Raw genomic sequence first — 144,179 nt, 5'->3', positions numbered from 1 at the left:
GATGGGATATCCGTAGGAGTATCCTTGACGTTCGACAGGTTGATGATGTCGATGGGCAAGCAAAAGGGCGGCGCGTCATCGAATACCAGGCTGCAACCGCAGTTGACCTCATCTTCTCTGGGTCTAACCCCGGCATCGGGGGCGGCTGGCGATATAAGTGACATGTTCGCTGGCGTAATGACATGCCTTGAAGAACTGGTACGGGGCATGACTAAGAGAATAGACCGAGTCGAACAGAGAGCTCACCAGGGTCAGGAGAAATTGCGAGATGAGCTAACAAACGTAAGGTCGCAGGCGAGAGTCGATCAGGCTCAACTAATTTGTAACACCGATCAATGCTTGGCGGAGAGCTTGGCTGAAGCAACCAAGGAGTCAGAGGAAAGAGAGGTTAGGATGACCAGAGAGATCGAGCGATTATTGAACGACAAAACCTATGCTCATACGATGACTAGCCTGGAGAAGCGGTTGGATGTCTGATATGACCTGATGATGCGGAAGCTTGACGAGATCTTAAACGGGAGCAATCGGGAGGAGCGTTCCGCCCCAAGGGAGCGCTAACGCAAGGTAAATGATGGAAATGGAGCACCCAGCTATGCCGGGGCCCAGCAAAGCTCGAGAACGAGTTATGAATCTAAGCATAGAGAACGGCCCAGGGCAGCCCCATTGAGGCCAGCTTGGACAAACCCAGTCCCGCCGGAGGCGGATGCCCCCCTCCCCGGAGACAAGATTGCCCACTGAGCCACAAGTCAGATCAGTGCCAGATCTGACTACGGTCTCGCAGGACACAACGATGTATGATTAGATGTTTGAGCTCTTGAGTAGATCGCTTGAAACATTCATCACCAAGCTCTCGAAGTCAACCGAGAGAGGAGAGAGGTCAAGAAGGACACTTAAGAAGCCGAATTCATTCAAGGACGAGCCAGATGGCTGCATTGATACTTGGATAGAGGTGATGAAGTTGCACTTTGAAGTAGAGAATCTCTCAAAGAAACAGGAATGCAGAGCAATGATAAGAAACCTGGAGGTTACCGCCCTAAATTGTGTAATGGCGAAAAGGGCCAATGAACGAGACAGCGCTCGCAAGATAATCGACATCCTGTTGAATCGTTTTGGCTTTGGAGTACAAGGGCATCAGGCTATGGTGAAGATCGAAAAGAGGTGTCAAAGAGATGACGAATCCATAGACAAGTTTTTGGACGACCTTGAATTACTCAGAAGGAAGAGCAATACCGTTGAGAGAATATCGGAGCGAAACTTAGCTATTGCCTCAAAGTTCATGGATAGAGTAAAAAGTGATGAGCTGAAAATCATGCTAGCCTCATACTTAACCCTGTCGCTTGACCAGGTACCCACGCCCGATGATTTGCGTATGAAGTCGCGTGAGTACTTGCACATAAAACCGAGGGCGCAAAACCGTTACAGAATTTATGGCAACTAAAGCGGAACAACCATTGGCGCGAACTCCCGTTGGTACAGACCGCGTGACGACATGAATAAGAGGAGGTCATGTGCGAATTGTGGTTCGATGGACCACCATGTTTCCACCTGTTCTGCTTAGAAACAGAACATGAAAGCGAAAGGCTACTTTCTCGATGACGTTGATGCGACCGACGAAGACCACGAAGAGTACGTTAGAGGACTCAAAATGAAGTATGGACCAAGGTGCTTCTTCTGTAAATTGGAGAGACACTTCAAGTCGGATTGCACTCAATTTTGGGATGCGATGGCGGACGCGAAACATCCCCGCCATGAAGAGGCCTTTTCGGGCGTCAAAGCCAGTCGAGCACGTCTGATGAACGAGGCTGAGTCTCGGAGAAAAAAGGCGACACCGAGCACATTTACGGTAAAAAAAGTGAAGACTTTGCCTGATGAGGTGATAGCCTCAAGCCTGGAGGCAGGATCGGCCGGCCCGCTCAAGGTGGATTATGGCTTAGCGGCACGGACTGCATTACAGAATATCCAGCAGGAGCTGGCCACGAAAGAAGTTGAGCAATGGGTAAGGTCGGAACTAGAAAGCAAAGATCTTCGGGAAAGAAATGACATTCTGGGTAAAATAACGAAAGAATAAGACAAACATGAACCCAGAAAATCGGGACTGAAGCTAAATGTTATATTGGGTAAAAGCTTTGGCACGACGAAAGAAGGAATGAAAATAATGTCCATTATTTCGGTCGCAGGACACCAGGTGGTCAAGAACTTGAGTGAACCGTCCGAGATCACGCTGGTACACCTGGACATTTATGCGGACTACCTGAGGGAGAAGGATCCCAAGTTGGACTCCAGGGCAGTGCGAGCGCTGATCACGACAGGAGGTCCAAGGCTAATGAGAGTTGATGGACATTACATCGAAGCCCATGGTCCATACCCAATTCTAATGAATGTGGACGGCATGAACATCTACACGAAGGCTCACGTGACTGATGCAAGTGACCAAGTAGGCCGGATATACATTGGTCGAGCAGAGCTTAAGGTGCGACGAATCGGACATAACGCCATGCTTGAGCAGGATGCAGTTCATATAGGTTGCGAAGCCGATCTGGCAGCACATGTGCTAGATGTACAGGGCATACACTTTCAGTAAAAGGACTGTTAGACACGGGGGCAGTGGTCAGCGTCATGCCAGTCAGCACCTGGACTGACATGGGCTTCGACAGGTCGGATCTGATACCGACAAACATCAGACTGGCAGGTGCCAATCAGGGAGCAATCTATGTGACAGGACGGACCCCAATTATATCACTGCAGCTTGCAGGAAGACATCTTTGGATGAGCTTCCTGGTGGTGAAAAATTTAGACGAATCCGATCAATTCATCCTGGGAAGGGACTTCGTACGCAACTTTGATGTCACGATCGACCTCAATGACGGGTTGATCAGGATCAAAGATCCTGAGAGGCAGTTTGAAAAGAAATCTCTTAATAAGATCATAATTAACAGGCAAAGGTGCCAATTTTTCTGGATCGGAAAGTTAGATTAAAACCAAACCAAGGCGTGGTAGCGACGTTTAGGATCAGGAATCTAAATGAACTCCGTAATGACAGACAGGTGTGTCTGGTACCAAATCCAAACAGTAAGAGCTCGGCTATTTTAGGAAAAAATTTCTCACTCACTCAGAGCGGACTGTGTGTGAGTGTGTTGTTGAACACAGAAGCAACCACGGTGACAATACAGAGGGGAAAGAAACTTGGCTAAGCATTGCCTGAACACAGACTTTCAGAGTGTGGAGAACTTGAAAAAATTTGATGTAACTAAATGTCCCTTGCACGCGAATCAGGAATTTATACTGAAGAGAATAAGTGAATTGAAATCTTCTCAGAAATTGTTTTCAATGAAATCGGAGACAGATGATGGGTTGTCTAATTGCTCAATTTTTACCGAAAGACCAACGGAAACAGAGTTAGCAGCAAATAAACATGTCCTGCCCGAGATAAAACATCTGAAGTGTAGAATATCAGACCAAGAACTAGATTCGCTCAGGGCGGTGCTAAATCGGAATGCAGACTTTTTTCAAAGCATAAGGCCGACATAGGTTGCTGCAATTTTGTAGAACACGAGATTGAGATAGAAGAGGGCTCGGTGCCTCATAGGTAAGGGGCGATGAGAATGATTCCACATAAATCAGAAGCGTGCAGGAAAGAAATCGAGATGTTAATGGAGTACGACATGATCGAGCCGTCGAAGTCCCCGTGGGCTTGTGGCGTGGTCATGGCTAAAAAGAAAGGAGGAGAGCTCAGGTTTTGTTTTGATTTCCGTTACTTGAACGCAGTGACGATAAAGGATGCATACCCGATTCCCTGCATCGATGAGAGCCTCTCCAAGTTGGGGGACGCGAAGTTCTTCACGACATTGGATTTGGTCTCTGCGTTCTGGCAAGTGCCACTCAGAAAGCAAGATCGTGAGAAAACGGGCTTCGCGTGCGAGCTGGGATTGTTCTAGTGGAAGAGGATGCCCAACGCGAACGCCACATTCCAGCGACTGATGGCACAGGCACTCTCAAGTGTGACAAAGAGATACGGGAACCTCATCATATGTTATGTCGATGAAGTCGTGATAGCAACACCAAACCTGGAAGATCATATAGAGAGGTTGGATGAGGTGCTTACTTGCATAAAACAGGCGGGCCTAAAGTGCAAACCCTTGAAGTGTGAAATCCTTAGAGACTCAATAAAGTACCTGGGCTGCCTTGTGGATCAGCATGGTGTGAGACCGGATCCCGAAGAGGTCGAGGCGGTCTTGATCTGGAAGGCACCTAAGACAGATACACAACTGATGAGCTTTTTAGGGTTTCCTAATTATTATCGAGAGTTCATCAAGGGATACGCCCCGATAAGATATGCCCCATGCAGCAGTTGATGAGAAATAAGGGCAAAAAGTTCACTTTTACTGATGAGACACAAGTTTCACTTTGCGTTTATTAAACGCGAACTTTGCGAGGCACCGGTCCTCGGCATGCCAACAGAGAAGGGGATGTTTGTGTTAGACACGGATGCATCAGTGGTTGCGATATCAGGCATACTTCACCCGGAGCAAGAGTGGAACGGGAGAACGGTTCTGCGTCTGATAGCCTATGGAATTAAGGTCCTGAGCGATACTGAGATGATGTATGGCGCACCAAAAGCGGAAATATTCGCGGCGATCACTTTCGTGGAAAAATATAGGGCCTTTTTGGGGAGTGCTCCCTTCAAGTTGCGTGTGGATAATCGTGCCCTTGCCTGGCAGAAAACCTATTCGAAGGAGCAAGGTTATATTAGTCGTTGGATCGTGCGCCAGGATGGATACCACATGATCATAGAGCACCGTACCCGTGACAAGCACCAATGCTGATAGCCTCAGTAAAAAGATAGAATTCTATGAGCGCCTAGAAGAGAAGCAGGCCAATCAAGCAGTAGTCAAAGACGGATTTTCTTTTCTAGACAAGGAGACCTACGATAAACTACCACTCACCAGGTGGCTGGACAAGTCAGGGCACCCCATATCAGGACACCCTGAACTTCCGGTGGAGACGGCCGCTGAAGTAAAGGTATTGGCCAGGGGTGATCCTGTCCCGCTGGATCTGCTAGTCCGATCCAATCTGGTGCAGCAAGAGCTTACCAGGCTGGGTATAAACAGCATAGCCGTGCTAAATAGGACAGTGAACGTGGCGCCGGGCGTCATGGGGAAGCTCCGCGACTTGCTGGATAGAGACGTGGATAGGCATGAACGTGAGCGGATGGAAACCATCCAACGGTTGACCGTCACTGAGAGAACAGAGAAGAGGCAAGTGACCATTCGCAGTCGAAATGTTGAACGGGATTGCTTGAGGACTTCGTTCACAGAACAAGGGACATCGACCCCGGTCTAAGTCACTGAAGATGTCAGGGTCAAGTCGAAAACCATCTTTACGAGAAAAGTACAATTTAGGGATGCAAGGGAAGAATACGAACCGAGCTTGGATTGTTCATCCGGGGACGAGACAATGTCCGGGGAGACTGATACCTTCGATACCTACAAATACGTGCTGGTAATGATCGATCATTTCACGAAAAATGCAGAGGCAGCCCCCTGCATGACAGCATCAGCGGAAGAAACGTGCGATCACTTGATAAATGTGTGGATAGCGAGGCACGGCTGCCCCATCACAATCCAATCGGATAATGGCAAAGCAGTCGTGGGCGATCTCACGAAGGAGTTATTGAAGAGGTCACAGGTGGCACAGGCCCACTCGACCATTTATCACCCACAAACGAAAAGCCTAGTTGAAAGGCAAAATCGCATGCTGGTATCTATGTTGAGAGTTTATTGCTCACGCTACATGGATGACTGGGATAGACACTTGCCTCAAGTGATGGGCGCTTACAACAAAACAGAGCATTCCACCACGTTAATAAGTCCGCATATGATGCTAACTCGCATATGTCACGAAAAAGCTCTTCCGTTAACGTTCTTTTACCCTGAGTATGAAGGGAAGAAAACACCCCCGCAAACGCACGTGCGTGATGTTATTAGAAGGCAGCAGGACCTCAATGACTTATGCAGGAGGAACACGCAACAGGCGCAAATCAGACAAAAAAAATGAAATTTGATAAAAAGACTGCAGATGCAAAAGCCTACTCAGTTGGCGATTACGTCTGTGTGTTCCGGGAAGTAGTTCCACCAAAAGGAACCAAAAAATTATTTAAAAATTGGCGCGACCCATTTCAAATAATATAAATGCACCAAGGAGGTCGTTTTTATCGATTGAGCACCGGAAGAGCAGCTCACTACGAAAACATCAAACCGCACAATGCCTCATCAGAAGACTGGTGCATCCCAGCCGGAGACTATTTGATAGTGGATCCTGCTTGTGAAGTGAATGAAAGAGGTACGCGCGACAAAAACGACGGGAATGAGGTGATAGATAATTGCGATCTGCCACTGGTCCTGGAGTTGACCGAGCTAGGGGAGGTGGATGACGAATTTATACCTTAAGCCGAAGAGGACTGGGACTGGCCAGAACAAACTGAAATTGACAAAGGAGTACAGACTGACTTTCACTTCACCATTGAATAACGCCAGAGCAAGAAAGGAAGGAACAAGAAGAAATACAAGCCGTATGGCGAGGATTTCGTCATAGACAGGATAGTTTTAAGCGGTATGATGGAATCGCTGTTGGGACTGGATGAAGTAGCGGTACCAAAAGAGATCGACTTGTTCAATGACATGGATCAGGATTGGATCGACGATCGCTCCGAACCAGAAGTAGAGTTCGAACCAGAGGTGGAGCAGACTCATGAGCAAGAATTAACGAATTTGCGAGTGCTCGAATGGCTCCACGATCTGCCGGCAGATCTTAAAGAGACGAACTTGACGATTCAGGATGTCGATAAAGACGGCATCAAATACGACAGCCATGACAATACCGAGTGCAACTAGGTCGCTCCAGATGGCCCTCTACGCGTTCCGCAACCAACCTCGATCTGCTCGACTTTGGGTGATCGACGGGGACGTCGATGGATATTTTTGTCCGGGGAATGGGGGTAGGACTCACCCACACCCAAACCCTGATCAATAAAAAATAAAAATCGGCAAGGGAAACCGGAGAACTGAAACGGAAGGCGAGAACGCTAAAAAACCAACTTTTGGACGAATTTTTGAATCTTGTTTTGACTCAACGAACCATTATTCAAACATTATTGTCATAACGGACAGCGATTTCATACTCACGGAACGTACATGAGCTACAGCGATAACAGCGGATGTAAGCTTCAAGACAGCACTAGCGGCTGACTTTAAAAGAGAGTATAAGAATATCGAGTTTTTATGGAAACAGAGGCCTGGTGTGGGAAGGATGATAGCGCTGCCCCCTGTTGCATCACAGACACCAGGGAAAAATTTGTGTTTCCTTGTTACTAAGGCCACTGATAAGCAACAAGTGAATCCAGAGAGCTTGGTATTGGCCTTGACTCGACTTAGGGATTTTCTGGTTGAGAGAGGAGTGACCTCTCTCTTGTTACCAGTCTATGATCCCAATAGGAAAAGCTACATCCGAGAGAGTTATATGCCCTTGTGCACGTGATGTTTTCGGAAACTGACATAGAAGTTTACTTACACAAAAAATGCTATCTGAGCATATGCTAGGAGTTGCATTCGGCGATAAGTGGTTTTCATTAAGTTTACTTTTTAGGCATTAGAATTAAATTTTAGGCTAGCTACTAGGGATTATGTTTTATGTGATAGTGTGAATATGTGATGCTTATGTGTTTTGTTATTGTTAGATTAGGTTTTTTGTCAAGTTTGTATCATAAAAGACCTGGAACACTCCAGGTAGTGAAGGTGACAGCGCTCATTTGTTACCTTGATAAGGTTGCAGGTAGACGATCCACCTTGGTGCTAGTTTTTAAATTAAGAACAAAAGAGATTTTCAATGGATCACTTTTAAAAGATGTGATTGATGTTTTATTCTGGAAATGGGACTGCATGAAATGACGGTTTTAAGTCGTGACTTGCTTTTTAGATCTTGGCTGATCCACTTTTGTTCATTGAATTTAACAAATCAAAAGGACACGACGACCAAAGATACACGATAGAAAGATGGCTGACACGAATGATTTGATGGAATTTCTCTCAACGAGTCTAGGAGCGACTCTGGACGAGATATATCAGCGGCTGATTGACTGTGACTTTGCACAAGAAGACCCGGGACTGGCGATGTTTGTGGTCGCGCTCCTCGACGCGTTAGGACGAGAGGGTCGAGGGATTTGCCCCACGGAAGTAGTGATAATGCTGGTCTTTGGTGAGTCCGGGACCGCCGAGAGGGTTCGAAACCGACTGATGAGATGGCGGCGAGGAGAAACGTCTGGCCACGATTTGGCTCGTGAGCCGGGACTAGGCAAGCTGAGGGATACCCGGCTAGATGAGATGCCCCTACCTGTTCAACCTGTGCAGCCGCTCATTGGAGCAAAAAGACTACGTGATGAGCCGGGCCTGTCACACTCAGTAGCTTCTCCAACAGCTGCTCCTCCACTGAAGAGAGTGAGGATGAACGAGATGGAGATCCAGACCTCAGAGACGATTGAGACGTTGGAGAAGAAGGATCAGGATCAGAGCGAGCTGTGTGCCAAGCTGCAGGACTACAGGGCAATAGCTCGAGAAAGAGACGAATGGAAAAAGAAGTTCGAAGATCTGCAAATGGCCTTCAAGGAAGAAGAGATAAAACACTTGAAGGAGCTATATACGGCAAGGGTGAGCCAGGTGTCACCGTAGGTTCTGGCGACAATGAACTCCTCGGAGGTCCAGGGACACACGTTCCAGGACGAAGGACGTTCCCGAGGCTCCTCAGCAGACATCACAGTCTGCTCCGATCCCGAGAAATACGATTCCGGATCCTTCAGGCACCTATCTGGCTCCCCAGTTTCAAGAGTCATTCAATCAGGTGGCCAGAGCAGCGATGAATGATATCAACAGGACCACTGACCGGAGGGTGGGTAGGATCGTCCCTTCCCAACGCCATGATCGTTCCTCAAGTAGCTCGGAGCGAATACATCGAGCCATAGTACCAACGGGGACTACAGATGGTGGAACGAATCAGAAATCTCGCATATTTGACATCAGGAAGAATCTAATGGTACGCAACCAGTTCGTGCAAGTAGCCGCGGAGCATCCTCGAGCTTGTTTGAATGGCATGGGCTGGATCCCCGCCATAAGCAACCAGGCAATTCCCCAGGGAGTCTTCATTTGGTTGTAGGAGATATTTTAATGAGGGATCTGAACGAGATATTTGTCAATGGTCAGACTACTGTTCTATATTTTGAAGGATTTTCCGTGGCTCAGGTCATTAAGATGATGGAGTACCAGGGCGAGGATCACCTAGACACGTTGGTGATAATGCTCGGGACCAATGTCGTTTCGAGGGCCCCTGTAACCCCAGAGGGCAGGTGGGAGCCCCTACTGGTCTGCCTTCTGAACGAAACGAAAGAGAAATACAGGCCCAGACTCGTTGTGCTGTGCACGATACCGCAGGACCCGGTGGTGGGCACGCCGGTGGGGGATTTTATGAACGGCAACGTGACCCGGTGGAACGAGATGACCCGCAGTCTGGTGAGAAGCAATCCCAGCGAGCTGCGACTCATGGATCTTGAGAACATGCTGCGCATGATTGATCATCTCGCGCTCACCAGAGGCGGTATACACTTCAACACCCAGCAAGGGAGACGCTGGATAAACGACGGACATGTGTTCCAGACGCAGATAGGGGAAATGGAGCAAGAATTGAGGACAACCAACTCACTGGCTCGGACCAGTTCGACTGGAGGAGGTAGAGTGAGGGGTAATGTGCCGGAATCACTCGCCAATCTCCTCGGGCCCCTTGCAATGGAAACCGGTGCACCCGCTCCCATTGCTCCAAGCTCGGATGTGAGAGAAAGGTTGGGGACTGTTCCCCCAAGAAGGCAACCGTTGGAGAGCCGACTTGGGAGATCGGTTCATCAGAATCAGACAAGCTCCCAGACCGGAAGAAGAAGTTGAGCCAAGCAGCGTGCTGCTTTGGAACCGGCCAGACTCCAGCGGTTGGGGGCAATATAAAACGGACATGTCAACAAAATTGAACATGAGCACATTGACGTGTCGAGTGGATGCAAGAAAGATGATGTGTGGAGATGGTCCCACAGTGTCGGGATTATATCGAATACCGGGCGTGGACTGGCTAATAGCGGAACATGAACATTTTAGCTCCGTGATTACGCTCAGGTTCGTGGAACTCGATAGATTGCCTCGAGACAATACCTTTGGGCCCTTGAATACCCGATCTCTTAGGGAGGTCCGTCGTAGAGCCAGAGAAATGACACCACCTTCTCAGAAGGGCAAGTTTCTGGTAAAGAATAAGCCAAACAACAACCACCCAAAGCTGTATAGGCAGTTCTCCAAACCCCCGGCCAGGCACCTGGTGAGTACTCGAGAGAATATCCCCGAGCGACCTCGGTGGAGGGAGACGACAGGAGATACGCGGGACTGAAGGCACCAGTGGGTGACAGCCTGTTTGCTGCCTATGATCCTTTGGATATAAGGCTGCCAAATATTTGATAGTAACCAGTTCGGACTATCTCTACACGCTCCGTTCTCTCTTTTGGCCTGATGTGATTTTCCTGACAGCGCCTGGGGGCAATGATATGACGATAAGCGTGCGGAGGGCGATCAGCATGGACCCGCAGGTGATAGTAATTGCCGGCTCGAATGACCACTTGCAGAGTAGGGGGTTGTTGTCCCGTCTGACGGATGGATCAATCCCGAACAATGAAGTCGTGGGAGAGGCTATAATGACGTTGCTCTCAGCCATGACCGAGGTGAAAGCATCAGTGCAGCGACATTCCACCATGAATGTGGTGAAGATCATCTTCGCCCTATCACCGGGGTACGCCGCATTGCCTGAACCCCTACAGTTTGAGTACACGATGGTCACAACTCTGGCGGAGAGACAATTCAGCGTGATTATACCTGCGCCGAACAGGATGGTGGACCCTAACAACTACTACCCATCCCGTTCTGAGCTCCCTGCCATCTGGTCTGACATTTCCAATGCCATCCAGGGATTCAAGTATTGCAGCACAACTCGGTTGGTGCTGGAGGAAGTCCTGGGGTTGGAGCTGTCCAACTTCGCCAGGTTAGATGTTAAGGTCAGGGGTAGATGATGATCACTTGTTACTACAACAGGTGGCCAATTATCTCTGGTTCATTCAGATTATGCGAGAAATGAACAGGGGAGGACGGTTAGAAGGAATATGACGTCGCCGGAGGAGGACCTCATGGCGTTGGCTGTGTGGTTGTGTTTGTCGCTGAGAGTGTGTACTTTGGGAGAGGACGCGTTCGAGCATGCACCGGTAGTAATCAAAAAGATACACGCTTATCTGAATATTTGTTTGGCGAGAGGGAGTTAGCCGGGGGCATGATGTTACAATTGATGCAGGAAGTGAACACGATGTCGTTGGATAAGTTCCAAGCTGATTTTTTGGCCACGAGGGCACAATATGAAAGATCAGACGTTATCTTGGGTGGAATGGGAGTGGGATGGACGCCATCCTTCCTGTCAACGTGTTACACGAGGGCCTCCCGGAATCTAATCGCGAGCTTTGTCAAGGACATCCGGAAACTGTCAATCGGTCTGGTTCTAGCACTGTACGTGAAGTTTGGTCACGAGAACTTCGTGAAGGGACCTGCGAATCTCTTCACTCAAGCGTTAGCGGACCTGAGATTGGATGTACTCCTTGCCCTGATCTCCATGACATATGGTCGGCTGGGCGATTTGTTTGTGCTATTACGCTACCCCGAACAACTGCAGGGAGCGAGTCTAGAATTCAACGCGCAGTTGGAAACCGCCTCATTAAGGAAGATGAAGGATTGGAGGATACTCTTGCTCCAATGCAACAGAATAGGAGTATAACAGGAGAGGACAAGGTGGCGACGGGAGCGAGTGAATGCAAACATATTGTGGCATGCCCTTACTGACAGATCTGGCTGTAATGATGCGGATTGATCCGCTGGCTCTGATCCATGGACTGAGGGAGTTCGTCACGGTGGTGAACGGACCCGTGATGTCATTTGTGTTCCCGGATGTGCAAGTGAAGGCATACAGGAACTCGGTGTTGTATGTCAACTTAGTCTCGGTTTTGGATTGTTCCGTGCTGAATTGGGTGGAACAGAGGGAGCTGAGGGGGTTGGTTGGCCAGTGACGACAGGCTGTTCGGAAGAATAGCGGAGCCAGGATGGATGTTGATGGACTTCAACAACAACTTCAAGTGCCGAATGGTCAGCGAGGACCCTTCCCATGTCCAGTTTAATCCGAAGATTTGGAATCTGCGACCAGTGGTGAAGGATTCAGGAGAGACGATGCGGGTCCCACTTCGGCCGGAAGCATATGCACACGTCAAGGAGAATCAGCTAGCGTGGCTTTCCGGGTCCAGGCCGCTGACGGACCAATGCCCCCGATATCCACCGATAAGGAGGATGTTGCTGGGAGTCACGTCTCCTGTCATTGCCCCTCGCTTCGGAGCGGCTCGTGATGCGGAGGAGGAAATGCGGAAGTGGAGTGAAGGGATGGAGCCGCGCTTCATCAGTTGGAATGTTGCTGCCATGCATACTTTCGATTTCACGTTTCCTGATGCATGGAGCCGGAAGAAGATCAAGGCACCACCTTCCAGGATGCCAGGAGTGTCCGTTGACGTGTGGAATGACGTGTACACACCAGCAGATGATTGGTCACGATTGAAGTGGCCAGGAGAAATGAAAGTAATACTATTGGAAGTGGCAAAGGAGTGCAGAGGAGGCATGTACATGACGATAGACGAGCTGGCGCCATATGGCGACGAATCGGTAGAATTCCTGGTGAATGATGAGTTATTCTATCACGCATGGGATCTGACCGTACCTGCGCGGCCGGACTCGGGCACGGGCAAGCGGCAAGGCCCATCGGGACCTGGGCCGAGACCAGACACGAACGATGACAAACAGATGGATCAGGACGACAGTCACATGGAGGAAAAGGGAGAGAAGTCGAATGGACTGGACCTAGGAGCGTTGGAGAGAGACTTGCTGGAATAGCAGTTCAGTGAAGACGACGACGGGGACGTCGATGGAAGTCTATTGCTGATGAAACCATTGTCGTTCAGTGGATTCAAAGGGCATGGCAATGGCTTACTGGAATAGGGACATACCGAAACTGCTCCCTGAATCACCAAGGAGAAAAAGAATTGACGAGGCGATGAGGGTATCATTCCTGAGCCCATTACCTGAAGAGGAGTGGTAGAGATACCAGAGTGAACTTGAACATAAGGCTGGAGTGACCTGGAACCGAGTAACTTTCATGGAAAGGACATGGGACATGATACGCAGATACGGGACGCAGTCCGTAATGAAGGTGGGATTAAGCCAACCCATCATGCGCGAGGTTCTAGAGAAACTAATGAGCTCCGTAGAGTCTGATGTTCTGACCGAGTCAGTCACAGAGGACAGTGTCGATGATCAGCAGATCACGATAAAATTACCCGTCAGGCGAGCCAAGATACTGCTGAGCGGTTGAAAGGGAAGACAGGAAGCAAGACCGTGAATCAAAAAGTGGTGAAAACAAAAGACAGTGCAGTGGTGGCCTCGTTGGCAAGAGCAGCTCGGCCAAGTGAGAGTGGAGAAGGAGATGGTGCGACGCTGGCCGTGGGAGAAAAAGAGAACCTGATACCCCCGATGCTATTGGCAGGGCTGACCACATCGTCAACAAGATCGAATAAAAATGCACGGACTTTGGCGGATACTAAGCTAGAAATGGAGGTCATCAGTCAGTGTGGATCTGGAGGACTTGATGATTACAAGCTCTCGCGAACCAACATGGCCCGAATGAAGCTGGAGGGACAATTCGACGTGACCGAGTATAGTCGGATCACAGTGCCAGACTCAGTCCACATGAGAGATCCAGCAGGGGGTTACGTAGAGATGCTTATGGCAAAGAATTCCGCGAGAGTGCACCTGATGGCCTGAGACCAGAAGCAAGCCATGCAAGAGTATCTGAAGGAGCTGACGGAGAACTCTAACTTGAGTCGGAAAGAATACGGCACGGTGTTGTCCTCGGAGGAAAATGAAATCGGGTTGGAAAAACTGCTAGAAATCTCTTGGAGGGCGGCCCTCCAAAGATACTTTGACGAGACGATGCATGCACCTGCGACGGTGGCAGCATACATGGCTTATCCCTGTGCAAGAACTGACTTGCAGATGCGACTAGCCTGGTGTTTGATGGGAATCAAGAAAGCGGAGTATGAAGCCAGCAACCACTCGAAATCAAAGGAACATTATTTGAAATTGATGGAAGCCCTGCAAGTATTGATATCTAGAGACGATTCGGCGCAGGCTGGGCTAAGCGTAAAGATGCCCTTTGCTTTGTGAGGTTCGTGGTGGATCGTATCCCCACTCCTGCATTGGAAGAATGCATAAAAACCATTCGGCAAGGGGGAGTTGATCCTGAACGAAGCTTTTTGAGGGCACTCCAGGAACTATATCAGGACATACCGCTGCCCATACCAAATAAGGAATCGAACGACATGGAAAGCTATCGCAGGTTGGAAGAAGTGAAAAGATATTCCAACAAAGAGTTGAAAGTGAGCCGGGAGTTAATGGAAGCAGTCAGGGGACAGAAGACTATGCAACACTGGGGAAGTTGAAGTCATTCCAATATTTGTCTGGTATACCAGGGATGGCGTATAATCCCTTCGTGAACGAGGAAGCCAGGGAAGCACATTTTGACTATGAGCAAGTTGTGGTACTTGACTTCTGGGTCGAGTGAGTCAAAGAAACTGGCATGTTGATGATGGAACAGCCCAAGTTGGGAATCATCTTGGAGGAACGAGTGGTTGAACCCTCGGTTCCCGAGCTAAAGGGGCAAGTGAGTTTTGTTTGTGGTTCTTGGGACGGTCCCTTGAAAACCAGCTTAGTAACCATGTGGGAGCTCATGAAGCCTTCTTGGTGTCCACTTCCAAACGCCGGTTTAATCTGGGACATTGGACTTGGATGATGACCCGAGTCTACACGATTTGGCCATGATACACCATCTGCTGGCCCTGAAGATAACGAAGCAGAAGAGCAACCCATCCATGGAACCATCCGAGGGAAATTGCTCCGGTGATTGAATGAGACTGGGCACCTGTCTAGCCCACAGTAGTGGAATGAACGGTCACGTGTGCGACTCAGGGCACTGCCTGAATACGCTGAGTGAGCAGCATCGCCAGCTGGCTCAATTGTATGGGAGATTGAGCATGTCGGACAAGATTGGAAGGTAGTTGATTGCGGACTGTCATGGAGTAACAGAAGTGAACTTGATCACTGCCTTGGGATTTCCCTGGAGCGCTGCAGACTGAGCAACAAATTGGAGGTTGGCGAGAGGCTCTGGAGAACGAGATGAATTTGAAGCACAGTGAGGCCCATCATAAACATACTGGTTTGAAATATCTGGTGGGTTCGAGCTCTGCACTATATTGCAACAGTAGGTATCCTACGCACATGGTGGTGATGGACGCTAAGACACAGCAGGTGTTGGTCGACCAACTCTTCTCTGTGCCAAAGTGTGTGAGGTTGGCCAGGATGTCGGAAAGGTCATATGATTTGCTGACAAAGATCATTCGGGCCGTCCCGAAGAGATATGAAGGAGAGTTGCAGGACGTGATGGATGAAGAATTCATGAGGTTGAGTGAGGGTAATGTGAGTGAATTCCAGAAGAAATTACGAGCGGAGCGTTACCCACCGAATTCCCCACCATGGATGAGAAGGACGATCTACACAGGATTATGATGGAAGTGGAACCGTTGCTGGGAGCTTCAGGGTATTGGACCCGAAGGAACATATTGATGACCCATGGGGAGTATCCTTGTCACTGTCTGGCGCAGACGTTATGGTACCCCAAACGCGGGATTAGTGTAGGACGTGGAGGAGTTGTACTCCACGGGGTTGTCCGACCAAAATCAACAAGTGTCAATCGTGGTGGTTAGTGCCATGCTGGCGGTGAGATTGTACTCCACGGGGTTGCCCGACCAAAATTAACAAGTGTCAATCGTGGTGATTAGTGCCATGCTGGCGGTGAGATGATTAGCAGCTAACGCGGGCACAAGTGAGCAGGAGACGGCCGTTGTGTGGCGATCTGGTAGGTTTGGGTACGCTCGCTCGAAGAGGTTGAGTACCTCATTACCTTTACTAGCCACAGTATTTCTTAGTTTTAATATTCAGGACGACAGCATAAATAACTGATTATACTTGGTAAGATACATTAGGTTAATTTTAACGGGTGCGTGGCCGTGCCACATCCCAAATTTTAAACAAGAAATTTTATGGCGAGATGACGTAAGTAGACAGAAAAGAAACTTTATATAGGACACTCCTCGTGGTGCAAATTTTGGGATAATGTTGAAAGGCAGTGAGATGTAGTATGATGCCATTTATGACACACAGTAAGTTGAGGTGGATTAGATAAATTTCATTTTCTAATGCGATTTGTAAGGTTGATTATAGAGAATTGGAACACTACTTGACGATAACCCGGTGTTATGCGATCAATGGGTACATTGATGGAGACTGTCCGGGGAGTATATGCCATTCTGCCAGATTGGTACCGCGTAACCTTCCTGCACGACACGAGAAAAGAAATAAAGGCCTTAGCGATAAAAACTGTTGCGAAGGAGGGTCAATAAATTCTGGAATTTTGATTTTCAAAATTTCGATTTGTGACGTCACATTTCTCAGAAACGTAAAAACGGCCATTTTGAGCCAAAAAGTGACAAAAAACAGAAAACAGCTAAAATAGTGAAAAGCACTCGTACGAGAACGATAGAAGAAACGAATCTTCTTATCGTGCCGATCGCGCAAGATAAGACAGCTAATTGGAGATGATTGGTGGAAAGGAGGCTTCAATTGGTGGAAGAAGAAAAGAGCAGTACCCCCCCATGCCACGAATTGGTGTGCCATTCTGCCAGATTGGCACAGCACAACCTTCCGACGAAGCAGGAATCAGAGAGAAAAGGCCTTAACAGCAAAAAAGTGCTTGAAAGGAGGGTCGAAGTATTCTGAAATTTTCTATTTTTAAAATTTCGATTTTCAAGTTGATATTTCTCAGAAATACGAAAAACGGCCATTTTGACCAAAGGGGCTGAGAAAATCAGAGCAACGCCAAATATTGTGAAAAACAGTCGTACAAGAGACGGAAAATACGAAGCTTCTTATCGTGGCAGCAACGCACGATAAGACCCTTATCAGCGGATATTAGTGGAGAAGGAAGCTTCAGTGGGGAAGGAATATTCCACGGAACCCTCCCGGGACACAAATTGAAAGAGATAAGAGCGTTATCGCAGGAATATTACGGGAGCGGAGGCTTGGTCCCCCAGACACTGTCTTATGTGAAGGGACTGTATAAAACTGACTGTATAGCTACTTGGATGTCGTGAACCTTAAAATTAATACCGGTGAACTTGACATTTTAGAATATGAGTAGCTAGAAAGAGAAAGGGTCAATCCATCTCCAATGGATTTAATATAGAACTGTCACACAAAAACATATTAAAATAGGTTGTTCGAGCCGTGTTTTTAATGACAATCACGTAGTCTGAGGATCCGAGACTCAGCTATGTGGTTGTGTTCGCATGTAAACGAAAGCTGATCAAAAGTCGTTTGACTGATGGCCTAAAATAGTAACTTTTTACTTAGCCCTAAACAGACCAGAAAATCAACTGGCAAGGTCGAGACGGTGAAAAACGAGTAGGATTAAGGTAACTGACGCCTGCCAGTCGTTAATAGGTACTTTTTCTACGCTCCGTCGCTGTGTAGTATTTGGGCGAATGTTACAGGCCTGTCAAAAGCATAAGACCATCATGATCAGCAAGCGTTTCAGCGACGAACCCTCCGCTCCGGGCGTATGCCCGAGTTAGAGGCCTTAATGACCGTTATTGTACTGGGGGGAAGGTGCGTACCCTCCGTCCAGTACTATTTAGCTTTTTAACTTAGTTAACAATGAAAATTCCGGGGGCCGGAGGGTTAGGTGGGAAGTCATGAGCCCGCTTGTCCCAAGGTCCCGGGACCAAAACCAATTAAAGAGAAAGCGTAAAACCAAACAAAAATAGTGTATAACCAACAAAAAGCCAAAAACAAATTAATTTGAAAACAAAAAGTACAAAAAACAGTAAAAAAACCCAAAAAAGACCAAAAACAGTAAAAAATGTAAAGTGACAGTTTATATATTATTTCCGGACGAGATGTGATCTGACCTTCCTATTTGTTGTTGTTTCAGATTGATTTATGTTTGTTTTGGTGAAGGGTTGGATACCCTTCCTCGAGTGTAATTTGAGTGTTTAAGCACGTTAATGGTGATTTTGCCGGTGACCGGAGGGTAGAGTGGCAAGCTGATCAACGTGTTCCACACTCAACAGGGGCATCAAGAACAACATCCGCAACGACTGTTGGGTATCGTTGAAACATTTTTAGTATCGTTCGGGTACTATTTCATTAAAACTTAAGTGGTGGGGGGCACGATTGGCGCGGTCCGATTGTACCCTACATCGATTACAAATTTCCGAGTTAAGGGTCTTAATTCGGGTATTTTGGTGCAAAAGAGGGTATAGTACTATTCATTAACGACTACTAATAGGTTATTATCCTAATTACATTTTACTTATCTCCTAATTAGACCCAAGTAACACCCAATTTTGTCGAAAATTATCGATTTTCGATCAAACTGTAGACCCCCAAATTTTTGGATATCCGAGCTTTTCCGAACAGCAAAAAGCTTTTATATAGGGAGTAGCTACGTAATTCGATCCCCCTAACTACAGAAACCGCGTGAGAAAAGACTCAGTGAAAGTTGGATAAAACCAGAATTTTTCGGTCAAAATTTCGATAATTTTCTGAATTTTGTCAATCTGTTTTGGGGATCGAGTTTTTGAGTTTTTAGAGTTAGAGCAATAAAATTTTTTGTGTTAGGAGCGTGCTTGCATAACGTGCTCGGCTGCCAGAAAAATTCGTGAGTAACCTTCCGATTAGCTCCGTAGATAGAGCTAACGACTTAATTGTCATTGGCCAAATTTTTGTCTCCAAACCAATTTTGATCCAATTTTTTGCCCTATCCCAGTGTCGTACAGGGCTGCTACGCTCGTTTCAATTATTTTTAGGCACTTTCGATAGGAATTGCGGAAAAAGTTTCTCAGAACCTATATAGGTGGTGAAAAAAGGCCATTTGGACAAACACGTTTTTGGCAATTTCTCAAAGACTAGTCATCCGATCGGGATAATTTTGGTACCATAAGTCGACGTTTTGGACCACTTTTCTTCGGACCGCAACCGTTTTTGGGTTGATAATCTCGGAAAAGAAAAACCTTTTAGAATTTGTTGGTTCGGAGGGTCCAAATTACAGGTAACCCTCCGAGCGGCAGAAAATTTTGTCAAAACACCTTTTATCCAACTGGGAAGGTTGACCGTGTCAGCCAACCTAGTTTTAAGTCAGGTAGACCGCTTTTGGAGACTTTATTGCGGTAACATAACCTTTTTTCTTGATTTTTGGCCCTTAGCAACCCTCCTTAGTGGAAAATTTCCACGAGGTTATCCAAAGAGGTTAAGACAGCCCCCCATAGAGAATTTAGCTTGTTTTGACGCTTCCTGAAGTTAATTGAAGGCCCTTCTGAGTGAGACTCAGAAATTTGAAAATTTTTGAGGTACCCTCCGAAGTAACCCTCCGGAGCATATTAAGCATCTTATTGACCCTCCTTAGTAAATTTAAGGGGACCCTCCGAGGTAACTCGGGTGCTTAAGGTACCCTCCGAAGTAGGCTAAGTGTCTTAACAAGCCTCCGAAGTCACCCTCCGGAGTGTCTTAAACCTTCTAAACAACCTTCCTTGTTAGAAACTTGAGGAAACCTTCTGTGGCAATTTGGGAAACCGGAAAATATCCATTTAATCAAAATCATATTAGAATATTAGGCGTGCTTATTAGGATCATAAGAGCCCATTTTGACCCGGAAATTCGTGATCAACTTTGGATTCTAGATCGGGTGTATCAGAAGTACCCGAACAAAAATTTTTTTTTGATTGTGATTTTGGTTGTGTGGTTGCCTTGAGCTACTTAATAGGAAAGTTCGGGCAATCCGGGAACAAATAAAGGAATACCTCGGTGAGTGTATTAGGCAAATACACACTCACTTGAGAAGAAAAGTTGTTCCCTACTCTCGTGCACTTGAAGCAGTCCGGGTGTGGGAGAGCTTTTTCAGAGACTTTAGAAATTTTCGATCAGAGGTTGCCTTGAGCCACTTAATAGGACAGCTCGGGCAATCGCAGGGCACCTAAAAGAAGACCTCGGTGGGTGTATTAGGCAAATACACACCCACTTGAGAAGACTGTGTCCTGGGCTTAGTTCTTTCGGATCGTTCCCATTGGGGGAAGTCTTTTTCTTTAAGACTAAAATTTATTGATCTGTTTCTGAGTCATCACTGCTTTTTATCAAAGATTGTTTAATTTTAACAAAGCAGTGACTTGATAAATTGTGTGGCGATAAATTGATACTGACAAAAGGTCGCTGTCACCTGTAGAATATTCTTATCTGATTATCTATTGTGTTTGGTGTGTTGATTATATCTTGTGAAAATTTTGTGATACTGTTATAATATACGACAGGGTTGAGTTAGCATTATATCAATACTGAGCAGGCCCTGTGTGTGTGTGTGTAACTCTAGCTGAGTCACTAAGATTGTCATTGAGACACCTAAGAGACACTCTTGATACTTACGAGATCGAGGAGGCAGCGTTAAGTAATTTAACTTGAATTTGTTTGCGGTACGTGTGCGTCGCCATTAAATCATACGAAAATTGTTTTTGTAACAAAGCATGCAGCGCAGGGACTCGTTAGGATTGACTACTAGGATTCCCAGGCTGAGTAAGGGCAGCACGCGAAAATTTAAAACTAGGCGTAGCCAGTCCTCGATTAGCAGCGCCTCCGACGTGTTTGCCGAAAACGAATCGACTAAAGGTCAACCTGATCTTTCAGTGAGCGAAATGAGATTGAGGAGCGAGAAAAACCTCGATGGCGATCAAAGGCGGAGCGCCGAAGCCGGATGCGCGAGCGAAACGCTTGTGGACCCCTTTGACGAGGGAGAACAGACGCTCATTCGACCCGACTTTGAGCCCAGCGAGGATCTCGAGCGGGAGGAAGTCGAGAGGACGGAGGAGACCTCGGAGCGTTCCGAGGTCGAGCCGCGAGAGGAAGTGTTATTCAAGGGCATGTCCAAATCGGAGACCAAGAGTCACAGGTGGAGGGGAAAATACTCACATTCGGCTAGTACCCACTCATCTTTGGCCAAGCAGAGCAACAACGCGATGATGTCGAGTATAAGTCCGAGTGAAGAACAACCGGGTTCGAAGGCCAAGTAGAGTTGGAAGTCTTTGTACGACGAGCGCATGGCGTCACTACCAACTGTAGGTTTAACTTCCAGTTATGACTACCCGGAGATAGCCCATCCGGATTTGAACTTCACACCGTGCCCAAGGAATGATATGAGCAGGAAGGCGTCGTCAGCCTCGCCGACCAGGCCCATGTCAGATGGGATAACGATGGGAGCGTCATCAACCTTCGATAGATTAATGACATCGATGAGCAAGCAAAAAGGCGGTGCGTCATCAAGCACCTGGCTGCAGCCGCAGTTGACCTCACCTTCTCTGGGACTAACCCCGTCATTTGGGGCCACTGGCGACATAAGTGACATGTTCGCTGGCGTAATGAATGGTCTAGATGAACTGAGACGGGACATGGCCAAAAGAATAGATCAGGTTGATGAGAGAGCTCACAAAGGTCAAGAGAATCTGAGAGACGAACTAACGCACGTGAAGTCGCAGGCGAGGGTTGATCAGGCTCAGTTGATTCGCAACACCGATCAATGCCTGGCGGAGAGCCTGGCACAGGCAAACAAGGAGTCATACGAAAGAGAGGCTAGGATGACCAGGGAGATCGAACGATTGTTGAACGATCATGATAGTACCTACGCCTACACGATGACTAGCCTGGAGAAAAGGTTAGATGCAAAGTCTGACTTAATGATGCGGAAGCTTGACGCGATCCTGAATGGGAGCGATTAGCAGGAGCGTTCCAACCCAAGGGAACGCTCACGCCATGCGAATGATGGAGATGGTACGGGCAGCAATGCCAGAGCCCAGCAAGGCTCGAGAACGAACTACGAACCTAGAAACAAGGAGCGGCCAAGGGCAGCCCCGTCGAGGCCTGGCTGGACGAATCCAGTCCCGCCGGAGGCAGATGCTATCCCGGAGACAAGGTTGCCAACCGTGCCACAAGTCAGTTCAGTACCAGATCGGACTACAGTCTCACAGGACACAACGATGTATGCCTCGATGTTTGAGCCTCTGAACAGATCTCTCGAAACATTCATCACCAAGCTCTCGAAATCAACCGAGAGAGGAGAGAGGTCAAGAAGGACACTGAAAAAGCCGAAGTCATATAAAGACGAGTCAGACGGCTGCATTGATACTTGGATAGAGGTGATGAAGTTACACTTTGAGGAAGAGAATCTCTCCAAGAAACAAGAGTGCAGCGCGCTAACGAGCAACCTGGAGGGTACTGCACTAAGCTGTGTAATGGCGAAAAGAGCCAATGAGAGAGACAGCGCTCGTAAGATATTCGACATCCTGCTGAATCGTTTCGGCTCTGGAGTACAAGGGCACCAGGCTATGGTGAAGTTCGAAAAGAGGCGTCAAAGAGATGACGAATCCATAGATAAATTTTTGGACGAACTTGAATTGCTTAGGAGGAGAAGCAACCCAGATGAGAGAATATCCGAGCGAAACTTGGCCATTGCTTCGAAGTTCATGGACGGAATAAGGAGTGAGGAGTTGAAGACGATGTTGGCCACACACTTCACCCTGTCGCTTGACCAGGTACCCACGCCCGACGATTTACGTATGAAGTCACGCGAGTATCTACTCATAAAACCGAGGGCGCAAAACCGTTACAGCAATTATGGCAACTATAGCGGGACAAACACTAGTGCGAATTCCAGTTGGAACAAGCCTCGCGATGACATGGATAAAAGGAGGTCGTGTGCGAATTGTGGTTCGATGGATCATCACGTTTCCGCGTGTTCTGCATACAAACAGAACATGAAGGCGATAGGCTACTTTCTCGAGGACGTCGACGCGACCGACGAGGATCATGAAGAGTACGTCAGAGGGCTCATCATGAAATATGGTCCGAGGTGTTTCTTCTGTAATTTGGAGGGACACTTCAAGTCGGATTGTACTCAATTTTGGGATGCAGTAGCGGACGCGAAACATCCCCGCCACGAAGAGGCGCTTTCGGGTGTCAAGGCCAGTCGAGCACGTCTGATGAACGAGGCTGAATCTCGGAGGAAGGAGACGACACCGACCACCTTCACGACCAAAAAGGTAAAGACACTGCCTGACGAGGTGGTAGCCTCGAACCTCGAGGCAGAGTCGTCTAGCTCACTCAAGGTGGATTATGGCCTGGCGGCAAGGACAGCGCTGCAGAATGTCAAACAGGACCTAGCCACGAAAGAAGTGGAGCAATGGGTAAGGTCGGAGCTGGAGAGCACAGATCTTCGGGAAAGTTTTAATGTTCTGGGTAAAACGACGAAAGTAGAAGACAAAGAGGAACCCAGGAAACAAGGACTAAAACTGAACGTTATATCTGGTAAGACTTTCGGCATGACGAAGGAGGGGACCAAAATAACGTCCATCATCTCAGTCGCAGGGCACCAGGTGGTCAAGAACTTGAGTGAACAACCGAAATTACACTAGTCCACCTGGACATCTATGCCGACTACCTGAAGGAGAAAGATCCCAAACTGGACTCCAGGGCATTGCGAGCGCTGCTCACAACGGAAGGTCCAAGGCTGATGAAAGTGAATGGACATTACATCGATGTCCATGGCCCTTACCCGATCCTAATGAATGTGGATGGCATCAATATCTACACGAAAGCTCACATAACTGATGCGAACGATCAGATTGGCCGGATATACATTGGTCAAGAGGAGCTGAAGGTTAGACGAATCGGACACAACGCGATGCTCGAACAAGATGCGGTGCATATAGGTTGCGAGGCCGATCTGGCTGCGCACGTGCTGGACGTGCAAGGCAGACAACTTTCAGTAAAGGGACTGCTAGACACGAGAGCAGTGGTTAGTGTCATTCCAGTCAAAACTTGGATCAACATGAGTTTCGAGAGGTCGGATCTCATACCGACAAACATCAGGTTGGCAGCGGCCAATCAGGGAGCGATCTATGTGACTGGAGGAACCCCGATCATTTCACTGCAGCTCGGAGGAAGACATCTTTGGATGAGCTTCCTAGTAGTGGAGAATTTGGACGAATCCGATCAGTTTATCTTAGGAAGGGATTTGGTTCTCAACTTTGACGTCACGATCGATCTCAATGACGGGTTGATTAGGATCAAGGATCCTGAGAGAAAGTAGGAAAAAAGACACCTTAATAAGATCTTAATTAACCAGGCCAAGGTGCCGATTTTTCTGGATCGAAAAGTTAGATTAAAACCAAACCAAGCCGTAGTAGCGACGTTTAGGATGAGGAACTTGAATGAACTCAGCAATGACAGACAGGTGTGTCTGGTACCAAATCCAAACAGTAAAAGCTCGGCTATTTTAGGAAGAAGCTTCTCACTCACTCAGAGCGGACTGTGTGTGAGTGTGTTATTGAACACAGAAGCAACAACAGTGAAAATACAGAGGGGAAAGAAACTTGGCTACGCTTTGCCTCTGAACACAGACTTTCAGAGTGTGGAGAACTTGAAAAAGTTTGATGTAACTAAATGTCCATTACATGCGAACCAATAATGTATAATGAAAAGAGTGAATGAATTGAAATCTTCTAGGAAATTGTTTTCAATGAAGTCGGAAACAGATCATGGGCTGTCTAGTTGTTCCAACTTTCCTGTAATATGAAGCCGACGGAAGCAGAGTTAGCAGCGAATAAACCTGTCCTACCTGAGATAGAACATCTGAAGGGTAAAATATCAGACAAGGAACTAGATTCGCTCAGAGCGGTGCTAAATCGGAACGCAGACGTTTTTTCGAAGCATAAGGCCGACATAGGTTGTTGTAATTTGTAGAACACGACATTGAGATAGAAGAGGGCTCCGTACCTCATAGGGAAGGGGCGAGAAGAATGACCCCAAACAAGTCAGAAGCGTGTAGGAAGGAGATCGAGATGTTAATGGAGTACGACATGATCGAGCCGTCGAAGTCCCCATGGGCTTGTGGCGTGGTCATGGCGAAAAAGAAAGGGGGACAACTCAGATTTTGTTGTGATTTTCGTTATCTGAACGCAATGATTATAAAGGACGCATACCCGATTCCCCGCATCGATGAGAGCCTATCCAAGCTGGGAGACGCGAAATTCTTCACGACGTTGGATTTGGGCTCTGCGTTCTGGCAAGTGCCACTCAGAAAGCAAGATCGAGAGAAAACAGGCTTCGCGTGTGAGCTGGGATTGTTCCAGTGGAAGAGGATGCCATTCGGATTGTGCAACGCGACGGCCACATTCCAGCGACTGATGGCCCAGGCACTCACGAGCGTCACTAAGAAATACGGGAATCTCATCATGTGTTATGTCGATGATGTCGTGATTGACCTTAGAACACCAACCTTAGAAGACCACATAGAGAGGTTGGAGGAGGTGTTTTTCGCCTGGTTGACAAACATGGAGTGAGACCAGATCCCGAAGCGGTTGAAGCGGTGCTGACCTGGAAGGCACCTAAAACAGATACACAGCTGATGAGTTTTCTGGGATTCGCTAATTATTATCGAGAGTTCATCAAGGGGTATGCTGACAAAATATACCCCATGCAGAGGTTGATGAGAAACAAGGGCAAAAAGTTCACCTGGACTGATGAGGCACAAGTTTCATTTGAAAACATCAAACGTGAACTTTGCGAGGCACCGGTCCTCGGCATGCCAACAGAAAAGAGGATGTTCGTGCTGGATACGGATGCATCAGTGGTTGCGATATCGGGCATACTTCACCAGGAGCAGGAGTGGAACGGGAGAACGGTTCTTCGTCCGATAGCCTACGGGAGTAAAGTCCTGAGTGATACTGAAATGAAGTATGGTGCACCAAAAGCGGAGATGTTTGCGGTGATCACTTTCGTGGAAAAATACAGGGCCTACTTGGGGAGTGCTCCCTTCAAGTTACGTGTGGATAATCGTGCCCTGGCCTGGCTGAAAACCTATTCGATGGACCAAAGTTATATTGGTCGTTGGATCGTTTGCCTGGATGGATAACACATGATCATAGAGCACCGTACCCGTGACAAGCACCAGAACGCAGATAGCCTCAGTAAAAAGACAGAATTTTATGAGCGCATCGAGGAGAAACAGGCTAACCAATCAGAGATCAAAGACGGGTTTTCCTTTCTGGACAAAGAAACCTACGACAAACTGCCACTTACTAGGTGGTTAGAAAAGTCAGGGCATCCTATACCCGGACACCCTGACCTTCCAGTGGAGACGGCTGCGGAGATAAAACTATTAGCCAGGGGCGAGCCCGTTCCGTTGGATCTGCTAGTCCGATCCAACTTGGTACATCAAGAACTTACCAGACTAGGAATAAACAGCATGGCTCTATTGAACAGAACGGTGAACGTGGCGCCTTACGTCATGGGAAAGCTCCGTGTTTTGTTGGACAGGGAAGTGGATAGGCATGATCGTGAGTGGATGGAGACCATGCAGCGGTTGACTGTCACCGAGAGAACAGGGAAGAGGTCAGTGTCCATTCGCAGCCGAGGCGTTGAACGGGATTGCAGGTCGATAGTCAATCAACTGGTGAGCTCGATGCCGAAGGAGGTCTTATTGAGAACTTCGTTCACTGAATATGGAACACTGAGACAGAACCAAACCACTGAGGAAGTCAGGATTAAGTCAAAATCTAGCTTCACGAGGAGAGTGCACTTCACGGATGCAAAAAAAGAAAACGAGCCGAGCCCAGATTGTTCGTCCGTGGACGAGACAATGTCCGGGGAGTCTGATACCTTCGAGCCAGTCAAGGACGACTCGTCTGAGGAGTCAGACACCTTTGAGCCCGTGCAGGACGACTTGTCCGGGGAGAGGTTGACGAGACCACCTAGGGGCAGAATTTTGTCCGGGGAGTCAGGTTTGAAGCGACCGATGGACAGAGTTTTGTCTGGGGAGTCGAGAAACATCTCAGACAACTTGGAATATGATGTTGGGGAATCAGTCGACTCAAGTGTTGACTCGAGGCCCCAGTCCTGGGACAACACGTCTGAAACAACTTCCAATTCCGAAATGTCAGAGATCGCAATCCACTCCTTATTGGTAGAGTGGAAGCAGCGTGGGCTGGACCGAGAAAATCATCAGGATCCAGACAGAGACAGATACACCTCAGATGAAGAGGGCACTGTGGTAGATAAAGCCGCAGACGAGCTCGAGCTGATAGCAGTTTCGAAACGCCCAACCAGATTGCTGCCACATGGTACGGTCGTCCGTACCAATCTGGAACCATCTGTGCAGGAAGCGACGCCTTTGAAAAAGATATGGTGTGTCAAGTTGATGGACGATGCTCATGCTCCGGAGATAATGAGTGGGCAAATGAACGTGGTAAAGACGTATTTGAAAGCCAGGTACAGGCTGTCGGATCTCCCAAGGGCTCAACGAAATGATAGAATGACGAGCAGTCTGAAGAGATGGATCGAGAATGGAGCACCTGACAAGGGAGACTTGGAAGAAGACAGCTACAAAACCCTGAAGCAATTCTACCTGAAGCGAAACGACTTGTTGTACCTGAACAAGGACGGAATCGTAGCCTGCAAACAAAAAGAGGAGGACAAGGTCCTCTATAAATACAATTCAATAGTGTTACCACAGTTGTACCAGACCGAATTGCCCTTTCGCTCACATGATCAGATGGGCCATCAAGGCGTGGACAAAGTGTATAACAGGATACAGAAACGATTCGAATGGCCGGGATTGAAGAAGGCTTGTGAGAAGTGGATCGCAGCATGCCTGTCATGTCAGCAGGCGAAGGATCCCAGGAAGCTAAGGTTCCCCCTACAGTCAATAGAGTCGTCAGGTTTCAACGAAGTGGTGCAAATTGATCATCAGAAAATCTGCATGACAGCAACGGGCTATAATCAGGTGCTGGTAATGATCGACCATTTTACGAAGTATGCGGAGGCAGCACCCTGTATGACAGCATCGGCGGAAGAAACATGTGATCATTTGATAAATATGTGGATAGCGAGGCATGGCTGCCCCATCACGTTCCAATCGGACAATGGCAAAGCATTCGTGGGTGATCTCACGAAGGAGTTGATGAAAAGGTCGCAGGTAGCGCAGGCCCACTCGACCACTTATCACCCGCAAACGAATGGCCTAGTCGAGAGGCAAAATCGCACACTGGTATCCATGCTGAGAGTCTACTGCTCGCGTTACATGGATGACTGGGACAAGCACTTGCCGCAAGTGATGGGTGCTTACAACAGCACGGAGCATTCCACCACGGGAATAAGTCCGCACATGATGTTAACGGGTCATGAAAAAGCGCTCCCGTTGACGTTTTTTTACCCCGAATATGAGGGGAAGAGGACAGCACCGCAAACGTACGTGCGGGATGTTATTAGAAGACAGCAGGACCTCAATGAATTATGCAGGAGGAATACGAAACAGGCGCAAATTAGACAAAAAAGGAGGTTTGATAAAAGAACAGCTGATGCAAAAGCCTACTCAGTTGGCGATCCACCAAAAGGAACCAAGAAATTATTAAAGAAATGGCGTGGTCCATTTCAGATAACAGAGGTGCACCAAGGAGGTCGTTTTTATCGATTGAGCACTGAAAGAGCAGCTCATTACGAGAATATCAAACCGCACAATGCCTCGTCAGAGGATTGGTGCATCCCAGCGGACATGCAAGAGGGAGACTATTTGATAGTGGATCCTGCTTGTGAAGTGAATGAAAGGGGTACTCGCGACAAAAACGACGGGAATGAGTTGGTGGACGACTGCGACCTACCACTGGATCTCTAGTTGACCGAGCGAGTAGAGGTGGACGATGAAACTCTACCCTATGCCGAGGAAGACTGGGACTGCCCGGAACAAATCGAAATTGACAAAGGAATACAGCCTGACTTTCCTCTCACTATGGAAACACGCCAAAGCAAGAGAGGAAAAAACCAGAAGAAATACAACCCGTACGGCGAGGATTTCGTTGTAGACAGGATAGTTGTAAGTGATGTCATAGACTCGCTGGTGGGACTGGACGAAATGGCGGTGCTAGAAGAAATCGACCTGGTGAATGATATGGATCAAGATTGGATCGACGATCGATCAGAACCGGAAGTGGAGTTCGAACCAGAAGCGGAACAGACTCATGAGCAAGAACTAACAAACTTGCGCGTGCTCGAATGGCTCCATGATCTGCCGACAGATCCAAAAGAGACGATCCTGACGATTCAGGACGTCGATAAAGACGGCATCAAATACATCAGTCATGACAATACCGAGTCCAACTGGGTCGCCCCAGATGGTCCTCTACGTGTTCCACAATCCAACCTCGATCTCCTAGATTTTGGGCGATCGACGGGGACGTCGATGGATATTTTTGTCCGGGGAGTGGGGGTAGGACTCACCCACACCGAAACTCTGATAATAAAAAAATTGAAATCGGCAAGAGAAACCGGAGAACTAGAGACAGAGGGCGAAAATGCTAAAAAACCACCTTTTGGACGAATCTTTGAATCGTATTTTGATCTACCGAACCATTATTTGAACAATATCGTCATAACGGACAGCGATTTCATACTCACGGAACGCACGTGCGCCATAGCGATAACCGCGGGCGTAAGCTTCAAAACAGCACTAGCGGCTGACTTCAAAAGAGAGTATAAAAATATCGAGTTTTTATGGAAACAGAGGCCTGGTGTGGGAGGGATGATAGCGCTGCCCCCTGTTGCATCACAGATACCAAGGAAACATTTGTGGATCCTGGTTACCAAGGCCACTGATAGGCATCACGTAGATCCAAAGAGCTTGGTATTGGCCTTGACTCGACTCAGGGTTTTTTTGGTTGAGAGAGGAGTGACCTCTCTCTCGTTGCCAGTATACGACCCTAATAGGGGAAAGCTACATCCGAGAGAGTTGTACGCACCTATACATGTGATTTTTTCAGAGACTGACATCGAAGTTTACTTACATAAAAAATACTATCTGAGCATATGCTAAGAATTGCGCTCGGCGATAAGTGGTTTTTATTAAGTTACTCGATAAGAATTAGAGTCAAGTTTTAGATTAGGTTAGGTTTTAGGTACAGTATTAGGGATTATGTTTTTATGTGATAGTATAGGTGTGTGATGTTTATGTGTTTGTGTGTTATGTTATTGTTATGATATGTTTTATGTTTTGTGTCATAAAAGACCTGGAGTACTCCAGGTCATCAAGGTGACAGCGCTCATTCGGGCTACTCTGACAAAGATAAAGGTGGACGATCCACCTTGGTGCTAAATTTTTAAATCAGAATTGAGAAGAGAATTTCAATGGAGAGTTTTAAAGAGTTGAATGATGTTGTATCCAAAAATGATGGTTTTAAGTCGCGACTTGTTTTTTAGATCTTGATTGATCAAAAATTGTTTATTGAATCCATTGAATCGAAACGAGACAGGAAGACACTACACGACAGCAAGAATCAACACGATAAGAAATGGGTGACACGAACGAACTCATGGAATTCCTCTCAGCGAGTCTAGGAGCGACTCTAGACGAGATCTATCAGCGGCTGATCGATTGTGATTTCACACGAGAAGACCCGGAGCTGGCGATGTTTGTGGTCGCGCTCCTCAATGCATTAGGACGAGAGGATCGAGGGAATCGCCCTACGGAAGTCGTGTTGATGTTGGCCTTCGGTGAGTCCGGGACCGCCGAGAGAGGCCGAAATCGACTGATGAGATGGAGGCGTGGAGAAACCCGGCGCAGCCACTCATCGGAGCGAAGAGACAACGTGATGGGCCAGGCCCGTCACATTCGGTCGACTCTCCTACAGCTGCTCCTCCTTCGAAGAAAGTGAGGGTGAGTGAAATAGAGATCCAGACGTCGGAGACGATCGAGACGCTGAAGAAGAAGGAGAAAGATCAGAGCGAGCTGTGTACCAAACTCCAGGAGTATAGGGCAATAGCTCGAGAAAGAGACGAATGGAAGAAGAAATACGAAGATCTGCAGGTGGCTTATAAGGAGGATGAAATAAAGCACCTGAAGGAGCTGTGTGTCTCGAGAGGGCCCGAGGTTCTGGATTTACGTGCAGCGAGAGAGCCCGAGGCTCCTCAGCAGACACGACTGTCGACTGTCTGCTTCTAGTCAAAGGTTCACGATACCAGACCCTTCTGACACTTACCTCGCTCCTCAGTTCCAAGAATCGTTCAACCAAGTGGCCAGAGCAACAAGGATGGATGAGATCAACCGAACCACTGGACGGACATTGGGTAGGATCGTTTCTTCCCAGCGTCGTGATCAGTCATCTAATAGCTCGGAGCGAGCGCCCCACACGATAGTGCCCTCGGGGACTGCGCATGGCAGAACCTATCAAAAGTCCCGCGTGGTGGATATTAGGAAGAATCTGATGACACGTCACCAATTCACGCAAGTAGCTGCGGAGCATCCTCGAGACTGCCTGAATGGCATGAGCTGGAACCCCGCTACGAGCGACCAGGTAATTCCCCCAGGGAGTCGCCACTTGATCATAGGAGACAGTTTGGTGAGGGATCTGAATGAGATCTTCGTCTATGGTCAGACAACCACTCTGTCCTTTGGAGGAGCTTCAGTGGCTCCGGCCATCAAGATGATGGAATTCCAAAGCGAGGATCACCTGGATACGCTGGTGATAATGCTAGGAACTAACGACGTCTCGAGAGCCCCAGTGACTCCCGAGTGCAAGTGTGAGCCTCTGCTGGTATGCCTCCTGAATGAACTGAAAGAGAAGTATAGGCCCAGGTTTGTGGTGCTGTGCACAATACCACCGAACCCGCTGGTGGGCACCACAGTGGCAGATTTTATGACTGGCAACGTGACACGGTGGAACGAAATGATCCGTAATCTGGTGAGAAGCAACCCTGGCGAGTTGCGACTTCTGGATCTCGAAAACACGCTGCGCATGATTGATCACATTGCTCTTACCAGAGATGGGATACATTTCAACAACCAACGAGGGAGACACTGGATGAATGATGTATTTCAGACGCAGCTGAGGGAAGTGGAGCAGGAGTCGAGGGCGGCTAGTTCTCTGGCTCGGACCAGCTCGATGACCGGAGGAAGTAGAATAAGGGCATGCGTGCCCGAATCCCTCGTCAACCGCTTAGGGCCCTTAGCAATGGAGACGGCTGTAGCCGCACCCACCGCTCCGAGCTCAAACGTGAGAGAGAGGCTAGGGACAGCTCCTCCTCCCAGAACAAAACCGCTTGAAAGCCGACTCGGCAGATCAGTGGTTCAGAACAGAAACAACTCCCAGACCGTGTCTAGGAGGAACGATCCGCCCGCCACGGCAAACCCTGCTTCAGCAGCAGGACCGTCTACGAGCGCCGTGCCTGCGGAGGGAGTTGAACCAGGTAGCCTGCTGCTTTGGAACCGATCAGACCCGAGTCATTGGGGACAGTACAAGACGGACATGTCCACGAAATTGAACATGAATACCCTGACGTGTCGGGAGGACGCGATGAGAATGATTGGCGGAGAAAGTCCCACAGTGTCTCGATTATATCGGATACCGGGCGTGGATTGGCTGCTAACAGAGCAGGAACAGTTCAGCTCTACGACTACGCTCCGGCATGCAGACTTGAATGGGTTGCCTCAGGTCAATACCTTTGGACCTTTGAACACGGACGTCCGACAGAGAGCCCGGGAATTGACGCCACCTGCTCGAAAGGGCAAGTTTCAGGCAGAGAACAAGCCCAATAACAAGCATCACAAGATGTACAGGCAGTTTTCCAAACCACCCGGTCAGACGCCTGGCGAGTATTCAAGGGACTACCCCGAACGACCACGGTAGATGGAGATGACAAAAGATATGGGAAACTGAAGGCCCCAATAGGCGACGGCCTATTTGCAGCTTATGATCCTTTAGATATGAAAGCTGCCAAGTATCTGATCGTGGCCAGTTCCGATTATCTCTATACGCCCCGTTCTCTCTTTTGGCCCGACGTGATTTTCTTGACGGCGCCTAAATTGGACTGGGGACAGGCAATAGGCATGATGATAAGTGTACGAAGGGTGGTCAGCATGGAGCCGCAGGTGATAGTGGTTGCAGGCTCAAATGATCATCTGCAAAGCAGGGGCTTATTGTCACGTCTGACGGATGGGTCGATCCCGAGCAACGAGGTCATAGGGGAGGCGATAATGACATTGCTCTCGGCGATTGCTGAGGTAGAAGCAGCAGCAAAACAACGTTTCACCCATAATGTGGTGAAGGTGGTCTTTGTGTTGTCACCAGGGTACGCTGCATTGCCAGAACCCCTTCAGTTTGTATACACAATGGTCACAACGATAGCAGAGGGGAGGTTCAACGTGATAATTCCTGCCCCGAACAGAGTAGTAGACCCCGACAATTACTACCCGTCCCGATCTGAGCTTCCCGCCGTTTGGGCTGACATTTCCAATGCCATACAGGGGCTCAGAGATTGTAGCACAACTCGGTTGGTGCTAGATGAGGTTCTGGGGTTGGAGCTGTCCAACTTTGCCAGATTACTGAAGTTAAGACCAGGGGTAGATGACGATCATCTGTTAGTACAACAGGTGGCTGATGATCTCTGGTTCAGACAGATGGATCATGCCGAGAGTGAGCAGGGCAGGACAGTCAGGAAGAACATGACATCAGCCGAAGAAGATCTCATGGCAATGGCTTTGCGCACGAAGCCGCACAACAACATATGGTTGTACTTGTCACCAAGGCTGTGCACCTTGGGTGAGGACGCGTTCGAGCATGCGCCGGCAGTGATAAAAGAGATACACGTGTATCTGAAAAACTTGTTTGATGCCCGGGAGTTAGCTAGGGGCATGATGTTGAAGTTGATGCAGGACGTAAACACGATGTCACTGGACAAGTTCCAAGCTGACGTGCTAGCCACGAGGCCACAGTACGAACGATCGGATGCTATCTTGGGTAGAATGGGAGTGGGATGGACGCCATCCTTCCTGTCGACGTGCTATCCTAGGGCATCCCGGAACTTGATCGCGAGTTTTGTCAGGGACATCAGGAAGTTATCGATTGGCCTGGTATTAGCCTTATACGTGACATTTGGTCACAAAAATTTCGTGAAGGGGCCGGCGAATCTGTTCACCCAAGTGTTGGCAGATTTGAGATTGGATGGACTCCTGACCCTGATTGCCATGACCTACGGTCGACTGGGTGATTTGCTTGTGCTGTTACGTTACCCTGAACAACTACAGGGACCCAGTCGTGAGTTCAATGCACAATTGGAAACCGCCTAGCTCAAGAAGATGAAAGACTGGAGGACTCTCATGCTCCAATATCTCTTACAACAAAACAGAAGCGTCACGGGAGAAGATAAGGTGGCGAAGGATGCGAGTGAGTGCAAGCAATATTGTGGCATGCCCTTGCTGACAGATTTGGCAGTCATGATGCGGATCGATCCGTTGGCTCTGATTCACGGACTGCGGGAATTCGTCACGTTGGTGTATGGACCGGTGATGTCTTTCGTGTTCCTGGACGTGCAAGTCAAGACATACAGGAATTCGGTGTTGTACGTCAACCTGGTCTCAGTCGTGGACTGTTCCGTGCTGAACTGGGTAGAGCAGAGGGAGTTGAGAGGGCTGGCCAGTGACGATAGGCTGTTCGGAAGAATAGCGGAGCCAGGTTGGATGTTGATGGATTTCAACAACCACTTCAAGTGCCGAATGGGCCGTGAGGAACTTTCTCACATCCAGTTTAACCCGAAGCTTTGGAACTTAAGACCAGTAGTGAAGGATACAGGAGCGGCTATGGGAGTGCCACTCTTACCAGAGCCTATGCACACGCTAAAGAGAACCAGCAAGCGTGGCTTTCTGGGTCCAGGCCGCTGCCGGACCAATGCCCTCGATATCCACCGATAAGGAGGATGTTGTTGGGAGTCACATCTCCCATCAGTGCCCCTCGCATCGGAGCAGCTCGTGATGCAGAGAAGAGAATGTTGAAGTGGAGTGAAGGGATGGAGCCGCGCTTCATCGGCTGGAATGTTGCAGCCGCGCACACGTTTGACTTCTCATTTCCTGATGCTTGGAGTAGGAAAAAGATCAAGGCACTACCTTCCAGGAGACCAGAGGTCTCGGCCGAAATGTGGAACGAAGTGTATTCTCCCACAGATGTCTTATCAAGACTGAAGTGGTCAGGAGAACTGAAAGTAGTTATGATGGAAGTGGCAAAGGAGAGCAGAGGAGGCTCATATATAACAATAGAGGACCTGGCACCACATGGCGAGGAGTCTGTAGAATTCCTGGTGAATGACGAGTTGTTTTATCTTGCAGGAGACATGACCGTACCGGCTCGGCCGGACTCGGGCACAGACTCTCGACAAGGACCATCAGGACCCAGGTCGAAACCTGATGCAGATGATGATGAATTGATGGATCGGGACGATGACGACGACGACATCGAGGGAAAGACGGGAAAACCGGGTGAGACAGATCTGGGAGCGTTAGAGAGAGACTTGCTAGGTTTAGTGAAGACGACGATGGGAAAGTCGATGGGAGTCTATTGCTAATGACGCCATCGTCTTTCATGTCCCCTACAAAGGAGGCGTCGGCCGAATTATCCCCGATAGACCCAATAAGCCAGGCGAGAGAATGCCGAAGCAGGGATCCGCAGAGATTGCTCCATGAGTTACCATGGAGGAGAAAAATCGAAGAATCAATGAGGGTATCCTTCCTGAGCACGCTGCCGGAAGAGGAATAGGAGAGATATCAAAGTGAGTTAGAAGGCAAGACAGGGGCAACCTGGAGCCGAGTGAGTTTCATGGAAAGATCATGGGACGTGATAAGGCGATATGGGACGCAGTCCATAATGAAGGTGGGATTGAACCAACCCATCATGCGTGAGGTCCTGGAGAAAATAGTGAACACCATGGAGTCGGATGTTCTGACCGAGTCAGTAACAGAAGACAGTGCCGATGATCAGCAGGTTGCAAAGAAATTACCTGTCAGACGAGCCAGGAAGGGGCTGAAGCGACTAAAAGGGAAAACAAGAAGTCGAGCCATGAACCCGAGAGTGGTGAAGTCGAGAGCCAGCGCAGTGGTGACCTCTTTAACGATTCAGGTCGTTCAGGCGAAAGCGGGCAAGGAGATAGTGCAACACTGACAGGGGGAGAAAAAGAGAATCTGATACCCCCTATGCTCTTGGCAGGTCTGACCACAACTGCCGTAAGATCAAAGAAAACAGCACGAACCCTGGCAGACACTAAATTAGAGATGGAGATCATCAGTCAATGTGGATCTGGAGGACTTGAAGATTACAGGCCCTCGCGGACCAACATAGCCAAGTTGAAGCTGGAAGGTCAACTCGACGTGGTCGAGTACAGTCGAGTCACTGTGCCGGAATCAGTCCACATGGGAGATCCAGCAGGAGGGTATGTGGAGATGTTGAAAGCGAGAAACTCCGCGAGAGGGCACCTGATGGCTTGGAGCGAGAAGCGAGCCATGCAGGAATATCTGAAAGAGCTTACGGAGAATTCAAACTTAAATCGGAAAGATTACGTCACGGTAATGTCCTCTGAAGCGAATGAAATCGGATTGGAAAAACTACTAGAAATCTCCTGGAGGGCGGCCCTCCAGAGATACTTCGACGAGGCGATGCATGGACCTGCTACGGTGGCAGCATACCTGGCTCATCCTTGCATGAGAACTGATCTGCAAGTACGGTTGGCTTGGTGCTTGATGGGCATCAAGAGGGCGGAGTATGAAGCCAGTAATGATTCGAAATCAAGGGAACAGGAGCTGGAGTTGATGGAAGCTCTGCGAGCGTTGATTTCAAAAGACGATTCTGCGATAGCATGGGCTAAGCGTAAGGATGCCCTTTGCTTTGTCAGGTTCGTGGTGGATCGTATCCCCACTCCTGTTTTGGGACAATGTATAAAGATCATTCGGCAAAAGGGAGTTGATTGCGAAAGGAACTTCCTTAGGGCACTCCTAGAACTATATCAGGACATGCCGCTGACTGTACCAAATAAGGAGTCGAATGACATGGAGAGCTATCGCAAGTTGGAAGAAGTGAGAAGATATTCCAACAAAGAATTGAAAGTGAGCCGGGAGTTGATTGAAGCAGTCAAAGGACAGAAAGAGTTTGCAACACTAGGGAAACTGAAGTCGTTCCAATATGTGTCTGGCATACCGGGGATGGCGTACAATCCCTTCGTGAATGAAGAAGCCAGGGAAGCGTACTTCGACTATGAGCAAGTCATAGTACTCAATTTCTGGGTTGAACGGATTAAAGAAACTGGAATGCTGATGGTGGAACAACCCAAGCTGGGAATTATTTTGGAAGAACGAGTGGTCGAACCCTCGGTTCCCGAGCTAAAGGGGCAAGTGAGTTTTGATTGTGGTTCTTGGGACGGTCCCTTGAAAACCAGTCTAGTGACGATGTGGGAACTCATGAAGCCTTCTTGGTGCCCTCATCCTAACGCCGGTTTAATCGGGGACATGACGGCGGATATCACGTTAGACCTAGATGATGACGCGAGTTTGCATGATCTGGCCATGATACATCATCTGCTGGCCATGAGGTTGACGAAGCGGAAGAGCAACCCATCCACGGAGCTGTCCGAGGAAGGTCCATCGAGCAATTGCTTGAAGCAAGGCACATGCTTGGCTCAACACAGTGGGATGGAAGGACATGTTTGTAACCTGAGACACTGCCTGGTTACGCTGAGCGAGCAGCATCGGCAACTGGCACGATTGTACGGAAGATTGAGCATGTCGGATAAGAGTGGTATGGAGTTGGTCGCGGATTGTCATGGGGTGACGGATGTAAATTTGATCACAGCCTTGGGATTTTGTAGCATGACGAGTTCGATTGAATCGCTTGAGCGCCTGGAGCGTGCACATGAGCTAGTGACGTCCCTCAGCGTGGAAGTATTCCCCGGAGCATTGCAGACAGAGCAGAAGATTGGAGGCTGGAGAGAAGCTCTGGAGAACGAGATGAATCTGAAAGATAGTGAGGCCTATCATAAACCGACTGGTTCAAAGTATCTGGTGGGTTCAAGCTCCGCACCATATTGCAGTAGTAGATATCCTACACACATGGTGGTGATGGATGCGAGGACACAGCAGGTGTTGATTGACCAACTTTTCTCTGTGCCAAAGTGCGTGAGGTTGGCCAGAATGTCAGAGAGGTCATATGATTTGTTGGCAAAGATCTTTCGGGCAGTCCCGAAGAGATCTGAAGGCGAGTTGCAAGACGTAGTGGGTGAAGAGTTTCTGAGATTAAACGAAGGCAATGTGAGTGAGTTCCCGAAGCAGAAAGCGAGTGGAGCGTTACCCACTGAATTCCCCACCATAGAAGAGAAAGACGATTTACACAGAATTCTGATGGAGGTGGAACCGTTGCTGGGAGCCTCAGGGTATCGGACTCGAAGGAACATAGTGAGAACCCATGGGGAGTATCCTTGCCACTGCCTGGCGCAGACGTTGTGGTACCCCAAACGCGGGAATCTGATGCTAGTATGGGACGTGGAGGAGTTGTACTCTACGGGGTTGCCCGATCAGAATCAACAGGTGTCAATCGTGGTGGTTAGTGCCATGCTGGCAGTGAGATGGCTGGAGGCTAACGCGGATACAAGTGAACAGGAGACGGCCGTGCCGACTCCTGAGCAGCTGAGCAACGTGAAGATGAGTCGTGAATTGGATTTTTTCAGAACCACCTGCAAGGTTCTGAGAATACCTAAAGCCATTGAAAGAATATGGTCAAGGCAAAGATTGATGCCTTGGTTCCGTGCAGTGATGACATCATGGATGTATGAACGCGCGAAGCGTCAAATGTCGAGGAACACGGAAGCCTATCAATCTTTCCAGCTAGATATAGGACCAGGATCCTATAAGAGAGCATTACAGACGCACAGAAACGCGGTTAAGCGGGTAGCTGGAGCGCCTTGTGTAACTGAAGATGAGAAGAAAGAGGGATTAAGAGCTGACCTAGAACGAAACGTGAGCCTATGTCTTCACAACAGCTTTTGCAGGAACCGGGAGCAAAAGGTTAATGTTGACTTGCTACCTTGTTGCAAACCGAGGCTGTTGGAACAGGGGAGTTGGTGCACGGCCCGCAACTCCATGGACATGCTGGAGAAAGTATTAGAAGACAGCGAAGCTGAAGATCAGGATGGAGAAGCGATGGAGTAAAGACGAACAAAGAAGAGAAGAGAAGGAGAAAGGAGAAGAAACTTGATTGTCTTTGTGTGCTAAAACTTGAACCAATCAACCAAGTTTTGATTATTGAACTTGTTAAACTTTTTGTTTTGATTTAGTTTGGTCAAACCAAACTTTGAAAATTGTTACAATTGTTAAATTGTTGAAAAAGAAATTTTAGTTACGACTATTTATGTATGTATATATAGAACATAGGTGAGTATATTTACCTATTTAAACACGATTGAAGTTTTTAACCTGTGTAAGACACAATTTCACTGTGTGGCGACATGGTAAGTTTGAGTAAACTCGCTCGAGAAGGGTGGGTAACTCAATAACTTTCCTAGCCACAGAGTTTCTTAGTTTTAAAATTGAAAGGACCGCATAAATCACTGATTATACTTGGTGAGTAACTTTAAGTTAATTTTAACGGGTGCGTGGCCGTGCCACGTCCCACTTTTTAATCACAAAGAGCGAAAAGAAATTTTATGGCAAGACGACGTAAGTAGTCAGAAAAGAATTTTTATCTAGGACACTCCTCATGGTGCAAATTTTGTGAAAATGTTGAAAAGCAGTGAGATGTAGTACGATGCCATTTGTGAACACGTAGTGAGTTGAGGTGGGGTAGATAAATTTCATTTTCTTATGCGATTTGTAAGATTGATTACGGAAAACTGGAACACTACTTGACGATAACCCGGTGTTATGCGATCAATAGGGACATTGATGGGGACTTGTCCGAGGAGTGTGTGCCATTCTGCCAGATTAGCACAGCGCAACCTTCCGACGAAGCACGAATCAGAGAGAAAAGGCCTTAACAGCAAAAAAGTGCTTGAAAGGAGGGTCGAAGTATTCTGAAATTTTCTATTTTTAAAATTTCGATTTTCAAGTTGATATTTCTCAGAAATACGAAAAACGGCCATTTTGACCAAAGGGGCTGAGAAAATCAGAGCAACGCCAAATATTGTGAAAAACAGTCGTACAAGAGACGGAAAATACGAAGCTTCTTATCGTGGCAGCAACGCACGATAAGACCCTTATCAGCGGATATTAGTGGAGAAGGAAGCTTCAGTGGGGAAGGAATATTCCACGGAACCCTCCCGGGACACAAATTGAAAGAGATAAGAGCTTTATCGCAGGAGTATTACGGGAGCGGAGGCTTGGTCCCCCAGAGACTGTCTTATGTGAAGGGACTGTATAAAATTGACTGTATAGCTACTTGGATGTCGTGAACCTTAAAATTAATACCGGTGTAACTTGATATTTTAGAATATGAGTAGCTAGAAAGAGGAAAGGGTCAATCCATCTCCAATGGATTTAATATAGAACTGTCACACAAAAACATATTAAAATAGGTTGTTCGAGCCGTGTTTTTAATGACAATCACGTAGTCTGAGGATCCAAGACTCAGCTATGTGGTTGTGTTCGCATGTAAACGAAAGCTGATCAAAAGTCGTTTGACTGATGGCCTAAAAATAGTAACTTTTTACTTAGCCCTAAACAGACCAGAAAGTCAACTGGCAAGGTCGAGACGGTAAAAAACGAGTAGGATTAAGGTAACTGACGCCTGCCAGTCGTTAATAGGTACTTTTTCTACGCTCCGTCGCTGTGTAGTATTTGGGCGAATGTTACATGGGAGTAATAACGACGTTGTTACAGCGAAATCACGGAAGCGGAGGCTCGGCCCCCCAGAGACAGCATATGGTGAAGGACTATGAAGAACTGATTTTTTAGCTACTCTGATGCCATAAACCTTTGAATTAACACCGGTATGGATTGGCATTTTAGAATATGAGTAGCTAGAAAGAGGAAAGGATCAATCCATCTCCAAGGGATTAAATATAGAACTGTCACCAAAAACACAGTAAAATAGGATATTCGAGCCGTGTTTTTAATAGCAACCACGTAGTCTGAGGATCCGAGATCCAGCTATGTGGTTGTGTTCGCATGTAAACGAAAGCTGATCAAAAGTCGTTTGACTGATGGCCTGAAAAAAATAATCTTTTACTTAGCCCTAGACAGACCAAAAAATCAACTGGCTACGACGAGACGGTGAAAAAACGAGTAGAATTTAGGTACTTGAAGCCGGCCAGTCGTTAATAGGTACTTTTTTTACGCTCCGTCACTGTGTAGTATTTGGGCGAATGTTACAACTCTCCCCCAAATCCTAGCTACTAATTATCGGAAACTGAATCTGATGTTAATTTGAATTTAATTCAGGACATTCCGGGAAGCTGAATTATTTCTAAAATTTAGTTTACAGTTATCCAAAAGACGCTTCCGGATTTTTGATTTTCGCAAAAAAGATATCTCTTCAATACCGGGGAGAGTTGCAATCTTGGCCATCGGCCTTCCCGATTGATGATGTCAGCACGGTAACGATCTCTACAGCAAAATTGTTTCTATCAAGAATGCTTTCGGGTCTTCGCGTTTGTTCTTCAAATTTGTTGTCTGCTTGTTTCAGCGTTTTCTTCTCATCATGTCAAAGAAAAATTGTCGTTTTGGTTTTCACTTTTTCAGTTGCAATGCAGCGGAAATAAAAAAAAACGTTAAAAGTGATGCACGCTGATATCAAAAACTTAAGAAATTGAATAACACCGCCAATCATTGAAAACAGGCAATCTTCGCACCAAAATGCTCCTGTGAAATTTCGTTGATGACAAGGATTTTTCGAAGTCATTGTGGTCGAATAACACAATTCTTATCAGACAAAGCTCTATATTCTGTTTGTCTTCAATACAAAAATCTTTTGATTCTCCTGTAATTTCAGCTAAATTTTCCATCAGAAAAAAAAACTGACATTTAATCTAGCGTCACAGAAAAGAGCATCGAATTGGCTAAGCGTGCTACCAAAAAACACAAATTTTCCCTCAAAAAGTCAGAGTTCAAAGATGGATTCTATCTGAGATATGGATGGGAACCACCAAACACTTAACATACCTGTACATGTGGACAACCATTCACACTGACCTACTCTCTACACCGTCCCAAATGTAAAAAAAAATATCAATCCCCATGCTAAATCCTGCCCTAAACTATATCTGACGCCTAGAATTATCAAGAGTGCCAAATCAGAGTACCAATGGATCAAAACACTAAAATACAAACAAAGAATTCTGGATGTGGATTTCAGCAGCTTTGATGCACTAATTTTTGCGTGTACTGGAGGAGCAGCACTAGGCTTTACAAAAACTGTACAAAAACAAGTAGAGAAACTGAGCGGAAAACGGAACAAATCATACTCGGACCCAAAAAACTATAAGAACGAAATAAGTTTTGCACTTCTGAGGAGTGCAATCCTCTGCCTAAGGGGTGCAGAAATCTTAAAAATACATTCAACACAGACAAATCTTCCTGTGCTACAATCGAGGAGGGTAGTTTTTAATTGACAATTCTCTGGTTGCATTAAAATCGACTTGATTTATTCATAAAATTTTGCCGATATTTTTATATTGTTGTTGTTGTTGTTGGGGATTCACAGCACTGCTGTTGGGATTCTTGGTCCCGGCGTCTTCTCTAAAACAATGTCCACTTGTTTCTGCACGTGATACAATCACAGAATAATTGCCACGTGCACGTTGTCATTTCTGAAAATCTCTCGTTTACAAATTTCCACATCGTGTTTAAAATTCTCGTCTTGAGGCCGATTCGTTTATCAAAATGAATATATGGTTCTAATCGATTTACAATCCTACTGGTTCTGAAAACAAATTCGTTTCTCGCTTTTTTCGTTCTCACTTTTCGCATCTCAAAAATTTCTGTATTTCTAGCCCGTGTGGTTCGCCTGTTTAACACTATTTCATTTCGTTCATTAGAATCAACACTGGCAAGAAGTAAGATGTTATTTAGCTGGATGAACATGGGCAGGGGTAAAATGTTTAGCAAGCGTAGTTCGTTGATGTACACTCCCGTTTTATTTCCAGTGATCCAACGGATTACTTTCTTTTGAAATCGCTCCAACTGCAATTGATCCCCCCTCGATATATGTGTACATGAGAGTCCGTATAATAACACTGGGAGTATTAGTGACTTATACAGGTCTAACTTTACAAACGTATTTATCTTTGCTGATAGGTTTCTTCTCAGGAGGTACAGTACTTGGTTTGCCTTCTTTAATCTTGTTTCAATGTGTACCTTCCAACTTAAATCGCCCGACACAAAAATTCCCAGATCTTTCACAACCATCGATGTTCCAAGCACTACACCAAAAAGCATAGAGTTAGCGTCTCCGCCCCTAAAACTTACTTTTGCACATTTATCTAGTGCTAATTCCATTTTGTTTTCAGTTACCCACTGCTGAATTTTGTCCAGATCTTCTTGAATTTCAATTGATGTTTTTTTGATGGAAAGTAGTTTAAGATCATCCGCAAAAATATATGGTTCAGAGAATTTGAGTACTTCAGGTAGGTCGTTAATAAAAATGCAAAAGAGCAGTGGTCCTAAAAGTGATCCTTGGGGAACACCACTAGTGACTTCTAAAACTTTTGAGCTGATATTGTCTACTCGTACAAACTGTTTCCTGTTTTTCAAATAGTCTTATATAGTTTTATATATAGTTGGTACGGCCATATCCAATGTGCATGACGAAAGGGCCCATTTTAATTGATTTTTTTTCAAGTTGTTACATAATATCTATTATGTAATCATTTTAAAAATTCCCATCGAAATTATTCTGAGAGTTTTGTTCTTTTTCCTAGTTTCTCGATTTCAAGCTGATGTCAAGCTGATTTTCTTAATTTCTTCATTCATCTGATCTGAGTTTACTTACTCAAGCGGATTTTACTCAATCATGTTGAGATAAAGTGAGTTGCTGGTTGATTTTTCTGAAGTGAACCAGGAATTGGCTCCGACCGATTGAGGTACAAAAGCCCGTGAGCAAATGGACTGTACGGGGGCGAATAACCTCGTTTGTGACTGTACGGGAGCGTAGAGCACCTTGCATGAATTGAATTACAAAAATGTCTTGTAATCCGGCTTGTTCATCTCAGGTAAAGCGCATTATTCTATTTGCCTTTGTCCATTCTTCTTCATTACGCTCATCTTGTGATTCTCCTGTAAATTCGATTAAGTTTTGTAGACACACACCTAGTTCGGCAGTAGCCCGTGTGCGCGTGCTAAGTAACGGCTCTGGTCGATCTGTGATGGCATTCTCCTAACCAAGTTTCTGCGCTGCTTCTGTGGCGCTGTCCACACCTTGCTTTCAATTAGTTTGAGTCGACTTTCGGCCAATTCCCATCTACTCTCAGCTTTCATTGCATTATTCGATAGACAGTTGTCACACTTGTTCTATGTATATATAATTTTTCGCTGATCAAATTATAATCCTTCTTGGATACTCCAAAGCAGCAGGAATGCATCCAAAACTTGCAATAGTCAAACTGAATCCAGTTATCACCGTTTTTCTTGTGACATGTCATTCCTTCTACCTCAAACAGGTGGTCTCTTTTTTGCCCTTTGGAGCTATCCTAAGTTCTGGTTCGCGGCCAGTTAGTAGGCAACCGCGTAAGCAGACAGATCAGTACGAAGTCAAATTTGGGAATACAGAAATCGGATTGGCTATAAAGGATATCAAGAGTAACTTTGAAGCATATATTCAAAACTTGTTAGAAATTCACAATTTAAAACGAACGTTTTAATTCAGTTGATAATTTAGATAACGTTATCAATAACAAAAGTCTTAGAATTGTCGAGCATTAATATGATAATTCTTGTTTTGCGAAAAGCGCCTTCGATATAGAAATTGTAAGTTTTGGCGGCTTCCTGATAAAGACAACACTCAATTCTGATCCAACTCTTGAATAACGTTTATTCTGTACAGGTGTTAGTTTTCTCAATCGCGGGTAGCTGGAGCGCCTTGTGTAACTGAAGATGAGAAGAAAGAGGGATTAAGAGCTGACCTAGAACGAAACGTGAGCCTATGTCTTCACAACAGCTTTTGCAGGAACCGGGAGCAAAAGGTTAATGTTGACTTGCTACCTTGTTGCAAACCGAGGCTGTTGGAACAGGGGAGTTGGTGCACGGCCCGCAACTCCATGGACATGCTGGAGAAAGTATTAGAAGACAGCGAAGCTGAAGATCAGGATGGAGAAGCGATGGAGTAAAGACGAACAAAGAAGAGAAGAGAAGGAGAAAGGAGAAGAAACTTGATTGTCTTTGTGTGCTAAAACTTGAACCAATCAACCAAGTTTTGATTATTGAACTTGTTAAACTTTTTGTTTTGATTTAGTTTGGTCAAACCAAACTTTGAAAATTGTTACAATTGTTAAATTGTTGAAAAAGAAATTTTAGTTACGACTATTTATGTATGTATATATAGAACATAGGTGAGTATATTTACCTATTTAAACACGATTGAAGTTTTTAACCTGTGTAAGACACAATTTCACTGTGTGGCGACATGGTAAGTTTGAGTAAACTCGCTCGAGAAGGGTGGGTAACTCAATAACTTTCCTAGCCACAGAGTTTCTTAGTTTTAAAATTGAAAGGACCGCATAAATCACTGATTATACTTGGTGAGTAACTTTAAGTTAATTTTAACGGGTGCGTGGCCGTGCCACGTCCCACTTTTTAATCACAAAGAGCGAAAAGAAATTTTATGGCAAGACGACGTAAGTAGTCAGAAAAGAATTTTTATCTAGGACACTCCTCATGGTGCAAATTTTGTGAAAATGTTGAAAAGCAGTGAGATGTAGTACGATGCCATTTGTGAACACGTAGTGAGTTGAGGTGGGGTAGATAAATTTCATTTTCTTATGCGATTTGTAAGATTGATTACGGAAAACTGGAACACTACTTGACGATAACCCGGTGTTATGCGATCAATAGGGACATTGATGGGGACTTGTCCGAGGAGTGTGTGCCATTCTGCCAGATTAGCACAGCGCAACCTTCCGACGAAGCACGAATCAGAGAGAAAAGGCCTTAACAGCAAAAAAGTGCTTGAAAGGAGGGTCGAAGTATTCTGAAATTTTCTATTTTTAAAATTTCGATTTTCAAGTTGATATTTCTCAGAAATACGAAAAACGGCCATTTTGACCAAAGGGGCTGAGAAAATCAGAGCAACGCCAAATATTGTGAAAAACAGTCGTACAAGAGACGGAAAATACGAAGCTTCTTATCGTGGCAGCAACGCACGATAAGACCCTTATCAGCGGATATTAGTGGAGAAGGAAGCTTCAGTGGGGAAGGAATATTCCACGGAACCCTCCCGGGACACAAATTGAAAGAGATAAGAGCTTTATCGCAGGAATATTACGGGAGCGGAGGCTTGGTCCCCCAGAGACTGTCTTATGTGAAGGGACTGTATAAAATTGACTGTATAGCTACTTGGATGTCGTGAACCTTAAAATTAATACCGGTGTAACTTGATATTTTAGAATATGAGTAGCTAGAAAGAGGAAAGGGTCAATCCATCTCCAATGGATTTAATATAGAACTGTCACACAAAAACATATTAAAATAGGTTGTTCGAGCCGTGTTTTTAATGACAATCACGTAGTCTGAGGATCCAAGACTCAGCTATGTGGTTGTGTTCGCATGTAAACGAAAGCTGATCAAAAGTCGTTTGACTGATGGCCTAAAAATAGTAACTTTTTACTTAGCCCTAAACAGACCAGAAAGTCAACTGGCAAGGTCGAGACGGTAAAAAACGAGTAGGATTAAGGTAACTGACGCCTGCCAGTCGTTAATAGGTACTTTTTCTACGCTCCGTCGCTGTGTAGTATTTGGGCGAATGTTACATGGGAGTAATAACGACGTTGTTACAGCGAAATCACGGAAGCGGAGGCTCGGCCCCCCAGAGACAGCATATGGTGAAGGACTATGAAGAACTGATTTTTTAGCTACTCTGATGCCATAAACCTTTGAATTAACACCGGTATGGATTGACATTTTAGAATATGAGTAGCTAGAAAGAGGAAAGGATCAATCCATCTCCAAGGGATTAAATATAGAACTGTCACCAAAAACACAGTAAAATAGGATATTCGAGCCGTGTTTTTAATAGCAACCACGTAGTCTGAGCATCCGAGATCCAGCTATGTGGTTGTGTTCGCATGTAAACGAAAGCTGATCAAAAGTCGTTTGACTGATGGCCTGAAAAAAATAATCTTTTACTTAGCCCTAGACAGACCAAAAAATCAACTGGCTACGACGAGACGGTGAAAAAACGAGTAGAATTTAGGTACTTGAAGCCGGCCAGTCGTTAATAGGTACTTTTTTTACGCTCCGTCACTGTGTAGTATTTGGGCGAATGTTACAACTCTCCCCCAAATCCTAGCTACTAATTATCGGAAACTGAATCTGATGTTAATTTGAATTTAATTCAGGACATTCCGGGAAGCTGAATTATTTCTAAAATTTAGTTTACAGTTATCCAAAAGACGCTTCCGGATTTTTGATTTTCGCAAAAAAGATATCTCTTCAATACCGGGGAGAGTTGCAATCTTGGCCATCGGCCTTCCCGATTGATGATGTCAGCACGGTAACGATCTCTACAGCAAAATTGTTTCTATCAAGAATGCTTTCGGGTCTTCACGTTTGTTCTTCAAATTTGTTGTCTGCTTGTTTCAGCGTTTTCTTCTCATCATGTCAAAGAAAAATTGTCGTTTTGGTTTTCACTTTTTCAGTTGCAATGCAGCGGAAATAAAAAAAAACGTTAAAAGTGATGCACGCTGATATCAAAAACTTAAGAAATTGAATAACACCGCCAATCATTGAAAACAGGCAATCTTCGCACCAAAATGCTCCTGTGAAATTTCGTTGATGACAAGGATTTTTCGAAGTCATTGTGGTCGAATAACACAATTCTTATCAGACAAAGCTCTATATTCTGTTTGTCTTCAATACAAAAATCTTTTGATTCTCCTGTAGTTTCAGCTAAATTTTCCATCAGAAAAAAAACTGACATTTAATCTAGCGTCACAGAAAAGAGCATCGAATTGGCTAAGCGTGCTACCAAAAAACACAAATTTTCCCTCAAAAAGTCAGAGTTCAAAGATGGATTCTATCTGAGATATGGATGGGAACCACCAAACACTTAACATACCTGTACATGTGGACAACCATTCACACTGACCTACTCTCTACACCGTCCCAAATGTAAAAAAAAAATATCAATCCCCATGCTAAATCCTGCCCTAAACTATATCTGACGCCTAGAATTATCAAGAGTGCCAAATCAGAGTACCAATGGATCAAAACACTAAAATACAAACAAAGAATTCTGGATGTGGATTTCAGCAGCTTTGATGCACTAATTTTTGCGTGTACTGGAGGAGCAGCACTAGGCTTTACAAAAACTGTACAAAAACAAGTAGAGAAACTAAGCGGAAAACGGAACAAATCATACTCGGACCCAAAAAACTATAAGAACGAAATAAGTTTTGCACTTCTGAGGAGTGCAATCCTCTGCCTAAGGGGTGCAGAAATCTTAAAAATACATTCAACACAGACAAATCTTCCTGTGCTACAATCGAGGAGGGTAGTTTTTAATTGACAATTCTCTGGTTGCATTAAAATCGACTTGATTTATTCATAAAATTTTGCCGATATTTTTCTATTGTTGTTGTTGTTGTTGTTGTTGGGGATTCACAGCACTGCTGTTGGGATTCTTGGTCCCGGCGTCTTCTCTAAAACAATGTCCACTTGTTTCTGCACGTGATACAATCACAGAATAATTGCCACGTGCACGTTGTCATTTCTGAAAATCTCTCGTTTACAAATTTCCACATCGTGTTTAAAATTCTCGTCTTGAGGCCGATTCGTTTATCAAAATGAATATATGGTTCTAATCGATTTACAATCCTACTGGTTCTGAAAACAAATTCGTTTCTCGCTTTTTTCGTTCTCACTTTTCGCATCTCAAAAATTTCTGTATTTCTAGCCCGTGTGGTTCGCCTGTTTAACACTATTTCATTTCGTTCATTAGAATCAACACTGGCAAGAAGTAAGATGTTATTTAGCTGGATGAACATGGGCAGGGGTAAAATGTTTAGCAAGCGTAGTTCGTTGATGTACACTCCCGTTTTATTTCCAGTGATCCAACGGATTACTTTCTTTTGAAATCGCTCCAACTGCAATTGATCCCCCCTCGATATATGTGTACATGAGAGTCCGTATAATAACACTGGGAGTATTAGTGACTTATACAGGCCTAACTTTACAAACGTATTTATCTTTGCTGATAGGTTTCTTCTCAGGAGGTACAGTACTTGGTTTGCCTTCTTTAATCTTGTTTCAATGTGTACCTTCCAACTTAAATCGCCCGACACAAAAATTCCCAGATCTTTCACAACCATCGATGTTCCAAGCACTACACCAAAAAGCATAGAGTTAGCGTCTCCGCCCCTAAAACTTACTTTTGCACATTTATCTAGTGCTAATTCCATTTTGTTTTCAGTTACCCACTGCTGAATTTTGTCCAGATCTTCTTGAATTTCAATTGATGTTTTTTTGATGGAAAGTAGTTTAAGATCATCCGCAAAAATATATGGTTCAGAGAATTTGAGTACTTCAGGTAGGTCGTTAATAAAAATGCAAAAGAGCAGTGGTCCTAAAAGTGATCCTTCTAGCAACTACTAGTGACTTCTAAAAAGGAACACCACTAGTGACTTCTAAAACTTTTGAGCTGATATTGTCTACTCGTACAAACTGTTTCCTGTTTTTCAAATAGTCTTATATAGTTTTATATATAGTTGGTACGGCCATATCCAATGTGCATGACGAAAGGGCCCATTTTAATTGATTTTTTTTCAAGTTGTTACATAATATCTATTATGTAATCATTTTAAAAATTCCCATCGAAATTATTCTGAGAGTTTTGTTCTTTTTCCTAGTTTCTCGATTTCAAGCTGATGTCAAGCTGATTTTCTTAATTTCTTCATTCATCTGATCTGAGTTTACTTACTCAAGCGGATTTTACTCAATCATGTTGAGATAAAGTGAGTTGCTGGTTGATTTTTCTGAAGTGAACCAGGAATTGGCTCCGACCGATTGAGGTACAAAAGCCCGTGAGCAAATGGACTGTACGGGGGCGAATAACCTCGTTTGTGACTGTACGGGAGCGTAGAGCACCTTGCATGAATTGAATTACAAAAATGTCTTGTAATCCGGCTTGTTCATCTCAGGTAAAGCGCATTATTCTATTTGCCTTTGTCCATTCTTCTTCATTACGCTCATCTTGTGATTCTCCTGTAAATTCGATTAAGTTTTGTAGACACACACCTAGTTCGGCAGTAGCCCGTGTGCGCGTGCTAAGTAACGGCTCTGGTCGATCTGTGATGGCATTCTCCTAACCAAGTTTCTGCGCTGCTTCTGTGGCGCTGTCCACACCTTGCTTTCAATTAGTTTGAGTCGACTTTCGGCCAATTCCCATCTACTCTCAGCTTTCATTGCATTATTCGATAGACAGTTGTCACACTTGTTCTATGTATATATAATTTTTCGCTGATCAAATTATAATCCTTCTTGGATACTCCAAAGCAGCAGGAATGCATCCAAAACTTGCAATAGTCAAACTGAATCCAGTTATCACCGTTTTTCTTGTGACATGTCATTCCTTCTACCTCAAACAGGTGGTCTCTTTTTTGCCCTTTGGAGCTATCCTAAGTTCTGGTTCGCGGCCAGTTAGTAGGCAACCGCGTAAGCAGACAGATCAGTACGAAGTCAAATTTGGGAATACAGAAATCGGATTGGCTATAAAGGATATCAAGAGTAACTTTGAAGCATATATTCAAAACTTGTTAGAAATTCACAATTTAAAACGAACGTTTTAATTCAGTTGATAATTTAGATAACGTTATCAATAACAAAAGTCTTGGAATTGTCGAGCATTAATATGATAATTCTTGTTTTGCGAAAAGCGCCTTCGATATAGAAATTGTAAGTTTTGGCGGCTTCCTGATAAAGACAACACTCAATTCTGATCCAACTCTTGAATAACGTTTATTCTGTACAGGTGTTAGTTTTCTCAATCTCGTTGGCTTGATTCCCAAGCATCTCGACTTTCTTTACTTTAATCGCGTTATTTTTTCCCTTACACTAACTCGGGTTTATGCTATTTCCAGGGTTTTTTGATTGGATGAAATGATGAAGGACATGTGCGCCATGATAATCTCTAACCTTTTGACTTGCTAGAAAAACAAAAAGTTTAGTAGCCTGTCTGTCTACGCGGTTGTCTAGTTACTGCTACGTAACTTTATGTTCTGCACAAAATGAAAAGACACCTAGGAACATTCTGATGAAAAATCTATTCAGTTTTCAGATACGGCTGATTTGGAGTCTTCAAATGCCAGATAATTATGAAGAATAGTGCCATGTTCTTGCGCTGTGAGCATAAGCTGGCGAGTAATTGAAGCAAACGCTGTTGCCCCTACAAAGTCACAATATTTGGTAGTCCTTACCATGACTATTGGAATGGAGCAAGTAAAAAATCCACAATCAATGCCAGAAGCACAGTATGTGGGGCCCTTCCGACTTGAAAAGACGCTTGGGAAAGGTCAAACAGGTAAATAAGTCGTGTTCAGGTTTTCAGGAGAGTTGGTCACATCTACATAGAAACAAACAGGCAAAGTTTTCAATCCTTGAACACCTCATCAGTTTTTGACTAATACGGGTCAACTTTTTCCTTAACCAAATTTCTTTGTTCAGTTTGGAGAGTAGTTTAGATTTTCTATTCATCGTAAATACCTAATTTTTGGCAATATCGGTGAACCTCAATGCCGCAATCGGTCAATTAACAGTGCTTTTTTGGTTGAATAGTTTTTTAACCCTGATTGTTCCGACCATTTGAAAAATAAGGGAGAACTTGTTATTCGGGTGTGTTTTTTCTTTTCACGCAAAATCAGATACCACAAATAATCATCGGAATGAGTCGAGTGATATATCATGTTAAAGCCCTTTCATTCGTGATTTGAACAACTTAAAGCATTTTTGAAAACTTTTAGTCAGTGTCGAGATAAACTTCGGAAATTTTCGATTTTTTGGTCAATTTAGAGATAATAAGGTGAGCGTGCAGGCTTACAACAGCTTATTCGAGCTTAAATGAAACCGTGAAAATTTAGTTCCATTCGAGTAAAGTTAGTTATTTAAAAATTTTGCAAAAAAAAAAACAAAGAAAAAGTTTTAGAATTCTTCTTGTTTTTTTAGCCATTATCCTAGAAAAACTAAAAACTGTTTTCGATTTGGCTTATTAGAATATTACCGTCAAATTTGCCTAGTTTCTTTTTTTTTCGTTTAGATTTTTTTTATCACACCACACAGAAAAAACGACACTAGTTTGAGTTTCTTTTGTTTTCCACGCGAAATCAAGTAAACAAAAAAAGTTATCGGACTAGGTTGAGTGATTCATCATATAAAAGCCCTTTTAGTCGTATTTCCGACAACATTGCGACAATTGGGACAATCAAGCGAACGAATAAAATGATGTTAACTTATTACATTGGTCATTGAGGTTGAAAAAAAAACTTGATTTTTCCAACTGAAAACTAGTTGAAAAAGCTTTTTTTAGCACTTCTCGACCAAAAAAAATTCTATGAAAAAATTTATAGAGGTGCAAGAGATCATTTTTTATTCTTTTTTGTTTTAAGAAAACTGTTGTCAATTAGGCCTTATATACTAATTTCTTACGCGTGTGTATAGTCTTATCACAGCACGCAGAAAAAACGACAGTAATTTGAAGAACTTTTTTTGTAGTTTTTATAACTATGGTTGGGACTTTCTGTGCTACTTGCACAGCAACAGGCTATCATAATTTTCCGCCCATTTGAAAATTGTGGAGTAACTTTGTATTCGGTTGTGTTTTAGTTTTTTCTTTTTTTTTGTTTTCCGCAAATTGTTTTGGTTCCACAAATAATCATCGGAATGGGTCGAGTGATATATAATTTTAAAGTCCTTTCAGCCGTGATTGGAACGACATTATAAAATTTTTGACCGTTTGAGAATAACCGGTTCAGAATTGGTAATTTTTGTCCATTTTCGAACGAGGAAAGTGATCGTGAAAGGTTTATAATAAATAAATATTGGCCATTTAGGCTAAAAAAAACTCGAGTTTAGTTAAAAAAGAACCAGCTTTGAAAGCTTTAATAAGCGCTTTCTCGGCCAGAAAAATTAAAAAAGATATAAATTTTTTAGTACTAAAACTTTTTTGTTTCATTTTAATGTTTATATTTGAAGACAATTGTTGTTTTATGGCTATTGGACTAGCTTTCTACGCGTTTGTATAGCTCTGTCATCAGACCACGCAGAAGAACCGACGCTAATTTGAAGATAAAAAAGTTTTCATTTTTTGTAGTTTTTTAGGATTGTGGTCGTAACTTTCTGTGCTACTTGCAAAGCAACTGGCTATCCTTGTTTTACTCTATGGAATCCGCTAAAATGTTTTTGACGTCGGTAAGCAGTTTTGATCAATTAATTGAGTTCCATTCTGTTGACCTTAAAAGATATCTCCAACAATTTGCGTTGATTAAAGATTCGATTATAGATAGCATGAGCTAGTTCCGCTTTATTCATCTATTTGCCTGAAATATGAATATTTAACAGATTCGTGGATCGAATCCCAAAATATCCAGAATAGAATAATCTTAGATCTACTGTTTGCCTATTTCGTGGAATTATCTGTGAAAGTATTGTAAAAGATGGTTTAAGCCACAATACAAGTACACGATCGGAGCATGTGTTATATTATGAGGCAACTTTTTTTCCAACCAGAATTGCTCACTCCGCTTTTTACAGTGCATTTATAATTTTTGGTTTAAAGTATGTTTTGATGTGCGAGTAGATAGGCAGCAGTAGTGTTATGGTAGAAAATTTTGCAAAAAAAAACAAAAGAAATTTTTAGAATTTATCTTGTTTTTTTAGCCATTATTCTAGAAAAACTAAAAACTGTTTTCCATTTGGCTTATTAGACTATTACCGTCAAATTTGCCTAGTTTCTTTTTTTTTCGTTTAGATTTTTTTATCACACCACACAGAAAAAACGACACTAGTTTGAGTTTCTTGTTTTCCACGCGAAATCAAGTAAACAAAAAAAGTTATCGGACTAGGTTGAGTGATTCATCATATAAAAGCCCTTTTAGTCGTATTTCCGACAACATTGCGACAATTGGGACAATAAAGCGAACGAATAAAATGATGTTAACTTATTACATTGGTCATTGAGGTTGAAAAAAAAACTTGATTTTTCCAACTGAAAACTAGTTGAAAAAGCTTTTTTTAGCACTTCTCGACCAAAAAAAATTCTATGAAAAAATTTATAGAGGTGCAAGAGATCATTTTTTATTCTTTTTTGTTTTAAGAAAACTGTTGTCAATTAGGCCTTATATACTAATTTCTTACGCGTGTGTATAGTCTTATCACAGCACGCAGAAAAAACGACAGTAATTTGAAGAACTTTTTTTGTAGTTTTTATAACTATGGTTGGGACTTTCTGTGCTACTTGCACAGCAACAGGCTATCATAATTTTCCGCCCATTTGAAAATTGTGGAGTAACTTTGTATTCGGTTGTGTTTTAGTTTTTTCTTTTTTTTGTTTTCCGCAAATTGTTTTGGTTCCACAAATAATCATCGGAATGGGTCGAGTGATATATAATTTTAAAGTCCTTTCAGCCGTGATTGGAACGACATTATAAAATTTTTGACCGTTTGAGAATAACCGGTTCAGAATTGGTAATTTTTGTCCATTTTCGAACGAGGAAAGTGATCGTGAAAGGTTTATAATAAATAAATATTGGCCATTTAGGCTAAAAAAAACTCGAGTTTAGTTAAAAAAGAACCAGCTTTGAAAGCTTCAATAAGCGCTTTCTCGGCCAGAAAAATTAAAAACGATATAAATTTTTTAGTACTAAAACTTTTTTGTTTCATTTTAATGTTTATATTTGAAGACAATTGTTGTTTTATGGCTATTGGACTAGCTTTCTACGCGTTTGTATAGCTCTGTCATCAGACCACGCAGAAGAACCGACGCTAATTTGAAGATAAAAAAGTTTTCATTTTTTGTAGTTTTTTAGGATTGTGGTCGTAACTTTCTGTGCTACTTGCAAAGCAACTGGCTATCCTTGTTTTACTCTATGGAATCCGCTAAAATGTTTTTGACGTCGGTAAGCAGTTTTGATCAATTAATTGAGTTCCATTCTGTTGACCTTAAAAGATATCTCCAACAATTTGCGTTGATTAAAGATTCGATTATAGATAGCATGAGCTAGTTCCGCTTTATTCATCTATTTGCCTGAAATATGAATATTTAACAGATTCGTGGATCGAATCCCAAAATATCCAGAATAGAATAATCTTAGATCTACTGTTTGCCTATTTCGTGGAATTATCTGTGAAAGTATTGTAAAAGATGGTTTAAGCCACAATACAAGTACACGATCGGAGCATGTGTTATATTATGAGGCAACTTTTTTTCCAACCAGAATTGCTCACTCCGCTTTTTACAGTGCATTTATAATTTTTGGTTTAAAGTATGTTTTGATGTGCGAGTAGATAGGCAGCAGTAGTGTTATGGTAGAAAATTTTGCAAAAAAAAACAAAAGAAATTTTTAGAATTTATCTTGTTTTTTTAGCCATTATTCTAGAAAAACTAAAAACTGTTTTCCATTTGGCTTATTAGACTATTACCGTCAAATTTGCCTAGTTTCTTTTTTTTTCGTTTAGATTTTTTTATCACACCACACAGAAAAAACGACACTAGTTTGAGTTTCTTGTTTTCCACGCGAAATCAAGTAAACAAAAAAAGTTATCGGACTAGGTTGAGTGATTCATCATATAAAAGCCCTTTTAGTCGTATTTCCGACAACATTGCGACAATTGGGACAATAAAGCGAACGAATAAAATGATGTTAACTTATTACATTGGTCATTGAGGTTGAAAAAAAAACTTGATTTTTCCAACTGAAAACTAGTTGAAAAAGCTTTTTTTAGCACTTCTCGACCAAAAAAAATTCTATGAAAAAATTTATAGAGGTGCAAGAGATCATTTTTTATTCTTTTTTGTTTTAAGAAAACTGTTGTCAATTAGGCCTTATATACTAATTTCTTACGCGTGTGTATAGTCTTATCACAGCACGCAGAAAAAACGACAGTAATTTGAAGAACTTTTTTTGTAGTTTTTATAACTATGGTTGGGACTTTCTGTGCTACTTGCACAGCAACAGGCTATCATAATTTTCCGCCCATTTGAAAATTGTGGAGTAACTTTGTATTCGGTTGTGTTTTAGTTTTTTCTTTTTTTTTGTTTTCCGCAAATTGTTTTGGTTCCACAAATAATCATCGGAATGGGTCGAGTGATATATAATTTTAAAGTCCTTTCAGCCGTGATTGGAACGAAATTATAAAATTTTTGACCGTTTGAGAATAACCGGTTCAGAATTGGTAATTTTTGTCCATTTTCGAACGAGGAAAGTGATCGTGAAAGGTTTATAATAAATAAATATTGGCCATTTAGGCTAAAAAAAACTCGAGTTTAGTTAAAAAAGAACCAGCTTTGAAAGCTTTAATAAGCGCTTTCTCGGCCAGAAAAATTAAAAAAGATATAAATTTTTTAGTACTGAAACTTTTTTGTTTCATTTTAATGTTTATATTTGAAGACAATTGTTGTTTTATGGCTATTGGACTAGCTTTCTACGCGTTTGTATAGCTCTGTCATCAGACCACGCAGAAGAACCGACGCTAATTTGAAGATAAAAAAGTTTTCATTTTTTGTAGTTTTTTAGGATTGTGGTCGTAACTTTCTGTGCTACTTGCAAAGCAACTGGCTATCCTTGTTTTACTCTATGGAATCCGCTAAAATGTTTTTGACGTCGGTAAGCAGTTTTGATCAATTAATTGAGTTCCATTCTGTTGACCTTAAAAGATATCTCCAACAATTTGCGTTGATTAAAGATTCGATTATAGATAGCATGAGCTAGTTCCGCTTTATTCATCTATTTGCCTGAAATATGAATATTTAACAGATTCGTGGATCGAATCCCAAAATATCCAGAATAGAATAATCTTAGATCTACTGTTTGCCTATTTCGTGGAATTATCTGTGAAAGTATTGTAAAAGATGGTTTAAGCCACAATACAAGTACACGATCGGAGCATGTGTTATATTATGAGGCAACTTTTTTTCCAACCAGAATTGCTCACTCCGCTTTTTACAGTGCATTTATAATTTTTGGTTTAAAGTATGTTTTGATGTGCGAGTAGATAGGCAGCAGTAGTGTTATGGTAGAAAATTTTGCAAAAAAAAACAAAAGAAATTTTTAGAATTTTTCTTGTTTTTTTAGCCATTATTCTAGAAAAACTAAAAACTGTTTTCCATTTGGCTTATTAGACTATTACCGTCAAATTTGCCTAGTTTCTTTTTTTTTCGTTTAGATTTTTTTATCACACCACACAGAAAAAACGACACTAGTTTGAGTTTCTTGTTTTCCACGCGAAATCAAGTAAACAAAAAAAGTTATCGGACTAGGTTGAGTGATTCATCATATAAAAGCCCTTTTAGTCGTATTTCCGACAACATTGCGACAATTGGGACAATAAAGCGAACGAATAAAATGATGTTAACTTATTACATTGGTCATTGAGGTTGAAAAAAAAAACTTGATTTTTCCAACTCAAAACTAGTTAAAAAAGCTTTTTTTAGCACTTCTCGACCAAAAAAAATTCTATGAAAAAATTTAAAGAGGTGCAAGAGATCATTTTTTATTCTTTTTTGTTTTAAGAAAACTGTTGTCAATTAGGCCTTATATACTAATTTCTTACGCGTGTGTATAGTCTTATCACAGCACGCAGAAAAAACGACAGTAATTTGAAGAACTTTTTTTGTAACTTTTATAAGTATGGTTGGGACTTTCTGTGCTACTTGACAGCAACCGGCTATCCTAATTTTCCGCCCATTTGAAAAATGTGGAGTAACTCTGTATTCGGTTGTGTTTTAGTTTTTTCTTTTTTTTTGTTTTCCGCAAATTGTTTTGGTTCCACAAATAATCATCGGAATGGGTCGAGTGATATATAATTTTAAATCCTTTTCAGCCGTGATTGGAACGACATTACGAAATTTTCGACCGTTTGAGAATAACCGGTTTAGAATTGAAGATTTTTGTCCATATTCCAACGAGGAAAGTGATCGTGAAAGGTTTATTATAAATAAATATTGGCCATTTAGGCTAAAAACACTTGAGTTTAGTTTAAGAAGAACCAGTTTTGAAAGCTTTAATAAGCGCTTTCTCGGCCAGAAAAATTAAATAAAATAAATATTTTAGTACTTAAAATTTTTCTGTTTCATTTTAACGTTTATTTTTGAAGACAACTGTTTTGTTTTATGGCTATTGGACTAGCTTTCTACGCGTTTGTATAGATCTGTGATCAGACCACGCAGAAGTGCCGATGCTAATTTGAAGATTAAAAAATTTTTGTTTTTGTAGTTTTTTAGGATTGTGGCCGGAACTTTGTGCTACTTGCAAAGCAACTGGCTATCCTTGTTTTACTTTATGGAATCCGCTTAAATGTTTTTGACGTCGGTAAGCAGTTTTGATCAATTAATTCAGTTTGATTAGGTACACGATCGGAGCATGTGTTATATTATGAGGCAACTTTTTTTCCAACCAGAATAGCTCACTCCGCTTTTTACAGTGCATTTATAATTTTTGGTTTAAAGTATGTTTTGATGTGCGAGTAGATAGGCAGCAGTAGTGTTATGGTAGAAAATTTTGCAAAAAAAACAAAAGAAATTTTTAGAATTTTTCTTGTTTTTTTAGCCATTATTCTAGAAAAACTAAAAACTGTTTTCCATTTGGCTTATTAGACTATTACCGTCAAATTTGCCTAGTTTCTTTTTTTTTCGTTTAGATTTTTTTATCACACCACACAGAAAAAACGACACTAGTTTGAGTTTCTTGTTTTCCACGCGAAATCAAGTAAACAAAAAAAGTTATCGGACTAGGTTGAGTGATTCATCATATAAAAGCCCTTTTAGTCGTATTTCCGACAACATTGCGACAATTGGGACAATAAAGCGAACGAATAAAATGATAATAACTTATTACATTGGTCATTGAGGTTGAAAAAAAAACTTGATTTTTCCAACTGAAAACTAGTTGAAAAAGCTTTTTTTAGCACTTCTGGACCAAAAAAAATTCTATGAAAAAATTTAAAGAGATGCAAGAGATCATTTTTTATTCTTTTTTGTTTTAAGAAAACTGTTGTCAATTAGGCCTTATATACTAATTTCTTACGCGTGTGTATAGTCTTATCACAGCACGCAGAAAAAACGACAGTAATTTGAAGAACTTTTTTTGTAGTTTTTATAACTATGGTTGGGACTTTCTGTGCTACTTGACAGCAACCGGCTATCCTAATTTTCCGCCCATTTGAAAAATGTGGAGTAACTCTGTATTCGGTTGTGTTTTAGTTTTTTCTTTTTTTTTCCGCAAATTGTTTTGGTTCCACAAATAATAATCGGAATGGGTCGAGTGATATATAATTTTAAAGCCTTTTCAGCCGTGATTGGAACGACATTACGAAATTTTCGACCGTTTGAGAATAACCGGTTTAGAATTGAAGATTTTTGTCCATATTCGAACGAGGAAAGTGATCGTGAAAGGTTTATTATAAATAAATATTGGCCATTTAGGCTAAAAACACTTGAGTTTAGTTTAAGAAGAACCAGTTTTGAAAGCTTCAATAAGCGTTTTCTCGGCCAGAAAAATTAAATAAAATAAATATTTTAGTACTTAAAACTTTTCTGTTTCATTTTAACGTTTATTTTTGAAGACAACTGTTTTGTTTTATGGCTATTGGACTAGCTTTCTACGCGTTTGTATAGATCTGTGATCAGACCACGCAGAAGTGCCGATGCTAATTTGAAGATAAAAAAATTTTCGTTTTTGTAGTTTTTTAGGATTGTGGTCGGAACTTTGTGCTACTTGCAAAGCAACTGGCTATCCTTGTTTTACTTTATGGAATCCGCTTAAATGTTTTTGACGTCGGTAAGCAGTTTTGATCAATTAATTCAGTTCCATTCTGTTGACTTCAAAGGATACCTTCAACAATTTGCATTGATTAAAAATTCGATTATAGATAGCATGAGCTAGTTCCGCTTCATTCATCTATTTGCCTGAAATATGAATATTTAACAGATTTTTGGATCGAATCTCGATATATCCAGAGTAGAATAATCGTATATCTACTGATTGCTTATTTCGTGGAATTATCTGTGAAAGTATTGTAAAAGATTCATGATTTAAGCCACAATACAAGTACACGAGCGGAGCATATATTATATAATGAGGCAACTATTTTCCAAACAAAATTGCTCACTCCGCTTTATTACAGTGCATTTATAATGTATGTATAAAGCTTTTTTAAATGTGCGAGTAGATACGCAGCAGTAGTATTATGCTAGAAAATTTTGCAAAAAAAACAAAAGAAAGAATTTTAGATTTTTTCTTGTTTTTTAGTCATTATTCTAGAAAAACTAAAAACTGTTTTCCATTTGGCTTATTAGACTATTACTGTCAAATTTGCCTAGTTTCTACTTTTTTCGTGTGAATTTTTTAATCACACTGCACAGAAAAAACGACACTGATTTGAATTTTTTTTGTTTTCCATGCGAAATCAAGTAAACAAAAAAACTTATCGGACTAGGTTGAATGATACATCATATAAAAGCCCTTAGTCGTTTTTCCGACAACATTGCGACAATTGGGACAATAACGCGAACAAATAAAGTGATGATAACTTGTTGAATTGGGCTTTTAGTTGAAAAAAACTTGATTTTTCCAACTGAAAACTAGTTGAGAAAGCTTTTTTTTAGCATTTCCCTGACAAAAAAAACTCGATGAAAATTTTAAAACAGGTACAAGATCATTTTTTGTTCTTTTTTTTGAGAAAATTGTTGTCAAATAGGCCATATATACTATTTTTTCACGCGTTTGTATTGTCTTATCACAGCACGCAGAAAAATGACAGCAATTTGAAGAACTTTTTTTGTAGTTTTTATGACTATAGGTGGGAGATTCTGTGCTACTTGCACAGCAACCGCCTATCCTAGTTTTCCGCCCATTTGAAAATAGTGGAGTAACTTTGTATTCGGTTGTGTTTTAGTTTTTTTTTCTCTTTTTTTTGTTTCCCGCAAATTGTTTTGGTTCCACAAATAATCATCGGAATGGGTCGAGTGATATATAATTTTAAAGTCCTTTCAACCGTGATTGGAACGACATTACTAAATATTTGATCGTTTGATAAAAATCGGTTTTTGAATTTGTGATTTTTTTGTTCGTTTTTTACGATTGTGGTAGGAAATTTCTGTGTTACTTATTTTACTTTCTTGAATCCGTTAAATTGTTTTTGACGTCGAAAAAGCAGTTTTGATCATTAATTCAGTTCCATTCTGTTGACCTTAAAGGATATCTCCAAAAATTTTGCATTGATTAAAGAATCGATTATAGATAGCATGAGCTAGTTCCGCTTCATTCATCTATTTGCCTGAAATATAAATACTTAACAGATTCGTGGATCGAATCCCAAAATATCCAAAGTAACGTAATCGTAGATCTACTGATTGCCTATTTCGTGGAATTATCTGTGAAAGTATTGTAAAAGATGGTTTAAGCCACAATTCAAGTACACGAGCGGAGTATGTGTTATATTATGAGGCAACTATTTTCCAACCAAAATTGCTCGCTCCTCTTATTACAGTGTATTTATAAAGTATGTTTAAAGCATGTTTAAATGTGCGAGTAGATAGGCAGCAGTAGTGTTGTGGTAGAGTGTGTTTGAATCCAGAGGCACTGTTTGCTTTTTCGTTGGAAGTTTTTCTCCAGTCCGCAACTTTATCGGGCCATAATTTTTGATTGAAGTACTCATCTCTATTGTAGACAATTCGCGAATATTTTGGCTTAAGGTTTTGTTTAACATTTACACTTTTTCTATGCATTCATGGTTTTACCTTAATAATTGTAATAAATAGTTATGGTGTTTCACAATTTTGTGCAGTTTTGTCAATTTAGGAATTGTTTGTACCAAAAATCTTTTTTTTTGTCTTTTCTTTTCCCTTTCCAATTATGAGAATCAATGAACGCAGTTAGATGATAACTTGAAAATAGCAACGTTAAAATTAATTCATGACTATTTACACTAGCAGGCGTAGTGTATTAGTATGAATCTATTTTGTTTCCAAGCTAACGAGCTAATAAAAGTGTTTATTTGCTGGCACTTTTGTTATAATAACTTTTTTTCCGTGTAATAAGTTATTAATTGAACTTGCTTAATTGTTGAATCTCTCAACAACATCCAGGTGTTTTCTCAATTGGTCCAGAAAAAATGTGTTGGCCTTTGTACTCCGAGGTTAGGGGTTCGAGTCCCAGTCGGAACTTGTTTTTTTTTTCAGTATCCGAGTTTTTTCCGGATGAATTGAATTGCCCCACTTCCGTTCGTCTTCTTATGTTGTTGATCGTCGGCTCGAATCCGACACAGAGAAAAATTTTTTAATTCGAAGCTTTTTCTTCTTTTTCCCTGAGCTGATTTTGCCCTGAGCTGATTTTGCGTTTTTTTGAGCTGATTTTGTGTCAGCGAAGTGCAGCTTCGTCTCCTGTCAATTTTTTTTTTGCGTTTGTTTGTTTCGTGTAATTTTATCCGCCATCTTGCAATGCTATATTTGCTTTTTTGTCGTAAATTAAAGTAATGAATGAAGACTTTTAATTATAAGGCAATAAATTTTTTTCGATCAGATTGCAAACATAGAAAAAGGAATCACCTAAAGTCACTTTATCTAAATTAGTTGGCTTGAGTTGAATTATTGTTCCGACCACTGAAAAACGGAAGAACTTGGTTTTAAGTTGCGTTTTTTTTTGTTGAAATTTTTTGTTTTCACACAAAATCAGGTACATCCAATAATGAGCCGAATGGATGAAGTGCTGTACTTTAATAAAGCACTCTATGTCATGATACAAAGAACATTGAAAATAAATTCGAAAAGGTTTATGAGTGATTTTAAGTGTAATTTCAAGCGAATGAAGCGAGCGAGCAGCCTGTTTTAGGAGAATAAGCTATCATTAAATCCATGAAAAGATTGTTTTAATCCAGTGAAAATAGGACTCGAAATTGTTTTTCTATTTGATTTTTGTCTACAAGTATGTCTTATTTACTATGAGTATCACACAGTTTGAAAAAAAAGAAAACGATTTTTCGTAACTTTTGAATATTTTGGTCGAAGTTTCTTGTTTTTATTTGAACTTATGTCATTTAGCAGATGTTTATGATGGATATTTTGTACAAATTTAGCATATATTTTTTGCATCGCAAGTAGTGCGAAGCTCAGTTTCTCCTCTGTGCGTATGGTTTTTAAAGTTTTTTTTTGCATTTGATAGATATTAGCGACTAAAACGGGGTGTTTTTTTTTCGGGGTTTAGAATTATCGATTCAGTTTTCATTAACCTCGTTTCCTGTCAGCTCCTTTCGTCAACTGCTGATCTGAGCTGACTTCAAAGCTATCTAGAGTAGAATAATCGTAGATCTACTGATTTCTTGTTTCGTGGAATTATCTATGAAAGTTTTGTTAAAGATTCATGATTTAAGCCACAATACAAGTACACGAGCGGAGCATGTTATATAATGAGCCAACTATTTTCCACCCAAAATTGCTCACTCCGCTTTATTACAGTGCATTTATAATGTATGTATAAAGCATTTTTAAATGTGCGAGTAGATAGGCAGCATTAGTGTTATGATAGAAATATTTGCAAAAAAAACAAAGTCTTAGAATTTTTCTTGTTTTTTTAGTCATTATCTAGAAAAACTAAAAACTGCTTTCCATTTGGCTTATTAGACTATTACTGTCAAATTGACTTAGTTTCTACTTTTTTCGTGTAGATTTTTTATCACACCAACAGAAAAAACGACACTGATGTGAGTTTTTTTGTTTTCCACGCGAAATCAAGTCAAAACGACGTTTTTGTAGTTTTTATGACAATGGTTGGGACATTCTATGCTACTTGCACAGCAACCGAATATCCTTGTTTTCCGCTTTTTTTTATGCAGATTTTTGCTATTTTCTCGCTTGTGTCAGCGAAGTGCAGCTTCGCCTCGTGTGAAAATTTTTTTTTCGTTTGTTTGTTTTGTGTAATTTTATCCGCCATCTTGCAATGCTATATTTGCTTTTTTTTATCCTAAAACAAAGTAATGAATGAAGATTTTTAATTATAAGGCAATAAATTTTTTTGACCAGATTGCAAATATAGAAAAAAGAGTCACCTAAAGTCACTGTGTCTAAATCAGTTGGCTTGAGTTGAATTATTGTTCCGACCACTGAAAAACGGAAGAACTTGGTTTTATGTTGCGTTTTTTTTGTTTTCACACTAAATCAGGTATATCTAATAATCAGCCGATTGGATGAAGTGCTGTTCTTTAACAAAGCACTCCATGTCATGATACAAAGAACATTGAAAAAAATTCGAAAAGTTTTCTGAGTGATTTTAAGTGTAATTTCAAGCGAATGAAGCGAGCGAGCAGCCTGTTTTAGGAGAATAAGCTTTCATTAAAGTCATAAAAAGATTGTTTTAATCCAGTGAAAATAGGACTCGAAAATTTTTTTCTATTTGATTTTTGTCTTCAAGTATTACTTTTTATGTCTTCAAGTATATTCAAGTGAAAATAGGACTCGAAAATTTTTTTCTATTTGATTTTTGTCTTCAAGTCTTATTTACTATGAGTATCAAACACAGTTTGAAAAAAAAAAAGAAAACAATTTTTCGTAACTTTTGAATATTTTGGTCGAAGTTTCTTGTTTTTATTTGAACTTATGTCATTTAGCTGATGTTTTATGATGGTTATTTTGTACAAATTTAGCATATATTTTTTGCATCGCAAATAGTGCGAAGCTCAGTTTCTCCTCTGTTCGTATGGTTTTTAAAGTTTTTTTTGCATGTGATAGATATTAGCGACTAAAACGGGGTGTTTTTTTTTTCGGGGTTTAGAATTATCGATTCAGTTTTCATTAACCTCGTTTCCTGTCATTTCCTTTCGTCAACTGCTGATCTGAGCTGACCTCAAAGCTTTTTCTAGGTTTTGAGTATTCTTTGATCTGAGCGAACAAAAAATGGTAATTTTTGACGTAATTTTTTCGACTCAAATCGTGTCTTAACTATCCCGTACCGTATTTTTGAAATTAGAAGAATCAGTACATTTGGAATTTAAACTGACTTATACTTTCGCTGAGATAATACCTTCGTTCTTCTTTTGACTCAATTTTTTGTTTGGTATCTGTCTGTTCAAGTTGATTTATTTTGATAGAATCGGCCTTGTTAAACTGGATAGTTTCATTGAATAAAAAGATTGTTTTTGTAAGCTTGCAGTTAGCAAGCGTTATTAAATCGAAACGTAGAACTTCATTGAACAAAATTTATGAATCATTTGGACTGAAAGTTTTTCATTTGTTTTTTAAATTCCCGTTCGATTCGAAATTTTTGTTTAAGCAATTCGTTGTCAACCAATTTTGACTTTCAATCATTTCTTTTCGAGTTTTTAATCAAATCTGTTTATCCGGCGTAAACGGTTAGTCTTGTATCGACTTTGTCGTCTCTTTATTGGGACGTTTGAAGGCAAAAAAATTGCATGCGTATGTTGGGGGAAGGTGAAAGTTTCTTAACTTTTTGGAGCTGTTTGTTTTTCCGACTTTTTTCGCTCAATGGTTATGGACGCATGTTTTGTCGGATTATTCATTTTCATTTCAATGCAGAGTCAACACTTGCAATTGTCGAGAAATAGTTTGACGAAATGAGTAAATTGTATGGACATTTTGGTTAATCCATTTTTTTCCTAACTGTTTTTTAGTGGTTTTAGACTAGTTGTTTTTACTTCTAACTGCGCTTTGCCTGTTTATATAAAAATTTAAAAAACCGATCTGATGTTGCTTTTTTGGTTCGAACACCCCATTGAAAGGGCAGAGAGGAATCATGGCGTAATGTGGGCTATTCTACCCGATTTCAGATGCACCACAGAAGTTGCGGAAGGGCTCAAGTGTATTATTATAATAAAACTTAACAAATTTTTTTATTGTTCATTAATTTTACGCAAAATTAGGAAATTGCAAAAGACACTTACGCAAGAAATTGAGCGGTCCATTCCATTAAATTTTAAGGAAGAATTTTCTAAATGCATTTTTTTTTTCAATTTTCAGATGAGTCTTAACGTTTGATAATTTTAATTTAAATGGGTTTATTAAGAGAAATGAGCGTAGTGAAAACTCTTATATAGGTCTTGCTGATTTTTTTTGTTTTTTTTTTCAGGAAAAAAACTTAAAGTATTGATGCACTTAGGTATAATGCAATTTTTGGGTTCATTTGAAATTCATCTGCTGAAAGTGACGTAAATAGCACTCTCCAAATACGAACAAGGAAATGGCGCGAAAAAACGTGAACGATTTCAAGTTTCAAAAGTGGATTTCCCAGCGGAATAAAAACTTTACCTATTGATTCAATTTTCTCAAGTTGTGTTCATGTTATCAAAAAAGCGCTAGTCATACATTGTTCTAGAAATTCAAAGAGCTTGAAGGCCATTTGTTTTTTCTTTGAAATTCGAAAGTTGAGATGTTTTCTAGAAAGTCAGTTTTTTTGTTATGTTTACTTGCGTTCATTACTTTTTTCCAATCTTCGATTGGCTATGTTTTAGTAGGTTTGTTTCACAATCGACGGCAATTAATGTAAATTCAAAAAAAATACAAGCGGCATCTGAGCCGATGAGACTTAAATAATTTCGCGTAGAACCCAAAGGGTATTTTTAAGTTTAGTTGGCTCAGTTGCCCCTTTTTAATTATTTTTTGAATTATTTTTAATTGCCGTCGATTGTGTATCTGGATGTGCTTTCCACAAATCGAAGATGATTCGGGACATTTCAGTTTTTTTCAAGTCTCGGGGTTTTGAGTTTTTTTTTCTATTTAATTGGACTTAGTGGCTTTCTTTTTCTGTCTGAGTCAATGAATGAGGTGGTTACCCTTACTTAGGTTAAGTAGTTTTTGGTTCTTATTCTTTCAAGAAGCTTAAATTTATGTTCTGAAACTCAAATATAATTTTTTCTTGGTTTAGATTTCAGTTTTTCAAAAAAAAACGAACGAAATGCGGTGGTGTCGGTTTAAGACAAGATTCTTGATACATGATCCAGCCTAATTTTCAGTTTACCAAATTGACTCTTGGTTTTTTTTAATTTCCATCCACCTTCATTCACGTTATGAAATTTATAGGTCGTTGCCAGTTTTAGTTTTTTTTTATAGTAAAAGTTTCAGAAGATTGAAAGTTCAAATCAAATTTTTGCTAAAAGGCCTAATTGGGAAGATTGAAATGGCATGAAAAATGTAAATTATTTCTAGTTTCAAGGAAGGATTTTATTTTTTAGATTTCTCCTCGGAAAAGAACTAAGTTTTGATAGATTTTCTTAAGACTCTTTAATAGGTCTTGCCCTGTTTTTTTGTTTTTTTTTTCAGGAAAAAGTCTTGAAGTATTGATGCACTTAGGTATAATGCAATTTCTGAGCTCAATTCAAATTTATCTGCTGAAATTGACGTAAATAGCTCTCTTCAAATACGAATGTGGAAATGGCGCAAAAAACGTGAACGATTTCTAGTTTCGAAAGTGGAATTGGTTTTTAAGATTTCCCAGCGGAGTAAAAACCTTACCTGTTGATTCAATTTTTTTCAAGTTGGGTTCATGTTATCAAAAAAGCGTCAATCATAAATTGTTCTAGAAATCCAAACAGCTTAAAGACCATCTATTTTTTCTTTGAAATTCGAAAGTTGAGATTTTTTCAAGAAAGTCAGTGTTTTTTATGTTTACTTGCGTTCATTACTCTTTTCCAATCTTCGATTGGCTATGTTTTAGTAGTTTTATTTCTTACAGACCTGACATCACTTTTCCTTAACTTTCAAAAAATGTTTCGGTTCGATTTGATTAAGTGTAAATCTTGAAATTGTAAGTTATTAATTTTTATCTGATTGCAAATGTAACTATTTTTCAAATTGATGACATCATTTATCAGCTCTGATAGATACGTGAAAAATTTGCTGTTCACTTGGCTTAGTCTTCCTTGCCGATTCATTTTTTCTCAGGACTGGTTGGCAATTGTTAACTCTGTGGAATAAATCGTTAATCTGTAATATCTTTTTTTTTTACATAGCTCATTTTCAATAATAGTGAATTTTCTTATTGAGACATGGAAAATTCAATTCAGTAAGTTTTAGTAAGTTAAAAGAAGATTTTCGTAAAATATTACATTAAAAGGCAAATCAGGCAAAACGGAATATCTGTGAAGCATGATCCTCGTTTTAAATGGTATTGATTATTTTGACTGGATTTAATCTGAGTACTTATTTAAACAATTGTTGCTTTCGTTCAATCAAATATTTTGCTTGGAGGAAATTTTTGTTTAAGGTCTGGTGAAGCTAGCTGTTCATACAGTTACTGGGGACAAAGTGGCCATCAAAATCGTGAACAAGGACAAACTCAGCGAGTCAGTTCTCCAGAAGGTTAAAAATGTTCACGATCTGTTTTTTGATTACACTTGCGAGAGCAAGTGTCTTGTGAAATATCATATTTTGGAAAACTGGTGAAAAGGGGTTAAAAGAGACGATTGGGAGCTTGGTAGAAATATCTAAATTTAATCGGCCATATATAATTAAAATGGATATTATCTTCGAGCATTATTTTTAAAGGATTATAGAATTTAATGTTGCTTATGTTCTTAATTTTATTTTAGGTTGAGCGGGAGATCGCCATTATGAAGCTAATTGAACATCCTCATGTACTGTCGATATTCGACGTCTACGAAAACAAAAAATACCTGTAAGTGACTAATCCTTTCTGAAGAAACGTATCTTTTTGGGCATTTTAACAACCGCTGAACGGGTACTAGAGAAACCGTGTTCGAGAAAAGTGTTAATTGCACTCGAAAGAGGGTAATGCTTCTGAAGTTAAACCGATGTTTTGAGCTTTTCAAATTCCTCCATTTGTAGGTTGATCATTTGCGTTGAAGTTTTATTTGTTGAAGCAAACAAGTGGCACTTTCGTTTCTGCAACTGTTTTTGCTTCTTGTTCAATTAGAGATCTCAAATGAGTTGCAGCTTTGTTTGGGTACTTTATGCCTTATGTATTTCTGCTTTGACGTGCTTGGGTAAAAGAGCTTGTTTCGTATCACAATTAAAGAACCCGCGGACTTAGTCTTTGGCTGGTGCTTAGAAGTTAGACGTATCGAGCGGTCAGCGGGAATTTATCTAAATATTTGCCGCATATTGTGATATTTGCATGTGCCATGCCTTTTCGAAACCAACATTTAGCAAACATAACCGAACAAGTTTCAACATAAATAGGAAGTAAAACCAAGCATTGGTCTGATCATGTGACCGCTTAGCTGTGGCACAACTCAAATCTAATGCTAACTGCTTCATAATTCCGCAGATTTCATGTTGTGCTTATGTATTAACCTCAAACTGAACCATGACTACTGTCTCCTTATTTTTTTTATCGACAAATACATAAAAACGAAAATTTGTATCTATATAATTTAATAAGTTTTGGCAGGTCTTTTGGTTTTTGTTTCTTTGCTACCAAATCAAGTAGTCTTATCTCTTTTGTTCTTTTAGGGTTGGGGGCGCTATAAAATTTTGAGTTACTGCAGTTATTTTGGAACTTTTAAAAGGCAGTTTTTACCATTTCATTAAATGCTAAGGAAATAGACCGAGCTTTCTTCAGGGAATAATTAACTAAATTAAAATTTTACTGAAAGTGCGCATTTATGAGAGGTATAGAGAGTAAATTAATATGAAATTTCGCCTAAGTAACTTACTGAAAACGATCTTTTTGTGACTTCCGTTTGGATGCACGAACACATTTTCTAATCAGACTGAGCGTACCTACTTATTGAAAGTAAAAATGTGGCATATAAGTCAAAAGTGTTCTTGAAAGTACTTGGATTTCACTTTTCAGCACCATTACCTTAATGCACTGTTGTTTTGCGGTCAAAATAGGACTAGTTGTGTTTTTTGACGTAGAGATCCCGTTGGAAAACTGATTTTGTCTACATTTTAACGCCGGAAATGTCAGTTTACTTCATATTGATGCCAGTGAAAATTGGATTAGTTTTTAAACGTGACGAATTCGTTCCGCCTGCCCTCCGCTAATATTTTACCACTGCCCACCGTCCCTGGGCGTGAAAGACGGCTAAATGATGCGTGTAGGTAAGCCTAGGATGTAACTAGATAATTTAACTGTAACTGGAATCTTATCAATAAGAACAGACTGATGTTTCTGTAGATGCATTAAGAGGTAATCTGCTTCCTTTAGGCTCCGCTCACTCCGTATTTTAACCTCGTATTAACCGTGTCTCTTCAACGGTGATATGTCTTTTAGACTCTTAACAGATATGCGTTGGAGCGGCGTTGATCCGGATATATATTTTAAAAGATTAAATCAACTCAGTTCAAAAGATTTAAGATTTCCTTGAATGTTACCCATTTTTACGCAAGTATTTTTTGGAATGAGTTATTATTTTTTATTAATTTGGTAAAAAAAGCAGATATATTTAGTATTGTTTCGATTTCGAGGTGTGTCGATTTGCCGAGCGGTGTCTGTCTTATAAATAATAAGAGCCCACTCCCTAATGGGTGGAACTGTTGCTTGAATTTATGGATATGTTCTCGCGTGTTCATCACTTCATATCTCGCAATAATCAACAGACCAGAAATAGTGCAGATACGAAGTAGGTCTCAGGTTGGATATTGAATAAAATAGTGATACTTGATCCATTTCTCAAAATCATGTGTCAAGGTCAAAAGTGGCCTGATTTCAACTTGAAAGATGGAAATGGAATGGGAAATGTAATTAACTACCTGAGCAGAAGGAAAGGATTTAAAATGGACACCGGCATTCTGATTATATATTTTTATCCACGGGTATTATTGACACTAATCTTTAATCCCAGCTATTGAATGTCCAAAACATCCAGCACAGCTAAAAAAAAGCTGTATGCTTTATTTCACCAGCTTAAATATTTTTTCAATTAAGTATATTAAAGCTGACATTTATTCAAGTAATTATGAAGTAAACATGAAGTATGAATTCAAAATCTTTTTTTTTTAAATGCATCATATTAAATAGAGATCAGCTTTTAAAGCGTATGCCGGCAGAAACATGCTAGCTGGGTTCATGATAGGATTGAAGTGAGAGTCTTATTTAGTGAGATTGAGTGTAATAAGCTGTTGATTAAGATGACGTCCTGAGTTGGATAGAAGGAAGTTGGTGCCACCAGGGGTCTAGGAGGGGATCGATGCACATCTAATTGGGTCCATTGTTATATCCCCACTCTAGTCAATTTGATGTTCCTTACTAGGGTTCACTCGCCGTAGATTCATTGATGCATCCACTCAATAGACCACACTGATCCAATTCATCAGCATCATCTTACAAGTCAGCATGCATACCGTAGAGATGATGATATCTCCTCTATCATGCTGAAAGTTAGTTTTGGACCAAAAAAAATACTAGTTTTTGTAGCGCTTTTTCTCAAAACTGGTAGACTTTTGAAGCCTTTCGAGCAATCTTAGTTTCGGTCAAAATCGTAAAAGAGAGGCCAATGTCGTCACCTTTGGGCTGATAAGAGGTCAAATTTCTGAGGGGGGGGGGGAGAGATGTGGATATCTGCGTCTATAAATCTACCCTCATGCAGTGGGTTAGTAGGCTTTGTTCTGGGTGGGTATAAAGTTACGGTTCATTCTAGTTAAAACTACGAATCAAGTAATGTCTATTAAGCTCTATTAATTCAATGGTGGCATATGACATCATAGAACTATAATTAGGTTATATGTTCCATTTTTGATTAACTCCTTAAATTGCCTTGCGTAGGTGTGCGATGTAGCTTTTAGTTTTATACAACCCAGGAAACAGCATTCTGTTAAGTTGCAATTTAATAATTTTCTTTTTTTTCTGCTCTAGTTCTTTATGATGGAACAGTAATGTAGTTTGAATTGCATTAGCTCTTGAGAGTAACTTTTCCTTGTTCGTTTGATTCGCTCCCATTGTTTCAATGGTCTGTGCGCTAGAGGCTGATTAGCCTAGTTGGACTTATGACGTGGAAGTTGGCAAGGTGTACTAAGGGTATTATGACTGCTCAAATAGACTTTCTTATTTGCATGTGAACTCTTCTGTCATGTTTTAGGGGTAGATGCTGTTTTTTAGCGGTTGTTGATAGTTGCTACTATAATAGTATCCCCCCATTACACAAGAGAGGAGATTTGTTGATAGGTGCATATTTGGTACATTGCTTAACCGTTGAGTTAGTTCTTTTTAGGAGATGCTATTTGAAGGTGTGATGGGGGTGGGGTTAAAGAAATCCCAATAAAGCAATATTTTCAAGAGTGCCGAATTTTTTTTGTTCATTTGCCTAAACAGTAGTGGATTTAGGGGCGGCAGGGGATGCCCCCCTCGCCTCAAGGATTCGACCCTCTGCCGAACCAAAGGGCCCACCTTTGGATATTCATTTTTGGCTGGCTGACCCTTAAATTTTTCTAAAGGCGCATATGGCGCTAATATATGCCAATTTTACGTAGAGCGCGCCGAAAAAAAACGCAATATTTTGGTAAATAGTTTCCCAGTGTCGAGAAAAGTGTTTTAATCCTATTTCGAGAGAGTAAAGCGAGCGCAGTCTTAGAGATAATTTTCTTATTTAGGTGGTGAAAATTTTTGTTTTACTCAAAACTAGTTTTGGAAGTTTTATTTAGCGCTTCCTTAAATGTAAACAGTTATTATAAAAAAAATTAATGTGCAAATGTACAAAAAATCGGAAATATGTATTTTTTCATTTAGTTTCTACTCTTGCAATAAGCAAGAGTATTTCAACTGGGTTCTAGACTTTTTTCCCGTAATTAACTTCGTTCACCCAATTAACTTCGTTCTCTTATTATGTCCAGTTATAGTTGATCTTTACGCTAGCGAACGTAAGTGAGTGTTAATGTTATATATACTACAACTAATCTTTTTTTCTAACCTAAGTCGCAATTATTGTTGCCACTTTTGGGGCACCTGTACGGCTTTTTGATAGCTTGTGCTTTGACACTCGAATAGTAATAAGTTAACATAATTGATGCATTTTAATTCATGTCATGAATCGAAGAAAGTGATTTGTTTCAAGCAACATTACAATAGTGAAAACTTAATTTAAGAAATTTTCTCACTCAATATAACTCAATAACTGCAATTTTTTGAAGTGCATAATTTATACATAATGTGGATTTTTGCTTTCCGATTTTTATTACATGCATAGTTAGTGTGGTTGCCCTCAGTTTATTATATTCCCAACTATTACTTGCAATATTGTGTCTATTTGAATTTGGTGCTACTTTCGCTGCATGGCATTGGCAATTTGTGAGCAGTTGCTTTTTTGTGACTAATGTTTGCCGGTTGTTCAGCGTTCGTGGCCGAGGGGGCAGGGCGTGAGACTCCAATTCTCGAGGCCTTAGGTTGGAAGCCCATACGTAGCAAAGTTTGTTTTTACTTCGAGGCTTATTTCTATTTTTTCTTATTTCACTTTATAAAGTTGCTTTTGTGTTTTGTTCTTGCTAGTATTTGCGAAGCGCAGCTTAGCCTCTGTGTCCAAAATATTCTCTGAACGTTCCTCAAATATTTTGAGCATTGCATCTCTGCATTTCTTTTTCTCTTTATTTTAGAAAATTGCCTTATGTTGGTTGTAATTTATCCGATTTATTGATTTGTTTTTAGTTTTTTACTATCTCATTTTATTGAATCGGGTTCGAAGGTTTTGTTTTATATCATATCGGCTTTGTGCCTTTGTATTGCATCGTATGAGCTGATAATGTTCTTAGGTGTGTGTGTTTTGAGGGGCGGGACCTATCTTTTCTAGTTTCAAGTTTTTTTGATGAAAACAGTTTTGTTTCGACTCAATGGGTGCCTGCTCAAGTTTTGTCGGCTTTATGACCGCTCTGTAATTTTTTTTGCGATGCTTATTCAGCATTCAATTGTCCTAGTTGACATACTTTTCTACAAGGAATTTAATTCATGGCGAAATGCTACAACCATCTAAATGTCCTCTAAATTACTGCCTGTTTGATTATAACTGGTGTTATGAAAATGTATGGGATTGGGTTTTTTTATTTTATTTTTGATTAATTTTTGACGCTTTGGAAAAATTTTTCACTTTTTTGAAAAGCTTAGTTTTTCTCGAACGATTTTCTCGAACGAGCTTAGTTAACGATTTTCAAAAAGTTGCTACCAACGGAAAGTCGTTACACTCTCTGTGTGCCTGCATAATCATCTGGTCTCTTTTTATTAAGTGTGTGTGGGAATTTTTGACCCAATTTTTTGGATTTTTACATTTTCTCGAAAACTACCCTCCCAGATCTGAGATTATGGTTTCAACTGATAGAACAGTTTGTGGTAGCTCCCCTGCATACGCGGCTACGCCCAATTTTTTTAAACAAAAAGTTATGGCCCTCAGAAAAATCAAATTTTCGATTTTTGACCGTTTTTTGAACATTTCTCAAAAACTACTCTACCAAATCTGATATTTTAGTTTCAATTGAAAGGACGGGTTGTGAGAACCTTCCCTGCGTAAGCGGTTACGGACAAAAAAATTTTTACTTATAAAGGAATGACCCTCGGAAAAGTCGAATTTTTGATCTTTTGACCGTTTTTTGAAACTTTTGACTTTTCTCAAAAACTACCCTCCCGAATCTGAGATATTGGTTTCAGTGTGAAGAACGGGTTGTGGAGAGTTACTGTATAAATGGTTACTCCCAGTTTTTTAACCCAAAAAATTATGACCCTCGGAAAAGTCAAATTTCCTCCTTTTTTTATACCGTTTTTTGAAACTTTTTGACTTCTCTCGAAAACTACCAACCCAAATCTAATGAACAACATTTTAAGCATCTTTCAACCTGACAAGATCTTGTATGCACTTTTTTAAAAAAAAATTGAATTAATTGATGAAATTAACAGATTTTGAAGTCATTAAATTGGTATTTACTTTTCTTTGCTATAGGTCTGTTTTTGAAATTGCCCTTGTCCTTCCGCATCAATACAAAAATTTCAAAAATTATGAAACAGTTATTTCCAGCTTTAGCTGGCATCTAGTTTTCACGTTTTAATTATCGCATGTGGCGCGAAGCTGCTTCGCCTCTGTGTTCAAAAGCAGCTGTTGTGGATTATTCTAATTTTTTTTTCGTATATTTTTCTCATCACACCGTGCACGCAATCGACACTAAATTGAAAACAAAATTGTATTTTTTTTAGTGTGCTTTGAACATTCTGTGCCAGTTGTGCAGCAACCGGCTATTCTTGTTGAATCTCTGTTATTATACCTTATGCGATAAAAATTTGTGGAGACGCAGTCTTTTTCTGTTTCCTAAAATGAAAAAATAAGCGTATCGAAATTCTGATGTGGCATTTATTGCTTGACCTGAAGGCTGTTGACATAAGCTCATGACCAGGTCAATAGCAGTAGAATTGGAATTGAAGCAGTTAAATAGGTGGAGATTTTTGCCTGAAATGTATTCAATCTGCGATTAATCAATATTTACCTTTTAAGGAATATGCGCTGGCCATCTGCATTTGACGCTTCAAGCCCGAAATGGGATATTTTTTCCCATCAAGAGTGCTTGATTAAGTGTAACTTTCCATCCTTTTAGTTTTAAAAGGAATGTTCTTTGGTGTAAAGTGGCAATGGCGTTGGTCGTAAAATTTTGCTTTTTGCGTATCGATTGGCAGATTCATTATTAACCCAGGACGCTATTCAGAGATGCATGTTTGAATATAGGAATGTATTGTCGGCTTTGTGACCGCTCTTTAATTCTTTTTTTTTGTGACGAGAAATCTTTGTGGCTTGTTCTTTTGTGGTATGTACCAGCCCATTAATCGGATAATCTTCTTAAATCATGTTTTCCACATAGTTGCTATTCTGGGTGTCATTTTGAGGAAATAAATGCTTATCGGATTGACCTTTTCTGCCTACGGGGCGGAATAAATTATTTCAATACGGAGTAGAATTTTGATGTGTTCAATTCACTGTATTCGAGAATTGAAAAAAAAACTTGAAACGAGATTTGCAAACTGAAGGAATTGCAATCTACAGTTTTTGCTATGCACGGTTAGCGTGGAATGCAAGTTATTGATCCCTATGAACTGTTTACAAGACCGATGATTTTATATTTTCCTCAGTTTAGCTTCAGATGGTATATTTATAGTACTTCGTTTGCTTTCGTGGGATCTTTTAAAAATCCCCTCTCCTTAGTGAGGTAAAATGGAATGTTTACGGCTTAAACAAATTACGATCCTGTCATATTAATGCATATACCCCATAATACTCAAATCTTTTTGAAAGAGCTTAGTGCATGAGATCAGTTTTGAGCATAGTATAAATCAGCAAGGTATGACTTCAGCGCTAAACTGAATTTGTATGTCTGCAAACAATTTTAGATGGACGCCTTTTTAAAAACCTGGGGCATCATTTATTTTCGTCTGATTATGCTTGCGATTAGCAAGCGTTATCAAATCTGAATATAGACTTTTTCGGGTTAACAACTAGTTTAACAAAATCAGTTGAATCATTTATGATGCTGATATACCGTTGACATGCTCCATTATATGAAAATTCAAATTTAACTAATGGGTATTAATTTTTTGTATGTACAGTTATAGAGTTTTGATATTAATTTTCTTTTGATAGTTTTTCGGCTTCATGGTTGTCAACTTAAGCTCTGTCAGTTAAGCTGCCAAATTATGTAGTCTGCTTTTCATTGGCTACTTATATAGCTATTGAGGAACCTATGTGAGCGTTAAATGAAATTTTTTCCTTAATGTTTTTTTGATGAAAGCTTTCAGCTTATTGGATGTCGGCTTCAATTCTATCGGCTTATGTACCATTTTTTATTCGTAAAAATGTACAATAGTGTTTTTGAGATCAACAAGAATCTTGCTGCAATTTTTTTGAAAATTGACCCCTTTGAAATTGTTGAATAAATTCAAAAACGAAAAAAGCATTTAGAATTTTTTTTTCTCGTTTTTCCGCTTCCTTAACAATTTTAACATAGTTCGAAGTTGTGTTTCCTAATTTCTTAGCGTCATGGTGCACTCATCCTATAATTGTTGCCTTGCAAGTGATGCGAAGCTCAGTTTCGCCTCTTTGTCAAATTGCGTAGATGGTATCAAAATGAACATATCATCCATCGTTATGAATGATTATTTGTTATCTCAAGTGATTAAAGATTAGTTAGTTAATTTGTTTGTGTGTGTGTGTGTGTGTGTGTGTGTGTGTGTGTGTGTGTGGGGGGGTATTTTCAAAGTGTTCTCATAGTTAAGGCTAGCTTTGTAATTATGAGGGTATAAATTAGTGGCGCAATGACAGGGAAGCAACGATGAAGTTTTAGTTGAGCGGTGTGGAAATGAGCGATAAGTCTTACAGATAGAAACATCAGCGAGAGTAGATGTATAAAAATAGAATTTAGCTCATTTTTGCTAGAAACATTTGGTAATGTATGAGGGAAAGTGTTATTACAAAACTGTTACTACGAGGATTAAAAGTACCAAAGATGGCCGGCTGCTGTGCAAGTGCCACATAATGTTCCAACCATATTCTTAAAAAACTACAAATCAAACTTTCAGTTTTTTTTGTGCTTGGTGTGATGAAAGGATTTGAACGATAAACTAAATTTTAGGCATTTCTGTATTCATTGTAAAATAGGCATATTTGAAACATTTTTCTTCGAATTGTGACTTTTTTATTCCCAAAATGGCGCTTAAAAACTTCGAAAACTAATTTTACTAATCGTATCTGGGCTTTAAAAGAATTATGGCCTGTTTGCTGCTAATATGCGACTATCCTTCTATAATAAGCTTTCTCGCTCGCTTTACTCAATCAAAATTAGACGAAAACCAATATTCCAAACTGGTTTTTCTCGATACTGGGACAACTTTTTATTATTTTCTTAGAATCATTCGAATCACGACTGAAAGGGCTTTAATATGATGTAAGACTCAACCCAGTCCGATGATTTTTTGTGATTCCTGATCTTGCGGGGAAAAAACTAATACATACCCGAATACGAACCCGTTAAGAAATTCCTCCCAATTTTCAATGGTCCGTAAATGTGTAAAAGTTGACAATTATGGATTTTTTCCGGTTTCAAACAAAAAATGTATATAATTGAGGAGTTTTTTTTTGCGCTACTCGGTCTGAAAGTGTTATTAAAAAAAGTGCATTCAAATCAGTCTGACAGCACTTAATAGATTTACAGTACTGATCAACGCTAACTTGGTTTATGAACCATTTTTTTTGTTTCCATTTTTGACTGACTTATTCTAAAATCTGTTTTATGGCGCCAATATGCCGTAACATTGGCGCCAGATGAAAATATCTTTAAAAAGCCCCTCTGATTTCTTAACATAGTGGTGATTCCTCAGTAAATAATATGAGCAGATAGTACTAAGGATGTTTTTTTAAATCAATTTTTGATGTGTTTTTATACTAGGTATCTAGTGTTGGAGCACGTGTCAGGGGGCGAGCTGTTCGACTACCTGGTGAAGAAGGGTCGTCTCTCCCCTAAGGAGGCCAGGAGATTCTTCCGACACATCATATCAGCCATGGACTTCTGTCACAATTACTCCATTTGGTAACTACAAATTAAACCAACAATGATCTTTTTAGTCTGACCAATGTGCTTGAAATGTGAATGATGCTGAAAATAATATATGAGATTGAAATTAAATAATGAGAATGATGCTACCTCTAACAGCCTGAGTATTTTGAAGGTACGAAATGATGTAATTGAGTCCCTATTGTTTTGCTTGATCTGTATGAAAGGTTCGCTTGTCTCATGCGATGCTCTCGGTTTTGATGCCCTGAGCTGAAATCTGAACATATATCACTTCCGATCGAATTAATCAAACTCCGAAATTATTCCAATGTCAAACAAGGATAGGCGGTTGCAGTACAAGGCGCACGGGATGTTTTGACCACACATTTGAAAACCAGGGCTCAACAAGACCAAATCAAGACCAACGGCGATTTATTTGATGCAAACTTTTTTGAGAGGTGGTCGGAACAACAAAAAAGAAATGTAAATCCCAAGTTTTATGTGTTTGTGTCAATGAACGAATTGAAGACACTCATTCAGCGGAACAAAAAATAATTCATGAAATTCGAAGAGCCTTAACCTGTTATGTTTTTTGGTTATCCTAGCGATCATCATAGTATATTAGTGTGAACCTATTTTTTTTCTGACCGAACTCGCAAATAAAAGTGTTCATTGAAAGTGGAAAATGTTCACTTATTTGGTGACACTTTGCTATAATCACGATCTAGACTTGAAAGTTTTGTAGCATCTGTTCTCCGGTTTACTTGTGGCTAGTGTTTGTGATGTAAAAAGCGTGCGTGGCTGAGTGGTTAATGCGCGAGACTGATAATCTTGAGGTCGCAGATCGAATCTGAGACCTAGTCGAATTTATTTTATACTAATTGAAGGCTTGTTTCTAGTGTTTCTTTTCGCATTTTATTGAGCTGCTTTTTTTCCTGTTTTAGCTAGTGTTCGCGAAATCTGTCGAAATTTGAAGCTTGAAAAATTTTAATATTTTCAATCGTTTTTTTTTGTTTCCTTTTTCTTTTATTTTTTTCCAACCTTCTGTTGGCTATGTTTTGCTTATGGTATTCAGTGTCTTTTAAATTATATAATGGCTGTTTTTTCTGAAATTTGGTAAAATCTGTATGACAACCAGTTTTTCAAGAATTTCAATATTTTAGAAATATTGGAAACTGACTGTTAGTGAATTGAGTTTTGAAAACATGTTTTCCTGTTTTTTTTTTCTCATTTTTAGCAGATTTTTTTTTCAGATCAATTGCAAGATCGTTTTTTCTAAAAGTACTATCAGTCAGGTAGTGATTAGGTTGAGTTATTTTTAAGAAGTAATTATTTTCCCAAATTATTTCATGATTCGTCTTTTTCGTCGTAATTTCCATGATCTGGCATGGTTTTTCATTTGATGACTTTTCAAACCATGGGTTTTTAATTTGATTTAAAGAGTTTTATACTAAGGATAATTTTTTTCCAACTTAACTCGCAAGGAAAAGTTCGTTTGGTGGACATTTTAATTCATCGCGTTGGCAATTTAATAGCAGCTATTTTATTGCTTTGTTGGTAGTTTATCTTCACCCAATGCCAAGCGACCATGGTGCAGATGCTAGGATATAAGCGACCATGGTGCGTGATATTCTTAAGCTCTACTTTGTTGTTCGAAACCGGCAGATATAGAGGTTTTGTTTTTCCAAAGCTTTTTTACCCTTGCTATAAGCAAGGGTATTGCAACCGGGTACTAGACTTTTTCCCCGTTAACAACAGACTTCGCACGTGTTTAACTGTAGAGGTAAATGTAGTATGTGCATATATGGTTAGTTACTTGAGTGTCGACTTAAATTCCGTCGGCTCATTTTCCGATTAATTTTTCCAATTTTTCCAATTACTTTTTGTTGGTTTTTTAAGAATGGTTGAAGTCTCACAAAATGTTTTGGTTGAATCACGATCCGCTTTTTGTTCCTAATAAAAGTGAAAACTTAAAAAATGAAAAAAAAATTGGAAAAATGTTCGAATTTTTTGATTTTTTCCAAAAAAAAGTTTTTTTTTCGGTTTGGTTTTCTGTTTGCAAATTAATTTAGGTTCTAAGATTTTCTGATTTTGTTTGTTAATTCAGATGTTTTTATCGTGTCTTTTTCTGGTGTAAGTAATTGTGTTTATGTGTTTCGCAAATTTTTGTTTATTTTTCTGTTAAGTTTTTCTACAACAATAACAATTGAAAATATGTTCTCATTGCTATTTAGGCCATATTGATTTGAAAAGTGGCTGTTCAATAAAAAAACGAGTACCGAACAAGCCTGAATTGCCAGCAAAAGAGAAATAATTAATTCAAAGTTTTTAAGTTCATAAGTAGTTAAATTCAAAATAATGAAGTTCAAATTTTAATCGTTTTGCAAAGTCAATTTGAGTGGCTGTCTGCTATTTTTTGTTCCACCAGTTTTGCGTAGTTTCACTGTGTTAGGATGGTAACCGGGAACTGAACGTTTTCTGGATGTCTTAGACAGCCGATGTTACATACATATCAACGTAGAAGGTTTATTTTTTCGTTTCTTTTTTTTTCAGGAAAAGTCCTAATTACTTTTTCGTGGTTTGATTTTTGATTTTCTTAAAGTTTATTTGTGTACTTTTTTAAAAGGAAAGAAAACTGCAATAGCTAAAAGCAAAAGAGTAAAGGTCACCACGACGTGATCGATTTCTAATTTCGAAAATGGATTTTAAGTATCCCAGCAAAAAAAAAATATTTACCTATACATCAAATTGCCTTTCAGTATTTAAGCCAGTTGACAGCATTTTGTTTGATTGGTAACACAGACACTATACGACTGTTTTTTTTTGCAGAGACCTTTAAAAAGCAATGATGGGATGATAAATTAATGATAATTTTTGAACCAATGGATTTTAAAAAACCTAATAAAATTGATTTGCTTTTATTTTTAATACTCAATCATTTTTGTGCCTTCTGAGAAAAGCAAGACTAGTCGCAGAGACTGAAAGCGTGAAAACTTGAAAAACAAAAGATTTGTATATTAAAATCATCAAGTTCATTTACCGGTTTTTTAAATAGAACAAATGTGATTGCCAAACTCCGATACGGGTCCTCTTTCTTTGATAGTTTCAATAATTTAAGATGAAAGAATTTTGGCTACGGTTAGCTTTTTTAAATAATCAATTTCTTCGTCTTTCAGCCATCGGGACCTAAAACCGGAGAACTTATTGCTGGACGAAAAGAACAACATTAAGATAGCTGACTTCGGCATGGCCTCGCTACAGCCTCCGGGAGGGTACCTGGAGACATCGTGCGGATCACCACACTACGCGTGTCCTGAAGTCATTAGGGTAAGATAAACATATCTATCTTTTTTACTTACTTGCTTACTTGCAGGTGTCTACTTCAAACTCAAGGTGTGGCTATTATCATCGTCATTATTTCTGTTTCTGTCTTTGACTTCAAAAACGTCTCAGCTAGTTTAAAAAAAAAAGGATTTTAAAAACTCAATTGAAATGATGAAGAATTGAAATGATTAATTGAGAGCAGTTATGATCTGCGCTACCTTGTGCTTTTTTATGAGGAACATATAATCGCGGTTTGAACATCATCCATAAAAGCATCATCATCAATTTTTTTGTTTAAAAAAATTAAATGTTTTTTTTTTGCTTAAATGGTCTATGTTCTAAGATTGTCGACTTCGTTGCCACATCACGTATCTGCTTGTGCTGTAAGCAACTGTCATTGTACTTGCAAGTGCAAGTGTTATTCAATGTAGTTATAGGGGGAATTGAAAAAAAAATTTGAAGCTAAATTAATTTTTTCTCGGCTCCACTTTTGTCTGCTCAAAGAGTGTCGGCTTTGTATCCTCTTCGTAAGTTTCGTTCTTGTGCTAATTTAATGTTAAAATGTCTGGAATTTTTGCTTAAAATCAAATTCTATTGAGAAATTTTTAATTCTGGCAGACCTAGTTTTTTTCTATTTCCTTTTTTTACTTATGTTTTTTCATTGTTGTATCGCAAGTGATGCGAAGCTCTACTTTGCCGCGGTGTTTAAGATTATTCTTCAAAAGTACATGCTCTTCAATAATTTCTTTTTTATTAGCCCAACCCTGTTTTAATTTAGTGACCGTAGACATCCTTGAGCCCATAAGTTGTTTATTGTGCACCAGTGAATTGAATGATGGTAAATTTTTGTCGTTGAAAGTCTGTGCTTGATTCCCTCGCTTGATTTATTTACCATCTGAGACACAGCTCCAAGATTTCATGCGTCCTTTCTTGTCGAAATGAGGGATTTACTTAAGCGTTGAACTCCAGATCTATTTTTGGTTCAATTATTGGTATAAGAATGCAAACTAATCTATTGATTGTTCAAAAACTGATGGTATCTGACTGAGTTGAGACTTGGTGAAAAGAACACAGAAAGGAAGATAAGAATTTTTTTGTTTGCTTTTCATGACGGCCTCCAGATTTTGATGTATTATCTGTAAATTCTCTAATGCAGCAAGTGGGGGCAGGGCGGCCAAGAAGTGTTATGCGCAAGTGGGCAACTGTACACATAAGAAGGGGCAAATCTAAGATCAGGGCTGATTGGGTGGAAGTTATCTGCTAGGTGGTAGTTACAGATTTGTTTAGTAAAGTTTACATGTGCAGTCATGCCAGAAAGATTGCATAATAGGATTACGCAACATGGTTGCATCAGTAACCGATGAGGCAAGTGGCATTGCTTGTAAACTAAAAGTTTAATCTCTTTTGTTACTGTTGGTATGCGGAACAAAGAAAGATTGAACGCTCTCTACATCGTATATTTTTGCTCTGCAATTGCTCTGCCATTTTCGCCCCCAATTTCCATGCTCTTATCACTTCTTCCCCTTCGCTCCCAAAGGAAATGCTCGCTATGATTTTGTCTCTAATGCAATTCAGAAACGGGACATGCAGCCCCAATTTAACCCCTTTGTTAAAGTGAGCGCCGCAGAACCAGTCTTTTCTTTTTTTACTACCATGAGTCGATCTGATTTATTTTGATGTGCCTTGATTGCATTAGCGACAGAGATAAGATGTATTACGTCTGCTACCCTACTCGTGCTTTGAGGCAGGGATGATTAATCATGTGGCGCAGATGAAAGTTCACAAGTTAATCGAATCAAATTGACATCAAAGAGCTAGTCTGAGCAGAAACTAGATACTATCTTAATTCTAGGTCATTAAGATAACTTTCTAGATGAGGGTTTTTAGGTAGTATCATAGACAGCCAACTATTTATTTTTCTTTGTGCAAAATAGACAGCTTGTTACGATGTAAAATGCCTATAAAAGATTGTTACATTTTTTTCGACTGTGGATTAAAATGGTTTTATCATGAGATCCATGAAAGTTTAAGCAAATATCATGGTCTGAAGGTAATCAGAGAAATCTATGTGTTAGAGCGCGGCTCCAAAATTTTTTCGGTTAGTTAAATTATATTTGATTTTCATTTGGGAATATTATTTTGCGCGAAATTTCGAATTTTCTAACGAGCAGGGTTGGCAGCGAATTAATTCGGCTCAAAAATCATCCAAATATGTATATTGTGACAGTTTGAACGACAGTCGAAGTATTCAGAGTATCCAGCTGATACGAAGTCTTTCGTTTTTCGCTTGAGTTTGCAAAGTGCAGCTTCCCTATATGTTAAATTATTGTTTATAGAACAGGAAAAAGTCATTGTTATTTCAATGCTCAAGCGAACAGTTTTTTTTGTACTCAGAGTTTGCCTAAATCACATCTTTTGCTTCAGTTTCAATATAGCACAATTTGAGAGCATGTTGAAGCCCTATTGCAGCCCATTTATTGCAGCTTGATTTCTGATGTAATTAAGTAAGACAGAAAGGCCTATGGGTTAGGGGAAAAAGCAAATTTGTTGCAATCTGAGTTTTGAATCGCGCAGCGCGTCAACTCTACAGTGAGTCGATGAACGTAGTGAAGACTCCGCTATAGGTCGTGATGATTTTTTGTTTTTTTTTTTTCAGGAAAAGTTGATTTTTTTTTAACTCAATTTTGGTTTATCACGGTTTGACTTTTGATTTTATACGCTTGCGGTTAGCAAGCGTTATCAAATGGGAATATAGATTTTTTTCGGGTTAAATTTTGCTTAGAAAAATCAGTTGAATCAGGTATTACGGCTGTTTTGAGGACAACAAACGAATATCTGGCAACAGATATTAAGAGTCGATGAGCGTAGTTCAGTATCTTATGGAGGTCGCGATGGTTTTTTTTTTCAGGAAAAGTCCTTTATATTTTTTCAGGCTCAAATTTGATATTTCGCGTCTTACATTCATTTTTTTAGTTTAGTTGATTTCTTCTATTAAAAAGAAGGCAAACTCCACAATCAAACAGATAATTGGAGGTTGTTCTGTAGTTTGTAAATTTACTAACTCTTATTCAACTTATATTGCGTAGATTGAAGGGGAAGTTTTTAAATGCTTTTGCGTGTTTAAGGAGGACTGTAAACGTTTCGGCTCTTATTTTGTCTTTTTTAATGAAACTATTTTACATCGGCATAAAGATTAAAAAAATGATAATTTATGTTTTTATTAAATTGGGTCGGCTGGTGGAATATAATTTGAAAATATTTTTTGAGAATCCTGGACATTTTTCGTTTTCGGTTTAATTGGAGTCTAACCGCGTGTTGTCAGCTTTGTGAACCCGTGCAAAATACTGAAAGCTTGTTCAGTGCTAGTGGCTGTGTTTGTCGTCTGTTTGTCAGAGATACAATTTTGCTCGGAAAACACTAAAAGCTTGCCTCATGCGAGTGGTTGTGTTTCTCATCTATTTTCCCCTGATTTGGTTTTTCGCATTTTCAGTTTTTTTTCCAGGGTTATTTCCATCTCACTGGCCATTCAGTAGCTTGCAATGGTACGCTTTCTATGTATCGCAAGTTATGCGAAGCTCCGCTTGGCCTCTGTGTTTTAATTTTCAAATTTCTTCATCAAAAAGTGTCAATTATGAATTGTTCTTGATTTTCAAAAAGCTTTATTTTTTAAACTTCGAAAGATGAGACATCAGAAAACAAAGTATTTATTATGTTTAGTTGCGCTCATTGACTCTTTTCCAGCGGTCTGTTTGCTATGTTTTTTCTAGGTAAGTTTTTTTTCCTAGAACTTAAAGCTCGCTTTTGCTATTATGCGAATTGCAGCTAGCCTCTTTGTTAAATTGATTGACTAGTCCCTAACGTTGCATTTCTTATGAGTAAGTGAAGACAAAGTCAGCTGCCCATTTGTTATATGACCCTAATGAATATTGTTTTGTTTTTCTTTTTCAGGGGGAGAAATACGACGGACGCAAGGCAGACGTTTGGTCCTGTGGTGTCATTCTCTACGCTCTTCTAGTCGTAAGTGCAGATTCGAATTCTTTCTTCTGCTGATTCTTTCTTCTTCTCTAAAATGCGAAACTATCCGAATAAAATTTTAAAAATTTTGTGAAGTTTCGTTTGTGTCTTATTTATAAAGTGGCCGAGAGTTGCAGCAGTTTGATAAAAGAAACTGTACCAAATTCCTAGCGGAACTGCTGGCTTGTGATTAGATTATTTTGAAACATAGCTTCTTTGATGTATTCGCATGCTAAATTTATCGTAGTCTTTTCTTATGTTCATGTTTCGTCTATCTTCTGTTGTCCTCCACCTTCTCTTCTTGCACTCCCAATCACACTTACACCAAAACAAACAACTGTGTTCTTGCAAGAAGCTAAGAGGTTGAGTAGAGTGTTCTAAGAGTATAACAGAGACTATATTAGAGAAATTAACTGTGAAAATGACTCAAAAATTGAAAAAGTTTTGATAGCCGGAAATGTATATCGCCGCTGTAACCATATCCAACAATCTTGAAAGGTGAATGAACTTCAACCTATTGTGAAAGTAGAAAAGGATAGGAAAAGTTATTCAAAAAGGTTATTGTACTACTGGAGCTGGTATGCTTCACGGAAGACCCACTAACGATTTCATTGTCAGTCACAAACCCAGTTTTGAAACAGCTTTAGGTAATGTTACGAGACCTTCAACTTGGGCGAAGCTGTTATGACAGCTTGAAAACATTTGCAACTAAGGCGCTTTCACTGATCCATATCTCAGTACAGCGACGCAATCGTCAAACTAAAGCCATACGATTGTATGGCCCTATGATATTGAAACCATTTTCCATGGTATGAGTAGTGAAGACGAGTTTAACGATTTTTTGTCCGGAGCCCTTCAGACACTCGCTAGGTTATAGTAAGTTCCAGAAGTGGACTTTTGTTTACAGTGGAATAGATATCATCCATGAAATCTTGTTTGCTTAATTATTAATTTTATCATTCAAGTGCTGCAAACGAGTTTTTTCCTGCGAATAACTAGAATCCTGGAACTGTGAGCTTGCTTATATTAAGAGTCGATGAACATAGTTCAGACTCTTGTATAGGTCGCGATGATTTTTTTTCTAGGAAAATCTTAAAATTTGTTCAGGCTCTAATTCACGTTTTCGCGATTTGATTTTTAATTTATTTTTGAGTTCAGTTCATTTCCTTTATTAAAAGGATAGAAAACTTACTATCGGACAGCAAAGTTATGTAGGTCACGAACTACGTGTTTCCCTTATTTTCAACGACTTCCATCTGATTTTTTTTTTTGTACTGTGGCATAGCAGAAAATCTAGCAGAAGACATTAAAGAGTTTGTTTTTATTAAACTGTTTCACATGAAAGTCGTTTTCCTCTGCCTGTCATCCTGATATTAATTTTCCTCCTAGCATAGCCAGGCTTTTAGGTGTCCATGAAAATGAACTTATTCAGGTCTTGTTGATTTTTTTTGTATTTATAGGAAAAAGTTTGATCACTCCTAAATTTGATTTTTGCGGAATGACTTATGTTTTCGTCCTATAGTTTTAACAAGATTATTGGAAAACGTATGTAAACGAGCGAACTAGCCAAGGTAGTCTAATTTTACAAAGTCCAGTATTTTTCAAGCTAACTTTCAAATGTAGTGCTTGTTTTGGTGGAGTTTTTGTTGCGTGGTATTGGCAGTTTCATGGAATGTATTCCCGAATTTATCTGTGACTAGTGTTTGGTTTCTTTAAGCATCTGTGGCAAAGTTATATAGAGCAGCCAACTTGAAAACTTGGATGTCCATGGGTTGAGATTCGATTTTCGTGCAGTTACTTATTTTTCAAAACGTATTACTATTTTTTCTGTCTAATGGTTCTTTACACTTGCGATATTTTTTTTCCCCGTAAACAACTTTGTTCACATAATGGTAATTTTAGTGGGAATGGTAAATACCACTTCTGACATGCTCAAATTCTTGAAGTTCAAATGAAATTACCATCAATTAAGCAGTAATTACCTAAAGTCTCGTTCAGATTGTTACGAAGATTTCAAAAAACTTCTCAATTTTTTTTTGGGTTAATGGTTTTCGTCCTAGTTTTTGTCGGTTCCTTTTCCGTTTTTTAAACGCGCATTTTAAAAAATCAGGCAGAGTTTTCTTGGCGTATTGTTAAAGCATGGGGTGTGTTTCCGTTTAAATTTTTTTTACTGTAACTGAAAGTTCGGTAATTGTAAATTTAACAAATCTGATTTTGTTTACTTTTTTATTATGATTTAAAAATATTTAATTAAATTGTTATTTCGGCGTAAGCAAATTATATTGCGTAATTTTGAGGGCAAAAAAGTATTCGTATAGAATTATGTGCTTCAGTATGGATGGGTCGTGAAAACTTTAAAACTTTATAGAAATTTTTTATGACAAGTTTTGTTTTCGGCACAACAGTTTTCGACACAAAATTTGTCGTCTTTGTTGCCGCTCAGTGAATGATTTCCAAATGTTTTTAAGGCTGTTTAAGAACTTCATGCGATACAACCATGAGGCTTCTGTAGCTATAGTTTTCCCAATTTATTCAAGTTATATTTTCAAGTAATTTTTTCAACTTAATTTTTCTGAATTTTTTGTTGTTTTTTTTCCATTGACGGTTGTAGCGCAATGTGTAGTGCGATTCGAAGTTTTTCAAGCAAGCTCAAACTGGCTCTTGTGTTCTGCCACAGGTTTTCATGAAAATGAATTTTAGTTTAAAACAAACATTTAAAAATTTCGGATGTTGTTTTTTGGCGTTTTGTCAATTATTTTTTCGTTTGGATGGCTTTGTATATCGCAAGTGGTGCGGAGCTCAGCTGTGCCGAAAGCTACTTCTTAGTGTGTTTCGCTTGTATTGGCTTGTGTAAAGCTACTTCTTAGTGTGTTTCGCTTGTATTGGCGAAGAACAGAGCTAATATCAACCGTTTTTGCTCAGTCTTCTGGACAGTTTTCTTTGAAGTTTCGCTATTGGTTGTTGGCGGCAATACTGTGGAAAAAATGCGTGGTACACCGGTAGAGAGTAAGTTGCAAAAGTTGTAACAGATAAAGATATAAAAAGGGCAAATGATCTATTTCAGACAATTTTTGCGTTCAAAAGTTAATGCTTCAGATAGGAATTATGTCTCAATGTCATCTAAAAATTAAACTTTGCTGGCGAAAGTTGCTCAAAGTTGACAAATTGCTCTTTTTATATATTTTTTACTGTCCCAATTTTTTGCTTTTCAATAACTTATATATCTCTAGGTGATTTTTTCGTTAATTTTTATCTTGAAAAAGTCTTGAAGTTTGTTCAGGCTCAAATTTGATATTTCGTGATTAGACCTTTGATTTCTTTTTCAAGTTTAGTACATTTCTTTGTTAAAAAGAAGGCAACTCCACTATCATTCAGCAAATGTGTAAAGGTAACGAAAAACGTGATTGACTTTTGTTTCGAAAATGGAATTAATATATCAGATATAACCACCAAAATAAACTATTATTATAAATTTTCGAAAGTTCAAGTTTTGTCAAAAAAGAGTCGTTTTTTCTTGCGTTTATTACTCTTTTTGAACTACCTTTTGGCTATGTTTCCAAATTGTTGGCAAAATTGGCACAATAAGATTGGTCAAAATTGTAATTATTCCGACTAAGTGGGGAGAAACTTTGTGTTCAGATGTGTCGAGGAACTTTGTATTAGGGTGTGTTTTAGTTTTCTTTTTGTTTTCCACGCAAAATCAGGTGTCTCAAATTATTATTTTCTGGAATGGTTCGAGTTATATCAAAAATTAAGTATCTTTCAATTGTGATTCCAAAAGACTTTTGAAAATTTTCAAGTTTCGAATGTATATTTTTGTGCTTCTTTGGCAAAAAAGCGCTACTCATAAATTGTTTTAGAAATTCAAAGAGCTTAAAGGGCATCTATCTTTTTCTTTGAAATTCGAAAATTGAGATTTTTTCAAGAAAGTCAGTGGTTTTATGTTTACTTGCGCTCATTACTCTTTTACAATCTTCGATTGGCTATGTTTTTTTAGGCAAGTCTTAAAAATTTTTCAGGCTCAAATTTACTTTTTCGCAGTTTGATTTTGATTTCATTTTAAGTTCAGCTCAATTCCGTTGTTAGAAGGAAGTCAAACTTCACTGTTGAACAGCAAAAAGGTCACGAAAAACGTGATCGACTTCGTTTCGAAAGTGGAATTTAATTTTCAGGTTTCACTGCGAAATAAAAAAAATTATGTATTGATCCAGTTTTCTCAAACTGGGTTATTTTCATCAAAAAAATGTAAGTCAGGAATCTAAATTTTTAAAAAGAAAGTTTTGTTTTCTGTGCTTTGTGAAGCTTGTTTCCGATTTTTTTTGGCTGTTTGCCTATTTTGGTCTTCTTCTTAGCCTGCTTCTTGTGACCGTAAGAAAAAAATATTTTTCAACAGCGCAGATGCTTATTTGAAGCCATATGAAATGGCTACTGTGTACTGTGAACCTTTAAAGTCTGCGCACCTCTTTGATTAGGTGTTTCCTTCCAGCATATTATGCTCTACTGCTGCCTATCAAATTGCACTCCGAACTCCCCAGCTCAAATGGCCTTTGACTGCTGCTCTGAAGTAGTCTTAAAATAAAGCACACAAACATTGACTTGATATTTTCCATTATTATAAGGTTTTTTCCGCACCTGAATTATTAAAAAATAATAATCTAAAAGGATATTTTGATCAATAAAATCATGTTTGATTAAAGCACAAAAACATAGCTTCATATCAGAATGGCCAAATTTCTTCTGCAGTATATTTTTTGTTTTCGTTTTCGTAAAATATTGCTTCCTGCTGTTAGAATGACATTTTATATCCCGTTTTCATAAAATGTGGCATTTGATGTTTCCAATGCTGTCTGAATAATTAATCGGGGAGACCAAAATAGTAGCTGCTTCATATGTCTCTTATCATGTTTGAGTCTGCAGATCGTTGTGGCGGCATATTTTTCAAGATTTTGTGGTAACTGCTACCTCATGCATTCAATTTCAACAATGTTAAAGACTAACTAGCGAAAGTCTGCCCGTGTCGCTAGCAAAAGACGCCATGACTATGAGATGCTGTTTTGGTTGTGGTTGTTGTTGGCCCGGGGTCGGGTTGAGCTCTTCTGGCTCCAGACTCAAAAATTTCGCGGCATCCACCGGCCGAACACATATGTGCAGGGGAAATTAGGAAAGAGTTTTGGTGACAGTTGAAAAGTGTCAAGTAGTGTGGGGTTCAAGGGAGCTTAATTTAGGTTCGTTTATGTTGTAGGGTGCGCTTCCGTTTGACGATGACAACTTGAGACAATTGCTGGAGAAAGTCAAGAGTGGAAAGTTCCAAATCCCGTCGTTTGTGTCACATGACTGCCAACAGCTCTTGAGAGGCATGATTCACACTGAACCCGAGAAACGACTCACGGTATGGTTAAGTATTATTGTAGCCGATGTAGATATTTAAGCAGACTTGGCGTTTTTCAGTTGAATTAAAATTTGTGGAAGCTAAATTTTTTGTTGTGGCAACTTGATATCACTTTTCCAATTTTTATTTCACGCCCAGATAACTTCGTTCGTTCAAGGCTCGTTCTGTTTTCACTGGTAGATGTATTATTTAATGAAAAATATACATCTAACCTGTTTTCTCTAAAAGAGAGATTTTAAAACAAATATCATGTTCAAAATTCGATGCAATTGAATCAACTTTAACACGAGCTAATCTGCTTTAAACAAATTCGAAAAGTAAGATGTTTTACATTACATTGTGTTCGATTTGTCTGTTGTCTATCTCGAGGAAAATAAAGTTATTTGCCTAGCACATGAATTTTTTGGCGATTTTCTCCTCGGAAATCCGATAAACTGATAATGAATGATGAGATCAATGTATTAGGCCACGCATGGAGATCGATTTTGTAGAATGGCTTTATATGTTATTCCATTTCTTAACGAATGGTTCAAAGACTACGACGAAAAATAGTGTTTGTTTTTAGCTGGAGCAGGTTCTTCAACATACGTGGGTAGTAGGGTGAGAACATTTTCTCTTACATTCGAATGACCTTTTAAGAGCTTTGCAAGGTGTCTTCATCTTGATCTGTTTTAGAAATGACCGAGGAAAGGAGAATTTTCTAATGGATGTAGATTTCAGTTCAACTCCTTCCCATGCCAAGGTATGACTTTTATCCGATGAAAGAGGTTCTAGATTCAACTTTCAAATGAACCTTTTACCTGAAAATTCATGTCTGTTTAAAATAACCGTGTGCCTTTGTAAGATTTTGAGGCGCTGCTTCTTTTTTATCAACAGTTATGTTTGTTTGTTTGATGAAAAGTTCGGTTTGTTGACTATGTATAAATATTTGTTGTTGCTTAGTCTGCGGCCGTGGATTGTGTGGAGGAGATAGACATAGACGTGTTGAACAGCATGAACATGTTGGGTTGCTTCAAGGACAAACAGAAGCTGATTGGTGCCCTGTTGAACAATGAGCACAACACGGAGAAAGTGGTGTACCATCTTCTATTGGACAGGAAGGAGAGGAAGCCCAGTTACGAGGAGGAGGTCGAAGTCAGACTCAGGTCAAACACAGCCTCCAGTGAGTCTTGTCATGACATAGTTGATCGTAACTCACTACTTGTGATGATACTTGAGTGCCTAGAAAAGCAAGATTGAAAGATACGACCGACCGTTCTTGTGAAAAGATCAAAACCGCGATAAACGCATGGAAATATATATGTTTCTGAAGCTCTTAAAGCACATAATTTTTTTTTCAGGAACTCATCTATGTTTTAGGAACCCAACTAACATACATAAACCTTTTTTAAAAACAAATTATGAATTTAAATCCTTCACTGCCTAAAAGATTCATTTTAAATCTATTTCTATTGTATATTTAAATGCGGGCTTCACCAGCTCGCCGTGTTTAAGCTTTTTCAACGTATTATTTTAGCATGTTTAACGAAAGAATTTTTGCATGTTTAAGCTATATCGTGTATTGCGATAAGATTTTGAATTCAGTGTTTATTTCACCAAGTTTAAAATCAGTAACCCAGTAGTGGGGTTAAAATAAGCCACCCAACTGTCAGCGTTCTCCCAGGGGTTGCAAATTTGGCCTCCAATTATAAATGCACAATTTTTTTTACTTAACAAGATACGACAATTTTTGTGATTTTTTTCTGTCCCAGTCCTGTCTATCAGAGTACCCAACCTTGTCTGTCACAAATTCCCAACCCTGCTACCAGAGTACTCTCAAGGCTTGCGAATCTTGCCTTCAAATATGATTTCCCAGCCCTGTCTATCAGAGTACTCTCGAGGGGTGCGAATCTTGCCTCCAAATATGACTGCTCAAATCCGTTTAGTTTTCGACATTCTTTTATGACAAATTTTTCAGAAAACTGAGATTTTAAAAACATCAAAAATTTAAAATTCCGACCCTTTTACTTTGGTACTGTCAGGAGTTGCAAGTTGCAAATTTTGCGTCCAAATGCGGCTGCTCAAATGCTCTTAGTTTCCGAGATGTGACGTTTGTTATTTCTATTTTAAAATGGTTCAAAAAATGTAGATGTAAAAAATTTCTTTAAGTTTGCATTTCCCATCGTTATAATGAGAATTTTTCTTTCCTATAAAATTTTTTGGTTGTTTTTCTAGCCATTTTTTTTTACTTGTACTGTTCGATTATACTACTAGGACTGTCGAGTATCCTTAATTTATAGTTTTACGTGAGCTCCTTTTATCACACCACGCAGAAAAAACTTATTTAAAGTTATTGTAGATTTTTAAAGACTATGGTCGGAACATTCTTTGGTACTTGCATAGTAGCCGGCTATCCTGATTGTTTAATGAACAGTTACTCTTTTTTCTAGATTTTGTTTCTTTCAGCATTTTAATTACACTAGCATCAGCTTAGTGTATTGTTACGAATCTTCTTTGTTTTCTGACTTAACTCTTGGGACACCCTTACAGCTTTTTGATAGCATATGCTTTGACAGTCGAATAGTAATAAAATAACACAGTTGATGCATTTTTAATTCTTCAATTGAACAGAAAAAAGCTATTTGTTTCAAACATCAGCACAATAATAAAAACTCATTTCAGAATTAAGTAATCTCGCTATATTTTTGAAATGCATAATTTATACATAAATTGGCTTTTTGCTGACCAGTTTTCTACATGCAAACTTAGTGTGGATGCCTAGTTTTTATATTTCAAACTAATACATGTAAAATTGTGTCTATTTGTATTGTGTATATTGTTTGAAAATTGTCAAAGGCTCGTAGCGCAGATGTGCGAACCGAGGACTATAACTCTCCTGGTTATAGGATTGATTCCGCTACAGCAAAGAAATGTTTCAATGCTTATTTTAATATTTTTTGTTTCATTTTATGGAGCTACTTTTATGGCATTTTTTCGCTAGTGTTTGCGAAGCGCAGTTTCGTCTCTATGTATAAATCTTGTATATTTTGTTAAGATAGTCCTTTTCATTAGCAGAGCCAAACTAATTGATCTTGTCGAGGATATGGTCTTTTTAAGAATGATGAACATGGTCTTGGTGATTTTTTTGTTTATTTTTTTTTTCAGTGAATAGTCTTAAATTTTGTTCAGGCTCAAGTATGATATTTCGCATTTTGATTTCTTTTTAATTTAAATTCATCTCTTTTGTTCGTATTTGTACGAACCTTTGTTTTTTCTAACCTAACTCGCAAATAAAAATGTTCATTAAAAGTGTTCACTGATTTGGTGACACTTTTGATATAATCATGATCTATAGAACTGAATATTTGATAGCATCTGTTCTTTGCTTTATTTGTGGCTTCTGTTTGTGATTTATTAAACGTCCGTGGTTGGTGCGTGAGACTCATATTCTCTAGGTCGCTGATGGAATCCGAGTCGTAGCCGAATTTTTACTAATTCGAGGCTTTTTTCTTTTTTTTCTTATTGCATTTTAAAGAGCTGCTTTTTTCATGTTTTCGCTAGTGTTTGCGAAGCTTTGCCTGTGTTTTTGATAATAGATTACAATTTACAGATTTTCCAGCTTGAAAAAATATTTTTCCCAATTTTCTCAAATTAGGGTAATTTTAACCAAAAATTTCAATCATTAGTTATTCGTGAAATTCAAAGAGCTTAGTCCATATATTTTATTCTCTGAAGTGTCAGTGTTTTTTCTATTTCCTTTTTGTGTCTTTTTTAAGAGTCAATGAACTTATTGGACTTTTTCGCATAGTCGTGATGTTTTTTTGGGCATTTTGTCACGAAATTTAATTCAATCACTCTCAAATTTGATTTTTCGGCGGTTTGATTTATGATTTGTTTTCAAGTTGAGTTGATATCTGTAGTTAAAAGGAAGGCAAACACCACTAATGAACAGCACGAGTGTAAATTCAGGAAAAAAGTGATCGACTTCTATTTTCAAAAGTGATTTTAATATTTGGATTTCACAACGGGAAAAAATCACCTTGAAGGCCAAAGAGCTTTAGTGCTGTTTAGTCATCGGTTTAATAACACTAGCGCAGCGTAGTGTATTTTTACGAAGAAATTTTTTTCTAACCGGAGTCGCAAATAAAAGTGCTCATTTGGTGGCACTTTTGGTATATTTCAATTTAATCTATTATATGTTAAAATGCGGGCTTCACTATCTCTCCATGTTTAAGTTTTTTCAACGTATTATTTTTTGCATCTTTAACAAAAGAATTTTTGCACGTCTAAGCGATATCGTATATTGCAATGGTTAAGATTTTTTTTCGGTTTTCCAGTTTTAATTCAGTGTGTATTTCATCACGTTTGAAATAAGCAACCCAATAGTGGGATTTTGTCAGGGTTTTCACAGGTTTTGCGATTCTGGCCTCTATATATAAATAGTCAAATCCTTTTAAATACGAGATACGGCAATTTCCAGGATTTTTCAAAAATTTCTTGATAATTAAATTTAAGAAAAAAAATTCTTCAATTTTTGAAGTTCTCACCCTGTAGTTGAGTGTTGTCAGGGTACTCTCAGGGTTTGCGATTTTTGCCTCCAAATCTCACTTCTCAATTCCTTGTAGTTTTCGAGATATGACGTTTTTTATGATTTTTTCAAACATTTCAAATAAACTTTGAAGATCGCAATCCTGTTGTTGGAAATTGTGAGGGAACTCTCAGGGGTTGCGAATTTCGCCTCCACATATGACTGCTCAAATCCTTTTATTTTTCGAGATATGACGTTTTATGATTTTTTCAAAATTTTTCAGAAAACTTAGACATAAAATTTTTCACAAAATTTGATGTTCCTATCTGTGTGGTGAGGCTCTGTCAGAGTACCCCCAGGAGTTGAGAACTTTGCCTCCAAATGTGACAGCTCAAAAGCCTGTAGTTTTCCAGATTTGACGTTTTTTTCATGACAAAATTTCATGAAAATCTATATCTATTATATATTTAAATGCGGGCTTTACTGTCTCGCCATGTTTGAAGCTTTTTTCAGCGTATTATTTTTGCATGTTAAACGAAAGATTCTTGTCATGTTTAAGCTATCTCGTATTATGCAATGGTTAATAATTTATTTTTTCGATTTCGCAGGACGAACACAGTGCTTATTTTCTGAAGTTTAAAATTAGAGAAGCAATTGTGTTATGCTGCCAGGGTTCCCACAGGGTTGCAAATTCGGCCTCCAAATATGACTGCTCTAATTTTCATTTTTCAGGAAAGTTAGATTTGAAAGTTAGGCAAGAAACAACAGGATTCAAAATTTTTGTCATTGCCAACACTAGTTGGAGCTGTCTGGGTACTCGCAGAGGTTGCGAATCTTGCCTTCATTTTTGACTGCTCAATTCATTGTAGTTTTCTCAGCCTTGAATTTAAGTACTTTGAGTGTTTTTAGGAGTTCCAAGTCGCAAATCTTGCGTCAGAATGCGACTGCTCAGTTGTTCTTAATTTACGAGATAATAAACTGTTCAAAGCACATAGATATATAAACTTCGACAAAATTTGAAGTTCACATCTCTATAGTGAGGCTCTGTCAGGGTACTCCCAGGGGTTGCGCGAATCTTGCCTCAAATTATGACTTCCCAAATCCTTGTAGTTTTCGAGATATGACGTTTTTTGTGATTTTTTCAAAAAAACTGACGTATTCGTATTCGTAACCCTGTAGTTGGGAGCTGTCAGCGTACTGCCAGGGGTTGCGAATTTTACCTCACAATATGACTGCTCAAATTATTGTAATTTTCGAGATATGAGATTTTCAAAAATTATTCAGAAAACTGAAATTAAAAATTACTTTCTTCACAATTTGAAATTTCTAGCCCTGTACTTGGGGCTATCAGAGTCTTGCCAGGGGTTGCTTTCAAAAAATGTGTTTCGAAAACTTAAAATTGAAGTTTCTCTAAATTTGAAATTCGCAACGCTGTAGTTGGGTACTGTGAGAGTACTCTCAGGAGTTGCAAATCTTGCGTCCAAATGCGACTGCTCATTTCCTTTTAGTTTCCGAGATCTGACGTTTTTTATTTCATTTTATTGTTATCCATTGTTTTTCAATGTGTACAACACTTTGATAATTTTCAATTTTTTATGGTTATACAAATTTTGAAATTACCAACCCTGGAATTGGGTGCTGCAAGAGTACACTCAAAGTAAGCAGATCTTTTTTCCGATATATGCGGTTTTTTATGAGTTGTCAAATCTTCGAAGCACCGGAGGTCCGTTACACGCTAGTCATATTTAAGCTTATTTCAGCATGAACACTCTAATGGCTTATGTTGCTGCTTTTTTTTTGCTTGTGTTAGGCCCTGTTTGATAAAAAACATGTACTAAGAGTAATGAACGTGGTGAAGACTCTAAGATAGGTCTTGCTGATTTTTTTGTTTTTTTTTAGGAAAAAGTGTAAAATATGATGTACTTAGGTATATTGCACTTTTTGAGTTCAATTGAAATTCTTCTGCTGAAAGTGACGTAAATAGCCTTCTCCAAATACGAACGTGCAATTGGCGCAAAATTTGTGAACGATTTCTAGTTTCAAAAGTGGAAGTTTTGTTTTAGATGTCCAGCGGAATAAAAACCTGTTGATCCGATTTTCTCACGTTTGGTTAATGTTACCAAAAAAGCGCCAATCATAAATCGAATTTCAAAGAAAAAAATAGATACCCTCTAAGCTCTTTGAATTTCAAAACTGATATATGATTGGCGCTTTTTCAAAGAGCTTAAAGGGCATCTATTTTTTTCTTTGAAATTCGAAAGTTCAGATTTTTTCAAGAAAGTCAGTGTTTTTATGCGTATTTGCGTTCATTACCCTTTAGCAATCTCCGTTTGAAATTTCCATTTTTGTTTTGCAGTCTTTGGAAAATTTTTGCACTTTTTGCTGAAATTTCAAATTTTCTTAAAAACTACTATCCCGTTATTCAAAAAAACAATGGTAGCAATGGGAAAACCGACTGCTCTCCTATGTGACGGCAGATATTGCTAGTCTCTTTTCATTTTACTTGACGTTATACGGCCTTCGAAAATTTAACTTGCGGGATTTTTGGCCTACTTGTTTTCTCAAATTTCAAATGCACAAGTCTGAGCTGAAGGTTTAAATTGACAGCACGAGTTATGGGGCACTCCACTTCTCCAGCGGCTTTTCCCTATTTTTGGTAGAAAAAAATTATGGCCTCAAAAAAGCCGAATTTTTGACATTTTGGTTAATTTTTTCAATAACTACCCTGCCAAATCGGAGATTAAGGGTTTAAAAGAAAGAAAAACAGTGAGTTTTGCAATTACTACCTGCGCAAGCGGCTATGCCCTGCGTTTTGAAAAAAATGGCCCTAGAAATTCTCCAATTTTGAAATTTTGCCCGTTTTTTGCAAATTTTTTTTTCCAAAAACGACCCTGCTGATTCTGAGGTTGATAGTTCATTTAAATCACCATGGTGCTTAGATTTTCCCTGCGTTATCTGCTTACCGCGTTTTTTTTTGTAGAAAAGCTGATATGGAATTCGGAAAAATTCCATTTGAAATTATAACCGTTTTTTTTGAAGTTTCGTCACTATTCTCGAAAACTCTTGGCTAAATCTGATATTAAGGGTTCAATCTGAAAAATTAGGGTGCGGAAATCGTTCATATGAAAATCAGGGCGTGGAAAGCAGAGGCATTTTCCATTCTACAGTAGAGAAAAAATTATGGATTTAGGAAAACTGAAACTTTTGTTCGATTTTTGGATTTTTTTTTCGGAAAACTATCCATCCAAATCTGAGATAAAGACTTAAATTGAAAGAGCGAGTACTAGATTTCTCCTTAAAAGAAGTGGTTTATCCCCTACTTAAGCTGAGAAACACTAGGGTTCAGCTTAAAATCTACTTCTTTGAAGTTTTTGAAAGTTACGCATTTCCGTATCAGTAATCAGTACAATATATGATTAAAGATATAAGAACATGTAGATCCAGCATTAGCTGGGCCACTTGCTTACTTCCACGCGACAGTGGCGCAGATGCGAGGGCATGTGATTGCTAATCAGCAGGTCGGAATTCAAATCCGGAACATTAAATAATTTTTTTGATGGAATTTTTGCTGCATAAAAATTAAAGTTGAATAAAAAAGACTCAATTAAGATTGTTCCGTAATACTACACAAAAATATCTAGCCGTCCATTAGTTAGGCTATTTTAACTAAAAGCTCATAAAAAACCTTCTTTTTTTGCCTAATAAAGATATAAGTTTACACCGGGGCAGAACTTTGAGAAAATGCCTAATTGCTGATGGGCCAAATTAGTTTCAGAGGGGACTCAATCCGCCCTTGTTAAAGTGTCGATGAAATTGAAGACACTCGGCTCTTTTTCCTTCCCCACCTGCAATTTTTTACGAGTAAAGTTATTGATCACATTGTTCGATCGTTATGAAAATTGACATGCGGAATAATAAGGCTGTGCCAAACATATTTAATCGTCTTAATTAACCTTGTAAAACCACTCGTTACAGCATAAAATTGATGGTCTTGTGTGGGGGAAAAGGAAAAAGAGCCGACACTCTTAATTAGATCGTGTGGTTTTTCGGTTAGAATTAATTCACGCTCAAGTTTGATTTTTTTGTGGTTTAGCTAAGAGTCACTGAACGTTTTGAAGACTGTTATATAGGTCTTGGTGACTTTTTTGTTATTTATTCTTCTGGAAAAGGTCTTGAAATGTTCTAATAACTTAAGATGTGCTTGCATATATATATATATTGATGCATTTCGAATTTCAAAGAAAAAAATAGATGCCCTCTTAGCTCTTTGAATTTCAAAACTGATTTATGATTGGCGCTTTTTCAAAGAGCTTAAAGGGCATCTATTTTTTTCTTTGAAATTCGAAAGTGTTTTTTATGCTTATTTGCGTTCATTAACTTTTACCAATCTCCGTTTGAAATTTCCGTTTTTGTTTTGCAAATCTTTGGAAAATTTTTGCACTTTTTGCTGAAGTTTCAAATTTTCTTAAAAACTGCTATCCGGTTATTCAAAAAAAACAATGGTAGCAATGGGGAAACCGACTGCTCTCCTATGTGACTGCATATTTTGCTAGTCTCTTTTCATTTTACTTGACGTTATACGGCCTTCAAAATTTAACTTGCGGGATTTTTGGCCTATTTGTTTTCTCAAATTTTAAATGCACAAGTCTGAGCTGAAGGTTTAAATTGACAGAACGAGTTATGGGGCACTCCACTTCTCCAGCGGCTTTTCCCTACTTTCGGTAGAAAAAGTTATGGCCTCAAACAAGCCGAATTTTTGACATTTTGATTAATTTTTTCAAAAACTACCCTGCCAAATCGGAGATTAAGGGTTTAAAAGAAATAAAACAGTCAGTTTTGCAAATACTACCTGCGCAAGCGGCTATGCCCTGCGTTTTGAAAAAAATGGCCCTAGAAATTCTCCAATTTTGAAATTTTGCCAGTTTTTTGCAAATTTTTTTTTCCAAAAACGAACCTGCTGATTCTGAGGTTGATAGTTCATTTAAACCACCATGGTGCTTAGATTTTCCCTGCGTTATCTGCTTACCGCGTTTTTTTTTTGTAGAAAAGCTGATATGGAATTCGGAAAAATTCCATTTGAAATTTTAATTGAAGTTTCGTCACTATTCTCGAAAACTCTTGGCTAAATCTGATATTAAGGGTTCAATCTGAAAAATCAGGGTGCGGAAATCTTTCATAATAAAATCAGGGCGTGGAAAGCAGAGGCATTTTCCATTCTACAGTAGAGAAAAAATTATGGATTTAGGAAAACTGAAACTTTTGTTCGATTTTTGGATTTTTTTTCGGAAAACTATCCATCCAAATCTGAGATAAAGACTTAAATTGAAAGAGCGAGTACTAGATTTCTCCTTTAAAGAAGCGGTTTATCCCCTTCTTAAGCTGAGAAACACTTGGGTTCAGCTTAAAATCTACTTCTTTGAAGTTTTTGAAAGTTACGCATTTCCGTATCAGTAATCAGTACAATATATGATTAAAGATATAAGAACATGTAGATCCAGCATTAGCTGGGCCACTTGCTTACTTCCACGCGACAGTGGCGCAGATGCGAGGGCATGTGATTGCTAATCAGCAGGTCGGAATTCAAATCCGGAACATTAAATAATTTTTTTGATGGAATTTTTGCTGCATAAAAATTAAAGTTGAATAAAAAAGACTCAATTAAGATTGTTCCGTAATACTACACAAAAATATCTAGCCGTCCATTAGTTAGGCTATTTTAACTAAAAGCTCATAAAAAACCTTCTTTTTTTGCCTAATAAAGATATAAGTTTACACCGGGGCAGAACTTTGAGAAAATGCCTAATTGCTGATGGGCCAAATTAGTTTCAGAGGGGACTCAATCCGCCCTTGTTAAAGTGTCGATGAAATTGAAGACACTCGGCTCTTTTTCCTTCCCCACCTGCAATTTTTTACGAGTAAAGTTATTGATCACATTGTTCGATCGTTATGAAAATTGACATGCGGAATAATAAGGCTGTGCCAAACATATTTAATCGTCTTAATTAACCTTGTAAAACCACTCGTTACAGCATAAAATTGATGGTCTTGTGTGGGGGAAAAGGAAAAAGAGCCGACACTCTTAATTAGATCGTGTGGTTTTTCGGTTAGAATTAATTCACGCTCAAGTTTGATTTTTTTGTGGTTTAGCTAAGAGTCACTGAACGTTTTGAAGACTGTTATATAGGTCTTGGTGACTTTTTTGTTATTTATTCTTCTGGAAAAGGTCTTGAAATGTTCTAATAACTTAAGATGTGCTTGCATATATATATATATTGATGCATTTCGAATTTCAAAGAAAAAAATAGATGCCCTCTTAGCTCTTTGAATTTCAAAACTGATTTATGATTGGCGCTTTTTCAAAGAGCTTAAAGGGCATCTATTTTTTTCTTTGAAATTCGAAAGTGTTTTTTATGCTTATTTGCGTTCATTAACTTTTACCAATCTCCGTTTGAAATTTCCGTTTTTGTTTTGCAAATCTTTGGAAAATTTTTGCACTTTTTGCTGAAGTTTCAAATTTTCTTAAAAACTGCTATCCGGTTATTCAAAAAAAACAATGGTAGCAATGGGGAAACCGACTGCTCTCCTATGTGACTGCATATTTTGCTAGTCTCTTTTCATTTTACTTGACGTTATACGGCCTTCAAAATTTAACTTGCGGGATTTTTGGCCTATTTGTTTTCTCAAATTTTAAATGCACAAGTCTGAGCTGAAGGTTTAAATTGACAGAACGAGTTATGGGGCACTCCACTTCTCCAGCGGCTTTTCCCTACTTTCGGTAGAAAAAGTTATGGCCTCAAACAAGCCGAATTTTTGACATTTTGATTAATTTTTTCAAAAAGTACCCTGCCAAATCGGAGATTAAGGGTTTAAAAGAAATAAAACAGTCAGTTTTGCAAATACTACCTGCGCAAGCGGCTATGCCCTGCGTTTTGAAAAAAATGGCCCTAGAAATTCTCCAATTTTGAAATTTTGCCAGTTTTTTGCAAATTTTTTTTTCCAAAAACGAACCTGCTGATTCTGAGGTTGATAGTTCATTTAAACCACCATGGTGCTTAGATTTTCCCTGCGTTATCTGCTTACCGCGTTTTTTTTTTGTAGAAAAGCTGATATGGAATTCGGAAAAATTCCATTTGAAATTTTAATTGAAGTTTCGTCACTATTCTCGAAAACTCTTGGCTAAATCTGATATTAAGGGTTCAATCTGAAAAATCAGGGTGCGGAAATCTTTCATAATAAAATCAGGGCGTGGAAAGCAGAGGCATTTTCCATTCTACAGTAGAGAAAAAATTATGGATTTAGGAAAACTGAAACTTTTGTTCGATTTTTGGATTTTTTTTCGGAAAACTATCCATCCAAATCTGAGATAAAGACTTAAATTGAAAGAGCGAGTACTAGATTTCTCCTTTAAAGAAGCGGTTTATCCCCTTCTTAAGCTGAGAAACACTTGGGTTCAGCTTAAAGTCTAATTCTTTGAAGTTTTTGAAAGTTACGCATTTCCGTATCAGTAATCAGTACAATATATGATTAAAGATATAAGAACATGTAGATCCAGCATTAGCTGGGCCACTTGCTTACTTCCACGCGACAGTGGCGCAGATGCGAGGGCATGTGATTGCTAATCAGCAGGTCGGAATTCAAATCCGGAACATAAAATAATTTTTTTGATGGACTTTTTGCTGCAGAACCATTTTTTCAACGTCTCTTTTTAATTTTTTCCCTTATTTCACGTTGTTTTGCCTATTTAAAGCTTTTTATGCATTTCCTCGCTTGTGTTTGCGAAGTGCAGCTTCGCCACTGTGTACTAAATATAATGCAAATTGAATGAACATGTAGTAAAACTGCTTAGCAGCAGAATTAGAAATTCCCAGTCACAGGACGAACAGAAACTGTTTGCCCTGTGACTTAGAACAGCGCCATACAAAATAATAATATGTTCTTGTTCGTTGCAGGTAATGGCTCAAAAACTTTAACTTTTGACCTAGCTATCGCAAAAAAGGGCTTAAAAAGGTTAAATTTTGAAAAATAAAGGTTTAGTTGGTCATTTCTTAGTTCATTTCCATTAGGTGAATAGAATTACACACCTGTACTTTTATTGACATCTTCCTTGGTTTTAAGTTTCGAATTTGTTTCACCCCCTTCAAATTGACGTAACTGAAACTTTCTAAAACACTGAAGTGGAGACTATTGGTAAGATTTAATTCGGTAGAATTTTCTCGGTAAGCTGTATTTGGTAGTGCTGTATTTGATGGAGCTGTATTTGGTAGTGCTTCAAGTTTCCGCTAGTGGAACCAGAAGCTATGAAGAAGGTATCGAGAGTCACGTATCGATTTTCTACTGAATAAAAATTAAAGTTGAATAAAAAAGACTCAAGTAAGATTGTTCCGTAATACTACACAAAAAGATCTAGCCGTCCAACAGTTAGGCTATTTTAACTAGAAGCTCATAAAAAACCTTCTTTTTTTGCCTAATAAAGATATAAGTTTACACCGGGCAGAACTTTGAGAAAATGCCTAATTGCTGATGGGCCAAATTAGTTTCAGAGGGGACTCAATCCGCCCTTGTTAAAGTGTCGATGAAATTGAAGACACTCGGCTCTTTTTCCTTCCCCACCTGCAATTTTTTACGAGTAAAGTTATTGATCACTTTGTTCGATCGTTATGAAAATTGACATGCGGACTAATTAGGCTGTGCCAAACATATTTAATCGTCGTAATCAACCTTGTAAAACCACTCGTTACAGCATAAAATTGATGGTCGTGTGTGGGGGAAAAGGAAAAAGAGCCGACACTCTTAATTAGATCGTGTGGTTTTTCAGTTAGAATTAATTCACGCTCAAGTTTAGATTTTTTTTTGCGGTTTAGTTAAGAGTCACTGAACGTATTGAAGACTGTTATATAGGTCTTGTCGACTTTTTTGTTATTTATTCTTCTGGAAAAGGTCTTGAAATGTTCTAATAACTAAAGATGTGCTTGCATATATATATTGATGCATTTCGAATTTCAAAGAAAAAAATAGATGCCCTCTAAGCTCTTTGAATTTCAAAACTGATTTATGATTGGCGCTTTTTCAAAGAGCTTAAAGGGCATCTATTTTTTTCTTTGAAATTCGAAAGTGTTTTTTATGCTTATCTCCGTTTGAAATTTCCGTTTTTGTTTTGCAATACTTTGGAAAATTTTTGCACTTTTTGCTGAAGTTTCGAATTTTCTTAAAAACTACTATCCGGTTATTCAAAAAAAAAAACCAATGGTAGCAATGGGGAAACCGACTGCTCTCCTATGTGACTGCATATTTTGCTAGTCTCTTTTCATTTTACTTGACGTTATACGGCCTTCGAAAATTTAACTTGCGGGATTTTTGGCCTATTTGTTTTCTCAAATTTTAAATGCACAAGTCTGAGCTGAAGGTTTAAATTCTCCAGCGGCTTTTCCCTATTTTTGGTAGAAAAAGTTATGGCCTCAAACAAGCCGAATTTTTGACATTTTGGTTAATTTTTTCAAAAACTACCCTGCCAAATCGGAGATTAAGGGTTTAAAAGAAATAAAAACAGTCAGTTTTGCAAATACTACCTGCGCAAGCGGCTATGCCCTGCGTTTTGAAAAAAATGGCCCTAGAAGTTCTCCAATTTTGAAATTTTGCCAGTTTTTTGCAAATTTTTTTTTCCAAAAACGAACCTGCTGATTCTGAGGTTGATAGTTCATTTAAACCACCATGGTGCTTAGGTTTTCCCTGCGTTATCTGCTTACCGCGTTTGTTTTTGTAGAAAAGCTGATATGGAATTCGGAAAAATTCCATTTGAAATTTTTACCGTTTTTTTTGAAGTTTCGTCACTATTCTCGAAAACTCTTGGCTAAATCTGATATTAAAGGTTCAATGTGAAAATTCAGGGTGCGGAAATTTTTCATATGAAAATCAGGGCGTGGAAAGCAGAGGCATTTTCCATTCTTCAGTAGAGAAAAAATTATGGATTTAGGAAAACTGAAACTTTTTTCGATTTTTGGATTTTTTTTCGGAGAACTATCCATCCAAATCTGAGATAAAGACTTAAATTGAAAGAGCGAGTACTAGATTTCTCCTTTAAAGAAGCGGTTTATCCCCTACTTAAGCTGAGAAACACTAGGGTTCAGCTTAAAGTCTAATTCTTTGAAGTTTTTGAAAGTTACGCTTTTCCGTATCAGTAATCAGTACAATATATGATTAAAGATATAAGAACAGGTAGATCCAGCATTAGCTGGGCCACTTGCTTACTTCCACGCGACAGTGGCGCAGATGCGAGGGCATGTGATTGCTAATCAGCAGTCCGGATATTCAAATCCGGAACATTAAATAATTTTTTTGATGGAATTTTTGCTGCATAGCCATTTTTTCAACGTCTCTTTTTAATTTCTTTCCTTACTTCACGTTGTTTTGCCTATTTGAAGCTTTTTATGGATTTCCTCGCTTGTGTTTCCGAAGCGCAGCTTCGCCTCTGTGTACTAAATATAATACAAATTGAATGAACATGTAGTAAAACTGCTTAGCAGCAGAATTAGAAATTCCCAGTCACAGGACGAACAGAAACTGTTTGCCCTGTGACTTAGTACAGCGCCATACAAAATAATAATATGTTCTTGTTCGTTGCAGGTCATGGCTCAAAAACTTTAACTTTTGACCTAGCTATCGCAAAAAAGGACTTAAAAAGGCTAAATTTTGAAAAGTAAAGGTTTAGTTGGTCAGTTCTTAGTTCAGTTCCATTAGGTGAATAGAATTACACACCTGTACTTTTATTGACATCTTCCTTGGTTTTCAGCTTAGAATTTGTTTCACCCCCTTCAAATCGACGTAACTGAAACTTTCTAAAACACTGAAGTGGAGACTATTGGTAAGCTTTAATTCGGTAGAATTTTCTCGGTAAGCTGTATTTGGTAGTGCTGTATTTGATGGAGCTGTATTTGGTAGTGCTTTAAGTTTCCGCTAGTGGAACCAGAAGGTATGAAGAAGGTATCGAGAGTCACGTATCGAATTTCTACTGAATAAAAATTAAAGTTGAATAAAAAAGACTCAAGTAAGATTGTTCCGTAATACTACACAAAAAGATCTAGCCGTCCAACAGTTAGGCTATTTTAACTAGAAGCTCATAAAAAACCTTCTTTTTTTGCCTAATAAAGATATAAGTTTACACCGGGCAGAACTTTGAGAAAATGCCTAATTGCTGATGGGCCAAATTAGTTTCAGAGGGGACTCAATCCGCCCTTGTTAAAGTGTCGATGAAATTGAAGACACTCGGCTCTTTTTCCTTCCCCACCTGCAATTTTTTACGAGTAAAGTTATTGATCACTTTGTTCGATCGTTATGAAAATTGACATGCGGACTAATTAGGCTGTGCCAAACATATTTAATCGTCGTAATCAACCTTGTAAAACCACTCGTTACAGCATAAAATTGATGGTCGTGTGTGGGGGAAAAGGAAAAAGAGCCGACACTCTTAATTAGATCGTGTGGTTTTTCAGTTAGAATTAATTCACGCTCAAGTTTAGATTTTTTTTTGCGGTTTAGTTAAGAGTCACTGAACGTATTGAAGACTGTTATATAGGTCTTGTCGACTTTTTTGTTATTTATTCTTCTGGAAAAGGTCTTGAAATGTTCTAATAACTAAAGATGTGCTTGCATATATATATTGATGCATTTCGAATTTCAAAGAAAAAAATAGATGCCCTCTAAGCTCTTTGAATTTCAAAACTGATTTATGATTGGCGCTTTTTCAAAGAGCTTAAAGGGCATCTATTTTTTTCTTTGAAATTCGAAAGTGTTTTTTATGCTTATCTCCGTTTGAAATTTCCGTTTTTGTTTTGCAAATCTTTGGAAAATTTTTGCACTTTTTGCTGAAGTTTCGAATTTTCTTAAAAACTACTATCCGGTTATTCAAAAAAAAAAACCAATGGTAGCAATGGGGAAACCGACTGCTCTCCTATGTGACTGCATATTTTGCTAGTCTCTTTTCATTTTACTTGACGTTATACGGCCTTCGAAAATTTAACTTGCGGGATTTTTGGCCTATTTGTTTTCTCAAATTTTAAATGCACAAGTCTGAGCTGAAGGTTTAAATTCTCCAGCGGCTTTTCCCTATTTTTGGTAGAAAAAGTTATGGCCTCAAACAAGCCGAATTTTTGACATTTTGGTTAATTTTTTCAAAAACTACCCTGCCAAATCGGAGATTAAGGGTTTAAAAGAAATAAAAACAGTCAGTTTTGCAAATACTACCTGCGCAAGCGGCTATGCCCTGCGTTTTGAAAAAAATGGCCCTAGAAGTTCTCCAATTTTGAAATTTTGCCAGTTTTTTGCAAATTTTTTTTCCAAAAACGAACCTGCTGATTCTGAGGTTGATAGTTCATTTAAACCACCATGGTGCTTAGGTTTTCCCTGCGTTATCTGCTTACCGCGTTTGTTTTTGTAGAAAAGCTGATATGGAATTCGGAAAAATTCCATTTGAAATTTTTACCGTTTTTTTTGAAGTTTCGTCACTATTCTCGAAAACTCTTGGCTAAATCTGATATTAAGGGTTCAATGTGAAAATTCAGGGTGCGGAAATTTTTCATATGAAAATCAGGGCGTGGAAAGCAGAGGCATTTTCCATTCTTCAGTAGAGAAAAAATTATGGATTTAGGAAAACTGAAACTTTTTTCGATTTTTGGATTTTTTTTCGGAGAACTATCCATCCAAATCTGAGATAAAGACTTAAATTGAAAGAGCGAGTACTAGATTTCTCCTTTAAAGAAGCGGTTTATCCCCTACTTAAGCTGAGAAACACTAGGGTTCAGCTTAAAGTCTAATTCTTTGAAGTTTTTGAAAGTTACGCTTTTCCGTATCAGTAATCAGTACAATATATGATTAAAGATATAAGAACAGGTAGATCCAGTATTAGCTGGGCCACTTGCTTACTTCCACGCGACAGTGGCGCAGATGCGAGGGCATGTGATTGCTAATCAGCAGTCCGGATATTCAAATCCGGAACATTAAATAATTTTTTTGATGGAATTTTTGCTGCATAGCCATTTTTTCAACGTCTCTTTTTAATTTCTTTCCTTACTTCACGTTGTTTTGCCTATTTGAAGCTTTTTATGGATTTCCTCGCTTGTGTTTCCGAAGCGCAGCTTCGCCTCTGTGTACTAAATATAATACAAATTGAATGAACATGTAGTAAAACTGCTTAGCAGCAGAATTAGAAATTCCCAGTCACAGGACGAACAGAAACTGTTTGCCCTGTGACTTAGTACAGCGCCATACAAAATAATAATATGTTCTTGTTCGTTGCAGGTCATGGCTCAAAAACTTTAACTTTTGACCTAGCTATCGCAAAAAAGGACTTAAAAAGGCTAAATTTTGAAAAGTAAAGGTTTAGTTGGTCAGTTCTTAGTTCAGTTCCATTAGGTGAATAGAATTACACACCTGTACTTTTATTGACATCTTCCTTGGTTTTCAGCTTAGAATTTGTTTCACCCCCTTCAAATCGACGTAACTGAAACTTTCTAAAACACTGAAGTGGAGACTATTGGTAAGCTTTAATTCGGTAGAATTTTCTCGGTAAGCTGTATTTGGTAGTGCTGTATTTGATGGAGCTGTATTTGGTAGTGCTTTAAGTTTCCGCTAGTGGAACCAGAAGGTATGAAGAAGGTATCGAGAGTCACGTATCGAATTTCTACTGAATAAAAATTGAAGTTGAATAAAAAAGACTCAAGTAAGATTGTTCCGTAATACTACACAAAAATATCTAGCCGTCCAACAGTTAGGCTATTTTAACTAGAAGCTCATAAAAAACCTTCTTTTTTTGCCTAATAAAGATATAAGTTTACACCGGGGCAGAGCTTTGAGAAAATGCCTAATTGCTGATGGGCTCAATTAGTTTCAGAGGGGACTCAATCCGCCCTTGTTAAAGTGTCGATGAAATTGAAGACACTCGGCTCTTTTTCCTTCCCCACCTGCATTTTTTTACGAGTAAAGTTATTGATCACATTGTTCGATCGTTATGAAAATTGACATGCGGAATAATTAGGCTGTGCCAAACATATTTAATCGTCATAATTAACCTTGTAAAACCACTCGTTACAGCAAGAAATTGATGGTCGTGTGTGGGGGAAAAGGAAAAAGAGCGGACACTCTTAATTAGATCGTGTGGTTTTTCAGTTAGAAGTAATTCACGCTCAAGTTTGATTTTTTTGCGGTTTAGTTAAGAGTCACTGATTGTATTGAAGACTGATATATAGGCCTTGGTTCTTTTTTGTTCTTTATTCTTCTGGAAAAGGTCTTGAAATGTTCTTTTAACTAAAGATGTGCTTCGCCTGTATATATATTTGCATATATATTATACAATTTTTGCACTTTTTGCTGAAGTTTCGACATTTATATATATGAGCAACTTCTAGTTTCGAAAGTGGGGTTTAAATTTTTTGATTTCCCAGCGGAATCAGAACTTTACCTTTTGATTCAATTTTCTCAACGTGAGTTGGTCTTATCACAAACTCATTTGAAAGCAAAAGGCCATATTATTTAAGCTTTGAAATTCGAAAAAAATGATTGTTCGAAAAATACGTCCGTTTTTTTACGATTCTTTGCGTTTATTGTTCGTTTTTAACTTTCTATGTTCTTTGATTTGTTCAAGTTGAAATCCAATTTGTTTGCTAAAAGGAAAGCAAATCACGCTCTCCAAAATTGAGTAGGCAAAATGTGATTGACTTTTTGTTTCAAAAGTTGATTTGATGAAAAATTCTTAGGGGAAAAGCTGCCAATGCTCCATTTTTTCAATATGGGTGGTTTGTAATACACTAGGAACCGTAATTTATTAGTAGGGCTCTAATTCTGGTGGCACTTTTGCTATAATCACAATCTGTAGTATTCACTCTCTTCATTGACTAGTATTTACTGAGTGTTAAGCGTCCGTGGCTGAGAGGGAAGGATGAGGGTCTCCAAATCTCGAGGTCGTAGGTTCTAATCCGACGTATAAGCAAAAGTTATTCTAATTCGTGGCTGATTTCTACTTTTTTTTTATTATTTCAGAGCTGCTTTTTGTCGCGAGTGTTCATGAAGAGTAGCTTCACCTCTGTGTAAAAAGTGTCATCATGAAAGATTATTGAAATTCAAAATCTCAATGATATATTTTTTTCTTAAAAACTCTTGATTAAGTCATTTTTTCCCGGTCTCCCTTAGTTCATTGACGCTTTGTCAAGTCTTTTGACTGTTTTGAACGAATACTGATATTCAATCATGCGCTGAGGAGGGGCAATTATTTCAGTTACCTGCAATTTTTTTCTTTAACTAACGTATTGCTAAAGGCGTTTCGGCACCTATACGCAGTTATTGTGAAATTACTTTTCAGTTTCAAAGCGTTTCAATTCTATAAGCCCAGTTCCACACGAAGCCCAGTTAAAAGGAAGATTATGAGCATAAATTACAAATTCCACTGATAGGATGAAACTTTAACTCGAAATTTCATCCACCGCTTTGCTAACCAGAATGGTAATGCAAATAAATTGGTATTATTAGTCCGGCTACCCCTTTTCCCATCCCTAAAGGAGGTGGGAAGGTACGATGGATTAGCTTGTGTTTTTTCCGCCCAATTTGACAACGTCAAAGCAATCTCGCAGAGTGTCAAGTGTGGTATCATAAAAAATACCTATAGGCCGTGATTTGGGTTCCTAAAACTAAAAAATCGAAAACTTTGTCTGTCAAGAAAAAATGGTTTGAACTTTTCCGTTTTGAGTTATTAGACGGCACAGTTTTTAGATTGTCTTAGTATCTATTCGCTCATTTTTGCAGCGCTATACGTAATTCGATTGCTCTTTATCTTAAATAAATATCAAACGAAGAATATAATTTTTTTGATAAAAAATTTGACACGATTTTGTGAAAGTTTTAGGTCTACTTTTATTTTGATTTTTTTTTGCTTTTTTGACTTGTTTTACTGTTTGAACCTCTCATTGTTTCTGTTGTCGGAACATTCTTTGCAAAGCAATCAGAAATCTTTGTTTGTTTGTTGCAGTGGACCCTCCGAGGAAGCGAGTGGACTCGCCCATACATATCAAGAAGAAACTGGACGGCGGCCACGGCAGTCGCACTCCTACCTCCTTCACCACCTCCACCGAAGCAGGCCTCAACAACAACAACCACTTCCTCCACAGTCACTCGAACAGCTCCTCTGGGCCTGGAGGATCCCCTGTCACCACATACATGCACAGCAGCAGTGTCGACTGCGGAGCCTCCCCATCTTTGGGTAGAAGAGTACTGCATAGACACTTATTCTCAGCAGGGTGAGTTGACAGGTCACCATTGGGTCCCTCAATAGAAAAAACAGATTGACAGTTGAAGAAAGAGTGCATTAATATCATCGCAAATACAATTTTTGGCCAGTTTCCTAATAAGTTGGTAATGCTCCTGCTTCTTTTATTTGAACTATTGTTTGTCGATTTCTTAGATCTGTACTTGACTCAAGGTAAGAGATCTCTGATTCTTCTGCTTTATTAACAAATGCGGGTTTTACTTTCATTCTCTCACTGACTGGTGGTATGTATGTAGGCATCACTGTAAATCTTCAATAACCCTGCGCTTCTTCTGTTCCCACATTTTTTTCAATCTGTATTAACCACAAAAGTAAGGAATTGGAGAAATTTAAATTTAGTCCCTAACAATTCAGTCCAAATGAACAAACATCTCATATTGATTCTGTTCATTCCTTAGTCTGATTTTCACTGTCGTCTTTACCAGCGGGTCTATTTTGGGACTGTTTTTCCAGGACAGTCTGACGCCCTGCTTCTTTTGTAATCTTTCGAGAAAGCAAGAAGAGCTCTTGATTTTATTGCGAAGTTCACTTTAAAAAGTTCATGGCGATTGTTTGATATAAATCTAGGTGTGTTTTTAGCACAAGAAGCTTGACGCCAAGCCCAGGACCAGCGTCTCCTCTCGCATCTCCAAAGCGCACGACTTACACCAATAGAACATGCAGGGGAGTGATAATGGGCGGAAGTTCCAACAACACTGGCGCCCCTAGCGGGAATCGATCTGCCTCCAACTCACCAAACCACTATGTCTACTCGAACAATTCCAGTCCCACCCAGCAGATGTATCCTCATTCGCCTTTAGTGCTTCCAACGTCCCCCCTGGCTTCGTCATCCGAACGTGGTGCTCCGCATTTTCCCCTCCCCCATGCAGCTAATGCACAACAGTGTGCATCGCATAGAAGCAATTGTAGTAATGCACTGAGTCCGACATCGGGAGGGGCAGTAGGGGTGAGCATGAAGGGGCCGCCGTCACCGATGACCCCTGACAGCTGTTCGCCGCCTTCCAGCCCGATTGTCAACAATATTAACATGATGTTAGTCATTCGAATCGTAAAAAGATTTAATATCGGTTAATTTTGTCAGAAAACTATGGAAAAGATCTGCAGAATTTTGATAGTTAGATTTAGAAATTGCTGATGAGAGTTTCGAAACTAGCATTTTTTGTTTTTATTTTAAAAATTAAAACGAACGATTAAAAATCATATACTGCTTTCAAAGCCTCAAGACTCAAAATTTGTTTGGCTTCCTTAAGTTTGCATGATGTTTCAAGTCTAGACTCTTCTGCTGGGTGTGATATATGATTCCTAATTGTTCAGTTTTTATTTTAGAAAATGAACGATTAAGAACCATATACTGCTTTCAAAGCTTTAAGACTCAAAATTTGTTTGGCTTCCTTAAGTTTGCATGATGTTTCAAGTTTAGAGTCTTCTGCTGGGTGTGATATATGATTCTTAATCGTTCAGTTTTTATTTTAGAAAATGAACGATTAAGAACCATATACTGCTTTCAAAACCTCAAGACTCAAAATTTGTTTGGCTTCCTTAAGTTTGCATGATGTTTCAAGTCTAGACTCTTCTGCTGGGTGTGATATATGATTCTTAATCGTTCAGTTTTTATTTTAGAAAATGAACGATTAAGAACCATATACTGCTTTCAAAGCCTCAAGACTCAAATTTTGTTTGGCTTCCTTAAGTTTGCATGATGTTTCAAGTCTAGACTCTTCTGCTGGGTGTGATATATGCTTCTTAATCGTTCACTTTTTATTTTAGAAAATGAACGAATAAGAACCATATACTGCTTTCAAAGCCTCAAGACTCAAAATTTGTTTGGCTTCCTTAAGTTTGCATGCTGTTTCAAGTCTAGACTCTTCTGCTGGGTGTGATATATGATTCTTAATCGTTCAGTTTTTATTTTAGAAAATGAACGATTAAGAACCATATACTGCTTTCAAAGCCTCAAGACTCAAAATTTGTTTGGCTTCCTTAAGTTTGCATGATGTTTCAAGTCTAGACTCTTCTGCTGGGTGTGATATATGATTCTTAATCGTTCAGTTTTTATTTTAGAAAATGAACGATTAAGAACCATATACTGCTTTCAAAGCCTCAAGACTCAAAATTTGTTTGGCTTCCTTAAGTTTGCATGATGTTTCAAGTCTAGACTCTTCTGCTGGGTGTGATATATGATTCTTAATCGTTCAGTTTTTATTTTAGAAAATGAACGATTAAGAACCATATACTGCTTTCAAAGCCTCAAGACTCAAAATTTGTTTGGCTTCCTTAAGTTTGCATGATGTTTCAAGTCTAGACTCTTCTGCTGGGTGTGATATATGATTCTTAATCGTTCAGTTTTTATTTTAGAAAATGAACGATTAAGAACCATATACTGCTTTCAAAGCCTCAAGACTCAAAATTTGTTTGGCTTCCTTAAGTTTGCGTGATGTTTCGAGTCTTGAAAAATTTTGATTGTTCGTTTGCAGGAACAGTAACAACAGTACTAATCCAAGTGGAGGAAGCTACTCGCAACAGCAGACGACCGAGAGAGGTGGAGGCGAAAGAGACAGACCGACTAACTTCCCCTCTCTGACTCCGATCAGACACAGACTGAACTCTTTGAAGAACTCCTTCCTGGGCAGTCCCACCTTCCACAGACGCAAACAGAGTGTGGCTGTCACAGAGGAGATGCCGCTAGCATCACCTGACCTGGACTCGTCTGAGTTAGTATATACACTTAGAACAAGGATAGCCGGTTACTGTGCAAGTAGCACAGAATGCTCCGACCATGGTCTTTAGAAAACTAAGATTCAGAAAGTTTTTTTTCCAAATTAGTGTAGTTTTTTCTGCTTGATGTGATAAAAGGAGCTGACGTAAAAATATAATTTAGATATATTAGACAGTTCAAGTAATATAGACGAATTGGACAAAACTTTTTGTAGAAAAATGACTAGAAAAATTAAAAAACTCCAATAACTAGTTTTACTTGCTTGAAATTAAGATTAAAGGTCTTTAACTAGGCATAATTCAGCCGTTGTAAGCATGCTCGCTTGCTTTGTTTGCTTGAATTTAGACGAAAAATCAAAAATCTCAAACTGGTTTTTCTCGAGAAACTGGAGAAAGTTTTTTGGAATTTTTAAAATGGTTCGAATCACGACTGAAAGGGCTTTAATATGATATGTTACTCAACCCAGTCTGATGAATATTTGTGGTACCTGATTTTGCATGAAAAAGAAAAAAAAGTCTGCTCGCTTGCTTAATCGCTCGAATTAAGACGAAAAATCAAAAATTTGAAAACCAATTTTTCTCGACACTGGCAAAACTTTTCGGAAAATTTTGAATCACAACTGTGGGCTTAATTATGATATATCTTCCGACCCTGTCCGATGATTGTTTGTGGTAGCTGATTTTGCGTGGAGAAAAAAAGAAAAAACCAAACACACCCGAACAGAGAGTTCCTCCCCATTTTCAATGGTCGAAACAAAAAACTAAAACTCACTGGAATGCAAAGCTCCTCCCCAGTTTTCAAATGCTCGGAACAATTACAAATAAACCAAGCGGGAAATTTAATAGTAGACTTGCATTAAAAAAGGGAGAAACAAAGCAACAAGCGAATTACTATCAAACGAGAGATTTTATGTTGACTAAAAGAAAATATTTGAGGTCACTGTGACAAAGATTTCTAAAAATGGTTATTGCACCGGCTATGAAAAACTTCTGAAGCTTCTGAAATAATTCTGAAGCTAAATTATTTACATGGGATTTTGACCATAGACTTGGCGTCTTCCCTATATTCATTACCCTAATTTCTATAGACTGACAAAGAGGTCTTGGTTCTACAACATCCTGGGACAGGATTCGACATCAAGGAGCGAGCAATGCGTCTGGAATGTCACTGGCAAGTCACTCTCCCAGATCAAAAACGACCTCATCTACGCATTTCTATGTGTAAGTAGTAGCTGAATAATGATTGAAAGTCATCGCTATACTTCAGATGAAAAATGAGCATCGGTTGGTTTGTGACTAATAGAAAAACTGGTAAAAAATATGATTTCGACTGAGCTATAATGTTTATACATGAAAGCAATTCACGGTACAATATATGGTAACATGAACAGACTGGAGTTTTTTCTACTGGTCGTATAAAAGCGATTAACGTCGTCTTTTTCAGACACCAGACCTGGAGAACAAGGTGATTTCGCCGACGTGTTTCCGAGTGGAGTTCCGCAAGTACTCTTCAGGATCCACCATGTTTTCCAAGCCGATAAAGTTCCAGATTGACGTGATGCTAGACTCGGTGCTGGACAACATGCACAAAGTCATTTTCACACTCATCACAGGCGAGTGGCTAGCTCATCAAATAACCGAAGTTTCAGATTTCAGATACATTTTAGACCAATTGAGCGATTGAATCCCACGGGTAAAAGTGTTTGCGCAAGTTATTTGATCAAAATTCAAGTCAACGCCGATGCTAAACGTTTAACGCAGTCATTTATTAATATACAGTTTTTTTAGGACCCAGCAGACGCTTCCGAAAAGTAGTTGAACATATGGAAAAGATGATTTATGAGCGACAACCTTCTATTGAGGAAACTCCAAGATACACTCAAGACCAAAACCACCACCTGCATCTGGTTCAAGCTGCAATGGCGGCATCAAGCAATGCAATGGGAGCTCGAGGAGACGTGACCATGTTTAATGACAACAATAACAACCCAAATAATATTAAGATAGGATCCTCAATTTGTACAAAAAACAACAACAATGCTGCTACTAACCAATCGCTTCCGTTCAGTTCTGGCCAAACGAATGTTAACTCTTGCCTACTTCAATCAAGTGGTGACAAAAGTGCCCAGTGCGCCTCACAAATGTCTACTTCAAGTGCAAATAACTGTGCTAATAGCTCTTGTAGAAACGGTTCTAGTCCCGGCAGGGCCGGAAATTTTGGACCTTCTTCAACAAATGACACAATTACAAGTGAACACAATATCTCTCCCTGCAGTAATCAATGCAGGCAGTCAAATAGTGCAATGATTTGTGAGACCAGTGACAACCAGTCGTGGTCTGGCGATGTGAATGCAACGTGCATTAATGGAAGTGCGAATAACGTGCACATGCAGTGCGAAAATATAAGTGTAACTACTGCTAACGGTGGGTCGACGGCAAGTGGAATACACATCGAAATGAATAATGTGAATGGAAGTGCGATTATGTCGCCGAATAAGCGACATCGCCGAACGGCGTCCAGCCACGCCGCACCATGTGCCAAAGCATGCAATGAATCCAACAGTGCAATAATGTCAGGTGCTCTAGACAGCCAAGTTACCGCCGAGCAAGTTGCAATGAAAGACTGAACAACCTTTTTTAAATTCTGATTTTTGCTGATTATAAACCGTTGAAAAGTTTTTTTTTGGTTTCATAATTCTATCTTTAACCCATTAAGTTAATTAATTAGATCTAAATTAAATTTGCATCAGGTAAATTCTACGCAATCACCTTAGTTAGATTTTACACCCCACGAAGCAGAAAAATAAACTTGTAGTGCAGATTAGATATACGTGCTTGAATTTTAATGAAATGTTTGGAATTAGTTCAAAACGCCACCTGAGCTAGCTCCGATGCAGCTGCTGCTAAATGCTGTTATTGAAGTGCAATGATTAACTCTTAAACCTGCTTTAGTTTTTGCATGCCAAGTTTGTAAAAATGCAGGTTAGTCTTTCTGGGTAGTGAAATCGGTTGCATTTCTTGACATTTTGCTCAGTGATGAAAATTATTCTGTGTAAGGGTTTGTTTGAAAGTAAGTAGATCATTTGTTTTACAGTACAAACAGGTAATTTACAAGGTTATTTGCATAAATATAATTGGAAGATTATCATAGCACACGTTTGTTGTGTTCAGACTACTTGAACAAAGTTTTTATGGTAAAAAGGCGGGAACTCAAGAAGAGCAAAAAACTCAGCAGATTGAGATAAGCTGGTGCTTCCTTCAAATCACACAAATTCTGGTCATATTTTGTGTTCATATTTAAAATCAATGTTCGATGCTTACTGGCGTGACTTCACTAGATTTGTGTTTCGTATTTTGCGCATGATGGAATTAGTTATTTTGATTAAGAGGCAGTGATTTTTAACTCGAAATTAGTTTTGAGATGTAATTTTGAAGTTTGACATCTCAACTCAGCAGTCAAATACGTGCTCGAAGTTTTAATCTATTTAAATTCTACGAATATTTGAATTAACAAAATTATGATTGATAATTTCTATAGTTTCATTCGTTTTTAATTGAAATTTTGTGTAACTTTTTCTTTGATTACTGCAGCTCAAAGTAGTTAAATTGAACTGAAGTATGGCAAAGCGTGAATAATTTGATCAACGAACGTGATCTAAGTATAAAAGAAATTCCAACCCAGAGGTATCCTATAAATTGAGCTCATTAGAAACGTTAAGCTCTGCGAGAACAGGTCGATAAGTTGAAGATTTGCTTCAAATAAAACTAAATTAATCATGGAGATACTACACAATTGAAAATACGAAAGCTTAGCTTCTGAAATTTTTTTTCGGAAACTTCACTTGAAGAACTAAAAAAAGCTGCCTACTGTTGAGAGTCCCATAGCTGAGATTTCATGGCCTATAGAAACAGACTAATTTTCCGTAACTTCAAAAAACCTTCTCCACTTCTACTTTTCACTAAAATCGGAAAAAACTTCCAGCGTGAGCGTATGCTGAATATGATGAAAGCAACTAACTATGCAATATAACTATTCTAACTATAGTTTAAACACAATATTCATTTAAATACACGGTGGTTATGTCAGCGTAATTTGTTCATGCAGCATGCTTGTTCAGCGCTCAGAAGTTCGCGAGCACAGTTTTTACGGAACAAAGTGCGCACAGTTTATGGTTTGCAGATAGCACAGCATAGATTAACTAGTTTCATATGGGACCCGGCAGACTCCTGAAGTGTCCACAACGAATCATAGCAATTTAGATTATATTCAGAAATTTCAAAAAATTAGGCGAAAAAACGAAAGCGAAAAGAAAGTCGATAGGAACGGAAAGCACAAAGAGGCGAGTAGTTTGAGGAGTAGAAAGCTTTAAAAAGGATCGAAACTCATACATTAATAGGGCCATTGTGCACTGGATAGGCGCACAATTTTGTGTCTGTATGTTCCTGGATTCCAGAGACAAGTCTGAAAACCTGTAACAAAATGTAAGTGGATTCCACTCAAAAAGTTGTGTGGATTCCGCGTACAAATATATTTAATGCAAGTTTTGGCGGCACATTTGTTTTGTCGCGGTTTGTGCAACCAGTTAATACAGCTAGTTGCTTCGGATTCCGCAAATGTAGTCGGAATCCGCTAATTGTTAGTGAATTCCTCGATGTTGGTTATTAACTTGGTTATTAAGTTCGTTCCTGCACAAAATTTGCTTGCGCTAGAATTAATATCTAGCAAAGCCAAAATTTAAAAGCAAGAGTTTAACCATTGTCAGTGGAAATCAATAGCAAATCTTAAATAGTTGTTCAAATATAATCGTGGATGTACCCCTTCAGTAGTCGAGATAAATTCGCCAGGAAAATTGAGTCTGGGATTGAACTGTTATCACTAATTGAGATTGAATTGTTCGCAGCACTTGAGATTAACCAAACTTGCTAGCAACTGTAATTTATAGAAGAAAGTTCATTGCCAGTTTTTTGTTTTAGTTTACCGTTTTGCGTCTTTTTTTATCTATGAAAATCTTTAAGATTGAACGATTGCGCTCGCCGTATATAAATTATTTTGTCCTGACCTTTATTATGTCTTTAAATACAGTATCAATTTTTCAAAAGCGGGAAGTTTTGGATGCTTTTTTCAAGAAATTCGACTCTCCGCTTTTGACCTAAAACCAAAATATCCAATCTAAACATGATATTTAAAGACGTAACTAAATGTTTTAATAGAGTCCGCAAATATAATACGGATTCGGCGTACAGTTAAGAACTCCGCAACAGCGTTAATTGACTATAAAAACTGTTCTGGATTCCCTGACAGCGTAATTTGACTAAACAAATGGTTCTGGATTCGGCAATTTTTGTTGCAAATTCTGCAAGTTTGCTTGCTTGATTCGTAATTTTGGGCGTTACAGTTTTTAAGCTATTTGTTTGAAATCCAAAACAGCAGAGAAAGGCAAAGAAAAGTAGCATTGTTTTGTGCTCGGCGAAAAATCGGACTGTGGCTTGTTGCGAAATCCTCTTTCAATTCCATTATGCTCAGCTTGGACTATTCGAAGTGTTTTTTCCTCTCGACAAGCTTTTTGACCAAGTTGTTATACATCATTCGAAAAGTATCGTTGTCTTGAGTTCAAATTTAAAAAGATATTTCACTTTGTTTTTTTTCGGAAAGTCACAGGAATTAAAAATGTCATCTTGGGGTAAATAACGCGCGATGTTTTCATACTATTAACGCGTAAGCGAAGATTTAATCTGTCTTCGAACTCGCTCCACATTTAGTTGAGGCTTTCTATTTTGGCTGTTTAATACTGTTTGGTCTGTTAATTAGCACTTAATATAGCATTTGGGGGATGATTTTCAAAAAAAAAGATTTGAAACCTCTATCGTTTAAAGAGGTTTCAAATCGTTTAAAAGCAAAAACTACTGCATAAACTTAAAAATGCAGTCGGAAATTTCAGGACTTTGCCAGGATACGAGTTTTTTTTTTCACATGTGAAATAAAAGCCTAAATTACACGTTTATGAACTTTAAAGCTATACTGTAAAGATATAGATTTTTGGTAAAGATAATTGTTAAGCTTCAAATCGGTAGCTTGTTACTCAGTGAAAGGAGTTTATTTACTCACGTGTGTGGTGGGAGATTAATCTATAGTTACTAGACTGGGCACTGGGGGTATAGCGGGAAAAACACATTTTAAAGTTGGGTCTATCCTACAATAGTATTCCAGAATATTAATTAAATTTGACCTAAAAGATGCAGCGGCGAGAGAGGTCAATTATTCAAAACAAGACTACTCGTATATTAGGACAGAGCCTTGAATGTTTTGACTGATCCTTAGTTGGTCTCGGATAGTTTTTGCTAAAATTTTTTTGACAATTTATAATTTTTGGACTGCCAATATCAAATGGAAGGTGCTTAAAATGAGTCGAACCTAAATGACTAATTAGTTCACCTCAAATTAGTTTGGAAGGACTATGAGTGCGGGATAATTCGCCTTATTATTTAGCGCATCGATATTATCAATATAAATTGAGCACCACCAAGCAAGCGCATTTGGGCTAATGGTAAATGTACTCGATTGGGAATCTGTATATTTCTGGATCAATACTCATGCGGAGTCAACTTTTGTAAAATTGGTCTGAATAGAAAATCACCATGAGCTTATATGTTCCTCTATTTCTTCGACAATCGGAACGATAAACACTGAAGCAACTGCAGCTCCTCCTTGATCATTTTACGAATAGGAGCGAGTTCTCCTCTCTGTTGTATCGACTTATTATAAATTCTTTTTATTTGTGTGAGTGAAATTGCAGTTATGTGAGTGAAATTGTTTGAAAATCTTAGAAGGAAACTGATTGAGTTTTGTGTAAAAAGAAGCGGCTCTTTCTCCTACGCTCCCCCCCCCCCCCCCCCCGACCTCACATATGCATCAATTTTGTGTTTCAACGAGGCGTTACTAGTAAAACTTCGCTGGTGGGGGAAGGAAAAATGCCAAAGAAAAGGCCATCTTGCGTAGAACATGGCGTTGTGGCGCATTGGTAGTGATTGTACCAGCAATCATACGATTGCGGGCTCATATCCCACGTGCGCTGCAATATACAAGGTGAGCTCTTGTAAGATAGTATAGCTTAGTCAACCTTAAATAACTAACCTTCGGGTTAGGCCTCTAGCTGATTAGCTAAAAAAGAACATGATATAATACTGTTCAGTTGTTTACAAATAACTGAGAAAAACGTGAAAAGTGCGTGTAAGTGGAAATCAGCCACTTCCACGTTATGTTTGCTGGTCGTTTTTTAAAGCATTCTGATTCAATTACGAGCTTTTTTTTCTCCTTTTCATTACTTTCAGTCAAAGCCTCTCAAAATTTACTATTTACGAGAGTTTCCAAAGCATGAAAATGAGATAACTATAAATTTGGCATAGGTAGTTTTTTCATTTAACACGGAATCAGTTTTGACGGGGATTTTTGCTGCTGGTCAAACTTAATTACGTTTGTTTTCCTTTCCGTTTTAATGAACGGAAAGGAAAACAAACATAAACAAGACTGCTCGTATCAGGGCGAAGCCCTGAGTGTTCCGATGCCCTTTTAAGGTCTATGGAGCAGTAATAACATGGAAAAGTTAAATGCATTAAAAAGATTGATTTTTTCAATGTGAAATTGTTTAAGAACAACAAAACCTTTGGAATGACATTATAAAAATTCGTCTAAAATGGCTACTTAAAAAAGTCGAAATTTGTCTGGAGAAAAAAAACCCACCCGAGCATAAATATTTCGTTACTTTCTGGTTCTGACTTTCAAAAAACTGACTAGGTATAAGAGCTTAAATTGTTTTTCTTTGAACAAATTTCAATAATTTTTTAATTAGTGTTTTTTGACAAGCTTATTTCGTTGAAAAAAAAACAATAAACTTATTTCACGAAATGTTTCATCTGCGATGATCTTTTGAAAAGTTTTCAGCTTTTATTGGCAATAGTAATGCATGAGGCAAATCAATCCCACTAAAATTTGCATCCAAATCAAACTGAGCAAAATGTATTGCAATTTTCAGTAAAAAGTACAAAAAGTATATATCTGTATTTCCCCAAGCTTTTTCTTTTTTTTATGAATTTTCATTATCAAAATTATTTCAAATATTTTCAATGGCAATCAAATTTTTTTTGATTTTTGTGATTAACAGAGTTTCTAATAAGGACAAATTTCTAGTTAAAGCTTGTTTAACATATATTTTCCTTTAAATTCTCTGCTTTTCAGGTTACGTTAATTTGTTGAGCGTAGTTCTTTACTTTGGGAGTCCGGGCCGTTTTTTGCGTCTCAGAAAACTTTCAGATTATACCACCATTGAAACCAAAATTGATTAAGCTCTGAGAGAGGTCAAATCAAAGTTCTCCTCACCTACAATCATTGCCATCGCACGGAATTGAAAACACGATCTGACAATTTCTTAAATAACTTCCTGCCACCATGCTATGTGCCTCCAAAATTTCGCATTCAAAATTTTACACTGATACGAGAAGTCGTATCGAAAACATTAAATGTAAATTAAATTGCCTTTTATTTACTTTACAAACGAATATATATGTTTAGCAACAAGGAAATAATCGCAAAAACACGTTCAATCTTGGGTTCCATTCTCGACCCAAATCCGTTCTGTTCCTTTTTAACTCTTTTCTTTTCTAGAACTACAGAGTAGATTGGATCTCCATCATTGGGACTTACGCCATGTGTACTTCCATTTTGGGTTGTCAAATCTAGAGATAGTAATAAGGCTAGGAAACATTTTTATCGACGTAACCCGACATCAGTTAGTTTTAGATCTTATCTTATTTATAATTCTTCTGATGCATTTTTAGCAATATACCACCTCCTTTTTTCAGAATCATTACAAAACTTTACATTTCATTTTTTTTTGAAATTGAAAGCTAGCCAAATGTTGTTTGCTTCTTCTTAAGTCAGTTGTTGCTAACAACTATGTAGAGTGTTTACGGAAACGAATAATCTCAAATCTATTGCCGTTCAATTGTGTCCCTCGACGGTATATTTGCCTATTAACATGGGGTTTTTTTTATTAGCGAAAAGGTCAAATTTTACGGAATATTGTTATCCGCATCATTGCCATTCAAGGTCGTACCATCATCTCTAGTTGTTGCAGTTGAAGTTGCGTCCGAAGTTATGAGAGCGCTGTTGGTTGCAGTACTTGTATCCAAAGTTCTAGTCACTGATCGAAAAGCAACAGCTGTTGTACTATAAGTACTAGTTGTAGCTGCAGCTGGCGTATAGGATGCTCCTGTAGGTCTTTTAGCTGATGTTGTCGCTGTGGTTGTGACTGATCTTGTGGTGACGTCATTAATATCGGGAGGGTTTACCGGATAATCGGGCACGTAGATTTTGATTTTCAATAGCCTGCCATCTAAATAATAATTATAAACTTTTTGATCAAACTATTATGCTTTAAATTGTTTAAATGTTAAAGTTTTATGAAGTTCTTAAAAGGCTAAGCTGAGCGTTAAGCTAATTTTCATTAATTGTACTGTAATTTTAACCGATATTCGATGATTTTGTGGAGGAAGTTGTCAGCGATGTTTTCGAAGTTGTTGTTGGAGATGTTGTAGAAGACGTTGTCGAAGATGATGTTGAAGATGTTGTCGACGATGTTGTCGGAGATGATGTTGAAGATGTTGTCGACGATGTTGTCGGGGATGAGGTTGAAGATGTTGTCGAAGATGTTGTCAATGATGTCGGCGATGTTGTCGGAGACGATGTCGACGATGTTGTCGGAGATGATGTTGAAGATGTTGTCGAAGACGTTGTCGACGATGTTGTCGGAGATGATGTTGAAGATGTTGTCGACGATGTTGTCAATGATGTCGACGATGTTGTCGACGATGTTGTCGGAGATGATGTCGACGATGTTGTCGGAGATGATGTTGAAGATGTTGTCGACGATGTTGTTGGAGATGATGTTGAAGATGTTGTCGACGATGTTGTCAATGATGTCGACGATGTTGTCGACGATGTTGTCGAAGATGTTGTCGACGATGTTGTCGGAGATGATGTTGAAGATGTTGTCGACGATGTTGTCGGAGATGATGTTGAAGATGTTGTCGACGATGTTGTCAATGATGTCGACGATGTTGTCGACGATGTTGTTGGAGATGATGTCGACGATGTTGTCGGAGATGATGTTGAAGATGTTGTCGACGATGTTGTCAATGATGTCGACGATGTTGTCGACGATGTTGTCGGAGATGATGTCGACGATGTTGTCGGAGATGATGTTGAAGATGTTGTCGACGATGTTGTCGGAGATGATGTTGAAGATGTTGTCGACGATGTTGTCAATGATGTCGACGATGTTGTCGACGATGTTGTCGGAGATGATGTCGACGATGTTGTCGGAGATGATGTTGAAGATGTTGTCGACGATGTTGTCAATGATGTCGACGATGTTGTCGACGATGTTGTCGGAGATGATGTCGAAGATGTTGTCGAAGATGTCGTCGATGATGTTGTCGAAGATGTTGTCGAAGATGTTGTCGCAGAAGTTGTGGTGGGGTAACACGTTGGGTCTATAGTTTCATTCGTCCCACAAATAAGGTATTCTTCGAAATTCGCGCTCAGATACGGTGAATATGCGAGCATTTCGATTTTGTACAGATGAGCACAGTCTTTGATGCAGACGTTTAAAAGCAAACCAATGGGTGGTTTTTGATTAGCGCACCTGAAAAACATGCAGATATAGGGCTATTTTATGCCAAATAAAAATCACCTTGATTGCATATAATTTGTCTGAAAGACGTTTTTAAAGCTGCATAGCCAACCTGGTGTTTATGTTCTAATTTAACGAGCAAACACTGACTAAAAATCAGGACTCTTATGAGAAATATTGAATATGCTGTAGCTTTTCAAATCCGAGAAACTTTAATTATGTGCATGCAATTACGTTGATCAAGCAAATTTTGGAAAAAAGCCGAGGAAAACTTCGAAACTTGTAAAAAATGATAACTAAACAACACAAGGATGCCATAAGCATAAGAAAGCAAGGTGCAGAATATCCGAGGTCGATCCTGCAATTGGCATAATTCCCATTTAAAAGCTCCCAAACGCATGCATAAATTTTAGCATAAATTTCGAGTATCCACCAGACCTAAAAATTTGACTGTCAGGAACAAAACTTAAGAGATCGAGGGTCATAACAAAGTTTCTTACGAAATGGTGACTGGCAGTTGAACTAGAAAATTGGACCACTGAAAGTTTTTTATTGATCAATTTTCGTGGTATAATGTTAATTCCTGATAGCTGATTGTTTTTTTTTCATTTATAGTTGTCAACCAATTATCGACTTGATCATTTTAAATTAGTTTTGACGCATTATTCAAAAACAATAATTGTAGAAAAATTTATAATTAACTGTCTAACTAGTGAATTTATGGCGCGAAATTTTACGCGATTTGAGCGTACCACTCACTACTGTGTGATTTCATCTTGAATCAAAGCGAAACAAGAACAAGACTGCTTGTATCAAGGTGAAGCCCTGAACTTTCCGACTGCTTTTTAAGGTTTATGGAGCAGTAAAAACATGAAAAACTTTAAGGTATAAAAAAATTAAATAAAAACATCCCAGTTGTAGAAGAATGAGGGAGAGTGGGGGGGGGGGGGGGGTGGGTGGAGACCCCATGTATTAAGATAGGGAATAGAGTATCCGGTCTCCAAGCTATGTATTAAAATACATAAGGACATCTATACACTATCCTAATACATGGGAAATTTAAACACTATCTTAAAACATGGTAAGATCGGGCGCCAAAAATTTTTCTGAAACTTACCATCTTACCATTTGAAACTTTACCATCTGAAACCTGCTATCTTAATTAGGAAACCTATTCCCTATCTTAATACATAGGAAATCTTTTCCCTATCTTAATACATAGCTTGGAGACCGGATACTCTATTCCCTATCTTAATACATGGGGGTCTCCGACCAACCCCCCCCCCCCCCCCTCCCACTCTCCCTCACTCTTCTACTACTCATCCCCCACACGCCATATTTAGAACAAAGTGATAAATTTTGCTCGTACTAGCAAATCAATTATGACATATAAGATTTCTTGAACAAATTTGGAACAATTTCTAATACGAATTAAATCTCCGCTTACGCGTTAATTGCGCGAAAACTATCGCGCGTTAATGGCCCCAAATTTGCCAAAATGGCAGTTTTTAAACCTCCATAACTTTACAAAAAAAATGACGAAACAGATGAAAAATCTTTACAAATTTAAGCTCACGACAACAATAGTTTTCGAATGATATTTTAAAAATTCCATCAAAAATGGCTAGTTAAAAAATCGAAAATTGTCTAAAGAAAAAACCCACCCGAGCACAAATATGCTGTTACTTTCGGAACAATAACAATTTACTGAACTTTTCTTCAATCTGTGTCACTTTTGCGCGTGGTTATTGAGAAAACTATACATCAATTGAGAAAACAACACATATAATTTTAGTGAATTAGGCATAAATGACAACAGTTCTTTTTCACAAAATGAAAAACAAACAAAGTTTGAAAAAACTCCGGATTTTTTGCTGAGTTTTTTTGTTGGAAAAATTTTTGCCAAAGAAACACTAATTAACTTAAAAACGGTTTTTCTCAACATTGCAACAAATTCTAGTAATTAGTAGTAGTAACTGAATCTTTGTGGAAAAAAATAAAATATACCCAATTCCACCCAATTTTTAATGGCCAATACTGTATTTTGAAAATCAGCGTCAAAAGCAGGCATTTCGAGATTAAAAACTTGGATTAGCTGTAAAGTTCGGATTTTTCTTGTTCATGCACCAGCTGAAAAACTGAAATTGAAAACGAACTTTTTGAAAAATTGTTGTCTTTTAAGTTAATTGAGCTTGTTTTTCTTTTTGATTTTATGGTAAAAAGAAGTGCGCGAAGTTGAAGAAAAATTACTTTTAAATTTCTTACTATTGCACTGATTCCTACTTTTGTAAAACTAAAAAAAAAATTTGCGTTGATAAAACTTGGAAAAATAATCTCAAAGCGTTGAAATCAAATTTCAAAGTTTTCAAAATTTATTTCAGTTATTTTTTTTTCAATTGTTTGTCTTTTTCTTATTATGTTGGCGTTGTTTGATTTTTTCCGATTTTTTTGGCATGCTGTATTACTAAACGCAAAAACAGGAGTTATTAAATCAGACTGTAGGCGTTTTCAAAGTCAACAATGATTAGGACACACACTTGGATCATTTGACTGCTTGTTAGATGAGCAAATCAATTTCCGGCACACTTGGTCTAGAGTTAACCTCTATGCATGGGACGTCTCCGGGTCTAGATTTGTCAAAAAGATAATTTATTTAGCTTAAAAAATTTATAGGCATAATCCTTGTCTGCTTATTTTTTGCAGCATTGATTTTTCTTCTACTGCAAGTCGCTTTCGATTGCAATTGACAGTGGTTCCGATTCCTCACTGTAATTCTAAATCTTCTAACTCTGACGTTGTATAATTTCTTTTTTTCGCTCATAAACTTGTATTAGGCCTAACTGGCTGGGCTTATGTTTTTTATTAGCTTAGTGACCTAATTTTTAACTCGAAACTAAAAATAGCTTGCGATCCTTTCTCGTGTTTCCGGAGTGAGAAGACGCGTGATCTTTTAGATTATCTGAACTTTATAGCACAAACTTAGAGCGAAAAATTTGGTTTTGTTCTGGGCTCAACCGAGTTTGCTCTAAAGTAGTCGGCTCAGTTGCCGCTCGGTAAATGTTTTGAATACTTTTTAAATGACGGTGGTTGTGTTGCTGAACGTCTTTTTCAATATGGACATCATTCGAGACAAAAATTTGAAAAATTTTATGGATGCTATTGTTTGAAACTTTTCAAACTTTTTCGAATTTATGTGTTTGATACATTTTCTGTCTGCATGATTGCAATTTTATGTTCTGGCAAACAGAATTGAGGGAAGAGGCGGTCGCCCCACCGCCCCTCCCCCCTCTCGGCACGCTACTGTTTCAATAGAAGCAATGCGTCTAGTGAAATTATATGATGGAGAAAGACCTGGGACATCCATAAACGTGCGTTTCAGGGCCTTACTTTTAGTGAAATTGCCGAACGCAATCAAACCAGATAAGTATTGTAGCAATATATTTTTTTTACCAAGCAGCGATTTAATTCCACGTGTCTCTAAAAATGTACAGGTTATTGCAGACTTTTTTGAAACAAAGTTCCAAAACAAATTATATTAAATTATCATATTTTTTTTCTACTTTGCAACAGTTCCAAAAATCTCGACCAGGGGTAAAACTCGGAATAGAAGCTTTTTTGAGACTAAAAATTGGTTTCGAAGGGTCACAGTTTCTAACGTGACTTACTTGTTTTCATAGCTCGTATTTTGATTTTAAGTTTTTTTTTGCTTCTCAAAGTGAAGCAGATAATGGCTAGTTGTCAAAACAAAGAAATATTATCTATTCATTATCTCGCACAAATTTGAACAAAAAATTTGACTTTCTATTCAAAAAAAAACTTTCTACTTTTAAGAGCCTTTTATAGTCCGCATGATTAATATAAGACAGGGTTTTTTTCAAAAAATTGATAAAAGTATTTCATTTGTAATATTACCTCACAGTATATTTTGTTTAAAACTCCGTGGCCAAATTTTTGTATTCTATTTGCATAGAAAGCAGCTCACGAGTTAAATGTAACAGTTGATAGCAAACTGAAATTGTTAGCCTTAAACATAAAAACCGTCAATTTGATAAGTCAAAAATACCTATCAAGTTTCCTTTTTTCTAGTCATACATTAAGCTTTATCTATAATTCATGATGTAAAATTTTCTTGTAAATTTTTTTTCTTATATCTGATTGTCTTAACTGACAGATTTTTAAAATAGTTTTCAAGTTGAATAGAGCAACTGAAGATCCACGTGAGACATCTAAGATCAGTGCTTTTCTTTCAAGGTGCGATAATATTATGGTAAATTACATTAAAATTTTCCAAAACAATCGTCAGTGTTTTGACGTCAATCAAAAATTTTCTCTCTATAAAAACATGTGCAATAACTTATCAGATTAACATTCTGAAAATGCTTTATTTGAAAATTTCCCGCGTCGAACATCCATGGTCTCTATGGAATGATATGAAGTTATACTTTAAGTTTTTGATTATCCATCCCGGCTTCTAAACATATTGAACTAAGTTCATTTAAGGACAATTCAAAACATTCCGATTTTGTCTTTGATTCAAGCCGTTTAGCTTTGCATAGGTTGAAGGTTAAGCATACCTAAACAAGGATAGCTGGTTGCTGTGCAAGTAGAGCAGAATGTTCCGACCATATTATTACAAAAAGAATGGTGTTTATTTTTGTGCGTGGTTTGATAAAAAGATTGTAGAAAAGCTTAAAACTTCAGCATGTTAGACTTTCATCGTAACATTAGAAAGATGGGCAACAGTTTCAATCAAAAATTGACTATAAAACTTTTCAAAATTTTTCTGATTTTCTGAATCCCAAATGGCGCGACAAAACTTCGAACACTATTTAACTAGAGCAAACTTGATAGTTCGCGGCTAGAAAAGGCTTTTTTCTAAAAAAAAAAAGCCAATTATACGCCTGATCGCGTGCTTTATTCACTCGAAGTTAGACTGAAACATCCCAAAAATCAACTCGGTTTTTCAACACTGAAATAAATCTTGAAAACTTTTCAAGTTGTTGAAATCACGACTAGAGGGCTCTAATATAAGTTTTCATTCGACCCTGACCGATGATAATTAGTGGTACCTGATTTTGCGTTGAAAACAAACAAATTCAAAAAAAAAGAAAGTTAACGAAAACAGCATAGAAAAGTTAGCGAATGCTGTAGATTTTCAATGGTCGGAACAAAATTCGTAATATGACAACTCGCAATAATATACAACTCGCATTAAACGACAACTTACTCTATGCTCAACGCCGCAGTCATCTCAACGAGATGCGCGCTTGCCAACAGATGGTAAGACTTTATTCAGAACTTAGGCAGGGTAATCGAATCGACAACGCGCACCTGGCCCGCCCACGGGCCACTTTAAACCAAAACTTCTAAATTTTAACTTAATTTTTAAAACTTGTCAGTCGTCACTTTCCTTAAATCTTGCAAGTTGTATTTTATTACACGTTGTCTTTTGTAGCAAACAGTTGAGGAACCAAAAAACGCTTAAGCAAGCCAAAAAATAACAAATACAAGTACCTGGTTTTAGTTAATTATAATAATAATAATAATAATTGGCGTTTCTGCGATTGGCAGAGGATCTATGAAAGGCCTTACAGGCTGTTTCCCTTATTTCCACAAATTACATACTGAGATTTTTTGTTGAGCGACGCTCTTTTACAGCGATTCAAGTACTTTTTTCGCATCTATAATTTTTCACGTGGGACCACTATTGCAGCCGAAATCGGTCAGGCTGTGGTAGACTTTGCAGCGTGAAAGTCAACTGAGAGCTCGTTCTCAAACACTATCATTTCCATGGCAGGAGATCGATAAAACCATCTGACGATCACGAAAAGAACGCCTTACCACTGTGCTAAGCGCTTACAATGTTCTGAAATATAGTTTTGAAAAAACCACACAATTTTTTCTCAACATCGACTCAATGACTGCTTAAAAGGTGTCTTACCTTTGCATGACCTGATCGGCATCTAGTTCTAATCCAAAGAACTGCATATAGCATATTGCACATACATCTACTCCATCAATGTCTTGACATTGTAATGTGTTCCAGCTTCGGCTTCTTGCACTGGTGGTCAATGTTTCATTGCACCACTCTAAATTGTTTGACCCACATCCAATGTAGAACGTGTCGAATTTTGGGGTCGACAAACCAAAGGAATTCCAATCTATCTCATTTGGCAGAACGTCCAGTCTTAGAATATCGAATTTGACTACTTTATCGAGGAAGTACGTAGGTATTTTGATGTCTACAGACGGAATGCTGAAATCTAGTTTCACCAAAGTTGACATCAAACTCATACTTTCCTGAATGACTGTCGGAAAACTTTTCAAGGCGTGTGCAAGTGATAGATCATGTTTGAAAATGAACAAAAAAAGAACCTGCAGCAATTTTTAATGGAAAATAGAAAAAGGATTATTTGATTTCCAAAAACAAAAAATCTCAAATTGAATTTATTTTTTGTTTTTCAAATTATTATTTTTTGAATATTTTTTGATATTTTGTTCGGTAGCATTTGTTTCTACCTTGCTGTACTAACGCAAATTCATTTGGAAACACGGGGTAGACGGCATTGGAAATAATATATCACTTGCAAAGGAATGGAAATATCATTCTTCTGTCGGCAATTGTTTATATTTATAATAGCACTGCTGTTTTCCATATCCCCAATCAAGATTTTCAATGTATCGTTTTCAATCTACAAACGCAAGGTTTTCAATGCGTAGCTTTCAATCTACAAACGCAACATCGCGAGCTAAGGTCCGGGTTGGCCTTCTCATAGAGTAACTTCGGATAAGGGTACACCGTCTGCTTGTCACGCTATCTTTTTTCGCCGGATAGGTTCGAGCAACTTCTTAGTCTAATAACAATCGTAATCTTATCCAGATCTATTGAGAATAGGAAATATAAGAGTATATACAAGAAGGTAACTGATTTCAATATTTATTATTTATTCTCTGACTGAAACTATGAACAGTTTCAGCATTACAATTTATCGTAAGTCTTAGTTATGGACCATGATTGGCTAGCTAATGATATTTTACAGTGAGAATCATCAAAGAAAAAATGAATACTTGCTTTTAACTGGTTCCACGAATCCAAGGTACGGGAATTTTTTTGTTTCAAAGTTTTATGAGGGATGAATGTAAAGTCTTCTAAATTTTTTGTGAAAGTTGTGGAGAGTGTAGATTGAAACACAAGTTATGATGTGAAAGGATTTTTGTGAATCTTGAAAGATCGATTTGAAGTGCAGATTCGTGTATAGTAGAGTACCGATTTCGTTAGTCAGAGCCAGCTTACGTTCTTTCCCACTATTTGTTAGTAATCGATCGAGTAGCCAGATAAATGTTGACTTCTCTGAGTGAAGCGCCAAGTGACAAGGATACGTATATTTGAGTTTTGTCATCGATATGGCCATTGATCGGTTTCGACGGACACCTTTGCTGCAATGTCGGCTCCATACTTTATAACAAGTGAGGGTTGTGACTGCGGCAAGCAAAACCAATAGATTTGCCATTCCAGAGTCGGATTGTCGTCGAGTGTTCATCTCCCTTCTGCGAGGACTGTGAAAACTTTTACAAATTTACCTCTGCACTTTAGTATCTCAGTTTCAGATTTTTTTTTTTGCGCAGAACCCTGAAATCATTATATTATTTACCCAGAAGATTTTTTACTTGGTTCGGTTATTTTAAAGAGTTGCTCACCCTAGAGCCGTTTAAAAAAATTGAGTACGTTGGTTCTAAGCGTGGTACAGCGCGGGTGGTGACGCCGGCTACTGAGCATGCTCAGTAAAAGCTTTACTGTCGGGTAGGCCAATTGGAGTATACTTTTGTTTCTTTGAGCAGAGTGTTTTCCTAAGTGTCTTCATTTGTTCTTAATAAAAAATTGATTGGTTTTTCAAAATATTATACTTTTTATTTTTAGTTTGATCTGGTTTGAATACAGTGGACTTTTCCTGTACATGTTGATCGTGCGGTAGTGTTAGAAAGCCGCGTTGGTAATTTAAGCTTGATTCCTGGTTCCAAATGGGTTAAAGTGACGTTTAAAACGAGCCTAAGCTGTTTGAAGCTGTTATGAGTTAGTTTGTGAAATTTGGAATTCATTTATTCCTTACAATTGTCATGCAAAGTTATCAATAATAGATATTAAAAGATACTTCGATAACCCTGAAAAAATTTGTTAAGTTTGTATGGCTACTTTTTTTTAGTTTCTCTGTCGCTTTTATATTTTATTAGGTGCAAATAAATGGTGAGGCAAGTTTGGCTGTTATGTCTAGTTGAGGCTGTGGTAACTGTTGATGTGTAAGGTTTGTTAATTTTATCGATAACTCAAGTTTTAACATAAGTTTTTTTTGTGATAATGTTTGTGGGTTATGGTCTTCTATGTTTTGGCGGATATCTGGTCCATGGTTTATGCAATGTAGAGTTCAACTCTAAAGTCAGGTGCTACCTGAACCCGTCCGAATAAGGGATAAGTTTCTACGAAAGTGTTCCAATCCAGTCTCAATGGCTTGTTTGTATCTTGCAATTCTTGATATCTGTACTTAAAAGTTTGTTTTAATCCTGATAGTAAGGTATTAAACTCTGGTATGTATGAAAGGTGTTGAGGAAGGGCTGTCAGCAAACAAGATGTTGATGTGATGTTTTTGGTAGACTTTCTGCTGGTCCACTATTTACATTTATTTCATCCTACGGAGAATGATATATATCGCCCAATATCGGAGAGATTGAGAAGTAGTGAGGGTGTTGAGGGTAGATTGGGTTGTCTCAAAATTGTGCTGAGGTTGAAGTAGAATCCAAAATTCGTTTAAAATTTTGGTGTATGTGGTGGGGAGCTTATAGTTTGAAGGGTAGGGGTTTCTGATGAAAATTCCGATAGTGGCGTTGAACTTGATGAGGGTTCTGATGATGAAATTATGATTAAACGAAGTCTTGTCTTCATGGATGAATTAACTGTCTGTCAATTATAAATCCTTGTGAAAAGTTTTGACTTTGTTGTCTTTTTCTTCGGAAGTCTTGTGAAACTGAGTGATAGATATTATATGTTGGTTCCTAATGTGTTTCACTCACTGGTGCATTTTGATGAGCTGGAGTTAATGAGTCTGAGATCGGTGCTTGTCGTTCTTCCAGAATACTGGGGTTTTTGCGAAACTCGACTAGATGTTTTCTGATTATTCGTAAGTGTAGCCTGACTCTCAGTTATTTGTAGGTTCTGGGTAGGTTTTTGGGTTGGCCGGGTAGGTGGAGGATTTCGGTTCGAGGTATGATAAACAATTCTGACTTTCGTTGCTATTTTTTTTCTGGATTTAAGAAGCAAATAGTGCCAAGTAGTTTTCTTCGTTAAGAAACAATGCAAGGAATAAAGTTGCGGCCCAATTCATAAAACTTGTGAAAAGTTTTTAAACTTTTATGTTAAAAAGAAAACCTAACATTTTGAAGGAAGGCTAATTAAGTTAAATGTAGTGTAGCTGGTTACAAGTTCAACAATTTGGAAAACATTGGATATCAATTTTAAAAATACACAAAAAATGGAAAAGAATTATTAAAAACTCTACTATGAATGTAAAAATTGAAAACGAGAAGTTGTATAAAAGTTTGAAAAGTTATGTGTAAAAATGAAAGGAAATTCTTTCGAGTAGATCCGATTGGTTTGAAGTACTTATTCAGAAAGTGAATTTACTTATCCAAGATTTCTGTTGGTTTTTAGTTTCTTTTAGGCAAGGTCGGATTTGTTTACTGAATTTCGTCGAGGCTGTTGGAGATTGATAGATATTGGTGAAGGATAATCTGGAGATTTCGTTATTAAGTTGCTGTTTCTTGTTTTTTTTGCTTTTTTGATAGTCAGGCTTTTGTGAGATGTTTTTGCTTTGGGCTAACTGACTTTGATAAATTTTTACTTCATTTTGAATTTGAATTTATTCTTATTGGGGAAAATTGGAGTTATTGAACTATCAGATTTTGTTTATTTTTGTTCATAGCTGTCAAGAAGTTTCCAATTTTGAGATGATATGTGTTCGAATTGTCAAAAAGGAAGGTAACGCTAGTTTCAACCTGGAGGTTTTTGAATAATGGTTTCAAAATTAGTTCATTTTAGGATTGTAATTTTTAAATGAATGATTGTGGCATATGAAAAACTGTGGAAGAAAGAAATGCTGTGATTGGTGAGTGCTGTTCACTTTTTTTCTCTTTTTCACAAAAATTGAGTTCAAAAATGAGATTGATAAGGTATCAAGTCATTCGTTCAGAAAAAATTTATGATAATTTTATACAAAGTTTTTATTACGCTAATGACTAAAGTACCAATTTAAACTAAAGTACTATTCAACACAGGAATCGCAATTAAATTAAGCGAGCCGTTCCCACTTAAAAGAAAAAAGCTGAAAAAAAAGAGTTTAAAAGACAAAGTCTAAAAACCAACAACTGAATATCAATTGGTACAAAGGCCCAACATCACCATCTTCAGAAGGAAACTCCTGCATTATGCTAATAGTAGATGAATAAGACCAGTATCTGGCTTTAATTATTTTTAATCATAAACAACACGTTACGAACAATGGATATCCAAACTCGGATTAACCGAAATCCTCGAAACAAATGAGGGCATTGAGTTTATAAACAATGAAATCATAACCTTGTGCCATTTATAAATCAAAAAGCACCAACCACGAAGTTCTCTTGCTCCATGAACCTATGGACAAGTTGAAGACATGAATCGCTTACCACAGCAGTTTTTACAAGGTAGTATCAATGGAGCGCAAATAAAAACACACGGAATGGTCAACGAACGTTGAATTCTTTCCACTAGCATATAAATTACAAATCACTACTTGTTTTAGTTTTCACTTGAAAAAATATTTTCAACCAAAACACCACATAAACCTTAATGTTTACAGCAAAGGAATCGAAAGATTCACAAAATACTGTAAATCATCAATGGATTCGGTATGTTATAACTCACCGCCTTATACACAGGTTGACGATGATATTCATCGTCCACAAGGTTTGAAAAAAAATTGGTACTCATACTGATAGGATTTCAAAAAGAAATAAAAAAATTAAAAAATATCAAAAAAAGTCGAGAAATTGTTACAAAGAAAAAAATCAATCACTAAAAAAAACATCTTACCCCAGCTGCAGGCTTAAAATTTTTCAACACATTGAGCTATATCAAAAAAAAAATACAATCACTAAAATACACCCTACTCATCAAAAAACCAATCATGTCACACACCAAAAAATTTGATTAAAAAAATAAGTAACTCAGCAATGAAATAATAATTTACCAAATCCAGCAAAAAAATACAAATTGAAACACTAACTCATTTATACTCATTTGCAGGACTCCACATTAATGAATTGCCTCGCTACCAGTTACAAATATTGCAAACCCTCTAGAAATGTCAAAAGCTCTAAAACAAACAAAAAAGATAGCTACCAAAAAAGAACAAAAATTCAACAACCTTAACTTAAGTCAACTGCAGAACGAAAAAACAATAAATTAGAAGAACAGATAGTTATACCGTGGAAAAAAATTACCAAATCGTCGTTTTTCTATAATCGATGTATTAAGTATATTAGGACAAGTTTAGTTTTTCTTCATTTTTCTCTACATGGATCGTGGAATTCTAATTATTTCAAGGTTTTTGATTGTGAAAAAGTGACTGGTAGTTTTTTATTTTAATTTTGTGGTAAAAAAACTGGCATTGTGGTAATTTTTTCCTTCTACATGAAACATTTTCGTTTTTCTAATTTACGGTTTTTTCGTTCCGTAATTGATCACAATTGCTGAATAATTCAAAATAGTGATAGTGATCGTTATGATATTTTTGTTATGATACGTTTAAGTTTTATTTCAGAAAAGCAAGTGATGACCAAGTTAGTCGAAAAAATAAAGACTGAATTGTGTATGAAAAAATGGTTTGTTTGACAGATCTCATAATCATCCCTGTAAAAGAATGTTTTGACGACTAAAAATTTAAGACTAGGGCAAAACCGAAGTTGGTATCACATCATATTAAACTGAAAGTGCTAATAAAACGCCCATTTTGGATACTAAATCAAGTACAGAGCACAGAAATGTTCAAACTGTTGCGAAAAAATCAAACTCAAATCTTAAAAAAAGTGATAGGAAATCAAAAGAAAATATTTTGTGAAACTTTGGTTTTGACCGAAATTGACCAGAATTTTTTTCGCTTTGTTAACTACCTGAAAAAGAACAGAGGAGATTCTTGCAGACGCTAAAAAGGCCAAGTTGACTGCATATGATCTTTACAAGTTTTGTAAAACTATTTTGTTTTTCACTAGCGGCAGGTTTGAAAAAGCTGCATAATTTTTCTTAAGTGAAAATGGAATCTTAGTTTTGAAAAAAGTACAAAAATTTAAAAAACAAAAAAAAAATCGTGGAATTTAATTTCAAGGCCAACAAGAACAAGATAATAAGGGCATATCAAACTTTTAGCAAACTGTCAATAATTGATCAAAACTGTCATTCTGGAAAAATGTTAATCTCTAACTGACATTTTTTTCTAGAAAATTTGTCAATACCAACATTTGCAATTATTCTACAATAAGCAAAATTTATCTAAATCACAAAAGAGGCAGTAAAGCATTTTGTGTCACATAACGTATTCTTTCGCTTCTGCCTATTATGGGCAAAATTATCGAGAAACTTTTCAAAAATTCATCAAATTTTTCCACAAAAACTCAGTCATCACAATCAAGCAACTTCAATATCAAAACAAAAGTTCTACCGTTTATGCAAATTTTTGAAAAAGTTGAAAGTTATTTACGTTTTAAAGATTGGCAAGAGCCTGCCCTTATTAGATTCATTGAAAAAGTTAGTACACTAGCACTATCACGGCTCGCGAATTAAAGTGCGTAATTCAAGGAAATCCAATCTATTTCATCAAAAACAGCAAATAGTCTTTGGCAATTTATCTTCCCTTTTTAAAATTTGAAAATGCGATCAATTCAGATACTTCAAAACAAGGACCTGTACTTTTTAAGCGTCAAGTTAAAAGTTTTTTTTTTCGAAGAGGATCTAGTTGAAGTTCAAACAACAAAACGTCATTGAAAACTTCAAAAACTCATTTCTTGATATCAATCAGAAAACCAGATTTTTTCCCTGCCATATATTGGGATAGAACTACACTTAAGTTCAGAGCACTGATAAAAACTTAGGTGTCAATGTTGACAAAAAATTAAGTTTTCCAGATCATTGCGAGTTAGTAATGATAAGTTCAAACAAAATTTCTTAATCCACAAAGGTTTTTCACACCAAATTCTGTTACTAAAACATTCCAAACATTTATTCAGCCGCTGTAATATTTTGGGTTAATTATTCATGGAACTGTAATCTTTTCTGGTGCGCATTATCAATAGAACAGTTTATAAGACAGTAAAAAAAGTCCGCTTTTTCGAATGACAAATTTACGAACTACACAAACAATTAGCGAAAACTTAAGATCTGAGCATACAATTGATTGTGTTAAGGGTTTTTGTTGCAAAAGTAGAATAGAAAATTCTTTTTGTGAGAAAAACTGAATATATAGTTCATCAAGTGAAGTACGCTTTATGTGTGAATGAAACAATAACAAGTGTTTTATGATAAATAACAAAGAGACGAAAAACTCTCAATTAGAATCAGAACAATTAAAAAAACTTTTGCAAAAATTAATCCAAAATCTTTATCAACTTTGAAAAATCTAAACATGACAAGTGAGTCAAAAATTGTGGAATTTTTCTTCAATAAGTTAAAGTCAACAAGCGGGCAACCCGTCTGACTGTATGGTCTGGCTAAATTGCATGAAGCCGACACAACCATAAGACATGTCTTATAATTGCCGGTAATTTCTCATGATAATTTGAAAAGGATCCTAGCTCATTGTGTTTAGGTCACGGAGAGCTTCAATGATAAATTAAACTCATTGGTTGCCAGGAGAATCCTTGAAAGAACTTATTTGGAATCTGATGAAACAATAGTTTGGCTGGATGTTGAAAATTTATGCACAAGCGTCCCACTCAAAAGAGGAACTGAAACAGCGGTTAGAAAAATGTTTGAGCCTTAAACATTATCGACACTGACGAGAAAAACTAATCAAAAACTAATAAATAAGGTCAGTTTTAAGTGAAAGGAATCCTGGTTTATGTAAACATCTTTCAAGGAAGTTTTTATCGAATCTTTGGCTCAAAGAGCAGAACATGCACCAAAAAACAAATCCATGAATTGACTGTTCACACATTGTTCCTACTGTAAAGCTTTTGCAAGAAAAAAAGAGGTAGAACCGCAAGTTGTGAAACTCCTCCTCGGATTTGTTGATGATATAGTGAGTATGGTCAAAGGCTATGATTGGTAAACGCTCAGGCATCTTACCACTAGGATTGAGGAGTAGCGTAGAGCAAGTACCATTGTCGGCCAACTTCTAAGACAGTGTGGAAGCGATGATTCCCGCTCAGAATTAAGTTAGAAGACCAGACTAGGCCAATAGCAAAACTGTTTATTTACATTAGAAGCGCTGCATATAAGGAAAGAGAAGCCAGGATTCAAGCAGGGAGCTGTCACTGAAGCTATACACCCAAAATCATAATAAATCTGAGAGACGTTTGCGTCACATTAAAAATCCTATGGAAAATGTGAATTTCAAAAACCAGCAAAAAGAACGAATCTCTCAAAAAAGTTTTGGAGGGATTTTTCAAAATTGATTGCATGATAGATGTTATGTAAAATAATTGATCAATTTCTTTTATTAGTGTGTGACATTATCTTTGAATATCGAACATTCGGTAAATATTAGTTAGAATTTTAAACCTGGAGGTGTAACAGAAATTTTTTGTTAAGTTTACAATTTTTAAGTATTCGATACAATTTTAAAGTATTCGATCTTGATGACTATATTCATAATCTACAAGATATTTTTTTAAAATAAACTCTGATGTATTTACAAGAAGAATTTAGTGAATTTTTCACCTGAAACAATATTTTTGTAACTGTTTGTTTTTGATAGTGGTTCATTTTGACTTTTTTTTTTGTAACTTTGTGCATTTTATTGACAGTTTGTCCTTTTGACACTTTCCTTTTGAATTTTTTGACCTCTTTTTTTTTGTAATTAATACAGCATAGCTTAATCTACTGACAAAATGTTACAAGGATAAAGTTGAGAATAGCCTTTTAACGTTGTTTTCTAACAGCATAAGAAACTCAGTAAAGAAGCAAAACATCACTTTTCCGTGATAAGTTTAAAATTTAGCATTTTGTTCTTTCAGCTTCTGTATAAATTGTATGGATAACCAGAGATGAAAATTGAGATGAGCGGACTTAATCCTAAGTTGGTTCAAAAATGAGTGACTTCCGAATACCACAGGATAAAAACTCTCAGCTTTTTTTCTGGCTGGTTTTGAGCTACGATTTTTTATTCCTGAACTTTTTAACTTAAAAAACAAGACAATCATAATGTGTCAAAATGCACATTAAATTTTAGTATTTGTTTGTAAAAGTTCTTCCAGCATATGAGCTTGGCTTCTGAAAGAAAGCTGTCCATCTGAATTGCAATTATCGCAAAAAGTATTTCGATAACAAGAAAAATTGAGATAAAAATCAAAATTAGTCAAAAGAATAGCGCGAACCTATCTGGGTCGAAAAAAATAGCGTGACGTTGGTTTTTGGATCAGAAACTACTCTATGAGAAGTTAACCCTTTGGATCTCATCTCAAAATATCTGAAAATATTCTACAGCATTAAAATGATTGACTAATACCAGCGCTCAATTAGATATTTCTATCAAAATGAGGAGAATAACCTGGATATTTCGGAAAATTAAGTAGCAGTTCACTGTTGTGTTGCACACAACTGGACCATCGAAGGTGTAGAGTTCTGCACTGTTGGACTTTATATCTCCCGAGTTACCAATCACCAGACTCTGGTACACTTTCGGCCGGCCTCCAATTGTCAATGGTAACTTTCCGTTCCTAAGTAGTGATGGCTTCATCAACAAGTTTTACAACGTAAAAAAGACAATGTAAGGATATGAAGAAGATGTTATTACCGTTTTTGCCCCAAGTAGAAAGTAACTGAACAAATTCAATTCCGATCTGGTTGTTCAATCAGATAAAAATTGGCCATTCTTAATTACAATTTATGATAAAAGTTATAGTTACTTGAATGATTGTACTCCAGATTTTTCAAAATTCTATAAAATTAATTCAAGCAAATGTTCGTCATCTCAAGGTCTAGTTGTTCAAGGTCTAGTCAAAGTCTTCGTTTTTTGTGTCATATTGGAAGTGAAAAAACAAAGTTTTTCTGACATTTTTCGTTTTAAAAATAACAATTTTTATTTAACTTTTCCAGTTCATTCAAAAATTTTGATGCAATGAGGCTGAGATGAAACAGTATATTTAAGCAGGGGCAGATTTAGGCCCCCCTCCCCCTCAGGAATTCGACCCCCTACCAACCCAAAGGGTCCCCTCTTTGGTACTTTTTAAGAAATCTTTTTTTGGCCCAATAAATATTAACTTTGAGGGAGAGCGCGCGCCAAAAAAAAAACAATTTTGTTTGTCAAAATTTTCCAAAAAGTGCCCAAAAACGGCTTTTTGACCTATTTTTTCAAAAATTTGCCTGCGGCGCAGAAAAATTGCGTCTTTTTGCTGCTTTCGGAGATAGGAGAGCTCGGAAAATCAATTTGGTCGACCTAATAAAAAAAAGGTCGTCAAAACTTTGAAAATCCTAGATCCGCCCCTGTTTTTAAGCATATGTTAACTTTTAATTTTGTCAAGTAAAAAAGAATTTTTTAAACTATACTCCCTATGGTACCACTATAAAGAACTATACAAAAAAAATTGAGATTTTACAAAATATATATTTCCCATATTAAATACAAAGTTTTAAATTTTACACCTATTGACAAATCATTTATGGCATAGTTTACGTAGCAGTATTTCAATGCTTTCTTGTCTCGATTCTGATTGGTTAATACAGTGTCTGAATACCCGGTTGTCTAAATACAGGCCGCACTCATTTGGCATATAAGCTTCCTTGAACCAATTTGGAACGATTTCTAATACGGATTAAATCTCCGCTTACGCGTTAATAGCAAAATGGCAATCTTTAAACCCCCATAACTTTACAAAATATGATCACAGATGAAAATTTTTTTCAAATTTAAGCTCAGGAAAACAATAGATTTCGAAGGATAAAAAAAATCCGTCAAAAATGGCTAGTTATAAATACGTTATTTGAATTATTTCGCGCTATTAACGCGCAATCGGAGATTTGATCCGTCTTAGAAATCGTTCCAATTTGGTTGAAGGAAGCTTATTTGCCATAAATGATTAGTAACTAGGAGCGAAATTTATCACTTTGTACTTTATATGGTGTTTGGGGGGATGATTTAGCAAAAATCTTCATTTAAAAAAAATATTTTTTTTTTTACATTTATTTTGGATCGTGTTAACTATTCCCCCCTATGGTACCTTGTAACGATTATCCTCCCTACAAACAAAGAATTGAAAAGTTAAGCATTGCGAATTTTGTACCTTGTTAACTATTTCCACCCCTATTGGAATATGGGAGGGAATAGTTAACAATATCCTTATTCTTTCATGTTATTACTGCCCCATAGACCTTAAAGGCAGTCGGAACATTCGGGGCCTCGCATTGACTGTGATTGGCCGAGCATGTTTGTTAGAAGTATTTTTGGACTCGTTAGAAGATCAAAAATGGTTGCAATTTTTTCAATTATTGTAATTAGTTATGCAATGAAACCAAAAGTACCCCAACTTTTGATATCTGGGGTCCGGTCTATAATTGATGGAGTTGGGAAACTTAACTGAAACATTTTTTGACAGTAATCATCACTACGGTTCTATTCTCCAGTTCAGACACAGTCGACGCAAGTTGCTCAATTGGTGCCTAAACAGCTCAGCCAACCCTTCAATATCCATTTGAACCAGGTCCTTTTGTTTTGTGTTAGCGATGAATTCGTACACAACAAAGTTCGATAAGGATTTAACCAGGGCTTTTGTGTTGTTAAGGCCCAAAATATTAGTTATGTAGATGGTAACTGAAACACATGCAAGTATACTGGTATCATGGCAAACCTCTTTTGTTACCCGGTTCGGAGTCCGAGACTAAACTCCAGAATTCAACAGACGGCCGATATGAATTCCTAAGTCTTTTTTACAGTCGCGGAAAAACCTGGAAGTATCGTATTTCGGTCGTGGTTGTCTGAAAATTTAATAATTGGTGAGGCATATAGTTTTGTACCTGGTAA

The 144,179-nt window shown here is 38.7% G+C and overlaps 1 protein-coding gene across 1 annotated transcript; it reads left to right on the top strand.

The window, feature by feature from the left end:
* The first annotated feature begins 51,631 nt into the window (after positions 1–51,631).
* Positions 51,632–117,861, top strand: LOC134856992 (serine/threonine-protein kinase BRSK1-like). Its single transcript, XM_063873315.1, has 17 exons — positions 51,632–51,877; positions 68,775–68,869; positions 69,100–69,185; positions 78,875–79,015; positions 82,156–82,306; positions 86,252–86,320; positions 91,560–91,706; positions 92,272–92,306; positions 92,382–92,448; positions 92,649–92,868; positions 112,223–112,490; positions 112,655–112,672; positions 113,099–113,551; positions 114,994–115,230; positions 116,323–116,455; positions 116,679–116,847; positions 117,023–117,861. The coding sequence occupies exons 1-17, from the start codon at positions 51,775–51,777 to the stop codon at positions 117,859–117,861; spliced, it is 3,231 nt and encodes a 1,076-aa protein (XP_063729385.1). The 5' UTR covers positions 51,632–51,774.
* Positions 117,862–144,179: the final 26,318 nt, after the last annotated feature.

The sequence above is a fragment of the Symsagittifera roscoffensis genome, chromosome 1 (genome assembly GCF_963678635.1).
Source record: "Symsagittifera roscoffensis chromosome 1, txSymRosc1.1, whole genome shotgun sequence".
Taxonomy (NCBI): Eukaryota; Metazoa; Xenacoelomorpha; order Acoela; family Convolutidae; genus Symsagittifera; species Symsagittifera roscoffensis.
The sequence above is the reverse complement of the archived record's forward strand: the minus strand, read 5'-3'. Positions and strand labels throughout refer to the sequence as shown.

What these genes read in the sequence shown, in the direction of transcription:
- LOC134856992 (XM_063873315.1), top strand. Translation starts at nt 51,775, where the DNA reads ATGACTATTGGAATGGAGCAAGTAAAAAATCCACAATCAATGCCAGAA. An exon ending in GCGAGTCAGTTCTCCAGAAG is followed by an intron (nt 68,870 to 69,099) that starts GTTAAAAATGTT and finishes ATTTTATTTTAG; the next exon opens with GTTGAGCGGGAGATCGCCAT. An exon ending in CATTTTCACACTCATCACAG is followed by an intron (nt 116,848 to 117,022) that starts GCGAGTGGCTAG and finishes CAGTTTTTTTAG; the next exon opens with GACCCAGCAGACGCTTCCGA.